At 37.0% G+C, this 144,179-nt stretch overlaps 1 long non-coding RNA gene across 2 annotated transcripts; it reads left to right on the forward strand.

The window, feature by feature from the left end:
- The first annotated feature begins 138,343 nt into the window (after positions 1 to 138,343).
- Positions 138,344 to 140,460, forward strand: LOC145133199 (uncharacterized). 2 transcript variants are annotated; one of them, XR_013718467.1, is made up of 6 exons: positions 138,344 to 138,816; positions 139,062 to 139,255; positions 139,517 to 139,596; positions 139,764 to 139,886; positions 139,996 to 140,063; positions 140,256 to 140,460. It is a non-coding gene; the product is annotated as an uncharacterized LOC145133199 (long non-coding RNA). The 2 variants fall into 2 exon arrangements; XR_013718466.1 differs by having other exon boundaries at positions 138,347 to 138,816; positions 139,531 to 139,596.
- Positions 140,461 to 144,179: the final 3,719 nt, after the last annotated feature.

Below are 144,179 nucleotides of genomic sequence, written 5' to 3' on the forward strand. Positions count from 1 at the left end.
CATATTCTTTTGTGAATTTTGATTTCCATTAGGGTTTAGAAGTTTTGTTGTTCAATAATATGTTGCTTCAATATTGTTATGACATAGATCAAATTAGGTTGCATGTACCCTTAAGAGTATAAGATATTTTCCGCATTATTACATGTAAAAACCATCAGTGGTATCAAGCATTAGGTTGTCTATGAATGAGTTGAACTTTAAAAGTTGAAGGATTGCAGAATCGTCATTCTGTCGCATCGCCACGACGTGGGGATCTTCTGCTATGTCGTGCTAAATACCTAATTTGTGTGTTTATTTTTCATGCCACGCTGTGGAGATTTATCTGCCACGTTGTGGGGACCTCCTGTTCAGTGAAATTTTATGGATAATTAAGATTTTTCAATTAGGATAATTACATTAATAAATACTGTTTTAGTTGTATAAAATCTGAATTTTTTAACTAGGTAATATGGTCTCCTAATATCTTGAATCTTTGAATTATCCTCATGATTTAATTAAATTTAATTATTTGATTAATTAAAAAGATTATTTTTGAAATCATTAATATAATTTATGAACATTATTTTAAATGTTTAAAATACACCCTTATACTTATATATTAAAAGTTTAATATTATATGTATAAAATGATTCGGTTGAATCGTTAGTATGCCTCATTCACGAAGCCATGCTATAAAGAGGGTATAGGGAAACGACATATAAAATGACCATTCAATGGGTGTCCTTTTCACCCACCGCTCTCCTGCATGACGGAGGGTCGTTAGCAGAACGGGTTCAATAGGACATAATCTCATTTAAAGTATAATGCTATAAAGTAATAGAACCTTCTATAAATATCTCAATCTAGTTACTTTAAGAAAATATGAAAGTGTATGCTAATCCATGAAAATGCACATCAATCTTTATGAGTCGTTAGTGGAGTTTTTTGGTTAACCAACACACTAATTAGGGACTTTAAAGTTGAAATGATTTCACAACTCAAAAGTTATCATTAGTTGATAGAGTGTGTGTGGTTTACCAGCACATTAATTTGAGATGATAAAAAGAAATTGAGGTTGTCAAGCGGGTTTGCATGGTTATTCACATCTTGTTTGTGATCCTCGGTATCCCAGTCACAAAATTGAAGAGCATAATCGACATTAAACATGTCATTGATAAGATTCAATGAATCTCAAATGATCTAGGAATTTCATATATAATGAAAATGGTAAAGTACATTACCTACCTTAAATGAATTCGTGATTAGATTACGACATCCATTTTCTTAATTTCGAATTGCATTATTGGATCGTAGAATTGAATATTAATTTGGGTTAAAATATCAAGGATTGAATCAACTAACTAAAATCATGTCTTTATTTTCAAAGAAATGTCTTCAAGTGGTGAACTTCCTCCTCCTCCTCCTCCATTAAACTACAACTTCACTCTACTATCGGTCCTTGCTAAGGACAAGCTTGTCGGTCCAAACTACATGGACTGGATGAGAAATTTGAAGATGATGCTTCGCTACAAGAACAAAGAGTATGTTTTCACTAATCCAATTCCAGAAATCATCAACGAAACTGCCACTCCTGAGGAGATTGTTGACTATGATCAGCACGTGGATGATGCCAAAAAGGTCTCTTACATTATGATTGCAACTATGGAACCTGAGCTCCAAAAGACTTATGAGGATTACTGGTCATATGAACTTAACACTGCCTTGTCTAAAATGTTCCACAAGAAGGCAAGACAAGAGCGTTATGAAGTGGCCAATTCCCTTATGGCGGGCAAACTGAAAGAATGGGAATCTGTGTGTGCTCATGTGTAGAAAATGTAGAGGCATGTGGAAAGATTGGAAAATCTCAATGTGAACTTTGATAAGGACCTTGCCATTAACATGGTCCTCAACTCTCTGACTATTAGTTATGATCTGTCCATATTGACCTATCATTTGAACAATACAGAGACCACAATGATTGAGCTACACAAGTTGTTGCAAAAGGCTGAGGCAGGAATGAAGAAGTCTCATCCCAATAGTTCTACAAGTGCTCCTATCATGGCTATCCAACAAAACAAATGAAAGAAGAGAAAGGCCTATTCCCAATCCAAATGTAAAGTGAAGGCCCATCATGGAGAGTCCAGTGGATCAAAAGCAAAGCTCAACTTCAATACTCCTCCTGTTGTTGATCCAAAAGAGGTCGTGTGCTTTCATTGTGGCCAAAAGGGCCATTGGAGAAGCAGTTGCACCAAGTACTTGCAGGAAGTGAAACATGCCACGACCAAAGCAGTTGGCTCTTCTTTTGGTACGTATTCAATTCAAGTCAATAATACTTATATTTCAAATTTTTGGGTTCTTGATACAGGATGTGGTTTCCACATTTGTTCTGATATGCAGAGACTAAAGGAAAGTGAAGAGGTCGAGCATGGGAAGCTATACCTAATCATGGGGAACAGGCGAAGATCGGTTGTTACTGGGATTGAGACTTATGAGCTTATGTTTGATAGTATTAGGGTTGATTTGGATAATTCTTGCTATTCGCCATAAATGGCTTGAAACATTATTTCTTTTCATGCTTTATTTTTACAAGGATATCATTATGGTTTTGATAATAATTATGGTACTATTTTATTTTATTTTAATGGTGCATTTATTTTCAAAGCTTATCCTTGTGATGGTGTGTATGAAACTATTGTTTGTGTGAATGAATTAGGCAACAATATGTATAGTATTGGTTCTTCTAAAATTTTAGACAAGTCATTCATATGGCATTATCGTCTTGGGCACATCAACAATAAATGCATCGCCCAACTCCAAAAGGATGGAGTGTTGGAATCATTTGACCTAAAATTGGACGATGAATGCGAGTCTTGTTTGATGACTAAATCACCTTTCACTGGTACATGTGAAAGAGGTGGAGATTTGTTGGCCCTAATCCATATAGATGTGTGCAGCCCATTCAGATTTGCCACAAAGGATGCAAATCGCTACTACGTTACATTTTTTGACGATTACAGTAGGTATGGTTATATTTACTTGATCAAACATAAATTGGAAAGTTTTGAAAGATTCAAAGAGTTTAAGAACGAAGTAGAGAGCCAATTGGCCAAAACGGTAAAGATGTTACGATCTGATAGAGGTGGTGAGTATCTTAGTATCGAGTTTAACGACTATATGAAGGAATGTGGAATTGTTTCACAATTGACACCTCCTAGGACACCACAACTAAATGGTGTAGTTGAAATGTGTAATCGGACCTTACTTGATCTGGTTTGCTCCATAATGAGTCGTGCTTCGCTTCCAATATCATTCTTGGGGTATACCTTAGAAACAGTCGCCCACATACTTAATCTTGTTCCAACTAAGAAAGTTGCCAAGACACCTCATGAATTGTGGACAGGGAAACCTCCCTCACTCGTACATATCAAGGTCTGGGGTTGTGAGGTTCTCATTATGCGAGAAAAACCTCAGATAAACTTGAACCCAGAGTCGAGAAGTGTTTTTTCATCGGTTATCCACATAAGTCCTTTGGATACTTGTTTTACAGACCCATTGAAAATGTGGTGTTTGTAGCTTGAAGAGGAATCTTTCACGAGAGATAGCTCATTTCCAAAGAGGTCAGTACGAGCACGATTGATCTTGAACAAATTCAAGACTCGTCCGATGAAGCAACTTTTGAAGACACTAGCACTCAACTTGAGAATGAAACTGTTGAGCCCATTGACAATTCGTTGCCCCTTCGTCGATCCATTCGGGTTAGAATGCCACCTTCATTCTATGGTTTCCATATAACGTAGTAGAAGGTGATAAATTTATTAGTGACGAAACACTGGTAAGTTTGGATGAGCCTGCTAACTACAAGGAAGTGATGGCATGTAACACCCGCAGATTTGGTATAGTTAATTAAGATATAATAAGCGTTAAAAATGATTTTTTTTATATAGAATATCATCTGGGATAATTAATCTTAACCAAAGTAATAGGTACGGTTAACAATTGTAACCTATTTGACATAATAAAGAAAAATTATTTGAATATTATATGTTTCATGATTATTATAATATAATAAAATTAGAAAAATCAGTCGAATCATCCGTAAATCATAAAAATAAGTGCGCCAAAACACACACACACACACACACACACACACATATATATATATATATATATATATATATATATATATATATTTAGGAAGTACACGTCGTCCCGATCCCGAAAATATAAATTTCGTCGAAATCCGAATCTGTATGAATTAGATATGATTTTTATAAGATAAAAAAGTCAGTTGTGCGCAACCAATGTATGACGTAAAAAGCTACGAAGAGAATGGTTGACGTTTAGCTAATCCGGCCAAAAAGAAAATCGTAGTACTCCTTAAAATAGGAATTTTGAGAAAAAGAATGCCCAAAACGGAGTCTGTACGAGAGAGTTATGATTTTAGAAAAATTATTTAATTTTATAAAAATATGGACAAAAATATAAATTCAAAATTAGCCGACGGAGTCTAAACGAAAGTTGTAGATCTCGTCGATAGCTACGCGAGGATATAAAGAACGTCAAAAAGGAAGTTCGTATGAACGAGTTATAATTTTTAATAGCACATTTACGTATTAAAGTAAAGTGTAAATCATATATACGTATACATATATATATATATATATATATATATATATATATATATATATATATATATATACATATGTATAAATCATTAGAAAGGTATCGGAGATGCGGTCGTTATAAGACTATTGCTGAATACTTTCGACATTAGTTTAGTACAAATATCATTAAATCTATTTAAAATAGTATTATAAAGGGGCGTTTAGTCATTTAAGTAAATATAGAGGGTGGTTTTTGAAAATTCAATTACTACAAATAAGAGCCTCTAGGCTCTCATATTTCTTGCACCATTCTCTTGATTCAAGAGTCTTTCTCTTCTTATCCCCAGAGCATTTTGGCCCCTCGTGATTCGACTTCTCTTTCTGTAGTTTTTAGTATAGTAAGGTGAGCGTTGAAGCGCTATAAAAATCTTTCATAGAAAGATTCAGCGACGAAGTTCTGCCCCTGCAAAGCCCGGCTCCTAGCTTAGTAAGTTATGCTACCCTACTTTAAATATAGCTTATAATATCGTTATTATGAACCTATAAATAAAATTTATCAGTGATTCAAAGTCGTTATACTGATTGATCTACTTACGGGGATGATGTCTAGGCTGTGATATAGTGAGGTGTTTAAAATGGGATTTCCAAACAGTATACTTCGTATACCAAACAGACCCTACCTCCGATATGATCCTACCTGGTTATTCCTTACTTGATAGATCATGAAGTAGACTCTGAGTTAATGATGAATCTAGACTAATAATTAGTCGCAATAAATATTAGACTAAAATCAAGTTGTAATAATACTAGGTTCCGTCGAAGGATATCATATTGTTAAGAAGCGAAGCGCTGCTCGAATTTCGAGTCTTCACTTTCACAAATTAGTGCATAGTTACTTTCATCTTACACATAGATATGAATTATTTAATATAAATTACGTGCTATGTGTGCATATTATCTGTGTTATTGATATTTATGTTGGAAGAACAAAAATATACATGTTTTATTTATCTTAAAATGTATATGTATTTTATACCTATAATTATGATGGGTAGATTAAAGATGAGATAAATGACGAGCGATTAAAGATGAGATGAATGATGAGCTATAATACATGAGTGGTAAAATATGGTGAGAAGCGATGAGCCAAGCGATGAACCAAGCGATGACCCCGTCATCTAGCAGAGTATAGATGACAACCACGGACTATTCTAGACAGTCCAGTGGAACATTATCATGCTCGCAACCTGTAGGTGTTGTGAACGATGTGTTCACCCGGTGTACTCTAAAAACCCGTTGACATCTATTGCAGGTGGACTCCCTAAAATAATACTGTCAATAAATGAGAGAAACCCTGGAAGCTATGGACTTAGCACCTGTTAGATGAACCCTGTCAACTATTGACTTAGTGTCTGTTATATAAACTCTGGCAACGATGGACTTCGTGCCTATTCCTTAGGACAATCCTTAGGAATAAATAATGAGGAATAGATGATTCTTAGGGAAGATACTTAAGAATAAAGAAGATAATGGGGATGGACAATTGGGTTTATTGTTTGATGATTAAACATAATAACTTTATTATTGTGGGTTGAAAACCCTATGTACTCACCAGGTTTCCCAACCTGGCCCACTCAGTTTATTTGTATCACATGTGTCGATACGAAGCTACATTACACTGAGAGATTAAAGGAGATGTAATACACTAGTGTAAAAGAATGTAAGGTCTGTTTATGCTTATGTTTCTGTATTGACGATGACATCCAATGTTTTAATATAAACAAATACATTTCTTCGGAAATGCTTTGATAAAACCTTTATCATGTTTTTTGGGAACAAAATTCCGCAACATTGTTCTTTAAAAAGGATACTCTGATTTTAAAATAAGCATAAATAATTTTTTTAAAATGACCGTAAATTTGGGGATGTCACATGGCAGACCCTGAGGCTGCTAAGTGGAAAGAGGCAATGGATAGCGTGATCCAAACCATGTATGATAACCAAGTATGGACCTTGGTTGATCAAGCACCTGGTCGAAGGAAAGTAGGTTGTAAATAGGTCTTCGAGAAGAAGACTGACATGGATGGTAATGTACAGACTTATGAAGCCAAGCTGGTTGCAAAAGGCTTTACTCAAAACCAAGGGATTGACTATGATGAGACCTTTTCACCAGTTACTAAGATTAAGTCAATTAGGTTAATGCTTTCCATAGTTGCTCACTATGACTATGACGTATGGAAAATGGATGTCAAAACTGCTTTCCTTAACGGGAAACTGGATGAGGATGTTTACATGGCTCAATAAAAGGGTTTTGTACATGCCAAATTACCAAATAAGGTGTGCAAGATTGAAAAGTCCATATATGGACTGAAACAAGCATCTCGTAGCTGGAATCTTTGCTTCAATGAAAAGGTCAAAGAGTTTGGGTTTTCTAGATGTGAAGATGAATCTTGCGTGTATGTCAAAGCTATTGGAAGCATAGTAACTTTTCTAGTTTTATATGTGGATGACATACTCCTGATAGGAAACAATATTCCAACCTTGCAGGAAGACAAGTCTTGGCTTGATAAATGTTTCGCTATGAAGGATCTAGGAGAAGCTACATATATTATTGGTATAAGAATCTATAGGAACATGCACGAATAGTTACTAAGACTAAGTCAGAGGACATACTTGGATAAAATATTAAAAAGATTCAATATGGAAAATTTCAAGAAGGGAGACTTACCCATGCATCATACTACTAAGTTGAGCAAGACTCCATGCCCTAGTAGTGATAAGGAGATAGATACTATGAGTTGGATTCCATATGATTCGACTATAGGATCGATCATGTATGTTATGACATGTACTCGACCTGATGTGGCTTATGCTTTGAACATGGTTAACATATATTAAGGTAATCGTGGTTTAGCTCAATGGACAACAGTGAAGAACATTATTAAGTATTTGCGAAAAATAAAAGATATGATCCTAGTTTTGGGGGGCAAAGATGAACTTAAGGTGAGTGGGTATAGTGACACCAGTTTTAAAACAGATTGAGATAATAGTTATTCTCAGTCTGGTTGGGTTTTCTTGTTAAATAGTTGAGCACTAACTTAGAAAAGTTCCAAGCAACAAACGGTGGCTGTATCTACTTGTGAATCAGAGTACATCACAGCAAGCGAGGCAGAAAAGGAGGTTATGTGTGACAACCCAGAGAATACGTCACCAACTGTCGTTAATATTTAACGATAGGACATAAAAATGTAATAGGGACATCCTTGTAATCATGAGATATTTTAATATATTCGAATTTTTTGTCCCTAATTACGTCAACCATTAGGCTAAAAAATAAGTGTGCAAAAAGTCGCGTCACTTTGAGAGCAGGTTAACATATTTAGACTCTAGAGGTTACCGCGATTCTAGAAAAATAAATTTCGTAAGAATCCGACACAGTATGGGTGAGATATGACATTTATGGTAAATAAATATCTATTGTACTTAAAAAGTTACAAGGATGAAAACTACAAGGAGATTGGTCGACTTTTGGAAACAGTCACCAACTAGAAAATCATAGTACTACTTAAAGTAGTAATTATGAGGCAAGTGACGCCTAAAAGGGACGTCATATGAGAAAGTTATGATTTTTATAAAATCATAACGGTAATAAAAACACGTCGAAAAATGAAAGTCAAAACTAGACAAAACGACCAACAGGAAAGTTGTAGAGAATAATGATACCTACACGGATATATAAGAGTCGTCGTTGAGAACGGAGTTCGTATGCGAGAGCTACAGAATTTCAAAGTAGAATTTTACTGTCGCACGCGCTACTGCGCAGTGCGCCGCGCGTATTTACACCCGATACGTCGAGATACAGGATGACGTGCCACACTAAGATGAGGACACGTGGAAACATCGTACGGTTCACGTGCAATTGCGCGACGCGCACTTTAAAACTTGCTATAAATAGCAGGTTTTGGCAACTCACTTCCTCATCCCTCTCTTCTGTTTTCTCTCTAAATCGTTTCGCGTGCCACCGCCCCGAGCATCTCTCGAAGTGCGAACTTGTTATTTCTACCTTACTGCAACGTTTTCATAAAGGTGAACGGCCCCATTTTCCAAACCTTTTCGTCGGGGGGGGGGGGGGGGGGGGGGGGGAATACATGTCTAAAATACAACTTTACATAGTTATTACTAATTTTAGTTAGATAATTATGCTCATAATATTAGGATGATATTATGTTCGGTAGTTACTCTGCCAAACTCTTTAGCTAATATTATGCCTATTTATTTTGCTAAACCACCAAGATATATAAGATCATACATAGTTGTCACTCTGGCCAGTTGCCAGGAAACGTTGAAACTCGTTATTTTAGCCACCCTTTGGATAATCTTAGTACCTAGTGTTACTCAGCCCAAATACACGGCTATGCAAAACACACTAATTATATATATATATATATATATATATATATATATATATATATATACACACACATATCAGATAAATAATAATAATAATAATAATAATAATAATAATAATAATAATAAGTAAAATCGTATATATACAACACGAATAACAACACGACCAACCAGGGGAGGCCCCCACAACAAGAGTTAGATGACACATGATTCATCAACATGCTGATAGATTTTCAGCTAGCTCCCGACCTATAATTATTAAATCTTAAGTGATTAGGAAAGATATGTATAGATCTATACGGGGTTGAAATCCCCACATGTGGTTGCTAGCTACAACCCCATGACATGTTGAAGCAGGCATAACTTTCTAAACACAGCGGCATCCGATGAAGCATCATGGATTTTCGGGATCAACAGTCATAGCTCGGTTATAGGAACTCATCGTAACTTTGTTAAACTAAAACTAGCTATCGAAGACTACTACTAGGAACCAACCGAAGAAAGTAGTGACAGTACACACGAACTTCAGGATGCAAGTTTAGGATAAACAAGATCAACCGAAAAACCCATGCTTTAAAAGTCATAAACCTGTGGACTCACCAACATTATGTTGACCTCTCAAACCACATGTATTCTCAGGAGAATGAACTCGTCTGAAGAAGGAGATAACCCCGGTGATGCTTTACTTTTGTACTTTGCTTTCATAACCTACTTGTACCTTGAACAATCATGTAACATGTTTTATTTAATAAATAAATAGCTATGTTGTTTAATACATCCTATGTATTTCTCAATGTATATATTTGGCCTGAAATCCCAACATCCCAACGTTGCACAGCCTGACATTTCCACCACCGTCCAGGGGTGTGACACTATGTGGTTAAAGAATTTTATTGGAGATCTTGGAGTTGTTCCATAAACCCAAGAACCAATGGAGATTTTCTACGACAACAAGGGTGCGGTAGATTTGACAAAAGAACCTAAAGATCATGGTAGATCCTGGCACCACAAGAGGAAATATTACTACATTAAACATAAGGTTGAAGAGGGTGCACTCGTGGTGAATCGTGTATCATCAGAAGAGAATCCTTCTAATCCTCTCACGAAGGGTCTGAGCAAGGTCACTCATTTTGAGCATGCTAGGAGCATTGGATTGAGAGACGATATTAGATTTTATATGTTAGTGTTGATGTTATTTTGAAACTATATAGCAATAAAATTGTAATTGAATAGTGATTAATTAAATTGATATTTCTTTATTTTCAATGTGTATGATGTTATTTATCAATTAATTTATTATTGGGTTTCATTATGCATGTTTTACTTACTGAATATTAAGTTATTTGAAGCACCACAGTCAGTCATACTTTGGGAGTAAGTATTGATTTAAGACTGTCATGAATTATTTGATAGATTATCCATAGAGACTGGACATTGTATTGGGATTGCTGCAGAATTCACGAGTACTTAGAAATAGAGATTTTGAGTATTTTTGTTAAACCCACGCTTAGAGATTACTTCATGGATTTAATCACGAGTAATTATAAGAGGATAATATCCTCCATTCTTCAAACGGATATATGTAAGTCATATTTTACGAGTCGGTTGTGCATTGGTTTACTACAATGCATCTCGTAATTGTGTGCTATAAAGTGTAATTCCATGTATGACTTGATAAGTAAAATTGTATGATTATATAGTTGAAGTTTATTCGTTCCTTTTTCCTTAATAGGAAAAGTGATATCTTTAGGCACATTGGTGTTTTAATATTGACATTATAGTGTTGGGCCCAGCCAAGACTAAATTGATATGTTCAATTGGTAGTCTAATGTAACGTCCCAAAACCCATAACCAATTTTTTTTATATTAAATAAAACATCAACTAAACATGTTTATCAAAACCATAGGGAAACCATAGTATAATCATCCAAAATACATCATAGTCAAATAAGCAAAAAGTCATGGTGTCTGCGATGCGATCATCCTAACCTCTTCCCCTTCGATCTGGAAGTACCTAAAACATAAACTGGAAACCGTAACCACAAAGCTTAGTGAGTTCCCCAAAATACCGTATACCATACATATACGCAGTTCATGGTTGCGTTGGGTCTATTTCGCCCCCGGGTCTATTTCACCCCGATTCTATTGCAACTCATATGTCATCCCAAGGACGTACCAGGTCTATTTCACCTCTGAGTCTATTTCAAATCATATGTCAGCACAAGGCTATACCGGGTCTATTTCAACCCCGGGTCTATTTCACCTCATATACATATAGCAAACAGTCACACAGGCATACAAAATATACAACAGGTGTCACAAAGACTACAAGCACACATATAATCCCTAGTGTCCTACAGCATAGTGAGCAAACTCACCTCAGTCTGCTATCAGTCAAATAGATGCTCATGCTGCTGAACCGGAGAATCCCCACACTAACCACCCAATTAACACCCTAATTAATAATTGGTTCATAAACACTAATCGGGACTTTAATTAACTAATCCCATCTTCCAGGGTAAAAGACCATTTTACCCTTCCCTCAATTGGCCCAAAAACCGTGGCCCAAACTCAATGGCACAAAAGCCCAATAATGACCCAATTCCTAAAGGACACTCAAAGCCCAATATGGGCCCAAATCTAAGAAGGCCCAAGCCCTAATAGTGGCCCATAATCAGAAAGACTTGTGGCCCAACAAAGGCTCAAAACCCTAAAGTCCAAAGATGGCCCAAACTACAAAAGCCCATGACCAGGTCACGAACGCTAAGCGTTCCAGACGTACGCCCGACGTACTGGGTGGCTACGCCTGATCGAGGACTCGGACGCGTACGCTTACGTACGCCCAACATACTCCCCTTGTTAAGCCATTTCGCCATTAACCACTTAATGCTTAAGACCAAACGTCTAAATTTCATATCCAAGACTTGGGAACATCTTAATCCATAAAGTCACTAATTTGGAGCCTTTTCATGGCTCAAATGAACTCAAACCCTTGATTTAGCCTCCTACTTTCACTAAGTGGACATATACTCATGCATGGTTGATCCTCAACCATCAAGATGCTAAATTTATGGACTATGGATCTCAGAAACATCAAAAGGAGAAATTCATAACTTTTGGGGTGGTAAAATTCCACTAGATCTCATTCATTGGACCAAAAAGTGTCCAAAACTCCACAACAACTAGATCTAAGCCTAGAATGAGCAAGTTCCAAGTTTTATACCTCAATGAAGCTGTAAGTGATGAGTAGAATCTGGATCTACAAGCTCATCCTTGATTAAGGCTCCTTCTCCAAGCTTCTTCTTCTTGGAGTAACACCAAACACATACAAATGTCAACTCTCTCTTGAAATGAGCTAGGTTTTCGAAATGGGACTCAAAAGGGCAATAGAGGCTGGGAAATGAGAGAACCTTGGGACACAAGGTTGCTTAAATAAGGTCCAAACCCTAAAATTACGGTTTGTCCCCTGATTACATACACCCTTTGTTTAGGAGGAACGCCCAGCGTACGTACCCTCCTCCCAAAAAGTACAATAATGCCCTAAGGACCAAAGTTGCATACTAATTACACACCAAGGATCCAAAATGAAAAATACCTTTAATCGGGTGTTATAATTCTCCCCCACTTGAATTAGACTTCGTCCTCGAAGTCTGCTGCCACAAATAACTCTGGGAAATGCTCCTTCATATCGTCCTCGAGCTCCTACGTCCACTCTGGCCCCTTTCGGTGCTGCCATTGCACCTTCATAAGATCTACCACCTTGTTCCGCAGCGTCTTCGTTATCCTATCAAGGATTGCCACTAGTTTCTCTATATAATTCAGGCGGTCATCCACCTGAATGTCCTCCAATGGAACCACTGCAGAATCATCTACCAAACATTTCCGCAGCTGAGAGACATGAAAAGTGCTATGAATCTGATTGAGCTCCGCTGGCAGATCCAAACGATACGCAACCCTGCCCACCTGGGCTAACACCCTCAAAGGACCAATATACATGGGGCCCAGCTTGCCCCGCTTCCTGAATCGGATGAAACTTTACAAGGTGACACCTTTAGGAGCACCATGTCCCAACCTGGAACTCCAAGTCTGACCGGCGTCTATCTGCGTAACTCTTATGTCGGCTCTGCAAAGCATGGAATGGAAAAATGTATGCTCTAAATCTATTGAGAGGGACCCTTGAAGAAAGCTTTCAAAGACTACCTTTATACTGTTACAACCTGGAGATGAAGAATCCAGGGACGGTTACACATATAAAGACAAGTGATGACAACAAATTTAAATACTTTTGCATGGCTATCGGTTGCTCGGTAATATATTTTATATACCTACTTCTTTATATTTAATGTCCATACACATGTGTTTGCTTTAATTAGATTATTAATTACTTTTTAGGTTCGAGTGTTTCAAACATGTCTGCGTCCTATTATTATCAATGGCGGTGCACACCTTAAAGGGAAATACTTGGGCACCATGTTCCTAGTAGTAGGAATGGATGGTAATAACCAAATCCTCCTTATTGCATTTGGTGTTGGGAAAACTGAAAGTGGAGAGTCATGGATTTTGTTTTTATCAAGACTCAAAGAATGTATTGGGGACATGCCATCTTTGGCTATCATATCAGCCATAGCCAATTCAATTGAAATGGCCATTCAATTCGTGTTCCCGAATGCATATCACGGACTCTGTTGTCGACATTTGTTGATGAATATGAGAGGAAAGATCAACAAGCAAGAGAGAATAGAGATTTTGTTTTGGGAGGCTGCAAAGGCATATCGAGTGACTGATTTCAAATAAAGCTTGAGTAGGCTACGTCGTACGCTAAACAATGATTGTCAGACATGGCTAGACATAATCGGTAACGAGAGATGGGAAAGGTCGTGTTTCCCTATGGTTCGGTATAATATTATGACATCAAACAGTGTCGAGTACGTCAATGCATTATTAAGAGACGCAAGGAAACTACTGATAACAATGTTGATCGATTTCTTTCGAGCAACTATACAACAATGGTGGTACCAGCAACGTAATGCTGGAGGTAAGTGTTTCCCTATATTGTAATAGTTCAATGATAATTGTAGTGTAATTTACTGTGCATGACAATGTATACGTAAATGTTTGTTAAAGCTGAAAGCAAAAAATATGTTACTGAGTATGTTGAGAAGGTCATCGATAGGAGGATCAACAAATCCTCTGCTTTCCGGGTATACTAGATTGATCAAAGCAGATATGAGGTGATTGACCAAATGAAAAATGGTATAGTAAACTTGGAAAGTCGTTAATGCACGTATGGGAAATGGCAATTGTCGGGTATACCTTGTACTCATACTATGGTGGTATTCGAGGAACTGAGATATCAACACTGCAATACATGGGTGTCATCGTACTTCACAATGGAAACATATCGATCAACATATGCAGAGGTTGTGTTTCCTGTGCCAATTCCAACTGAATATGGAGAACCGAATGAAGTCATGGTTGTTTTGCCACCATTTATGGACAAACGACAAGTCAGACGACCTAAAAACCATAACCGTATCCCATCCCACAGTGAAGGTCCGATTCAGAAAAAATGTAGCCATTGCCAAAGGATCAGTCACACAAGCAGAAACTGTGACACTTCGTTTCCCGCAGAGTCAACAAAAAGTGAATCTTCAAGTAGGACCAAGTCAAGTGGCAAAAATAATATTCAGTCTAAGAGTCAACATACTAGTAAAAAACGTAGCCAACAGTATAATACAATTGATTTAAAAAACCCGTAGTGACGTTTGTACGATATGATAATAATCTACAAAGCGTTGTTAGCAAGGATAAACTTGTTTTTGCTGCATCTTCAAATGACAAATTGTTTTAAAACATTAACAAAGAAAACCATGACACAAACATTAGCATAATATGCAACATTTATCCACTGGACACTCTCAATCCACCAACTAGCAGCACGCTCCTGCATAGTAGGCTGCAACAACTCGTTGGGGGGGACATTGCATAAAAAACATTATATAAAGGTTAATCGTAAATTATTTATGTCATATCAACTTATAAATTATAAGGTGGACTAAACTACATACATTAGTAATATCGAGAATACGTTCACAATCAAGTGCATGCAAACGCCTCATCTTAGGGTATGCAACTGCCCGAGGGATAACACCCGGTATAGGGGAACCAACAATAATATTGTTGGGAAATGTCTCCAAGATCCAAATCTACAAAATTAAGATGAAAAACAACTTACCAAGTTAACAAAGTTACAATACTCGTTTTTTAGAAACTCTTATTAAACATAGTGTACATACCTTAAATACATAAACAAATCCCCGCAGAGTATATATGTGTCTACTGCCGATTCTTTCCGCATTTGGGTTCAAATGGTCCTCAATCTTATCAAACACAGTACACAACTGTTTGTAAGTGAGATTCCATATCAATATGCCCTATGGGTACCTATGTAAAAAAATTACACTTAATAAGTATATGTATCATTTTGATATAATGTGGGTAAAAAACTGTTATACATGTTAAACTCCTATAATTTAGAGACGAGTGCCATACGTTCATTAGTAACTAGTTGTCGTGGGTATTTCCCCAAAAATCCTTGCTCTAGCATATAGAGCAGGGAGATTCTCACAACGACTTCATTGCTTAATTGATGAAGTGAGTTATTGTCACACCCCAAACCAGAACGGCGGAAACGTTCAAGGGCGGATGACTTCATGTAGTATCATAACAGTTGAGTAAATAGTAAAGGAAGCAAACACAACCACCATAAATATAATTTAAAAAGTTACATTGTTGGATGTGATACATGATTCAAAATAAATTACAATATGATGATTTAATAAGTTTTGAAACTGACGCCTTAGCGTCCCTTCCCCAAAAGCTGGTGTTTACATGTATTACTGAATCCCTGAGAAATACAAGTAGTTTTGAAAAAGTGTCAACAATTAAGTTGGTGAGTTCATAAGCGTTTTTGTATTAGAATTGTATACCTTTCTGTATAAAATAACTGAGTTTGTTTCTAGAAAATCCAATATTTTCCATAAGTGTGTGGTAGTTTTAAAAGTTCCAAAACCGAAATGCATAAGTATTTTCCTTACCTAAAATAGTGTAAGTTGATTTGTATATATATATAATCACAAATGCGTTTGATAGCCCTATAAACCCAAAATGTAATATTAATACTCCATGTGAGTTTTATAACCGTGCTAATGACCCTGACTGCCTGTAACAACGTTCTTCAGGCGTTGAAATGATATGACGTTTGTCACCCCAGACCTGTCGGTCTAACTGTAGCTAACAGTTTAGGTGCGGGATTGTCAGTCCCATATAGATCTATACACAAATATCACGCTCTCCCTACAAGAGATTATGGTTTATAATATAGGAATTAAAATGCGCACCTAAAAGTACGGTGAAGTCAAACATCTCACAAAATTTAGTATCAATAGGTTTACGTATGAAAAGTTCATTTTCTTGTAAATGTAAGTATTTCCTCTTTATAGTGTTTATAGTATGTAGAATATCATGAAAAACTCGTAAACTATACCTATTATAGTTTTTCCAAAAGTGTGTTCCATTGAAATGAGTAACCTTGATGTATTACCAACTTTGCATGTAAAGTATAACATTAGTAGTAACGTTATTTTACTTTTGTATTTAACATTTATACACAAAATGCAGATGAAGCACTAGAGACTGTATATAAAGATTTGTATTTTTAACATAAGTTTTTCTCGTGTCACACTTGTATTTCCCCCCCCCCCCCTCCCCTCAAAATATAGAAAAGACGTGAAAATATAGGGGTATGAACTCACATGATAACTGGTGATGTGGACAACATTTCGTTTCTAGGAATAAGCTTTCTTGACGTATCCTCGAGTTTCTGGTGAAGAACCGGGCTTCGTGCGGGCAGCACTTCGACTGGAAAGAAGGTTTTCTCGGGAACTTCGGGGCATCGGGACTTCCGTCGTGTGTTAGAGGTGTTACCGGGGCTTCGGGGTGGTTTAGAGGTGCTAAAAATTGAGGAAGTATAGGAGAGAGGATGGAAATGAGCAACCAAAGCCGGCTGCCCTCGATTTCTATTTATAGGCTGGAAATACAGGATTCACGTCGTGAACCACTTGTTCATGTCCTGACCTTGGTCCTGCTCAGGTCATGGCGTTCGTCACTTCGTACGAGGAAGTTATGATTTAGGTCGCGTCGGCTAAAAATCACTCGATCTTTATTTTGAGTTTTTAGTTGTCTACTGTTATTTTGAAACTTAGAAAAATCATAACTTCCTCGTACGAAGTCATATTTGGACGTTCTTTTTATGTACGTTCACGGGTTAGTATAATCTACGAATTTTGTTTGGATACCTAAGGCTAAAAAGTATTTTATTGAAATTTCGTTTTTTACACTTAACAGTGTTTTACCGGTTTTGACGCGGATCTTTGATTGGTCATAACTTCTTCGTTATAACTCGGATTTGAGTGTGCTTTATATTTCTGAAAACCTTGTCATGATATCTATCATTTTATGCAACCCAATTGAGACTTTTGAACATTTCATTTTTGACGCTATTTTTATTATATCAAAAATAGATTAAAATACTTGACTTTTAGATCACTACATTGACTTGAAATACCGGGTTGTCACATCATCCCCCCGTTAGAGGGAATTTCGTCCCGAAATTAATTCTAAGATAAGTATTTATGGACTAGGGAAGAGATGCGGGTATTTTTGTTTCATCTGATCTTCGCGCTCCAATGTGTATTCAGGTCCTCGCTTGGCATTCCATCGGACCTTCACAATGGTTATGCGACTTTGTTTTGTTCCTTTAATTTCTCGATCCATGATTTCTACTGGTTCTTCTACGAAGTGGAGACTCTCGTTGATTCCGATTTCTTCCAGAGGGACGACGAGGGTCTCATCGGACAAGCACTTCTTTAAGTTTGACACATGAAAGGTAGGATGTATGTTATTGAGTTCATGTGGTAATCGAAGCTTGTATGCTACCGGACCGATCCTGACAAGGATCTCGAATGGTCCGATATACCTTGGATTTTGTTTCCCACGTTTTCCAAAACGTATTAATCCCTTCCAGGGTGAGACCTTCAATAGTACCCGGTCCCCAACCTGAAATTCCAAGGGTTTCCGTCTTTTGTCCGCATAACTCTTTTGTCTGTCTCTTGAAGACTTTAATCATTCTCGTATTTGGACAATCTTCTCGGTCGTTTCTTTTATGATTTTCGGGCCTGTGAGAGTGTTGTTAGGTACTTGTCCTCTAGCTAGTTGCGTATCACCCACTTTATCCCAGCACAGAGGTGATCTACACTTGCGGCCATAGAGGGCTTCGAATGGAGCAACCTTGATGCTAGCGTGATAGCTATTGTTGTACGAGAACTCGACCAGTGGTAAATGGGTATCTCATTTCTTACCAAAATCGGTCACACAAGCTCTTAGCATATTTTCCAAAGTTTGAATGGTCCTCTCACTCTGTCTGTCTGTTTGTGGGTGGTAAGCGGTACTCATGTCTATTCTCGTTCCTAGAGATTTTTGTAGTGATTTCCAGAACTGTGAGGTGAATCTACTATCTCTGTCTGAGATAATGGGTATTGGCACACCATGCAGTCGCACAATCTCCCTGATGTATGCTCTAGTTAGTTTCTCCACCTTGTCGGTTTCTTTTATTGGCAAAAAGTGTGCGGATTTGGTCAATCTATCGACAATCACCCCAAATGGTATCATAACCACCCGTTGTCTTGGGTAACTTAGTTATGAAAGCCATTGCATGGCTTATGCCTGATTCATCTAATACAGTCCCGTGTATACGAGTCGTATATAATTAAGATTGAAAAGGCAGTCGAATAAATGATTCATCTCTAAGCCCACATCCAGACAAGGAAAAGGAGTCAAAGTGGAATCATCAATTCTAAGCCTGTAGAATCTTAATTACGTACTACTCTTATGTATATATTTAACAGTGTTAGATAAATCGCATAGATTTTTGGAATCTTTGTTGGAGAACTAGAATTTCTGTGCGAGTAGCAGTCCTGGGAAAATCTGTTGGCAGTACTTTGAGCAGAGTTATAGAAAATTTGGTGCTTCTCACGTGGCTACTTCGGGTTTTTGAAGCAAGAGATAATTTGGAGGTTTTTGTCGGTACTGTTTGATAGGGGTTTCGCTAGACCTTCGGTTACAGAGAAGGATCTTTTCGTAGAATATGAAGTTAGTATAGTGAGGATTAGTTCGAATCAGGTCTACTGACGAGATCGGTACTTCGTATAGTATAGGGGTTAAACCGATTTAGAATAAGGTGATGGCTGGAATGACAGGGAATTATGTACATATGACTTTAGTACTTTTCACTTTATCTTTGTTATTATTACTGCGAGTTCGTTGTACGGCTAGAAGCGAGTACTTGTTGTGAGAGTGCTTCTAGAAATGGTGATGAAACCTCATAGTATGATTTGATCTAATTTGGCGCTAAGTTTTGAAAATTTCCAGATCTAAATTTTTTTTTATTGTTAGAGAGCGTACCAGCAATCTCAGAGCGGTTCCCCGATATCTCTTTCTGCGTTGTCGTTATTATTCTTCCCATTCTCTCCGTCATTTCCCTCGGTCGGACAGTCTCTCTTGAGATGTCCTATTTCACCACATGCATGAAATATTTTGCTCGTACTAGCGTCGGTGGTTGAAGTGATGTGTTGGGCTGGAGTTTTACAGAAGTGAGTTCCCTTGTCATTCCTTGTCTTTGGACAGTCTCTTTTTAAATGTCCAAATTCGCCGCACGTATAACATGCCTAGGTTGTTCCTGCACCGGGAACTTGGGTGTTTGGCTGAGGTGGGGATTTACAAAATCGGACAGTGTGCCCTTGTCTGTTGCAGTTCCGGCACTGCATTTCACGGCAATTTCCATTGTGGTGGAAATTACACTTGTTGCATTTTGGGAGCTTTCCAGCATATCGTTTTACTGGAGTAGTAGTAACAGCACGAACTGTCACTTCCTGTCGCTTTTTGGAAGGTCCTTATGAAGACTGACCCTTCCTTTTGTTCTGTAACTTTCGTTTCTTGCTCACCGACTTGTCGTCTCGGGTGCCCTTGACGACTGGCAGCTGTTGGTTTCCTTGATTGTTATTACAGTTCGAGGTGTTGACTTTGTTTCCATTTTCGTTTGTGTTGTTAGTGTTGAATTGCGCCATGACAGCTTCCACTGCAGCCGTTACAGTGGCTTGGAACGTAGCGGAGTCTATGTGTAGAATCAGGGTTTCGTCGGTTGATCGATCATTTCCATGTGAAGACATGATTCTGACATATGAAGGGGAAACGAGTTCGTAAATACTAGTGTTGTTGATAGTTGCTCACTATCAAGTTATCTAAACATATAACTTTCTCTTTTCTCTGTAAAGTTCTAAATGTTTCGATCAATGTCTCTGCTATGTTTCTATAGTACTGTAAAAGCATTTAGGTTATCAAGACAGAATATTTATGTTAACATCTTAATTTGATTCGGGTTTTACGCGAAGGCATCTTTTACTATATATAAAAAAATTAAAAGATGAAACGATTTGTAAGATATCAAGAATGAACATGACTTTGATATCTCATAACTAAAACACTTAGTTCAATATGGATCTTGTAAAGGATTGGAAATAGAAGTCTAACACGAGTACAACTTGTAACAGGATAATGTGAAATTGAGTGGTTATATTTCAAAATGTAAGAAATACATGTCGATTGTATAGGTGTATTAAGTACATGGAGCTTGGAAAACATGACCTTAAACAGGTCTAAAATGCAACACAATACTGGGAATAACATCGACATTAAAATGACCTACCGAAAATGAAATTTTCGCGGTCGAACTGAAAAGCATGAAAAATAATTCTAAGAGATATCCAAAGGCTTAGACTATAACCAAAAGAGTAAACAGAGGGCGGGTAGAGTATGATCTACTTCCTACTGGATCCGGCCCTGGATTTGGCTAACTAGCGCTCTATTTCGAATATGCGCCTATCTTGTACAACATGATGTTCTCGTAATCGTTGCACTTCGGCTTGCGATGCCGCCAGTTCTTTCTGCAAGAAGTTGGTACGATCCCTTGTTGCGTTATGATTGTCTTCCAGGTTGCGAAGGCGAACAGCGTCGACACCAGTGGTAGCCTCAATCTGCACCACCCTGTCGATGATAGCTCTTCCCTGTTCCGTGTTGCGAGAAACACGACGAACCAGCACGGGAAGTGCTCTATCTGCTGAACCTCCGGCTTCTAGATTGTAGAAGCTTCGGTCTCCTTGGTATGAGAGATTTTGACCTTGTTCATGACTCCACCTGTCTAGGTTTATGGCCCACAGAGGCGTCGGGCCTTGAAAGTTCTGACGAGGGTTAGGGTTCTGAGCAACTGGAGGTGGATTGCAAGCTTCTGATCCATAATCGTCGTCTTCGAGAAAGTCTTCAGCAAAATCGTCGTCTAGGGGAATTGCAGGCACTTCTTCTGGTTCGGCACTGATCCAACCAGCATTCCCTTGATTGGGAAAGTACGGATCTCCGGGAGGATGGAATCCAGCCATTGTTATCTAAGAGAGAATGGGGATATAAGAATTATCTAATGTAATTAGTGACGGCATTAAGCAAATAAAAGTTTCTACGGGAGAAACTTACAGTTTTAACAGATAATGAATTCTGTACGGTATAACTCCTACTGAGTCCTTCAATAACCACATAGTGTATACTAATTATATACAACTCGGGTCGAATAGACCTTTGAATAAGTGATCCTACTCTAAGTCCACATCCAAACAAGGAAAAGGAAATAAAGCTTAGACCACTCATTCTGAGTCTATACCGCCTTCATCATATATAACCATAGTGCATGCACCAAGTACTCATAGAACTATCACCAAGGGTCCTTTGTTTTTATGTAGTTAAATTTTTATTTATTTGATGATTTCTAGTTCTAACGAAATGTCGAGGTTTACACGTTTATTACAGTTTTCATAGTGTCACAAAATACTCCTATAGTATTTAAATTTTTAAGTTTGATTCTTGTGTTACTTTGGTGAGTTTTCGACTTGTTGCTCACTAAGACTATTCCCCGACATACGTTGGTCATATCTAGGATAAATATAGTTGATCAGGCTATATTCATCCTCGATCTGATTACATACTCCGAGGCCTAATCATAGTGTCCAACTTGTCTTAATACTTTTATATAGTTCTAACTATGACATTGAACCGTTGCATGCATGTATTTGTACCTAACATTTTAATTTAATAAAGTATAGTTTGGGTGAAAACGTTTTGTCAGAGAGTTTTAGTCCCTTTGCATTTATAGTTTGTATATCTTATGTGGTTCGATATACTTAGTTCACTATAAACAATGCTCTGATACCAATCTGTCACACCCCCAAACCAGAACAGCGGAAACGTTCGAGGGCGGATGCTTCATGTAGTATCATAACAGTTGAGTAAATAGTAAAGGAAGCAAACACAACCACCATAAATATAATTTAAAAAGTTACATTGTTGGATGTGATACATGATTCAAAATAAATTACAATATGATGATTTAATAAGTTTTGAAACTGACGCCTTAGCGTCCCTTCCCCAAAAGCTGGTGTTTACCTGTATTACTGAATCCCTGAGAAATACAAGTAGTTTTGAAAAAGTGTCAACAATTAAGTTGGTGAGTTCATAAGCGTTTTTGTATTAGAATTGTATACCTTTCTGTATAAAATAACTGAGTTTGTTTATAGAAAATCCAATATTTTCCATAAGTGTGTGGTAGTTTTAAAAGTTCCAAAACCGAAATGCATAAGTATTTTCCTTACCTAAAATAGTGTAAGTTCATTTGTATATATATATAATCACAAATGCGTTTGATAGCCCTGTAAACCCAAAATGTAATATTAATACTCCATGTGAGTTTTATAACCGTGCTAATGACCCTGACTGCCTGTAACAACGTTCTTCAGGCGTTGAAATGATATGACGTTTGTCACCCCAGACCTGTCGGTCTAACTGTAGCTAACAGTTTAGGTGCGGGATTGTCAGTCCCATATAGATCTATACACAAATATCACGCTCTCCCTACAAGAGATTATGGTTTATAATATAGGAATTAAAATGCGCACCTAAAAGTACGGTGAAGTCAAACATCTCACAAAATTTAGTATCAATAGGTTTACGTATGAAAAGTTCACTTTTCTTGTAAATGTAAGTATTTCCTCTTTATAGTGTTTATAGTATGTAGAATATCATGAAAAACTCGTAAACTATACCTATTATAGTTTTTCCAAAAGTGTGTTCCATTGAAATGAGTAACCTTGATGTATTACCAACTTTGCATGTAAAGTATAACATTAGTAGTAACGTTATTTTACTTTTGTATTTAACATTTATACACAAAATGCAGATGAAGCACTAGAGACTGTATATAAAGATTTGTATTTTTAACATAAGTTTTTCTCGTGTCACACTTGTATTCCCCCCCCTCCCCCCCTCCTCTCAAAATATAGAAAAGACGTGAAAATACAGGGGTATGAACTCACATGATAACTGGTGATGTGGACAACATTTCGTTTCTAGGAATAAGCTTTCTTGACGTATCCCCGAGTTTCTGGTGAAGAACCGGGCTTCGTGCGGGCAGCACTTCGACTGGAAAGAAGGTTTTCTTGGGAACTTCGGGGCGTCGGGACTTCCGTCGTGTGTTAGAGGTGTTACCGGGGCTTCGGGGTGGTTTAGAGGTGCTAAAAATTGAGGAAGTATAGGAGAGAGGATGGAAATGAGCAACCAAAGCCGGCTGCCCTCGATTTCTATTTATAGGCTGGAAATACAGGATTCACGTCGTGAACCACTTGTTCATGTCCTGACCTTGGTCCTGCTCAGGTCATGGCGTTCGTCATCAGTCCACTTGCTCTGGAAGGTGTCAATCACATGTTCACGTCGTGAACAGCCTGTTCACGTCGTGAACTCTGATAGTGGTGGAAGTTCGTGCCCCGAACTTCAGAAATCCATATCTTTCGCATACGAGCTCCGTTTTTGACGCTCTTTATATCCACGCGTATGTGAGATTACGCTCTACAACTTTCGTTTAGACTCCGTCGGCTAATTTTGACTTTATTTTTAATATTATATTTTTAACAGGCCGGGACTGGAAAAGTCCGTTAAAAATCCATAACTTCTTCATCCGACGTCCGTTTTCGTCTGTCTTTTTACCGTTGTCCTACTATTTTCGAGATCTTCAATTCTCATTTAGGTCGCGTCGGCTAAAAATCACTCGATCTTTATTTTGAGTTTTTAGCTGTCTACTGCTATTCTAAAACTTAGAAAAATTATAACTTCCTCGTACGAAGTCATATTTGGACGTTCTTTTTATGTACGTTCACGGGTTAGTATAATCTACGACTTTCGTTTGGATACTTAAGGCTAAAAAGTATTTTATTGAAATTTCGCTTTTTACACTTAACAGTGTTTTACCAGTTTCGACGCGGATCTTTGATTGGTCATAACTTCTTCGTTATAACTCGGATTTGAGTGTTCTTTATATTTCTAAAAACCTTGTCACAATATCTATCATTTTATGTAACCCAATTGAGACTTTTGAACATTTCATTTTTGACGCTATTTTTATTATATCAAAAATAGATTAAAATACTTGACTTTTAGATGACTACATTGACTTGAAATATCGGGTTGTCACAGTTATTGAACATGTTTGTAAGGTCATCCATACTCACCGAACGAGAAAGCGACAAAAATGGAAACACGTGTTCTCTGAACACTGCAAAACCAGAACTGGGATGGAAATAATCCTTGAACCGCAAGCCGGTGACCAAGCATAATGCTTTCCTGTCAAAGCAAACCCGATAGTCGCCAACTGGAAATAGAAGCTCTTCAAGGTCAACTGGATCAAAAGTAGTAACTTCCTTGCACATAAGATAGTGACATAGTAAAGGGTGACATTCGACACCCATCGGCATGTTCACGTAATCACCAAAACATGATTGCCTAAACATCGTCGCACAAACTGGTCAGTTTTGTAAGCGCGCCATGATTTCGCGCCCAAGTTCAGGTCTGCACGTTGTAGTAACAACCGCTACGTATGTTCTATCGTGCTACAATCAAAAGAATTATCAGTTATGGATTTTTGTATGTATGTTCCGGAGCGGAATTAAGGTTTTTGATTGTATTCCGAAAGTAGGGTTTTTGATTGTATTCCAGAATTAAGATTTTTGTATGTATGTTCTGGAATCCGATAATCGGGTACGGTATTCCAGACCATAAAGTCCGGACCAAGGGACGTCGAAGTGTAGTCCGAAACAAAGGATGTCGAATTGTAGTTCGAAACGGAATAAATGGTATTTATAGGGGAACCAAATTACAGGGTCGAAAATATCTACCTGTTTAACCGAATTTGAAATCGGGTCCGGAACAATCCATTCCGGACCAAATGGTCATTTTGCAAAAAAAATGTTATTTTTTTTAAAACAACCAAAAAAAATGGTTAGTTTACTAATTTCCCTAAAAATAATTTTTTTCCTAATAAAAAAAAATAAAAAAATAAACATAATTAATTAGAATATTTCTATCATTTTCTCTTTGATTTAAGAGAAAATTACAAATTTAACCAAATTCTTTAATTACTTTGTGGAAAATAGCAAAAAAAAAACCCAAATTACAAATATAGTCATGAAAATCGCAGATGGATTAAGCCTATCTGCGATTTTAGCATTCCATCTGCGAACGTACAAGTCGCTAAAGCACAGTCGTGCTTTAGCGACTTGTACGTTCGCATGTGGTTTTTTTTTAGTTTTTTTTTTTTATTTTTCCGTATAAATACCCCAATATTTGACTAAAATTGCAGATGAACTAAGTTCATTTGCGATTTCCTCTCATCCCACCTGCGATTTTGCGTTTTTTTTTCATTTTTTTTTAATTTTGACTACAAAATTGATAGGGTTTAACTACGAAACAACCTTATTATATATAATGTTTTGCAAAAAATTATAAATTTAGTTCTTATTTCTTTGGAACATTTGTTTAAAACATCTCTAATAAAATGAATTTTCCAACAAAAAATTTGAAAAAAATTTGAAAAATGAAATCGTCCATAATGCCTCTAAAGAGAGAGTTCTCCAAAAAAAGGTTTGAAAAATGAAAGAAGAAAAAAAAATTACGTTTTTATACCCCTGAAAAATGGGAAATAACAAATGGACTGAGTCCATCTGCGAACGTACAAATCGCTAAAGCACATATGTGCTTTAATGACTTGTACGTTCGGATATGGACAAGTAAAATCGTAGATGGACTGAGTCCATCTGTGATTTTGATGGTTATTTTTGTAATTTGGGTTTGTTTTGGCTATTTTCTACAAAGTAATTAAGAGATTAGGCTATTTTTTGTAATTTTCTCTTGATTTAATGACATGACTTTAATCCATTCGATTCGTTTGTTTCCATTAAATAAATTGTATATCTGGCAAACAGCTCCAATTTTTCTAAATAGACTCATGAATATCTATTCTCTCGGATAACGTTTATTTTTGGCAGGTCTATAGCCCTACTATTGTTTCCCAAACAAATCTACTAAATTCAGAGAAATGTACAGATTTCTATAAATAAGTTACAAGTACATAAAGCATAAAAAGTAATTAGGGTTGCATCGGCAAGTGTTTGTGGAGAAGAAAAAAGTCTTTGGAAATTTGATCTTCATGTCCCTACAAAATCTCTTGTTCACCGATCTTTACTTTTCCCGACACATGTGTTCACATTGTAGTCCACAACCAAACCATATCCATTTTATCTTAAATATCAGGTGCCTCATAAACAATTTTTTTTTATATGTCGTATTATCGTATATTTATGTTAATAATAAGAAATATAAAAATCATTTGTAAGATTTCATGCCCAAAGCAGCAATATAATAATAATATCCATGTTTTATAGAACGTTCATAACGACGTTTACGGGTGTCGGTTTTTTAAAAGAAAAAAAAAAGACAAAAATATCCAAATTGTAAGCTTTTCCCATTTATTAATCAAAATTTAAGAAAAAAAAGGCTATTGCAAAGTTGTTAATGTTCTAATGAAAATCATGATTCTTGTCAAGAAAATATTTAGAAACAGTTTTCGCAACAAAAAATACTTTTATATTGCTAGATAAAATTTTAAACTCAGAAGGATTTTACTAGATTTGTGATTCAAAAATACATTTTTATTATATTATCAATATTATTAATAATTACTATTTATTTCTTCATTGAGATAATAAGGACCTCTACTCTAGGTATTTTCTAAAAAATGTAAATGTGGGACATGGTTATTTGTTAGTTGTAGGTGGCCACCATGCTTTTGATGGATGTTGACATGTTGTCAACACCTGATTGGGTGGCATGTATCCACGTGGTTGGATAAGAATCCAAAAAGTAGCGTCAAAGTTGAAACAATTTCAGTCTTTCCCAAATTGAGAAGTTTGGTTGGATACTGTAGTTGCACCGATTTTTTGGTTTATTTTAATAAATCTTTGATAGGATTAAAATGAAAAAAATAATAAAATAATTTTATTTATTTGTAATTAATCTGTATTATTTTTAGTTTTTATCATAATACTGCATAATGAAACTAACAATTATATTATAAAATAAAATAATATTAATTTATTTTTTTATAATACGCATTTGAACTTTTAGTTTTTTGGGCCTCTCAGTTTATAACTTTATCATGGTTGCAGAAATCGGGATTAATCGGCGATTAATCGTGGATTAATCGTGGATTAGGACATTAATCGGAAATTTATGATTAATTGGGTTTGGCGGGATTAATCGGCCTTGGCAGGATTAATCGGTCAAAAAAAGTCAAAAATAGGTAAAATAAAATTAAAATTTTAAAAAAATTTAAAAAACCAAGTTTTTTTTTTTACTCCAAAATTTTTAAATTTTCAAAATTTCAAATATTATACCAAAATGTTCATATTTTCGTATTTCCAAATTACAGTTTTTCTTATTTTCTAATTTTCAAATACTTGTTTTTCTTAAAATATATTAATATTTAATTAATTTTAATATTTTATTAATAATCTATGGTTCCCGATTAATCCCCGCCAAGACCGATTAATCTCTTAACACCAGTCGACCGTCGAGCTACCGTTAAGCGATTTTTACAACGTTGAACTTTATATCATATATATCCGTTTTCCATGGATTTGTTAGTTTATTCGTTATTTAAATAAGATAATATACAAGATTTAAATATATTTTATCTAACTTTTATTAATATAAGTACATAGAATTTGAATTGAAACATTTCTAATATTAAATAAATTAAAATTACTATAACAAATAAATAAACAATTTGGATTAGAATCTGTGGGTCGAAACAAAAGTCCCAATAACTGTTAACGTTAAGTAATACGACGAACGGACGAAGGATATTTAATAAAGATTAAATTATAGTTTTGGTCCCTATGTTTTAGTTAGATTCGTAATTTTAATCTAATTTTTGAAAATTTGAAAATATACATCATTGTGGTTTAAAGAAAGAAATTACACTGTCCATTTAAAAAAAACCATTTTACCATTTCTTTTATCTTTTTTTTTCATTACACATTTCAAATTTCTAGAATATATATATATATATATATATATATATATATATAACTAACTGCTTTTTTTATTTTTTATTTTTTCTATTTTTTTATTAGTTATACTTTTTATAATTCAAATTTTTTTTTACCTTTTATTTAATATTCAAATTTTTTTTTACCTTTTATTTAATAAATTGTTTAACGTTTTTTTTTATATTTTGTTCTCTTACATTTTTGTGAATAAAATTTTCTAATTTAAAAAAAAAAACCATTTTACCATTTCTTTTATCTTTTTTTTTTCATTACACATTTCAAATTTCTAGAATATATATATATATATATATATATATATATATATATATATATATATATATATATATATATATAAAACTGTTTTTTTTATTTTTTATTTTTTAATATTTTTTTTATTAGTTATATTTTTTATAATTCAAACTTTTTTTACCTTTTATTTAATAAATTGTTTAATGTTTTTTTTTATATTTTGTTCTCTTACATTTTTGTGAATAAAATTTTCTAGTCTTTTTAATGTTTTGTTCTAATAGATTTTTTCATGTTTTTTTGACGTTTTGTTTATTTATAATTTTATAAAACTTTTTATAAATGTATATATATTTTAAATGTAAAAATATTTGTTAAAAGTGAATATGATTAACATAAATTAGGCATAAAGTTACTTATTATAATATGATTAATATATAAGCTATCTGGAATTCAAAACAGGTGTCAAATTACACATAGGCTAATCATAATTCGTATAACTAAAAAACGAACAAAATAAAAAAAAATAAAAAAATGAACTCGAAAATATTAACACCCGTTTTTAAGTTATACGAATTCCAATTAGCTTTTGCCCTTCGAAATTCTTATAACTCGAAAACGAGTGTCAATGTTTTCGAGTTCATTTTTTATTTTTAGAAATTTTGTTCGTTTTCGAGTTATATGGATTACGATTAATTTATGTATAACTTGAAATCTGTTTTGAATTCCGGTTAGCCTATATATAAACATATTAAAAATAAATAATTGTATATCTAATCTATGTTAATCATATTCACATTTATCAAACTTTTTTATATTTTTTAATAAAAAATATTTATAAAATATAATACAAAATATAAACAAACAAAACGTCAAAAAAACATTAAATATGTATTCGAACAATACATCAAAAAAAATCTAAATCATAAAACATATAAATATATAAAATAAAATGTAAGCAAACAAAACGTAAAATAATATATATATATATATATATATATATATATATATATATATATATATATATATATATATATATATATATATATATCAAAAAATAAAAGAACGGTAAAACTTTTTTTTAATAGATCTTAAACCATAAACATACATATTGTTAAATTTCAAAAAATTAGACTGACAGTAAGAATCTAACCAAACTGTAGGGACTAAAATTGTAACTTAGTTTTTAATAAATGTATTTGTAGGTCAGGATCGTTACTTTTGATGGATGTGACACGTTGTGAATAGTGGATTGGATTAGATGATTGCCATGTGGTTGGATTAGCTTGCGTGGAAAACTTGTTGGAGTACCATTACTTTTGATGGATGTTGATTTGTTGTCGACATCTAAATGGACCACATGTATCCAAAATACATAGTCCTACACTTTGACAAATTGTGGACATTTATTGATGATACTATAATTCCACGTATAAGGTTTATAGAGTGTATATCCGAATATGTAGTAGAATCATTCCCAAATCCATTGAAATCTAAGCAATCATTTTATACATTTATAAACTAAAATACAAAATAAAAAGCATCAAGGATCAAGGATCAAACACATTTAGGTGGACGGAATGGGCGACTTTTTTGTCCTAAATGGGTGGCACCGGCGGCAGCACCATTTCGCCGAGTGGGTCCGACTAGCTTATGGATGATCGAGTTCACAATCTATCTCAATCTTCTCCACTAGCTTGGCTGGTTTAAAGAAAATTACCCAACATTTTGTTATATATATATATATATATATATATATATATATATATATATATATATATATATAATCCACTTTCAACGTTTCAAAAATCACATCAACCTTTTATACTTTCTTCAAATCAATTCAAACTCTTATTCCTTTTACCCGAATGCTTTTTTTTTAGATAATTCTGGTTATGTGTACGTAAAAATATGTTGATGAAGCTAATCCCTTGCTATATTCATCTTCATCCGATTCATCAAATAACCACAATGCTTTGGCATTGGCTGCTACACTAATGATTCTCTAAGATACTACAAGTTCAACGTGCATAAAAATCTGAGAATTTATTACGATAGAGATCAGGAAGCTGCCGAACTGATACAATATTACTTTGCCGCTACTGTAAAGTTTAGCCACGATTAATTTTTAAGATGATTTTGGATGAGTAGAAGCATATTCTTGCGTATTGTTGGTGATATAGAAACAAATTATTCGTATTTCCTAACAATTTGGGATGTCATGATGCAAAAAAAAAAATTAGTGTATTGCAAAAACACACATATGCAATGAGAAAACTAGCGTAAAAAACACGACAGACACGTTTGATAAGTACTTGAATATGCCGGAAAGAAACTTCACGTGAAAACCTCTACAACTTCTGTTATGCTAATGATAAGATGTATAGAGATGAATTTATGTGCAAACCAACATCCAATGTCATTCAACCTTTGTATTTTGCATATGCATCAAGACATAGATTTTTCGGTATGCTACATTGATTTACACATTGACATTGGAAGAATTGTCCAATGGTATTGTGAGGCTAATACATGAGAGGCGATCACCAATGCCCAATGATAATACTTGAAGTTGTAGCGTTGCCAGATTTTATAAATATGATATGCGTATTTTGGTATCGTTACTGCCAGCAATGATCTAAACGTTCTCTATCAATCACCACTATTTGACGAAAAACTAGTTGGAAAGACACCAAAATGTTTATTTTATTTGAACGGAGAAGAATAAAAACACGTGTACTATCTTGTTGATGAGATATACCTAACTTGGACAACTATTGTGAGATCATTTGTGCATCCAAATACCGACGAAAACAAAGACTCAAGATGGCACAAGAAGCATAAAAGAAAGCGGAACGCGCTTTTGGTGTACTAAAAAGTAGTTGGGGCACAAAAATACTCGTTACGTGGGCAATTGAACAAGACAAGTTTAATTGAACAAGACAAGTTTAAAGATACAATGTACCTTTGCCTTATATGATAATAAAACATGAATGTGTTGTTATATGTCCGGTAAATGATACCGATCTCCCAAACAAGGTAAAAATAAATGAAAATATGATTATGGAATTGCATAGTTCGATAACCCACCACAAACTTTGATTGGATTTTGTTGATCTCATCCTATATACTTTCTGATAACTAAATTATTTTAATTACCAATTTAGGATTTCGTTTATTGTTTATAGGTTTTAAATTTTCATTTGTAGTAGTGTGTGTTTTTTTAATGAAATATTATATTTAATTTTAGTTTTATGTATTTAATTTTAAGTTAGTAAATGTTTTATTTTTTTTAAATGAAAATTATATGGGTTAAGAGGGTTGAGAGATATGAATTATTTTTGTTGTGGTTTAAAAGAGATATAAGTGAAAAGAAAGAGAAAAAAAAGACAAAACTGCAAAATTGGTCCCTGTGGTATTCAAAATTTTTTGGATAGGGTCCAAAAAGTTTTCAACTTGCAAGGAAGGTCCAAAATCAATGTTTTTCTGGGTTTTTGGTCCTGAAAAAGTTGAAAGGACTACTTTTCCCTTATTATTTCTTTTTACATTTTTTTTATTTGTTTTAGTATTTAAATAATTATAGAAAAATAGAAAATAAAATAAACCCCACAACCCCACCCTCCCCCCCCCTCTCTCTCTCTCTCACACACACACAAATAGATATACAAGATCGTCTTCATAAAAATGGTTGCCACCATTACTTCGGTAGTCTCAAGCTAGATCGACCATAGAAGCTCAAAGTTTTCGACCAAACAAAAACTAGTGTGAAGGGCCTCGTAGATGCTAGAATCCGCCAATTCCTCCCATCTTCTTCCAATCACCAGAAACATCCCACAAAATCAAGTGATGAAATTGTTGGAGGTTTGCAGAGACATTCAAATCGAGTAATCAAATCAAGTGATGAAATTAGGAGGCATACTTTTTCGAATATTCTCAGAGGCCTTGGGATTGAACATAAATCACCTCGGTGATCTCGATTGTGGCAAGGGGCTTTTGTTCTCCGATCATTATTACCTTCCTTATCGACAGAAAGCCCTAGGGGTTTTAGAAGCGATTAATCGGGTAAGATAGGGTTTATGGTTTGATATGGAGATCGATATCAGCACCATTTTCACAGACCCAGTTTCTACATACATAATCGACTTATCATCTTCATATCCATTTGGTATGGAGATCGATATCAACACCACTTTCACATCCATCACCGGGTGGCTTGAAGATTTTGAAGTGGACTACATGAAATATGTCAGAAACAACTGAGGGGGGAAACAACAACGAGACCGGTGTTGGGTTTAATTTTTTTGAAGATGCTACTACCGGAGACGCTACTATGGTCGCAGAGGTGTTCTTCCCGGCTGAGAGGATAGGGCTGGCAGAATGCTTAATGATACAAATCGGGAGGAGGTAGATGGAGGAAGGAGAAGAACGAAGCAACAAAGGTTGTTGTTGATTACTGTAGTTAAGAGGTTGCAACAGCGGCCTCTTGACTATTCCTATCTGTTTCGGAACCAAACACGAAGGGAAGGGGCAACGTAGATCGGAGATAGAGCAAAAATAGGTGGGGGCGTTTAGGTTGCTTCTTGAAGATGCACGGGATACCGATAATGGGGTTGGAGGTAGATTCTTGAAGAAATTGACGTTTTATTTTTTTGGGTTCAAGGAAAACAGAGAGAGAGAGAGAGAGAGAGAGTGGGTTGGGTGTGATTTTATTTTTTATTTTTTATTATTTAAATATCAAAATAAATAAAGAAAATAGAAAAAGGAAATAAAAAGGGTAAAATCGACTTTTCAAGTGTATTAGGGACCAAAAACCTAGAAAAACATTGATTTTGGACCTTCCATGCAAGTTGGAAACTTTTTGGACCCTATCCAAAGTTTTTTGAATACCACAGGGACCAATTTTGTAGTTTTGTCGAAAAAAAATGATATGGTGCGTAAGTGATAAGTGAGTCGGGAATGATGAATGAGGACACCTCCACCCTTACATAGGTGGTGGTTTTTTTTTGGAAAACATATTTTTGAGCACTTATGTCTACGATGGAAAAACATTTACTTCTGCACGTTCTTACAAATTGTTTGTTTTTTAGAAGAACATAGACGTCATGCACGTCATCTTCTCCATGATGACATAAACCAAAGTCAGCAAGCGGGAAAGCATTTTTCGCAGACATCTTCTAGTCAATAAATAGTATTAAACTTTTTTTATATATAATTAGAAGAATCCCTTCACGTTGCATATGAATTTAATTACATAACTTAAATATTAGAGTTATATGTCATTTAAAATAAATTAAAGACATTTGGTTCTTAGGTTGTTGTAATAGGCACTACACTTTGATATATATTTTAATGTCTCTTACAAAAATGTTGTTTAAAACCTGTTAGTAGATAAAATATATACATTTATATACAGCTTAAAACCTGTACAAAACATCCATTCAGCAACTAGTTCAAATAAACAATCAATATATAAACACATAGCACGTATTTTATAAAGAATACTTCATATCTATGTGTTAGAAGAAAACAAATATACACTCACTTGATAAGACAATGATCGGACAGCACCTCGTCTCTTAAAATAAACTTTTCCGATAAAACCGGAATGTTTTCTTGAAAACCGGGCTTCTCGTGGGCAGAGTTTCGGCTTGGAAACTTCACTTCTCGGGATCTTCGGGGCTTCGGGACTTGCTTCGGGGCTCGGGAATGATATCGGGGCTTCGGGATATCTCTTGCACGAAAATCGATGCAAAATGGGAGAGAGAGAAAAGAAAATGAGCAAAGGAATCGGCTGCCCTCGCATTCTATTTATAGGGTGCTGAAACTCGATTTACGCTGGGCGTACTCCCTCTACAAGCAGTACGTTGGGCGTACATCGAGTACGCTGGGCGTACTCTTCGGATAAGCTTTGGTATGCGTGTCACGATCTTCAAAAATTCATAACTTTCGCATACGAGCTCCGTTTTCGATGTTCTTTATATCCACGCGTAGGTGAGATTATGCTCTACAACTTTCATTTAGACTTCGTTGGCTAATTTTGAATTTATTTGTATTATATTATTTTTAGTAGGCCGGGACAGGAAAACTCCGTTATAAATCCATAACTTCTTCATCCGACATCCGTTTTCGTCTGTCTTTTTACCGTTGCACTACTATTGACGAGATCTTCGATTCTCGTTTAGATTGTTTTGGCTAGAAATCGCTCGATCTCATATTCGAGTTTCGGGCTACATACTGCTAAGTCGAAACTTAGAAAAATCATAACCTCCTCATACGAAGTCAGATTTAGACGTTCTTTTTATGCACGCTCTCGGTTTAACGTATTCTACAACTTCCGTTTAGATCACTAAGGCTAGATATCGCTCTATCTTAAATTCATATTTTACGTCCTTCAGCGTCGTGTCGGTTCCATCGCGAAACTTCGACAGGTCATAACTTCTTCGTTATAACTCGGATTTCAGCATTCTTTATATATTCGGAAACCTTGCCACGACCACTACAACTTCCTTCATAGATATCGAGCTTATCTAAAATTTTATTTTTTACGCTTATTTTTATTCTTAATTCAATTAAGCCACATAATTAAGCATAAAACACATAATACTCAAATAACACATTCTTATTATTTCAAAATGAGTTTACAAAGGTTAACCTAGACTATTACAACAACATTAATGCCTAGCCCAGAAACACGGGCGTTACAACTTTCCCTACCTTAGAATGATTCTGTCCCCGGAATCACACATCAACAAACAAATGCGGATAGCGACTCATCATGTCACTCTCCGTCTCCCAGGTGAGATTTGGCCCATTCGCATGTTTCCAACAAACAAGCACTAATTCGACCATCTTACGTCGTAACTTCTTAGTCTTTCGATCAACGATTGCCTCCAGTTCTTCAATTAACCTTTTGTTCTCATCAATTCTCAACTCCGAAAGTGGAATCATGTCGGGAACTTCTCCCGTGAACTTCCTCAAATAACACACATGAAAAGTGTTATGAATTCCACTCAGTTCTTCTGGTAGTTCGAGCTTGTATGCTTGGTTCCCAATCCTCTGAAGAACTTTTAATGGTCCAATAAACCTTGGACTTAATTTTCCCCTTTTTCCAAATCTTATAAGTCCCTTCCACGGCGAGACTTTAAGCAAAACCGAATCTCCAACTTCAAAAGTCATTGGTCTTCGCTTGTTGTCAGCATAGCTCTTTTGGCGGTCTTGAGCTGCTACCATTCTCTCCTTAATTATTTTCAACTTTTCAGCAGTTTGATGGACTATCTCCGGTCCCATAAACTGCTTTTCCCCAGCCTCAAGCCAACAAGACGGCGTACGACACTTTTGTCCGTACAAAGCTTGATAAGGTGCCATCTTTATGCTCGAGTGGAAACTATTATTGTAGGAAAATTCTACCAAAGGTAAATGTTCATCCCAGTTACCTTGGAATTCCATGGTACATGCTCTCAACATATCTTCAAGTGTTTGTATCGTTCTTTCGCTCTGACCATCAGTCTGTAGATGGTAAGATGTACTCAAACACAACTTGGTACCCAATTCCTCTTGTAGACTTTTCCAAAACCTTGAGGTAAAACGGCTGTCACGATCTGGCACAATCGTTAATGGAACACCGTGAAGCCTCACTATTTCCTTCACGTAAGAATTCACGAGCTTATCCATACACCATTTCTCATTGGCTGCTATGAAATGCGCACTCTTAGTGAATCGATCAACGACCACCCAAATCATGTCGTGACCATTCTTTGTTCTGGGCAGTTTAGTGACAAAATCCATAGCGATGTCTTCCCACTTACCCATAGGCACAGGTAAAGGTTCTAAACTCCTGTATGGTTTCTGATGTCGTGCCTTGACTCTCGCACAGGTCACACACTCTGCCACATACTTCGCAATGTCGAGCTTCATCGTCGGCCACCAGTAATAGGGTTTTAGGTCCCTATACATTTTAGTGCTGCCGGGATGAATTGAGTACATGGTTTTGTGAGCTTATTACATCAGAAGATCTCTGACTCCTTCTGTCTTAGGTATCCAAATCCGATCTTGGAACACCTTCAGTCCATGACTGTTTATACCGAACACCAACGTTTTGCCCAAACGTTCCTCCTTTCGGTCATTCTTTTTTCAGAAGCTTCTTCTTGAGCTTTCTTTATACTCTCCACAATTGTCGAGACAACTTCTTGTTGGATTAAGTGTCTAAGCCCATAACTATTATTGGTATGTATTCGACCCGAGAGTAGCATGGTCCATTTGGGTTGCATATCATCAGGACAATTTGTTAGGATGGACTTTTGAGAGAAGAGGTTATATATGATTTATTAATATATTATAAGTTCTAATATATTAATATGAAATCATATGTTTTAATTAGTATTGATCAAGAATTAATTTGGAATTAATTTAGTGATCAAAATAGACTAATTAAAACTATGGGGACTAATTATGGTAATTAGTTATATTTATATGTGTTGGGCTTATGGTCCATGTTGGACCAAGTTTATGTATGGATACATAAAGAGTTGGGCCACATGAACCATGGATCATAAAACCCATGGATATGGGTTTGGGTTATACCCATGACTCTTAGAATTCAACACATATAAATGTTGGATAAGGTGTCTAAGTCCATAACTTATTTGGTATATACTTGACCCGACCCGGCATGGTCCATTTGGGTTGCACTTCACCCAAACTGTTTATGGATAATTTTATGAGAATTGTATACTTACGATTTATTAATATATTATAAGTTATAATATATTAATATAAAGTCATGTTATTTAATTAGTTTTAATCTTGAATTAATTATGAATTAATTTAGTGATTAAAAGGAAGACTAATTAAATCATGGGCTATTAGATTTATATAGTGTGGGCTAATACTCATTTGTTAAATGGGCTAAGCTTATATGGAAGTCCATGGATGATCCATGGAGCTTTTAACCCATGGATCCTTGGAAGAGGAAAAGACATGGGTTATTAGGGTTTCACCCTAACCATGCACACTATATAAACAAGCTCATGTTGCATGAAATAACACCCTAGTGTGTGTGTAAGTGTGGTGGCCAAAATCAAGAGTTAGCATACTCTCTCATATATTTTCCAAGTTTGTGGTGATTTGTGATTTCCATTTGAGGCATTCACATTATTGGTGCTTGGCTCTCAAACTCCAAGGAATCAACAATCAACAAAAGGTATGTAATTCATCTAGTCCTTTTATGTTTAAAAGTACCCCATGCCATGCTAGATAGGTTATAAACCTTGGAAAATAATATTTTGCATGTACCTTAGACAAACATAGATCCAAGGTTTATTAGGGTTGCATGTACACTTAGGAAGTGTTAGAATGCCCAAAACCCAACAGTGGTATCAGAGCCTAGGCTTGTTTGTTTGGTACTTGATGCAAAATAGTGATAAAAAGTCAATTTTTTGCTGTCTGACTGATGAACTCGCCGAGTCCATGGGGGGACTCGCCGAGTTCATGTGTAAACTCATCCTACTCGCCGAGTAGGTTCGTACACTCGGCGAGTAGGAGCCTCAGAATGCAGATTTTCGACTTTTGCTGCTGGAAATGGACTAGAAACATTACCGTAAACTGTTTTGGTGTTTTAAAACTTGTTTTAGTTGGTGTAATGGTTGTTCTAATCCATTTACAATAGCTTATATCAAAATTTCATGCTTTGTATGTGTTCATATAATTCTTGAAACTTTGATGATCATGTTCATGTTCTTATGAATTTAGAAGATGATAGGAATTATTTGCTGAATTGTTTAGGATTAATTCTTGATCATTTATGTGTTTTAATGGAGTCCATAATTTGTCCTCAAGTTATGGATATCCAAAGGTCACTTCTTTTAAACACACATTTAAAACACATAAGTTACATAAAATGAAGAGTCTTCATTTTTATGAACCTTTAATTCATAAGTTATGAAATGAAAAGTTTTGGATAGTTACAAAACTTGCCCTCAAGTTTTGGAATTTGTAAAGTTTCACACACTTTAATAAACTTTAATTCCAACCCTTAGAGTTTTAATAGTTAAAATTCAACACTTATACTATTTATAACATTAATGGTTAATTATTATATATATGTATAAGAATAAGTCGTTCTACCGTTAGTAGGCCTCATTCACGAAGTCGGTCTATAAGGGGGGTATAAGGTTGTTGCCTATAAAATGGCAGCTTAATGGGTGTCCACTCTCACCCACCGCTTCCTTGATCGGTGGAGGGTCGTTAGCCGAACGGGTAGGACAATGACTTTAAATCCTGATTAAAAGTATAATGATTATTATAAAGTAACTAAATATTTTAATTCCCAATCTTAGTTACTTTAGGAAAAAATGTGAACTTGGTGCTAGTCCATGGAATTCACACTTTGTACCTTACCAAGTCGTTGGTGGAGCGTGTATGGTTAACCGGCACACTAACTTGGACTAGTAAGGATCACGAAGGGTGACTTAATGTTTATCATAGATCGGTGGAGCGTGTGTGGTTAACCGGCACATCGATTAGGTGATAATATTAAGGGTACCAAGTGAGTTTGCATGGTTATTCACACCTTGTTTTGTGATCCTCGGCATCCCAGTCACAAAACTTGAGAGGGCACAATCGAGATTGAAACATGCCATTGAAAAGTTCAATGAATCTCAAAAGATCTAGGAGTTTCAAATCCAATTAAAACCTAATAAATTATTTCGTTTTTCATGGTGGAAATTGGTGAATCGTCATTCACCTACCTTCAAATATTTTATAGCTTGGATTACGGCATCCCTCTTCCAAGTTATAAAATATTGTGTTGGGTCCTAGCCTTAATATTTCATATTGGGTGTTATATTAAGGACTTGAATCAACTAACTTGATTTTCTCCCATTGTAGATGTCTGGTTCAGACAACTATGATCTTCCCAAATCGCTTGGAACAAGCTTTCCTCTTGAAGATGATGTCCCTCAACATCATGCTTCACTCCCTCCACCTCCTCCATTTATTCTCCCTGACCCACAAGCCCGAAGACTTGAAAGGTTCAAGGTCACTCAAGCTCTACTAGAAATGAAACATAAAGATGGAAGACCTGTGTGCACTCATGTCTTGGGAATGAAGTCACACATAGACAGGTTGAGAATGTTGGGTGCTGTTATTTCAAGGAAGTTCGCTGTTGACTGGGTTCTTCAGTCACTTCCTGAGTCATATAGTGAGTTTATTAAAGACTACCATATGACAGATCCTGACATAACCCTAATAGATCTTTCTTATTTGCTTGTTGCTGCTGAATCAGCAATGATTTGGCGCAACGGTCAAGCAAATATTGATGGAAGGTCTAATTCTCAAACTTCCATGGACATGGACAATGGTAACATTGGAAGTCCAGAAAAGCTTTCTCGTCCCAATGGAAATGGATCGGCCTTGGTCAACCCGGTTGACCAAAAGGTAAAGGGAAAGGCTAAGTCTGTGATTGTCTCGTGTACCATTCCCAAAGAGTCTATATGTTTTTATTGTCATGAAAAGGGACATTGGAAGCGAAGCTGCCCTGAATACCTGAAATATTTGAAAGCAAGTAGAGACAAAATGTTTGACTCGACTTCAGGTAAGTCCACTATCTAACTTTGTTAAAATTCCTAATTGTTGATTCTTATTACATGATGTGACTAGGTTGCATCTTGATGTTTAGCAGGATCGAGCAAAAGGAAGGTTAAAATAAGAGTGTACTGAATCTGATCACGAAGATGGATTTCTATCGCATGGTTCGAGGATCGGATTTTTGAGCTACTACTTAAAAGTTATGATAGATTGCTAGGAAATATGTAATACCATAGTTTTCATTTGAATATGCATTGTAAGGAATATTTTTCCGCATTTTATAAAGAAATAAAAGTTTTGTTTAGTTTATTTTATATTATATCCCCTTACAATGGCATTTATGGAAAATTGATGTATGTATGTTTCTAGCAATAATGGAAATATGAGTTTGATTCTCTCATTTGTGGTAGTGTCTGAATTTACCAAATGAGGAAAGGTTCTCATCACCCAAGCTTCAGTTAGACAGAAACTTGGAATCATACAAGTTGTATTGTATGATGAATGATAATTCTCATCTTTATAAAATTAAGACTAATTCATTGATCACATGCATATGTGAGCCAATTGAAGGACTAAGGAGTTAGGCACACTGGGTGTGTGCTGGTCAAGGTCCACCACAAAGATCGATTCGTCATGATTTACTACAGATTAGTAAATATGGTTATACTTATAAGGTTAAGTATAATTCTGTAACATTGGAAAAGTTTCAATGTATGGCAGAACGGATGAGATGAATCAAATTTGGCAGAAAGATAAAAGTTTCTCAAATCTGAAAAGATGGGAGAGTACTTTAGTATCTTGTTTTTTATGATCATCTTAATGATTATGAAACCATATCACAAATTCATACTCTAAGGACATCTTAGTGCATTGTTATGACTAAGATGAGGGGTCATGAATTGTTGGAATGGTTAAAATCAAGAAGATGGATCATACATGTTTTTATGATCATCTTAATGATTATGAAACCATATCACAAATTCATACTCTAAGGACATCTTAGTGCATTGTTATGACTAAGATGAGGGGTCATAAATTGTTGGAATGGTTAAAATCAAGAAGATGGATCATACATGTTTTTATGATCATCTTAATGATTATGAAACCATATCACAAATTCATACTCTAAGGACATCTTAGTGCATTGTTATGACTAAGATGAGGGGTCATGAATTGTTGGAATGGTTAAAATCAAGAAGATGGATCATACTTCGTTCCAAAACAACTCTTAGAGTCATACTCCCAGATTGTAACATTGAGTGACATAAAGTAAGGTTTAAAACACTTATCAAATGTAGTGTAAAATGTTTTCTACTCCTGTACATTTGAAATTGGTAAGTTGTGATGTCTTGGATAAGACAAAGACCAACTAAGACCAATTGTGTGAAGTGTTTATCTTAATAAGAATCTGCACTATCCCTTGAATATTTGTTTTGTCAAGGAATGGTTCTTGACTAGGGAAACTTATATGTCAAGAGGACAGTGGGAGTCTTAAAGATCCTGAAAGGATTTCAAGATTTAAATCAAGAGTAAAACCTGAGTTTTATCACTAGCACACGACTTAAGGTTTGAAACCTATTAAGTTGACATAATTCTTGTTTCTGTGTCTGTTCCTATTAAGTTGACTATGCATATGAGTTCTGTTAGTTCTAAACTGTGTGTATAACAGCTTGGAAGCATTGGTGGGCCTTGTGCTACCAGATGACAAGAAATTAAGATTGAACAAGTTCAATCCATGTAAGGCTGAATTTGTTACTAACCTTGTCTTGTGATTATGGTTTTGACAAATTCACATGGATAGGAACTCATACACCATAAAATCTAAGTGTCATAAGGTTTCTCTCCGATTCATGAAAATGATGGTGAGGAAATGCTTTCACTAAGAAGATTTTAAGTAGATAGCAATTGTGATGTTTGCATTCTCAAAGTCGTTAGTGGAGCGTGTGTGGTTAACCGGCACACTAACATGGACTTGTGAGAAATGGCAAAGGTCTAAACAATTAAGACTATGATTACGACATCCCTTTTCATAGTTCTGGAAATTGTTTAGATACACATGTGAGCTATCTAAGAAAGGGTGTACGAATCTAAATTTCAGAAGTCCAGCTGATTTCTGGAAATATGTCAGAGCTAGTGGGAGCATAAGTGTTATGCTGATAATCATCATGTTAGTGGGAGCATGATTATTATGTTTAGTGTTGCAAGTTAGCAATGTTAATTATAGAAAAACAAAAGTTTCAATTCGTAATGTTGTAGGGGTTGAAAAAGTTGTTTTGCTATAATTAAGGGAGAGGAAATTATACTTCATTTCAATTCTAAAAGCTTAGATTGAGTTTTTAATCATCTTTAGTCAAGGATATATATATGAATTTTATGTTGGAATGGTTCAACATAAGGAAATTCTATATATATTGCGTTCTCAAATTCGATTATGATTACGGCATCCCTCTTCATAGTCGATTTTTGAAAACATGGAAAATAAAAAAATATATTGTAGCAAAAGACTGATCCAGTATCAGGTCTTTATGTGAGACATCGTGAATCGTATCCCATATGCTTCGGGTATAGGATCGGTCACATGTGCTATAATATTCATCCTTTCTAAATTTTCCAAATACTCAGAGCATTAAGAAGGGAAAAGTCTAGAATTGGATATGACTAAAGTGATTAAGCAATTGTCGAGGACAATTTAAGGTTCTCCAAAGATTGGTTGCTCAGGGACAGTTGGAAGTAGGATATAAATTGTTGGAAAGGACCATATTGACATATTCTGAAAAGAGGTAACTCTTGTTCGGAAGTGATAGTCAAAATGGGACTATGGAAATTTCTCCATAGGTGGAAGTTATTCAATCTGTGTAAGATTAGAAAACCTTAGTGCAAGAAGGATGTTCAAAGCAATGTACTTTGAATATGAGACTTCGTTTCCATAGAGTTGATCTCCTTTGGAATACTCTGTAATGACTGTTGACAAGTTTTGTGACTTTGTGCATAATCATTACAAGAGGAACATTGCATAAAAGTTTAAAATCTAACAGTTTTTTTTGGTAAATGGTAGGAATTAGGAATTTTTACATTTACAATAAGGATTTGGGATTGTGAAATGAGCATCATTGGAATCATGTTCAATTGATCTATTTCACAAAGTAAAGATCATAAACAAACATAGTGTGCATACTTGGAGTATGGCATAACTATTGTTTAGAAAAACAAAGTGTACATGCTAGGAGCATGGGACGACTGTTGTTTTTGTTCAAGTATTAAGTTGATTATTTGAAACATTATACAATGAATAATGTGTAATCAATATGGTGATAAACAAAAGGTGGTTTTATTTATATTCAAAAGGGTTCTGAGACCATATTGGATTCGATTATTATTGTGTTTCACTTTGCATGTTTTGACTTCCATAATAACTAGGTTATTCTTTCCGAATGATTAAGTTGTTCAAACCATCCACAGTCGGTCATATGTTGGAAGTAGATATGAATCAAGACTGTCATGAGTTGGTTGTAGAGGTCTAAGATGTTGGACATGGCTACAACACTCATGAGTGCTCATAAGTTATGAGTATTGGATTCAACCCATGCTCACTTGCATCACTTCATGGAATTTATCTCGAGTGATCGTGAGACGGTAATATCATGTAAGTCTTCAAACCTAGAGATATGAGTTGTTACCTATGAGTTGGTTGTGCATTGATTGCACGTAAATGCATCAGTAACTTGATGTTATAAAACGTGCCTTTGTGTATAATTCAACAAGTAGTAGAAACAAGTATATGAGTCGAAGTTTATCTGTTCCTTCTAGTCCTTGGAGGATTAGAAGCGATATCTGGGCCCCTCGATGATTTTGTTTTGACCTATGTACCGGGCCCGGTCAGAACCTAATTGATGTGTTCAATTTAGTTCTTTGTCAAACAAATCGCAAAATCGGGAAACAAACTGCTGGACAATAAGTACGACGTTGTTCCATGTATTTGTCCGGCTGATATCATGAGAACAGAGGATTATATGATCACTTATCTAAAATGGCGCTTCATAGTTCAACAGAGTTTTCGAGAGCTACGATTGCTGGTTGGTTCCTGAAGTAACATACGCAAATACAGTTATTAGACTTATCCAAGTGGGAGACTGTTGGATAAGGTGTCTAAGTCCATAACTTATTTGGTATATACTTGACCCGACCCGGCATGGTCCATTTGGGTTGCACTTCACCCAAACTGTTTATGGATAATTTTATGAGAATTGTATACTTACGATTTATTAATATATTATAAGTTATAATATATTAATATAAAGTCATGTTATTTAATTAGTTTTAATCTTGAATTAATTATGAATTAATTTAGTGATTAAAAGGAAGATTAATTAAATCATGGGCTATTAGATTTATATAGTGTGGGCTAATACTCATTTGTTAAATGGGCTAAGCTTATATGGAAGTCCATGGATGATCCATGGAGCTTTTAACCCATGGATCCTTGGAAGAGGAAAAGACATGGGTTATTAGGGTTTCACCCTAACCATGCACACTATATAAACAAGCTCATGTTGCATGAAATAACACCCTAGTGTGTGTGTAAGTGTGGTGGCCAAAATCAAGAGTTAGCATACTCTCTCATACATTTTCCAAGTTTGTGGTGATTTGTGATTTCCATTTGAGGCATTCACATTATTGGTGCTTGGCTCTCAAACTCCAAGGAATCAACAATCAACAAAAGGTATGTAATTCATCTAGTCCTTTTATGTTTAAAAGTACCCCATGCCATGATAGATAGGTTATAAACCTTGGAAAATAATATTTTGCATGTACCTTAGACAAACATAGATCCAAGGTTTATTAGGGTTGCATGTACACTTAGGAAGTGTTAGAATGCCCAAAACCCAACAATAAATACATATGTTATGACCTAAAAACCGCCACCCCCTAGAGAGTGTGTGCATGTTCTTGGAGTTCATGAAGGTTTTAGAGTGCATTGAGATTCTCTCTCAAGTCTTACCTTTGTCCTTGATGTGTGGTGACTTCATTTGAGGCTTCCACATTATTGGGGCTATGTTCTTAAGGCCAAATACATCAAGACTTCCAACCACACAAAAAGGTATGTTACAATATCTAGTATTTTATGTAGTTTGTATGACAATTGCATGCTAGATATAGGTTCAATACCTTGGAAACCATTTGCATGTATAATTAGTGAAAACATAGATCCAAGGTATTTAGGGTTGTATGTGCACCATAGGATGTTGTATTATACCAAAACCCAACAGTGGTATCAGAGCCAAGGCCTATTTTCATGTTATACTTGCTGAAATGGCTGAAAAATCGAAAATTTTGGCTTTTTGGGCACTGGACTCGCCGAGTCCACTGATGAACTCGCCGAGTCCATGAAGAAATTCATCCAACTCGTCGAGTTGGTTCATGCACTCGACGATTTGGACCCCCTGACAGCATATTTTCGACTTTTAAGGCTGGAATTGGACTAGAAACATTACCCTAAGCTGTTTTGGTCTTGTAAACCTGTTTTTGATGTGGTAATGTTCATGCTAAACCAATTTCAAAGATAATTGTCAATAGATTCATGTTTTGTATTAGTTTAATGGTTAGGCTAATTTCATGAAAATTGTTTGACTTGAATTATCTTGTTCTTATGAGTTAGTTTAGATTAATAGAAAAGTTATGTGATAATTTGTTTTCAATCCATATTAATCTTAAAGTTTCTCATGAAATGTGTTTTTGTAACTTGTCCTCAAGTTATATGAAAAGTCACATTTATGATTCTTTAAAACTCATAAGATTTCCATAACTTAGGAAAAATGAAGAGTCTTATTTTCTTGAATGATTTTAAAGTCTTCCATAACTTGTCCTCAAGTTATGGAACTTGAAGAGTTTATTCATTAAACTACTTTAAACTCATAGGTTATGAAAATGAAGAGTTTATTTTTCCTTAAATGTTTTTTAAAGTCTTCCATAACTTGTCCTCAAGTTATGGAACTTGAAGAGTTTTCATTAAAACTACTTTAAATTCATAAGTTATGGAATTGAAAAAGTTTTTGAATTGTTCAAAACTTGCCCTCAAGTTTTGGAATTTGTAAAGTTTCCCCCCATGAATACTTTAGTTCCAAGTTAAATCCTTAGAATTTTAATAGTTTAAAATTCAATCCTTATACTATTATAATATTATAGGTTTAATATTTATATATATGTATAAGAGTAAAAGTCAGTCTTACCGTTAGTAGGCCTCATTCACGAAGCCGGTCTATAAGGGGGGTATAAGGTTACTGCCTATAAAATGGCAGTTTAATGGGTGTCCACTCTCACCCACCGCTTCCTTGACTGGTGGAGAGTCGTTAGCCGAACGGGTTTGACAGGACTATAATTCTCCCTTCATTAAAAGTATTAATGATAAATACTAAGTAACTAAACACTTATAAATTCCCAATCTTAGTTACTTAGGAAAATGTGAATTTGGTGCTATCCCACGAAATTTACACTTTGTACCTTACCAAGTCGTTAGTGGAGCGTGTGTGGTTAACCGGCACACTAACATGGACTAGTAAGAGTGGCGAAGGGTAACTTAATGTTTATCATAGATCGGTGGAGCGTGTGTGGTTAACCGGCACATCGATTAGGTGATAATATTAAGGGTACCAAGTGAATTTGCATGGTTATTCACACCTTGTTTTGTGATCCTCGGCATCCCAGTCACAAAATTTGAGAGGGCACAATCGAGATTGAAACATGCCATTGAAAAGTTCAATGAATCTCAAAAGATCTAGGAATTTCAAAACCAATTAAAACCTAGTAAATTATTTCGTTTTTCATGGTGGAAATTGGTGAATCGTCATTTGCCTACCTTCAAATATTTTATAGCTTTGATTACGGCATCCCTCTTCCAAGTTGTAAAATATTGTGTTGGGTCCTAGCCTTAATATTTCATATTGGGTGTTATATTAAGGACTTAAATCACCTAACTTGAATATCTCCCATTTTAGATGTCTGGTTCAGACAACTATGATCTTCCCAAATCTGTTTCCTCCACCTCCTCCAATTATTCCCCCTAACCCACAAGTTCAAGGTCACTCAAACCCTATTGGCAAGCAAGGTCTATGTGTGCTCACATCTTGGAGATAAAGTCACATATTGACAAGCCGGGAGAGTTGGGTGTCAAAGTCTTAAGAAAGTTGGATGTTCCATCACTTTCTAAGTCACATAGTGAGTTCCTTTGGGACTACTATGAGATAGACTATGATAGGACCCTTAATGATCTTATCTATTTGCTAGGTGCTGCTGAATCAAAAATGATTTAAGGCCTAGTAAAGCAAATTTGATCAGAAGATCAACTTCCCAAACCTTCAATGGACATTGACAATGGTAACATTGGATACCCAGTAAGAGATTTCTCTTCCCAATGAAATGGGATCGGCCATAGTCAACTCGGTTGACCAAATGATAAAGAGAATGGCTAAGTCTGAGAGAGTCATACCAAAGGGTCCATATGTGTCTATTGCCAAAGGAAGGGGCATTGATTGCGAAGCTGCCTATTTATCTGAAAGATCATAAGGTTGATCAAGTCAATAAGTTTGACCCAACTTCAGATAAAATCCATTATCTAACTCTATTAAGTTCCTATTTGGAGATTCTTATTACATGATCACATTTTGATGTTTTAAGAATCAAAGTGAAGAGGAAGCTTAAAGGAAGAATTTTGAGCTGTTACTTAAAGAGTTGTGATAGATTGCTTAAGAATACATAACAAAGTTTTTCACATGCATTTGCATTGTAAGGATAAGGTTTTCCGCAAAGTTCTAAAATAAAAGAAAAGTGTTTATTTTATTTTAAAATATCCTTACAGTGGCATTTGTGAGAAATTGTTGTTTATATGTTTCCATTGATAGCAATATTGGAAAATGGATTTGATTCTTTCGACTGTGGTAGTGTCATAATTTACCAAATAAGGAAAGATTCTCATCACCCAAGTTTCAGTTGGGTAGAAACTTGGAATCATGCAAGTTGTATGATGAATGAGAATTTTCATCTTTGGAAAATTAAGACTAATTCCTTGTTTACATGTATATGTGAGTCAAGTGAAGGACTAAGGGATCGAGTACATATTCTTGTGCATTGGTCAAGTCCACCACAAAGATCGATAAGCCTATTCGTCATGATTTACTAAGGTTTAGTAAATATGGTTATACTTACAAGTTTAAGTATAATTCTGAAACATTGCAAAAGTTTCAATGTATGGCAGAACGAATGAGAAGAATCAAATAAGGCAGAAAGATAAAAGTTTCTCAATCTAAAAAGATGGGAGAGTACTTTAGTATCATGTTTTGTGATCATCTTAATGATTAAGAAACCATGTCACAATTGGTCCTCTAAGGACATCTTAGTGCATTCCTATGGCTAAGGAGAGGAATCATGAATTGTTGAAATGGTTAAATCAAGAAGATGAGTCATACTTCGTTCCTAAACAAGTATTAGAGTCATACTCCAAGATTGTAACTTGAGTGACACATCTTAAAGAAGGTTTATTAACATTAGTCAAATGTAAGAGTAAAAGGTGTCCTACTCTTGTACATTTGAAATTGGTAAGTTGTGATGTTTTGGATAAAACAAAGACCAACTAAGGCTAATTGTGTGAAGTGTTTGTATTGATAAGAATCCATACTATCCCTTGGATATTTGTTTGTCAAGGAATGGTTCTTGGCAAGAGAGTATTATATGTCAAGAGGACAGTGGGAGTCTAAAAGATCCTGAAAGAGTTTCAAGATCTAATCAAGAATAAAACCTGTAGTTTATCACTAGCACACGACTTGAGGTTTATAACCTATCGTGTTGTATTCCTATTTCTGTGCCTATTCCAGTTAAAGTTGGTTTTGCATTGGGTGCATAACAACTTGGAAGCAATGGCAGGCCCTTGTGCTGCCAAGTGTCATTGCACAAGTTCGGTCCATATGAGTTTGGATTTGTCACTAACCTTGTCTTGTGATTGTGGTTTGACAAATTCACATGGATAGGAACACATACACCATAAAAATCTAAGTGTCATAAGGTTTCTCTTCGATTCATGAAAATGATGGTAAGGAAACGCTTTCACTAAGTAGATTTTAGGTAGATAGCAATTGTGATATTTGCATTCTCAAAGTCGTTAGTGGAGCGTGTGTGGTTAACTGGCACACTAACATGGACTTGTGAGAAATGGCAATGGTCTAAACAATTAAGACTATGATTACGGCATCCCTTTTCATAGTTCTAAAAATTGTTTAGACACTCATATGAGTTATCTAAGGAAAGGTGTATGTTTTTTGATAAAGTTTTATCAAAGCATCTCGTATCAGAAGTCTGAACTTTGGTAAGAAAGTCAATAAAGTATTGATTTCTAGAAGTCCAACTGATTTCTGGATACATGTCAAAGCTAGTGGGAGCATAAGTGTTGTGCTGATAATTATCATGTTAGTGGGAGCATGATTATTATGTTCAATATTGCAAGCTAGCAATGTTAATTATAAAAAACAAAAGTTTCAATTCGTGAAGTTGTAGGGGTTAAAAAGTTGTTTTGCTATAATTAAGGGAGAGGAAATTATACTTCATTTCAATTCTAAAAGCTTAGATTGAGATTTTAATCATCTTTAGTCAAATATATATATGAATTTTATGTTGGAATGGTTCGACTTAAGGAAATTCTATATATATTGCGTTTTCAAAATTCGATTATGATTACGGCATCCCTCTTCATAGTCAAATTTTGAAAACATGACAAATAAAAAATATTGTAGCAAAAGACTGGTCTAGTATCATGTCTTTATGTGAGACATCATGAATCGTGTCCCATATGCTTCGGATATAGGATCGATTGCATGTGTTATAATATTCATCCGTTCTAAATTTTCTAAATGCTCAGGGTATTAAGAGGGGAAAAGTCTAGAATTGGATATGACTAAAATGATTAAGCAATTGTCGAGGACAATCTGAGGTTTACCAAAGATTTGTTGCTCAGGGACAGTTGGAAGTATAGTGTTAATTTTTGGAGAGGACCATATTGACATTATTTGAACAGAGACAACTCTTGTTCAGAAGTGATATTCAAAATGGGAATCTGGAAAGGTTTCCATAGGTGGAAGTTGTTCTTCAAATCTGTGTAAGATTAGAAAGCTTAATGCAAAAGGATGTTCAAAGTAATATACTTTGAATTTGAGACTTTGTTTCCATGGAACTGATATCCATTGGAATACTCTGTAATGACTGTTGACAAGTCTTTGTGACTTTGTGCATAATCATTACGAGAGGATCAATGCATATAAGTTTAGAATCTAACAGATTTCAGTAAATGGTAGGAATTTGGAGTTCTTACATTTACGATAAGAATTTTGGATTGTGAAATGAGCATCATTGGAATCATGTTCAATTGATCTATTTCACAAAGTAAAGATCATAGACAAACATAGTGTGCATGCTTGGAGCATGGCATGACTATTGTTTTGATTCAAGTATAAAGTTGATTATTTGAAACATTATACAATGAATTATGAGTAATCAATATGGTGTTTAAATAAAAGGTGTTTTATTTACTCTCAAAGGTGCTTGGGACCATAGAGTGATTAGTATTATTCTTGTGTTTCGCTTTGCATGTTTTGACTTCCAGAATAGCTAGGTTATTCTTCCCGAATGACTAAGTTATTCAAACCATCCACAGTCGATAATACGTTGGAAGTAGGTATTAAGGCAAGACTGTCATGAATTGGGTTTGTAGATGTCTAAGGTATTGGACATAGCAAGGGTTGCTGCAACATTCATGAGTGCTCATAAGTTATGAGTATTGGATTAAACCCACGCTCATTTGACTCACTTCATGGATTTTATCACGAGTGATCATGAGACGATAATATCTTATATTCTTCAAACCTAGAGATATGACTTGTTGCCTATGAGTAGGTTATACATTGATTGCACGAAAACGCATTTGGTAACTCGGTGTTATAAAACGTGCCTTTGTGTATGATTCAACAAGTAGTAGAACAAGCATATGAGTCGAAGTTTATCCATTCCTTTTACCCTTGGAGGGATAAAAGCGATATCTGTGGGCCCCTCTATGATTTGGTGATGACAAACGTAAGTGCTCGGCCGGGCCTGGACTGATTTGATTTGTTCAATTAGTCAGTCGTCATAAATCGGAAATCGGGAAACAACAGATGGACAGATAGAATGATTATAATCCATGTCTCAGTCCATATGATATCTAGAATGGAGGAATATATGATCCCTTATCTAATGGACGTGTCATTGATTTGTTCAGAGTTCGACAGCGGCTTTAAGAGCTACGATTGCTAGTTGGGTTTTGGAGTTATACGCAATAATAGTTTTAGACTTATCCAAGTGGGAGACTGTTGGATTAAGTTTCTAAGCCCATAACTATTATTGGTATGTATTCGACCCGAGAGTAGCATGGTCCATTTGGGTTGCATATCATCAGGACAATTTGTTAGGATGGACTTTTGAGAGAAGAGGTTATATATGATTTATTAATATATTATAAGTTCTAATATATTAATATGAAATCATATGTTCTAATTAGTATTGATCAAGAATTAATTTGGAATTAATTTAGTGATCAAAATAGACTAATTAAAACTATGGGGACTAATTATGGTAATTAGTTATATTTATATGTGTTGGGCTTATGATCCATGTTGGACCAAGTTTATGTATGGATACATAAAGAGTTGGGCCACATGAACCATGGATCATAAAACCCATGGATATGGGTTTGGGTTATACCCATGACTCTTAGAATTCAACACATATAAATACATATGTTATGACCTAAAACCCGCCACCCCCTAGAGAGTGTGTGCATGTTCTTGGAGTTCATGAAGGTTTTAGAGTGCATGGAGATTCTCTCTCAAGTCCTACCTTTTTCCTTGATGTGTTGTGACTTCATTTGAGGCTTCCACACTATTGGGGCTAAGTTCTTAAGGCCAAATACATCAAGACTTCCAGCCACACAAAAAGGTATGTTACACTATCTAGTATTTTATGTAGTTTGTATGACAATTGCATGCTAGCTATAGGTTCAATACCTTGGAAACCATTTGCATGTATAATTAGTGAAAACATAGATCCAAGGTATTTAGGGTTGTATGTGCACCATAGGATGTTGTATTATACCAAAACCCAACACTTCTATTCTCAACGCTCTTGGCCTTTTTCTTTCAAGATTGACTTTCCGACTGAGAGCATCAGCAACAAAATTGGCTTTACCGGGGTGGTAAAGTATCTCGCAGTCGTAGTCCTTAAGTAATTCTAGCCAGCGTCTTTGCCTCATATTCAATTCTTTCTGATTAAAGAGATATTGGAGACTCTTATGATCAGTGAAAAGTTTGCACTTCGAGCCATAGAGGTAATGCCTCCATATTTTCAGAGCAAATACTACCGCTGCCAACTCCAAATCATGAGTGGGGTAGTTCTTTTCATGCTCTTTCAGCTGTCGAGATGCATATGCCATCACCTTCTCTCTTTAGGTCAAAACACAACCCAACCCAACACCAGACGCATCGCTATAGACAGCGAAGTCTTCAACTCCATCGGGTAGAGAAAGAATCGGTGCTTCACATAATTTCTTCTTTAGCAACTCGAATGCTTCTTTGTGCTTATCACTCCAAGTATAAGTAGCTCCTTTGTGAGTCAAAGCTGTTAGTGGAGTAGCGATCGAAGAAAAACCTTGGATAAACCTTCGGTAATATCCGGCTAATCCTAAAAAGCTTCGGACCTCCGTGGGACTTTTTGGTTGTTCCCGCTTCATCACAGCTTCGATCTTTGCTGGATCAACCATTATTCCTTCTTAGTTGACCACGTGACCCAAGAATTGGACTTCTCAGATCCAAAAATCACATTTGGAGAACTTAGCATACAGCTTCTCCTTCTTCAAGACTTCTAACACTTCGCGCAAGTGTCTGCCATGCTCCTCTTGGCTTTTCGAATAAACCAGAATGTCATCTATGAACACTATCACAGATTTATGAAGGAACGGATTACAAACTCTGTTCATTAAATCCATGAATGCTGCTGGAGCATTGGTTAGTCCAAACGACATAACCAAAAACTCGTAGTGTCCATATTGTGTTCTGAATGCAGTCTTCTCTATATCCTGCTCTCTCACTTTCAGCTGATGATATCCTGACCTTAGGTCGATCTTTGAAAAATAACTTGAACCTTGTAGTTGATCGAACAGGTCATCAATCCTCGGCAATGGATATCTATTCTTTATCGTTGCCTTATTCAGCTCTCTGTAATCGATGCACATCCTCATACTTCCATCTTTCTTCTTTACGAATAACACCGGAGCTCCCCAGGGTGATGAACTAGGTCTAATGAAACCTTTATCCAATAACTCCTAAAGTTGCATCATCAGCTCCTTCATCTCCGTCGGTGCTAATCGATAAGGTGCTTTTGCTATTGGCGTCGTCCCTGGTAACAAGTCTATTCTGAACTCCACTTGTCTATCAAGCGGTAATCTGGGAAGATCTTCGGGAAATACTCCGGATAATCACACACGACAGGAATGCTCTGCATCTCCTTTTTCTCCTTCTTAGCATCGATCACAAATGCCAAATATGATGTACATCCTTTGGCCAAACACTTTCTGGCTTTCATTAGCGAAATGATTCCAGAATTTACTCTGCGTTTGTCCCCATACATCACAAATGACTCTTTCCCTGGCGGGTTTACTTTTACTATCTTCTTCTTGCATAAAATCTCGGCGTCATTGGCGCTAAGCCAATCCATTCCCAGCACGATGTCGAAACCATTTAGTTCGATAGGCAACAATTCCTCGTAGAACTTATTCCCATTCAGGTCGATTAAGATGTTTTTCATACGATGGCTAACAGGTACAAACGTGCCACTAGCAACTTCGACTAATAAAGCATTATCTAGTCTATTGACAGGCAAGGCTAGTTTTCTACCAAATTCATGCGAAATAAAGGAGTAGTTGGCTCCAGAATCAAATAAAATTTGGGCAGGCAATTTGTTTACGAGAAAGGTACCTGAAGCGACATCGGCTTCTTCTTTAGCAGCTTCCAGTGTCATCTGAAAGGCTCTCGCTTTTGGCTTTGGGGGAATGTTGGGTTTTGCTGCCTCCTTCTTTTTCGGACAATCCCTCGAGATGTGCCCCTCCTCCCCACAACCATAGCAAACTTTCTTGGTAAGGGTGCATTCGTTGGCATAGTGCCCTGACTTTCCACATTTGAAGCATGTGAATTCCCCATCACATTTCCCATGATGCTGAAGGCCCATCCAACTTCCTCTTCTCACCAACCTCTGATCTCTCCAGACCCTTCTCCCTGATCTGAGTCTCAACATTCTTAGCAGCCCAGATGGCGGCTTTCAATGTGGTTGCTTGCTTAATCATTGGACCATAGTCCGCTGGTAGTCCGAGGGCAAACTTATTGACCTTTGAGAGTTCTGTTGGAACTAGGTATGGGATAAGCTTCATCTTTTCTGTGAAACTTGCAGCGTATTCGGTAACGCTCATTTTTTCCTTTTTCAAATTCTGAAACTCATTATTAATTTCCAGAAGGTCCTGCTCGGAGCAGTATTGCAGTTTCAGTTGTTCCACAAAGTCTTCCCAAGACATCTTGCTCGCTTCTCCCTTGGGCATAGAGTCAGCTAACAGCTTCCACCAACTCAACACGCCAGATTTCAACAAAGGGATCGCAAGAGCGGTCTTCTGCCTGTTGCTGCATTCGTAACTTTCAAACATTGTCTCCATTTCGGAGATCCAATCCATAATTTGCACCGGCGTCGGGCTTCCGGATAGACACGGTGGCTTAGATGCCATAAAATCCTTGTATTTACATCCTCTTCCATCATTTCCTCCATCACGATGGTTTTGTCTAACAATTGGTGGGTTGGCTTGACCAATGGTACCACTGAAGTTTCCACCTTCCGACGACCCTCCATTTACTTCGGGCTCTTCAACTTGGATTGAAAGTTCTTCACAATTTTGTTGAAGCAGACGTCTAGTTTCTTCCATCTGACGATCCAACATCGTCTGAATCATCAATTGTACACCAGCCATTGTTATTGGCTCGGGTGCTGCTGCTACAACGGGTATTTGCTCGATTACAGGTGGTTGGTTTCTGTTTTTGTTCGCATTTCCAACTCCACTTCTTGTTCTTGCCATTCTTGATCTATACACTAAACAAGGTGAATTTAGATCCTCCTTCACGATAGATAATTATCCAAATCACGCCGAAACGTTTACATGCTAGTTCTAATTCCGTAGTCGCACGCTTAGAATCCTAAACACATAAGGTTTCCAGATCCGGTCGGCAACAGACCATAGATCCGAACAAATAATGTCGTATATGGCAAACATATAGCATTTAGCACATAAAAGCATTTTAGGCATCTTTCCTAAAATAAACTAGTGCTCGTGTCTTAAATATAACAGACACTCATCTCTCAACCTTCACTTAGCATTCTAAGTTTAAGTCTAGAAATCCTAAAAAATTCCTAGTTCGCTTAAACTAATGCTCTGATACCAACTGTGACATCCCCAAAATCACGGCCAGAAAAGACCGGTTTCATTTATGCTTTTAAATAAAATCAGAGTAATCCTTTGATTAAAAGAGTTGTGGAATTTGTTCCCAAAACAAAATATGATAAGAATTTATCAAAGCATTTCATAAAGAAATGTATTTTTCATATATAACAAAATCTCGGGATGTCATGTTCCGATACAGACCAAAAGCATAAACAATACAAAATAGACCTTGCAACAATTACATATAACAACAGGTCTATAATCCAAAAATATATTGACAATGTCATCCAACTTATCCCCTTGCGCCACTACCTGTAATACAAAGAAACTGAGTGAGTCAGACTTGGGAGCCTGGTGAGCATATAGGGTTTTCAACCCACAATAAATAATTATATTTAATTTCACCAACCAACAATAACCCGATTACCCATTCCCGTTATCCTCACTTTATGTCCCTAAAACAAAAACTATTACAAGGGACCTAATCTAGGATTTTCATCGGGACGGACATTACTGCAAAGGGGCTTCCTTAGCAATAGATGTCCTAAAGGCAACCATGAGGGGGATAGAGTACACCGGTGAACACATCGTTCACAACACCTACAGGTTATGAGCCTGCTAGTGTTCCACTGGACTGTCTAGAATGAGTCTGTGGTCGTCATCCATACTCTGCTAGATGACTAGATCAACGACATCGAGGCCTCTCATCATTTTATTTCATCACACACCAACTGTCTACCCATGTTCTACACAACATATTAGTAGATAAAATATATACATTTATATACAGCTTAAAACCTGTACAAAACATCCATTCATCAACTAGTTCAAATAAACAATTAATATATAAACACATAGCACGTATTTTATAAAGAATACTTCATATCTATATGTTAGAAGAAAACAAATATACACTCACTTGATAAGACAATGATCGGACAGCACCTCGTCTCTTAAAATAAACTTTTCCGATAAAACCGGGATGTTTTCTTGAAAACCGGGCTTCTCGTGGGCAGAGTTTCGACTCGGAAACTTCACTTCTCAGGATCTTCAGGGCTTCGGGACTTGCTTCGGGGCTCGGGAATGATACCGGGGCTTCGAGATATCTCTTGCACGAAAATCGATGCAAAATGGGAGAGAGAGAAGAGAAAATGAGCAAAGGAATCGGCTGCCCTCGCATTCTATTTATAGGGTGCTGAAACTCGATTTACGTTGGGCGTAATTTCGGAGTATGCTGGGCGTACTCCCTCTACAAGTAGTACGCTGGGCTTACATCGAGTACGCTGGGCGTACTCTTCGGATAAGCTTTGGTATGCGTGCCACGATCTTCAAAAATTCATAACTTTCGCATACGAGCTCCGTTTTCGACGTTCTTTATATCCACGTGTAGGTGAGATTATGCTCTACAACTTTCATTTAGACTCCGTTGGCTAATTTTGAGTTTATTTTTATTATATTATTTTTAGTAGGCCGGGACAGGAAAACTCCGTTATAAATCCATAACTTCTTCATCCGACGTCCGTTTTCATCTGTCTTTTTACCGTTGCACTACTATTGATGAGATCTTCGATTCTCGTTTAGATTGTTTCGGCTAGAAATCGCTCGATCTCATATTCGAGTTTCGGGCTGCATACTGCTAAGTCGAAACTTAGAAAAATCATAACCTCCTCATACGAAGTCAGATTTAGACGTTCTTTTTATGCACGCTCTCGGTTTAACGTATTCTAAAACTTCCGTTTAGATCACTAAGGCTAGATATCGCTCTATCTTAAATTCATATTTTACGTCCTTCAGCGTCGTGCCGGTTCCGTCGCGAAACTTCGACAGGTCATAACTTCTTCGTTATAACTCGGATTTCAGCATTCTTTAGATATTCGGAAACCTTGACACGACCACTACAACTTCCTTCATAGATATCGAGCTTATCTAAAAATTTATTTTTTACGCTTATTTTTATTCTTAATTCAATTAAGCCACATAATTAAGCATAAAACACATAATACTCAAATAACACATTCTTATTATTTCAAAATGAGTTTACAAAGTTTAACCTATACTATTACAACAACATTAATGCCTAGCCCAGAAACACGGGCGTTACATATGCCCTACGTTCGGTGTAACCTTGGTTACGCAGAGCATAACCGCGCAGGGTGCAAACCGTAATTTTTTGGGTTTTGAGCCTTATTTAAGGACTCTAACCCCTTGAGACCTTTCTTATGACCAACATCCATTCCCTTTAGCCCCATCTTGAAACTCTAATCCCTTGGAGAGAGTTTTGAAGCTTGTGAGTGATTCTTGTTGCATTTTGTTAGTGAGGGATGACCATTGTTGAAGTTGTGGTGCACTCAAACTTTGATGAATGATTTACTAAATCTTTCTAGTTTATGAGTTTATGTCCTTTTCGTCCCATATTCTTGGTCTTTTTTGGTATGAACTACTCTAGACCTTGTGAGTAGCATTTCTAGACGTTTTGTAGTGTATTAAGTCATAAAATGCAATCTTGGCCCTTTCCTTCCATCCATGCATGGGATTTGGGACTTGAGAATCAGTAATTAGTTAGGGTTTTGGATTTGAGCTCTCTTTAGCCATGCAAAGGCATAAAGTTGGAGACTTTAATTATGATTTAGAATGTTCATTAGGATCAGATATGAGCCTTTAGTGAAAGGTCTTAATGTAATAACTGCTTAAATGAAGATTGGCAGAAGATGCAGTACACATAGCATAATCTGGGCTACGCCCAACATAGCCTAGTTTTCACCCGTTTTCTAGGTAAGGGCTCTACGCCTCGCGTAGAGCCATAGGTATGCCACAAGTAAGTCAATCGAAGGTTGACTGTTGACTTTTTGACAAGTTTGACTTTTGGTCAACTGTGAGGGGTTGAGGACTTGGAAGGGCAAAATGGTATTTTGCCCAAATAAGATTTAGTCTTGGTATTTTGACCTTGTTGAGTTGGAATAATTACTTTAATTTTTAATTAGGATTATTTTTGGATATGATTAGCAGGAAGAGTCTAGTATCGACAGTTTGGGTGTGAGGTTATCAGTCTTCTGTGAGAGGTGAGTCTTCTCATTAGATTGCCTATGTCATAGTATGTGTGCATGCTGAACAGTTAGGTTCTACTTGATATTTGTTGTTATGTGTTATCTGGAGTTGCTGATAACTCTCGGGCGTGCTGTTAGCGTATCGAGGCTGCTGATAGTCTCCAAGGTTGGTGATAACCCACCGGGCGTGCTGTTAGTTCATTAAGACTGTTGATGGTCTCCAGGGTTGCTGGTAACCCACCAGACGTGCTGTTAGCCCATTGGGATTGCTGATAATCACCAGGGTTGTGTTGGGTTTTGAGCATTCTAACACTCCTATGGTGTACATGCAACCCTATATACCTTGGATCTATGTTTTCTCTATTATACATGCAAATATCAATTTTCCAAGGTATCATCCTAACTAGCATATTATGGAGTATATACAATATGAAATATAGTTGAATGTCATACCTTTTGTTGTAGCTTGATTCCTTGTACCTTTAAAGAGCTTAGTGCCCCAAGTGTTGCACCTCAAATGGTTCACACAACGCCACCAACAATTGTAATAACTTGAGAGAAGATCATTTATACTAAAAAACGGCTAGCCCTCATGTGTCTATCATTAGTCACCACTTATGTGCCATTTTATGAACTATGTGGCTTCTTATATAGTGTGCACATTAGGGTTACACCATGTAACTCATGACTTTCCACATTCCTCATGATCCGTGGTTTTTAACCTCCATGGAGTATCCATGGGTCACTACATGGGTTTAGCCCAACATGAAGAACTATGGATCATAAGCCCACTTTATAAGAATGAATGATTTACCAAATCAATTCCCATTTATTTAATTAGTCTCTTTTGATCACAAAATTAATTCCAAACTAATTCTTGATCAATACTAATTAAATAATATTAATATATTAGAACTTATAATATATTAATAAATCATAAATATCCTCTTCTCACAAAAGTTTATCCAAATTGTTCTGATACCATGCAACCCAAATGGACCATGCTACTCTCGGGTCAAGTACATACCAATAATAGTTATGGGCTTAGACACCTAATCCAACAGGTTGTTAATAACCCATAGCTGTTTATTTTATGTTGTGTTGCATGTGATATTTTGGGGAACTTACTAAGCCTCGCGCTTAAAATTGTTGATTAAATGTGTTTCAGGTACTTCAGATGATCGCGGGAAGGCGAATGCTTGATTGTGTACATTCACCTGCAGTTTTGTGTTTCCACATATTTTGATACTTTGATATTTTGGGATGACTGTATTTGACACTTATGTTTACTTGATGTGGGTTTTATGAACAATGTTTTATCTAAATTAAGAATGAAAAATTTGGTTTGAAAACTGGGACGTTACAATTTGGTATCGGATCCCTGGTTTTAAGGATTTGGATGAACACTCGAGGGATTCCAGACTCAAACTAAGGATCTGAGATTTGTTTTTTTTCAAAAGAAACAAATAATTTCAAAGGAGAAGGACAGGGTGATGCGATGTGTACAACCGGTCGGAGCTCGAGCTGTGATTTCCCAAAATATATCTACTTGTTATATATAATGTGCTGAGCTATTATTTTATGAACTGATAGAACTGCATGCTAGTTGATAGGCTAAGGATCCCTCAGGAAGTACATGGTAGGGTTGCCTAATTTGTGATGCCTTTAGCCTAGGAGGTTGTTTTATGGGATTGAACCTATTCTTGTTAATTGCTTTGTGTATGATGCATAATTATACATAGTTAGGATTTTATAGCCTTAGAAATCCTGATTTATCCTTATTTCCTATTACTTGTTTGGTTGTGGCCTTGAGGTAGGATCATTTATTTGACTGCCTATCGGGTTTTGAATTATGTACAATTGGTGTACACAAAGCAACTAGTGGGGATAACATAGGTCTTTATGAGGTGGAGTTGTGGTCGAGGGGTTGCCTAATATGAGTGCATGGGTGCTTAGCTATAGGGAACCTATAGGTGTGTGTGTAGATACATCGGAGGGATAATGTTCTTGTGACTTAGGGTCTTGGGAGGACAACCTGATACAAATATAGTGTAACGCCTCATTCCTGGTATGAAAATAATTCTCTAAATGTTCATTTTATAAGAGCTACTCGACGAATTGGTTGCCCTAACTCGTCGAGTAGGCGCGAGCTGGACCGCGGGGTTTAAATGGACTACTCGACGAGTCGGAAATGGACTCGGCGAGTAGGTCCATCAGGAGGAAACCATAATCCTTAGGGTTTGCACCCTATTTAAGCATCATTATGAGTCCTCAACCCAGCCTCCATCACCTCTACAGTCCATTCTCGAAACCCTAGCAACCATTGAGTGTCTTAAAGCCTTTCTTGCCATTTTTGTGTGATTGAAGTTAGGAGAAGGAGGAGATTCATTGGTGATTCAAGAAGAGGCAGAAGATCTAGAGTTTTATTTGCATTTCAGAGCTCTTGAAGGAATAAAGTTTATACCTTGGCTTATTTTCACTTAGATCTTCTTGAAAGCTTGTTTTTGCCACTTTTGGGTCCTTTCCAAGCTAATTTCGGGTAGAGAGCTTTTGGGACTGTAAGGACTTTAGATATAGGCACTGTTGAGCTCCAGAAGCTCAAAGTTGCCACCTTTATCCAGCCAATATCCCATTCTATGTCCTAGACTCTCATTTCTAGCTTGTTTTGGGTGATTTAGCTTCATAGCATCATGCATGCACGTAAAGTTAGCAACTTTATGTGTTATTTTAGCCTAAGGGGTCCAGATCTATGAATTAGAGGTAGTGGAGTCACCTAGGATCAACTATATAATCTGAGCATGCAAAGGACTCGCCGAGTTGTTCTTGGGACTCGACGAGTCGGATCGATGTCCCCGAACCCTTCTTTGATTATGAGTGAAACCACTGAGTTAAGGAGATGACTCAGCGAGTTGGTCGTGAGTGAGACTTAGAAGGAAAAGAACTCGACGAGTCCAAGGAGGGACTCGACGAGTAGAATCGAGATGTCCCGATGATTATGACCGCTTGAACTCGACGAGTCGGTAGAGGGACTCGGCGAATTGGGTTAACTGAGAGTTGACTTTGATCTTAGCATTGACTTTGATTAGAGGGGTAAAATGGTCATTTTACCCTAACAGAGATTATCAATTTTTGATTAAGTGTTGTTATGGAATTATAGCCGGAGAGTCGCCGGAGCAGCAGATAGGAATCCCTCGCCTAGTTTTTCAGCAGTCAGCCATACGAGGTGAGTTTCCTTCCAGTAGGAACGGGTCTACGGCCACAATGCCGACCTGTTTAGATGATAGTAGTGTCGGACTTCAGTCCGATGCCGGGCGGGGCCCGATGCAGTAGTATGTATGCTTGAGGTCTTCGTGATTCATGCATGTTTGTGATATGTGTTATATGATCCGGACTTCGGTCCGATGCCGGGCAAGCCCGATGCAGTATGTGATTATGCTATATGTTCATGTTATGTTATGTTTAGTTTATTCCGGACTTCGGTATGATGTCGGGCGGGGCCCGATGCAGTGGGCGGGGCTCAATTTATTCCGGACTTCGGTCCGATGTCGGGCGGGGCCCGATGTAGTGGGCGGGGCCCAGATTATGTCGGACTTCTGTCCGATGCCGGGCGGGGCCCGATGCAGTGGGCAAGGCCCAGTATGTGTTATTTGTGTTATTGTATGGTATGTGGTAGTTTGGGGGAGCTCACTAAGCTTTGTGCTTATAGTTTTCAGTTTTGGTTACAGGTACTTCCACTATCAAAGGGAAGGGCTCGGGTTGATCGCATGACACACACCACAGTCACAGCCTGGGAGTTCACTCTAATGATTTGATATGAGATTTTGATTTGAGACTGATACTATGATGTTTTATGATACATGATTATGATTTTACTTATGATTTTGAATGGTTAATGGTTTTAATAATGTTTTAAAAATGAAATTTTTGGGTTGTATTTTTGGGATGTTTCAAGTTGGTATCAGAGCCTTGGTTTGAGGGATTCGGGTACTCTTTCGAGTGTGTCTGAACTCAAACTAAGGAATTGGTATAGAAATTTTCAAAAAGAAAATCATTTTTTTTACAAAAAGGATTTTGAAAATAGAAAAGAACTTTGAGAAGAGAAAAGGGTGTGGTGCATGCAATCAGTCGAGCTCAAGTAAGTACTCCTAAATTACCCATACAAGATTATGTTATGTTATGATTATCAGCTTTATTAGAACAACATGCTAGATTAGGACTAAGGATCTAGGAAGGATGCCTTATGTGCCTGTTATATGTGTTTAACTTTATGAGAACTGCATGCTAGTATAAATTATTCAGTTTGATAGCCAGAGTAGTAGATGCTTGATTATGTGTACTCGATGCTCGAATGCTGCTTGCTTTGTGCCTTTAGGAGTCTTAGTTATCTTTTACTAACCAATAAACGAATATGTTACGTTGCATATTGCAAGGATTAAATAATTTCAGAAGGTTAGGTCTAGCTCTATTGCGCAGCTCTTGTTTGAGTCCAACCATTGTAGAGTAGCATCTCTCATTCGAAGAATTATCTAGTTTGAGTGATATGTAATAGTATTCGCGAGCTAGTTAGGGGAAGAAAGCAGGGACTTCTTATGCAGCTGATGGCGGAGAGTGGGTTGGTGATTACCCTAGGGCAAGCCTAGGATGAGAGTAGCAGAGAGCAGTGGCAGTAGAAGGGACTTGGTGGAGTCGAGGCAGTTCTTGAGGAAAGTACGGATAGATGTGGAAGGTAGTATGGGCCCGTACTACTGAAAGCAGAGGATCCGTACTCGAATCAAGGAAGGCTAAGATAAGACCAGGGAACTTGTGGTATGAGTGATCCCTTCAGTTGTATTAGTATTCTGACGCTTGTTATGATGTGTTTACAGAATGGTAGTTTTACACCCTAGACCAGCAGTTGGTAGTTCAGGTGCAGGAGAGGGATCGGGCTCTAGCTCTGGAGTCGGACAGTTAGATGAGCAGACCAGGGAGTTCATCTCCTTGGAGGTCACACGCAGCATACTAGACCAGACTCCTGTGATTTTTGGATCGGTCAAGGAGGGTATCCTAGAGCTTCTGGATGAGAAGCTGGGTGCGTTCCGTACTGAGTTAGCGGCCATGATGGGATCAAGCACATTGACGTTCAGGGAGTTCAGAGCTTGTGGAGCTCCCGACTACCATGGGGCTCGGGACCCCATTGCGAGTACCAGGTGGTTAGCGAATGTCGCCAACGCATTCCGCACCAGCAGATGTCCCGAGGGGGACAATGTCAGATTAGCATCATGTCTTCTGAAGAACAGGGCACGAGATTGGTGGGAGGAGGTCGGGAGAGCTATTGGAGATGACACCGTGTTGGATGTTGTGACCTGGAGTGATTTCACGACCAGGTTCAGAGCCGAGTTCGCACCTGTTATTGAGGTGCAGCAGCTTGCTAGGGAGTTTCAGGACCTCCAGCAGACGACAGAGACTGTGGCGGAGATTACCATCAAGTTCAGGGAGAGGGCCCTCCTCGTTCCGCAGTATGTGGCGGACGAGGAGATGAAGAAGGCCCGATATCATGAGATGTTGCGGAGTGATATCCGCCGGTTTGTGAGCCGCTCCAGCTGCAAGACGCTGGAGGACATGATTGCGAGGGCTCGTGAGAGGGAGATTGATCTAGAGATGGAGAGGAAGAGGAAGCCAGAGGTGACGTCTGGCGCAGCAGGTTCGGGCAAAAAGCCCAAGGTGTCCGATCATAGGTCTAGGGGACAACAGAGCCACAGTCGGTGTGGCAAGTGTGGCAGGTTGCACGATGGGGTGTGCAAGGCGGGGAGTTCCGGCTGCTTCAAGTGCGGTCGGACTGGGCATATGAGTAGGGATTGTACAGCTACTACCACTACCACCACAACATCTGACCTGATTTTCTTCCATTGCAATCAGAGGGGACGCAAGAAGTCCTAGTGTCCGAGTTTAGCACCTGCAGGACAGGTGGTGGTACCTGCTCCTACCACACTGAGGATTACAGACGGCCGGCAGGGTCGTGCTGAGGCGCCAGTGGCGAAGAGTACAGCTTTCCAGTTGATAGCAGAGGAGGCGCGAGCGACTCCTGATGTGGTTGTTGGTACGTATTTTCTCCATTTTCTCTCTATTACTCTTGATTATTACTCATGTTTATGTGTTGTTTATAGGGTCGTTCCTAGTGAACGGCATTTCGGACATGGTATTGTTTGATTCGGGGGCTAGCCGATCGTTTGTGTCGCTTGCACTTAGCAAGCGATTTAGCAGAGCTCTGGGGGATCTGGATTGTCCACTCGACGTTGAGATAGCAGATGATAGGACCTTCAGGGCCGCGAGAGTTCATAGAGGATGTACGCTGCGGTTATTTGATGAGCAGTTCCCAATACACTTGGTTCCTATTCCCCTGCGAGGGAAGAAGGTTATAGTGGGTATGGATTGGCTGAGTTCCAATGGAGCAGTGATCAATTGTGAGCTACAGTTGGTGAGGGTTCGCACTCCTAGTGGGGGAGAGTTAGTGATTCAGGGCGAGAGGCCACAGCGCGGACCGGTTCTTTGTTCAGCAGCGAGGGTGAGACGCTATTTTCAGCAAGGTTGTGCGGGATATGTTGCTTATGTCATGGATACCCGGGATAAGGGTAAGACGACAGTCGATGATGTTCTAGTAGTACGAGAGTACCCGGACGTATTCCCAGAGGATTTTCCTGGGATACCTCCGGAGCCAAGGCACCATATCGGTGCGGCTCTGATAGCCAAGGCACCATATCGGTTGGCTCCTCCCGAGATGCAGGAGTTGTCTACGCAGCTGCAAGAGCTGTTAGCAAGGGTTTTTATCAGGTCGAGCAGTTCACCATGGGGAGCCCCGATTCTGTTTGTGAAGAAGAAGGACGGGTCGCACCGTATGTGCATAGACTACCGGGAGCTGAACAAGGTGACGGTGAAGAACCGTTACCCACTCCCGAGGATAGATGATTTGTTCGACCAGCTTCAGGGAGCATCTTGGTTCTCCAAGATTGATCTACGGTCCAGATACCACCAGATGCGGGTAAGAGATGATGATGTACAGAAGACCGCTTTTAGGACCCGCTATGGTCACTATGAGTTTGTGGTGATGCCGTTTGGGCTCACCAATACTCCAGCCGTGTTCATGGACCTTATGAACCGCGTGTGCAGGCCGATGATGGATCGGTCTGTGATAGTATTCATTGATGATATCTTGGTTTATTCCAAGACTGAGGAGCAGCATGAGGAACACATGAGAGAGGTGCTAGAGACCTTGAGGAGGGAGAGACTTTTCGCAAAGTTCACAAAGTGTGAGTTCTGGTTGCGCGAGGTGCAGTTTCTGGGGCACCTTGTCAACCAGAGGGGTATATTAGTTGATCCGGCCAAGATAGAGGTCGTGATGCAGTGGGAGGTACCGAGGTCTCCATCTGAGATTCGGAGCTTCCTGGGCCTGGCGAGGTACTACAGGAGATTCATCCAGGATTTCTCCAAGATAGCAATACCATTGACCCGACTGACCAAGAAGTTGGTACTGTTTTGCTGGGGTCCTGAGCAGCAGGCAGCCTTTGAGACGCTCAGGCAGCGGCTGTGCGAGGCGCCGATTCTTACCCTGCCAGAGGGAGTAGATGACTTTGTAGTCTACTGTGACGCTTCGATCACAGGTATGGGAGCAGTGTTGATGCAGCGGGGGCATGTGATAGCTTATGCCTTGAGACATTTGAAGCCTCACCAGGCTAATTACCCGACGCATGATTTGGAGTTGGGGGTTGTAGTGTTCGTCCTCAACATTTGGCGGCATTACCTCTATGGGGTCCGGTGTACTATTTACACGGACCACAAGAGTTTGAGGCACCTCATGGATCAGCCGAATTTGAACATGAGGCAGCGTCGGTGGTTAGACGTGGTAAAGGATTACGATTATGAGATCCTCTACCACCCGGTCAAGGCCAACGTAGTGGCCGACGCCCTGAGCCGCAAGGCGGTAGCGGCCCCGATTCAAGATATCTGCTTGAGGATGACAGTGATTACACCACTGTTGGAGAAGATTAGGTAGGCGCAGGTTGAGGGCCTGAAGGAGGAGCGCCAGAAGTGCGAAAGGATAGTGGGTCGAGTGGCTTCGTTTGATTACGACAGCCGGGGATTGTTGACCTTGCATGGGAGGGTCTAGGTACCGTACTGGGGCGGAGTACGACAGGTGTTGATGGATGAGGCTCACAAGTCTCGGTTCTCCATCCATCCAGCGGCGACGAAGATGTACAGAGATCTTCGACCCGATTACTGGTGGCCCTGCATGAAGCGGTACGTAGCTTGGTATGTGGAGAGGTGCCTGACCTGCAGGAAGGTCAAGGCAGAGCACCAGAGGCCCCACTGCAAGATGCAGCCGTTAGACATTCCTGTGTGGAAATGGGAGGACATCACCATGGACTTCATTACGAAGCTTCCCAGGACCACACGTGGCGTGGATTCAATATGGGTTATCGTGGATCGGTTGACCAAGAGCGCCCATTTTATACCGATCCAGGAGAGCATCTCGGCCGAGAAGTTGGCCGAGATTTATGTGCGAGAGGTAGTGGCACGACATGGAGTGCCTGTCTCGGTGGTGTCAGACCGAGATGTCCGGTTTACTTCCAGATTTTTGAAGCGGTTTCATGACGAGATGGGTACTCGTCTCCATTTCAGCACCGCTTTCCACCCTCAGACGAATGGGCAGAGCGAGAGGACGATTCAGACTCTCGAGGACATGCTTCGGGCATGTGTGCTAGATTTCGGTGGAAGTTGGGATACGTATCTTCCGTTTGCGGAATTTGTTAGATTAGTGTCTAAGCCCATGACTATTTTGGTATGTACTTGACCCGATTGCGAGCATGGTCCTTTTGGGTTGCCTTCACCAAAGCAACTTGATAGGATGATTTGTGGAGAAAGAGATTAATTATGATTTATTAATATATTATATGAATAATATATTAAGAGAGAAATCATATTATTTAATTAATATTAGTCAAGAATTAATCAGAGTTAATTTTGTGGCTAAAAGACATTAATTAAATAAAGGGAACTAGAACTGTCAATTGTGTGATAGTTGGATATTGGGCTAATGGACTCCATAGAGGATGGAGTGGACGAAATCTATGGGGAAACCCATTAGAATTCGTCCAAGGCCTCTAAAGGAGGAGTCCATGGGCTGCTTAGGGCCTAAGCAGTTAGATTAGGGTTTCCTGGTTCAAAACCCTAATAGCCTCACATATTTAAGGACCCATCAGTGGTATCAGAGACTTGGGCTGTTTGTTGATGAATTGGGCTGTACACCCTTATGGTTTCCTGCCAGTCCATGGGCTGTACATGGGCTGTACACCATAGGAATTGGGTTTCCTGCCAGTCCATGGGCTGTACACCATAGGAATGTTGTAGTGCTCAAAACCCATCAGTGGTATCAGAGACTTGGGCTGTTTGTTGATGAATTGATGCATATTTGATCGTTTATTGCTTGAAAATCAAATTTTTTTGGGTTCTGACTGGCAGACTCGCCGAGTCATATGGTGAACTCGCCGAGTCGACTGAACTCGACGAGTCCAGGCCAGACTCGACGAGTCACATGGTCTGGCAGCGTATTTTCGCGATTTTCTTGCTGTTTTGGCTTGGGATACTTACCATAAACGTTTTTAATTAGTAAAATCCGATTTATATTGATTTTGGGTGAATATCCTTGCCAAAATAGTAGATAATTGTCATTTAATCAAATAATTGTTGCCTTATAAGATAATGTTTAATTATTTAAGTTATTTTGTGAATTATATTGCAAGTAATTGGACTAGGTCAAAATTAGATAACCACAAATTAATTGTTAATTGTCTTATTTGAATTGTTGATCTAGAATGTTCTTGATAAAGTTTGGAAAAGTTTCAATTTTCACCCTTAAGTTTTATAGTTTAAATTTGAACTTTAAAAGTTTTAGTTTTGAAATTTAAATAGTTAAACCCTAATATTTTGAAAGGTTTCAAAATTTGTCCTCAAGTTTTGGAATTTAAATTTTTTGATTAAAAGTTTAATTTTTAAAATTTTTAATTCTAAAACCCTAGTTTTGAAAAAGTTCAAATTACACCCTTATGGTTTTATTAAGTTAATTAATAGTATAATTAAAAGAGAGTTAATAAATCCATAATGATATGGTTTATATTTAATTAAATTAAAAGTGTAATTTATAAAATTAAACCATCTAGTATTTTAAAAGTATAAAATACACCCTTATACTATATATAACATTAAAAGTCTAATATTATATATATGTATAACTTAAAATGTTATTCTTACCGTTAGTAGGCCTCATTCATGAAGCCGATCTATAAAGGGGGTATAAGGTTATGACCTATAAAATGGCCGTTTAATGGGTGTCCACTCTCACCCACCGCTTCCTTGATTGGTGGAGGGTCGTTAGCCGAACGGGTAGGATAGGGCAAACCCTCTCCTCATTAAAAGTATAATAAATGTTAAAGTAACTAAATGTTTTACTAAATTCCCAAATCTTAGTTACTTTAGGAAAAAGTGAATTCGATGCAATTCCATGGAATTACACTTTGTGCCCTTGTCGAAACAATTAGTGGAGCGTGTGCGGTTAATCGGCACACTAAGTTGGGTTTGACATTGGTAGAGAAGGGTGACTAGATGTTTTTCATAGATCGATGGAGCGTGTGTGGTTAACCGGTACCTCGATTAGGTGATTGTAACATTGAGGGCACCACGTACATTCGCAGGGTTATTCACACCTTATTTGTGATCCTCGCATCCCAGTCACAAATGAAGGTCATAATCGAGATTAAACATGACATTGAAAAGTTCAATGAATCTCAAAAGATCTAGGAGTTTCAGTTCATTTAAAACTTAACCTTCTTTTCGTTTTTCATGGTGGAAATTGGTAAATCGTCATTTACCTACCTTCAAATGTTCTGCGAGTTGGATTACGGCATCCCTCTTCCAATTTGTAGGATATTGTGTTGGGTCCTAGCCTTAATATCTCATTTGGGTGTTTTATTAAGGACTCAATAAACTAACTTGATTTTTCTCCCGTTTTATAGATGTCAAAGTCTGACAACTATGGTCTTCCTAAATCCGTTGGAAAAAGTTTTCCACATGAAGATGATGTTCCACGATTGGATTGTGGAAATGGAAATCATGCTTCATTTCCTCCACGTCCTCCAATAATTCTCCCTGACCCACGTGTTCGAAGACTTGAAAATTTTCAAGGTCACTCAAGCCCTATTGGCAAAAGACATGAAAATGGAAAGTCTATATGTGCTCATGTCTTGGATAAAAGGTTACATATTGATAGATTGGGATTGTTAGGTGTCGATGTTTAAAGGAAGTTGGCTGTTGACTTGGTTCTTCAGTCACTTCCCGAATCATATGGTAAGTTCGTTAGAGAGTACTATATGATGGACCACGACATGACCCTTATTGATTTGACTTATTTACTTATTTCTGCTGAATCAGCGATGATTTGGCGCACTGATCGAGCAAATTTGTCTGGTAAATCAATATCCCAACCTTCTATGGGCAATGACAACATTGGAAGTCCAGAAAAGTTTTCTCTACGCAAGAGAAAGGCTGAGTCTGAGATAGTCCTGTGTACCATTCCAGAAGAATCCATATGTTTCTACTGCCAAAAGAGGGGGCATTGGTTACGAAGCTGCCCTGACTACCTGAGAGATCTAAGAGATGGGAGAGTCAAGATGTATGACTCTGCATCAGGTAAAATCCACTATCTAACTCTATGAAGTTCTTTTTAGATTCTTAACATCTGATGGATTTGAGCCATAAGAACATTCCTATGTGCACATGCAAACCCTAATGCTTGGATCTAGGTTTCTCTAATTGAACATGCAATGTTTCCAAGGCTTACAATGCTAGATCTAGAGATAACAATTGAATCATAACACATGAAATCAGATCTAGAAGAATACCTTAAGTTGCTTGCTTGAATCTTCTTGTTCTTGGAGCTTAGAGTCATAATTGTCACTCCTCTAATGGCTTGCAAACACCAACTAGCAAGAGGATGATTTGGAGAGAGAGGAGAGATGAGAAAATCGGCTCTAGGGTTTCAATCTAAGAAGAGTGGCCGATTTCCCTCACCCATAGGGTCTATTTATACTATGAGCTACTAGGGTTACATCCTTAACCCTAATTGAATAACTTAGGCCCTAAGCAATCCAAGGATCCTTCTAGATATCAGGCTTGGACGAATTTAAGATATCCTAACCCTAAAATTCGGCCACCCTAATATCCATAAGGATTCATAGCCCAAAAACACAACTATCACACATTTGACAGTTTAAGCCCCTTTATTCAATTAACCTCTTTTAGTCACCAAATTAATTCCTAATTAATTTATGACTAATATTAATTAAATAATATTATTATTCCTTTAATATATTATTCTTATAACATATTAATATAATAATATCTCTTCTCTCTATATAAATCAACCTGTCAAGTTGCTATGGTGAAGGCAACCCAAAAGGACCATGCACAACCAGGTCAAGTACTTACCAAATATAGTTACGGGCTTAGACACTAATCCAACAGTCTCCCACTTAGATAAGTCTAGTAACTATAAATGCAAACACAATCCGATTAGCAATCGTAGCTCTCAAAGACGCTGTCAAACTCTAATCTTATCAGTATCCTGTCCTTCAGATAAGGGATCGTATAATCCTCTATTCTAGATATCGTGCGGACAATTACATGGAACATGGTCATACTTATTGTCCTGCAATTGGTTTCTCGATCTTAGATTCATTTGACATAGAACTTAATTGAACACATCAATTCAGTCCTGACCGGGCCCGGCACATAAGTCAAATCAAATCATCGAGGGGCCCTGATATCGCTTTTACCCTCTTAGGATAAAAGGAACAGATAAACTTCGACTTATATGCATCTACTATCCACTAATCAAATCACACACAACAATGCGTTTTATAACATCAAGTTACTGATGCGTTTGCGTATTATCAATGCATAACCAATTAACAAACAATAAACCATATATCTAGGTTTTAAGACCATATGATATTACCATCTTGCGATCACTCGTGATAAATTCCATGAAGTGATTCCAGCAAGTGTGGGTTTATTCCAATGCTCAAATCAAGTTCATAAGCACTCATGAACGTTGTAGCAAACCTTTGCTATGTCTAATACACTTTAGACAATCTATACACCAATTCATGACAGTCTTCATTCATATCTACTTCCAACATATGAACGACTGTGGACCATTCGAATAATTCGATTATTATCAAATAAATTAATTATTCAGGAAGTCAAAACATGCAAAATGAAACAATAGGTAAAATATTAACATAAGATAGTAACATTGCTAATAAATACTACTCGTTTATTTAATCATCAAATGTTAATAACAACTTATCTATTACATGTTTCCAAACTATCTAATCTAAACTAATATCGTCCTTTAGCCCAATGCTCCTAGCGTGCTGCAAATGCTTAACCCTGCTCAGTCCCTTCGTAAGCAGATCTGCTGGGTTATCTTCTGACGATACCCTCTTCACTACGAGGAGTCCTTCTTCCACCCGATGTCGAATAAAGTGATATTTTCTGTCGATATGTCGAGATCTACCGTGATCTCTTGGTTCCTTGGTCAAGGCAACCGCTCCTTCATTATCACAGAAAATCTCCATGGGCTCCTTTATGGCTGGCACAACTCCAAGGTCTCCAATGAAGTTTTTCAACCATATTGCCTCCTTTGACGCTTCACTTGCTGCAATGTACTCTGATTCACACGTTGAATCAACTACAGTTTCCTGCTTGGAACTCTTCCAAGTTACTGCTCCTCCATTGAGGGTAAAGACCCAGCCCGACTGCGAACGATAGTTGTCCCTGTCGGTCTGAAAACTGGCGTCGCTGTACCCTCGCACCTTTAACTCGTCACTCCCACCGAGGACTAGAAACCATTCCTTGGTCCTCCGAAGGTACTTAAGAATGTTCTTGACTGCGATCCAATGCACTCTGCCAGGGTTCCCTTGATATTTGTTGACCATGCTCAAAGCGAAGGCTACATCAGGGCGAGTGCAAGTCATATCGTACATGATCGAGCCGACTGTGGAAGCGTAAGGTACTCGACTCGTTTCTGCTATCTCGACTTCAGTACTCGGACTCTGAGTCTTACTCAACTTGGCATTACTTTGGATTGGTAACTCCCCTTTCTTTGAATTCTCCATACTAAAACGTTTTAGTACCTTGTCCAAGTAAGTGTTCTGACTAAGTCCTATTAGTCTCTTACTTCTGTCTCTCACTATCCTTATTCCCAGAATATAGGAAGCCTCTCCGAGGTCCTTCATAGCGAAGCACTTCTCGAGCCAGGACTTAACCTCCTGTAGTGTCGGGATGTCATTTCCTATGAGTAGTATGTCATCGACATACAATACGAGGAAGTTTACTACACTCCCACTGGCTTTGACATATACACAAGACTCATCTTCGCTTCGTAGAAAACCAAACTCTTTGACCTTCTCGTCGAAACAAAGATTCCATCTGCAAGACGCTTGCTTAAGTCCATAAATAGACTTCTCAAGCTTACACACTCTATTGGGATGTTTCGCATTGACAAAACCCTCTGGCTGAACCATGTAAACATCCTCAGCCAACTTCCTATTAAGGAAAGCGGTTTTGACATCCATTTGCCATATGTCATAGTCATGAAATGCAACAATGGCCAGCATCACCCTGATAGACTTTATCTTCGCAACTGGTGAGAAGGTTTTGTCGTAGTCAACTCCAGGAGTTTGAGTGAAACCCTTCGCAACCAATCACGCCTTATAAGTGTGCACGTTTCCATCCACTTCAGTCTTCTTCTTGAAGATCCACTTGCACCCGACCGTCTTACGACCTGGTACATTGTCAACCAAATTCTAAACTTGGTTGTCATACATGGATTGGATCTCGCTATCCATAGCCTCTTTCCACTTTGCAGACTCTGGGCCTGCCATGGCTTCCTTATAGCTGTTAGGTTCGTCCATATTCACTAGTGTACTATCACTAATGAACGTATCCCCTTCCATAGTAATATGAAAACCATAAAACTGGGGTGGAACACTAACTCTTTCGGAACGTCTAAGAGGTAAGGATTCGTCAATCGGTTCAACTGGAGTTTCCTCCTCGGGTTGAGCGCCAGTGTTAGAGGTTCCTTCATCGCTCGATTCTTGAAGCTCTTCAAGATCGATCTGCCTCCCACTGTCTCCTTGGCTTATGAGTTCTCGCTCTAGGAAAACCCCTCTCCTCGCAATGAAGACAACATTGTCACTCGGTCTGTAGAAGAGATATCCAAAGGATTTATGTGGGTAGCCGATGAAAATACATCGCTCACTACGAGGTTCGAGCTTGTCGTGAGTTTCCCGTCTTACGAAAACCTCGCAACCCCAAACCTTGATATGTGCTAACGAGGGAGCCTTCCCTGTCCACATCTCGTGAGGTGTTTTGGAAACCTTCTTCGTAGGTACTAAGTTAAGGATATGGTCGGCAGTCTCTAAGGCATACCCCTAGAAAGAGATAGGTAGTGAAGCACGACTCATCATGGAATGAACCATGTCTAGCAAGGTTCGATTACTCCTCTCAGCTACACCATTCAATTGTGGTGTCCTAGGTGGCGTCAATTGTGAAACTATTCCACATTCCTTAAGGTAGTCGTGGAATTCAAGACTTAGGTACTCTCCACCTCGATCAGATCGAAGCATCTTGATTTTCCTGCCCAATTGATTCTCCACTTCTTGTTTAAACTCTTTGAACTTTTCAAAGGTTTCTGACTTGTGCTTGATCAAGTAGATATACCCATATCTGCTATAATCATCTGTGAAAGTCACATAGAAGCGATTTGCGTCCCTTGTGGTGGATCTAAAGGGTCCACATACATCTGTATGTATGAGATCCAATAAACCCTCAACCCTCGCACAAGTGCCAGTGAAGGGTGACTTGGTCATCTTTCCAAGTAAACAAGACTCGCATACGTCATCGTCCCTAAGGTCGAATGACTCCAACACTCCATCCTTTTGGAGTTGGGCTATGCGTTTCTTATTGACATGTCCAAGACGACAATGCCACAAGCATGCTCTATCCATACTATTGGAAGAATCCACACATAATACATCATTTCCTAAGCTGTCTACAACCATCACAGTTTCATATATTCCATTACAAGGCAATGCTTCAAAATATAAAACATTATTAAAATAAGCATAAATAGAACCCTTTTCATTATCAAATGAATATCAAAAGCCTTGTTTATATAAACCATGAAATGAAATGATGTTTCTAGCCATATCTGGCGAATAGCAACAATTATTCAAATTTAAATCTAAACCATTACTAAGCACTAAGGAATAAACTCCAATCTTGGTCACAGTCGACGATCTTCTGTTTCCCATGATCAGATTCATCCTTCCACGCTCCACATCCCTATTTCTTCTTAGTCCCTGCAAATCAGAACATATGTGAAAACCACATCCTGTATCAAGAACCCAAGAAGTAGCATGTGACAAACTATTAGATTTAATTGTGTAAATACCTACGAAAGATGGCTTGATCTTTCCATCCTTGATGGCCTGCAGATATTCCGGGCAGCTTCTCTTCCAATGCCCTATCTTGTGGCAGTGGTGGCACTCTGCCTCCTTGGGGTTTGAGTTGGGTTTAGCAGAACCAACTTTGGTTCCACTAGAAGAGGTGCCATCTTGAGACTTTCCCTTGTGGTGGCCCCTTGAGGAGGCCTTCCTCTTCTTACCCTTCCCTTGCCCTATTGCCAAGAAAGGGGCAGCAGCTGGAGTGGGAGGTGATGCAACAGATTTATCCTTGAGGTTGCTCTCAGCAGTCCTCAACAAGCCCTGAAGCTTGCTCAAGGATACTTCTTCCTTATTCATGTGATAGGTCATGCGGAACTGGCTATAGCAGGAAGGCAATGAGTGAAGGATAATGTCAATTGCTAGCTCTTCATCGAAGTTCACATTCAACTTCAGCAGGCGATCAACATATCTCTGCATCTTTTGCAGATGGGCAGTAAGAGACTCTCCATTTCCCATTTTGGTAGTGATCATCGAAGTGATGATCTCATACCTTTCTTGCCTGGCGCTCTGGTGTTAGCGTTCCAGCAGATCCTGATGCATCTCGTAGGGGTACTTGTCCTCATAGGACTTTTGAAGTTCAGCAGTCATAGTCGCGAGCATGATGCAATGGACTTTCGTGGCATCATGCTAGTTGGCCTCGTAGGCCGCGATCTCATCGGCAGTAGCAGTTTCGATGTCAATCTCCTTAAGCTTCTCGTCGAGGACATACTCTTTGTCCTCGTAGCGAGTAACCATGCGAATGTTGCGGATCCAATTACTGAAATTGGTCCCATCGAAGATCACTTTCCCACACAAGTTCATGAGTGAGAATGAACCAGAGGAGTTTGACCCAGAAGCGTTGTTGTTTGCGTTCGACATCTGAAATGGAAAAAGAACAAAGTTGATTAGAAATGAATTTCCCAAATTAATCACCCAAATGAAAAATTAGGGCTAGGAACCAACAACATTATTCACTAATTAGAAGAGGGACGCCATAATCTAATAAGTAAATAACTTGAAGGCAAGTGAATGTCGATTCACTAATTCTCCACCATGAAAAACGAAAAGAAATTAGGTTTTAAATGTATTGAAAACTCCTAGATCTTTTGAGATACATTGAACTTTTCAATGGCATGTTTAAATCTCGATATGCCCCTCTCGTTTGTGACTGGGATGTCGGGGATCACAAAGTGGGTGTGAATAACCATGCAAATGTACATGGTGCCCTCATTGTTACAGTTACCTATTCAATATGCTGGTTAACCACACACGCTCCATTGAACTATAACAAACAACGAGTCACCCTTTGCCACCTTTGCTTAGAACCCAATTAATGTGTCGGTTAACCACACGCGCTTCATTAACGTCTTAGCAAGGGTACAAAGTGTAATTTCATGGAATTGCATCAATTCACTTTTGCCTAAAGTAACTAAGATTGGGAATTTTGTAAAAACATTTAGTTACTTAATATAGATTCATTATACTTTTAATGAGGAAAGGTTTGCCCGATCCTACTCGTTCGGCTAACGACCCTCCACCAATCAAGGAAGCGGTGGGTGAGAATGGACACCCATTAAACGGCCATTTTATAGGGCATAACCTTATACCCCCCTTATAGATTGGCTTCGTGAATTTTAAAACTTGAATTTTAAGTTATACATATATATATTAATCTTATACATATAAGTTATACATAACCTTATACCCCCTACTAACGGTAAGACTAGCATTTAAGTTATACATATATATATATATATATATATATATATATATATATATATATTAATCTTATAATATTATAAGTATAGGGTTGAATTTTAAAACTTGTAAATTTCTAAGGTTTGAAATTTAAATTTTTCAAATTAAACTTTTAATCACAAAACTTGAGACAAGTTTTGAACTTTTCAAAAAATAAAGGATCAAATAGCAAATAATATAAATCAACTAATTAATTTAATGATTATCTAAATTTGACCTAGTCAATATTACTTGCAAGACAAGTTACCAATTTAATTCAAATAATCAATTATTATCATATAAGGAAATTATTATTCAATTAAATGGTAATTATCTTTTGTTTGGTTAAGTATATACTCAAATATATGATAAAATTCGGATATTAATGACCCAAAGCAATTAAGGCAAGTATCCTCAAGCAAAACAGCAAGAAATCCCGAAATCTGCTCTAACTGACGCTCGAACTCGCCGAGTTCCACTATGGACTCGCCGAGTTCATGCTACTCACCGAGTCCACAATGGGACTCGCCGAGTTCATCAGTCAGGGGCATAAAAAACGATTTTTTCATGCAAAAAGTAATCAACCAAAGCATTAATTCAATAGAAATCAATCAAGGCTCTGATACCACTGATGGGTTTGAGCCATAAGAACATTCCTATGTGCACATGCAAACCCTAATGCTTGGATCTAGGTTTCTCTAATTGAACATGCAATGTTTCCAAGGCTTACAATGCTAGATCTAGAGATAACAATTGAATCATAACACATGAAATCAGATCTAGAAGAATACCTTAAGTTGCTTGCTTGAATCTTCTTGTTCTTGGAGCTTAGAGTCACAATTGTCACTCCTCTAATGGCTTACAAACACCAACTAGCAAGAGGATGATTTGGAGAGAGAGGAGAGATGAGAAAATCGGCTCTAGGGTTTCAATCTAAGAAGAGTGGCCGATTTCCCTCACCCATAGGGTCTATTTATACTATGAGCTACTAGGGTTACATCCTTAACCCTAATTGAATAACTTATGCCCTAAGCAATCCAAGGATCCTTCTAGATATGAGGCTTGGACGAATTTAAGATATCCTAACCCTAAAATTCGGCCACCCTAATATCCATAAGGATTCATAGCTCAAAAACACAACTATCACACATTTGACAGTTTAAGCCCCTTTATTAATTAACCTCTTTTAGTCACCAAATTAATTCCTAATTAATTTATGACTAATATTAATTAAATAATATTATTATTCCTTTAATATATTATTCTTATAACATATTAATATAATAATATCTCTTCTCTCTATATAAATCAACCTGTCAAGTTGCTATGGTGAAGGCAACCCAAAAGGACCATGCACAACTAGGTCAAGTACTTACCAAATATAGTTATGGCCATAAGAACTTTCCTATGTGCACATGCAAACCCTAATGCTTGGATCTAGGTTTCTCTAATTGAACATGCAATGTTTCCAAGGCTTACAATGCTAGATCTAGAGATAACAATTGAATCATAGCACATGAAATCAGATCTAGAAGAATACCATAAGTTGCTTGCTTGAATCTTCTTGTTCTTGGAGCTTAGAGTCACAATTGTCACTCCTCTAATGGCTTACAAACACCAACTAGCAAGAGGATGATTTGGAGAGAGAGGAGAGATGAGAAAATCGGCTCTAGGGTTTCAATCTAAGAAGAGTGGCCGATTTCCCTCACCCATAGGGTCTATTTATACTATGAGCTACTAGGGTTACATCCTTAACCCTAATTGAATAACTTAGGCCCTAAGCAATCCAAGGATCCTTCTAGATATGAGACTTGGACGAATTTAAGATATCCTAACCCTAAAATTCGGCCACCCTAATATCCATAAGGATTCATAGCCCAAAAACACAACTATCACACATTTGACAGTTTAAGCCCCTTTATTCAATTAACCTCTTTTAGTCACCAAATTAATTCCTAATTAATTTATGACTAATATTAATTAAATAATATTATTATTCCTTTAATATATTATTCTTATAACATATTAATATAATAATATCTCTTCTCTCTATATAAATCAACCTGTCAAGTTGCTATGGTGAAGGCAACCCAAAAGGACCATGCACAACCGGGTCAAGTACTTACCAAATATAGTTACGAGCTTAGACACTAATCCAACAGTGATAAGATTATATTTGGTGTTTTGTAGAATCAAAGAAAAAGGAAGCTAAAAAGGAAAGAAGTGAGCTAAATCTGGTCATGAAGAAATGGATCTTGATCGCATGATTCAAAGATCGGATTGTTTGAGCTACTACTTTAGAGTTAGGATAGATTGATAAATAATATTTACATAGTTTTCATTTGTAATCGGATTGTAAGGACAATATTTTTCCGCAATAAAATAAATTTTGATTTATCTTATTTATGTTTCCTTGCAATGGATTTTATGAAAAATTGGTGTTTTAATGGTTCTATTATTAGCAATATTGTGAATGGATTTGACTCTTAGTTACGTTATTTGTGGTAATGTCAGAGATTTACCAAATGAGGAAAGTTTCTCATCACCCAAGTTTCAATTGGACAGAAACTTGGAATCATGCAACTGGTATTGTGTGATGAATGAGAACCTTCGTATTTGGGAAATTAAGACTAATTCCTTGTTCACATAAGTATGTGAGTCAAGTGAAGGACTAGGAGATCTGGTACGTAATGTTGTGCACTGGTCAAGTACACCACAAAGAACAATAAGATTATTCGTCATGATTTAGTAAAAGTCTAGTAAACGTGATTATGCTTACAAGATTAAGTGTAATTCTAAATCATTGAAAAGTTTCAATGAATGGCAGAATGAATAAGAAGAATCAATGAAGGCAGAAAGATAAAAGGTTCTCCAATCTAAGAAGAAGGGAGAGTACTTTTTTAGCGTGTTTTATGATCGTCTTAGTTATTGTAGGAACCATATTACAATTCATCCTCTAAGGATACCTTAGTGCACTAGTTTGGCTAAGAAGAGGAATGGTGAATTGTAGAAATGGTTAAGTCAATAAGATGTATCGTACTTCGTTCCAATATCAAGTCTTAGAGTCATACTCCAAGATTGTGACTTGAATGACATAATCTTAAGTAGGAATGTTCTTACACTTGCACATTTTGATAAGTTGTGATGTCTTGGATAAGACAAAGACAAACTAGTACCAAATTGTGTGTAGGTTTGTCTTGATAAAGACACACACTGACTCTTGAATATTTGTTTTTTCAAGAAATGTTTCTTGATAAGAGAACCTTATATGTCAAGAGGTCAGTGGGAGTCTAAAGATCTTGAAAAGTTTCAAGAACAAAATCAAGAAGTAAACCTATTAAACACTAGCACACGACTTGAGGATTGTGACCTATCGTGTTGACAAATTTTATTTCTGTGCTAATCCAGTTGAGTGATTATGCATATGAGTTCTACGAGTTCTCAATTGAATGCATAAAGGCAAACACCTTGATCAATGAAAGTACATTGACTGGCATAGGTGAGCTGCTAAATAACTTGGAAGCAATGGTGGGACCCTTGATGGCAAGAAATTAAGAATGGACAAGTTCTGTCCATAAGAGTTTGAATTTGTCACAAACATTATCTTACGATTATGTTTATGACAAATTTGCATGGATAGGAACATATGCACCATAAAATCTAAGTGTCATAAGGTTTCACTCCTTCATGAAAATGATTGTGAGGAAACGCTTTCACTAAGAGAGATTTTAAGGAGATAGCGATTATGTAAAATGCATTCTCAAATTCGATTATGATTACGACATCCATCTTCATAGTTTGAATTGTGGGATTTGGCAATTAGTTTGAACGATCGAGACTTATTGATATAAGTTGTGGAATTGTTTAGACACACATGTGAGCTGTCTAAAGTAAGGTGTATGAGTTTGAGATGCTTAGATAAAAGCTTATCAAAGCATATCGTATTAGAAACAATGAACTTTGGAAGTCAATAAGTATTGTTTTCTAGAAGTTTAGTTGGTTTCTGAATACGTGTCAAAGCTAGTGGGAGCATAAATGTTATGCTGGTATGGATATAATCATCATGTTAGTGGGAGCATGATCATTATTTTAAGTATTGAAAGTTGGCAATATTAATTATAGAAAAACAAAAGTTTCACTTTGCAAAGTTGAAGGGGTTGAAAAGTTGTTTTTGCTATAATTAAGGGAGAGAATGTTATACTTCGTTTCCAATCTAAAAGCTTAGATCGAGAAATTTTAATTGAATTTAGTCAAAGTAATATTTATTAGATGCATTCTCAAAGTTCGATTATTATTACGGCATCCCTCTTCATAGTTCAAATTTTGAGAACACGGCAAATAGAAATATTATGGCAATATTATGGCAAGAAACTGGTAAAGTATCACGTTTTCGCTGCGAATCGTATCCCATATGCTTCGGGTATAGGATCGATTGCATATACTGTAATATTCGACTGTTCTAAAATTTTCCAAATGCCTAGGGCATTAAGAGGGAAAGAGGACTAGAATCAGATTTGACTGAATTAGTTAAACAACTGTCAAGGATAATCTAAGGTTCGCCAAGGATTGGTCACTTGTGGACAGTTAGAAGTATAATCATGGATGGACCATATTGACATTATTATGAATAGTTAAGATTCTATTTTAAATGAGTTGTCATATGGAAAATATGGAAATGTTTCCATATTGGGAGTTGGATGTTAAGAGTTTATGTCTAGATTAGAAGCTTTTATGCAAGAAGGATGTTCAAAGGAATTAACTTTGAATGTGAGACTTCACATCTATGGAATTGTATTGTAACAATCTCCAATAGAGCATTTTGTAATTTCATTGGCCGAGTCTTGGTGACTTTTGTGCTGTGACATTACAAAAGGACCGTTGCATAAAGTGTAAGAATCTAACATATTCTAGTAGTGGCGAGAATTTTGTAATCTTACACTAATTGATAAGGATTAGGAATTATGAAATGAGTTTTGTTGAAAATGTTCTCAATAGATCTATTTCACAAGGTAAGGACCATAGGAGAACATATTGTGCATGCTAAGAGCATGGGGCAATTGTTTTTGTAATTCAAGTAAGAATTTGATTACCCGAAACAACAAATAATGAGTAATCAATATGGTGATTAAATAAAAGTGTTTTATTTATACTCAAAAGTTTGGGGCCATATAAGATTAGTATTATTCTTGTGTTTCACTTTGCATGTTTTGACTTCCTGAATAATAAGATTATTCAAACGTTCCATGGTCACTCATACTTTGGGAGTAGGTATGAAAGAAGATTGTCATGAATTGGTTGTAGATTGTCTAAAGTGTATTAGACATAGCAAAGGTTTGCTGCAATGTTCATGAGTGCTTACGAATATGATTTGAGCATTAGATTAAACCCACGTTCACTTGGATCGCTTCATGGATTTTATCACGAGTGATTGGTGAGACGATAACATCTTATATTCTTGAAACCGAGATGTGTGAGTTGTATCTTGCGAGTCGGTTACACATTGATAATATGTAAACGCACCAGTAACTTGGTGTTATAAAACATATTGTTGTGTGTGATTCGGTGAGTAAGTACAAGCGAGCATTGAGTCGAAGTTTATCCATTCCTTTTACCCAATGTAGGATAAAAGCGATATCTGTGGGCCCCTCGATGATTTATTGATGACAAACGAAAGTGCTCGGCCGGGCCAGGACTGATTTGATTTGTTCAATTAGTCCGTCGTCATAAATCAGAAATCAGGAAACAACACATAGACTGAGAGAATGATTTCAATCCATGTCTCACGTCTATACGATATCTAGAATGGAGGAATATATGATCCCTTATCTAAAGGACATGTATCTGATAAGATCAGAGTTGACAGCGGCTTTTGAAAGCTACGATTGCTGATCAGGATCTGAAGTCATACGCATAATAGTTATTAGACTTATTCAAGTGGGAGACTGTTGGATTAGTGTCTAAGCCCATAACTATTTTGGTATGTACTTGACCCGATTGCGAGCATGGTCCTTTTGGGTTGCCTTCACCAAAGCAACTTGATAGGATGATTTGTGGAGAAAGAGATTAATTATGATTTATTAATATATTATATTAATAATATATTAAGAGAGAAATCATATTATTTAATTAATATTAGTCAAGAATTAATCAGAGTTAATTTTGTGGCTAAAAGACATTAATTAAATAAAGGGGACTAGAACTGTCAATTGTGTTATAGTTGGATATTGGGCTAATGGACTCCATAGAGGATGGAGTGGACGAAATCTATGGGGAAACCCAGTAGAATTCGTCCAAGGCCTCTAAAGGAGGAGTCCATGGGCTTCTTAGGGCCTAAGCAGTCAGATTAGGGTTTCCTGGTTCAAAACCCTAATAGCCTCACATATTTAAGGACCCCTAGGGCACCAAAAACGTGACTAACTGATTCCTTAGGGTTTCTAGACGTTTTTGGTGTCCTCTCTCTCCTCTCTCTCCTCCTTCTTCATCCTTTTTGCTTATGGTGTTTGTGACTCCATTAGAGGTGTGACACTTGTGACACTAAGCTTTCTGAATCCAATTACAAGAAGGAATTGAGATTGTTATTGCTACATAACAATCAAGGTAAGATCTAAACCCTAATTCATATGTTATTTGATTATCACATGCTAGATCTAGGTTTTATGGCTTTGGATGATTATTGCATGTTCATTAGACAAACTAGATCCAAAGCTTTAGGGTTTGCATGTACACCATAGGAATGTTGTAGTGCTCAAAACCCATCAGAATTTTCGTATAACAACAGCTATCATTCCAGTATAGACCGACCTCCCTTCGAGATGCTCTATGGGAGGAAGTGCATGACCCCAATCTGTTGGGGTGAGGTCGGTCAAAGAGTCATGGGGAGTACGGAGGTAGTACTCAAGACCACGGAGCGAATTCAGCAAGTCTGGAGCAGGCTCCAGACTGCTCATAGTCGGCAAAAGATTTACGCCGACAAGCGGCGTTAGGACTTGGAGTTTCAGGTGGGCGATATGGTATTCCTGAAAGTGTCACCCTGGAAGGGTGTTATCAGATTTCGGAAATGGGGCAAGCTGGGCCCCAGGTTCATTGGTCCGTTTAGGGTTTTGGCCCGGGTGGGTCGGGTTGCTTATCGGTTAGATCTTCCTGCTGAGCTAAGCCATATCCATAGCACGTTCCATGTTTCTCAGTTACGGAAGTGCTTGGTGGATGATTCAGCAGTAGTACCCCTGGAGGACATTCAGGTTGACGATAGCATGAACTATATCAAGAGACCAGTGGCGCTTTTAGATCGTAAGGTGAAGGAGTTGAGGAACAAGAGAGTAGAGTTAGTGAAGCTGCAGTGGCAGCACCAGAAGGGTTCATAGTGGACATGGGAGCCCGAGGAGGAGATGAGGGAACACTACCCGGAGTTGTTTCCAGATTCAGCAGACTTCGAGGACGAAGTCTAAGACAAGTGGGGGGAGAATTGTAACGCACCATTCATGGTACGAAATTAATTCTCTAAATGTTCATTTTACAAGAGCTACTCGACGAGTTTGAAGCCCTAACTCATCGAGTAGGCGCGAGCTGGACCGCGGGGTTTAAGTGGACTACTCGACGAGTAGGAAATGGACTCGGCGAGTAGGTCCATCAAGAGGAAACCCTAATCCTTAGGGTTTGCACCCTATTTAAGAATCATTATGCGTCCTCACCCCAGCCTCCATCACCTCTACAGTCCATTCTCGAAACCCTAGCAACCATTGAGTGTCTTAAAGCCTTTCTTGCCATTTTTGTGTGATTGAAGTTAGGAGAAGGAAGAGATCCATTGGTGATTCAAGAAGAGGCAGGAGATCCAGAGTTTTATTTTCATTTCAGAGCTCTTGAAGGTATAAAGTTTATACCTTGGCTTATTTTCACTTAGATCTTCTTGAAAGCTTGTTTTTGCCACTTTTGGGTCCTTTCCAAGCTAATTTCGGGTAGAGAGCTTTTGGGACTGTAAGGACTTTAGATCTAGGCACTGTTGAGCTCCAGAAGCTCAAAGTTGCCACCTTTATCCAGCCAATATCCCATTCTATGTCCTAGACTCTCATTTCTAGCTTGTTTTGGGTGATTTAGCTTCATAGCATCATGCATGCACGTAAAGTTAGCAACTTTATGTGTTATTTTAGCCTAAGGGGTCCAGATCTATGAATTAGAGGTAATGGAGTCACCTAGGATCAACTATATAATCTGAGCATGCAATGGACTCGCCGAGTTGTTCTTGGGACTCGACGAGTCGTATCGATGTCCCCGAACCCTTCTTTGATTATGAGTGAAACCACTGAGTTAAGGAGATGACTCAGCGAGTTGGTCGTGAGTGAGACCCGGAAGCAAAAGAACTCGATGAGTCCAAGGAGGGACTCGACGAGTAGAATCGAGATGTCCCGATGATTATGACCACTTGAACTCGAGGAGTCGGTAGAGGGACTCGGCGAGTTGGGTTAACTGAGAGTTGACTTTGACCTTAGCGTTGACTTTGATCAGAGGGGTAAAATGGTCATTTTACCCTAAGAGAGATTATCAATTTTTGATTAAGTGTTGTTATGGAATTATAGTCGGAGAGTCGCTGGAGCAGCAGATAGGAATCCCTCGCCTAATTTTTCAGCAGTCAGCCATACGAGGTGAGTTTCCTTCCAGTAGGAACGGGTCTACGGCCACAATGCCGGCCTGTTTAGATGATAGTAGTGTCAGACTTCGGTCCGATGTCGGGCGGGGCCCGATGTAGTAGTATGTATGCTTGAGGTCTTCGTGATTCATGCATGTTTGTGATATGAGTTATATGATCCGGACTTCGGTCCGATGTCGGGCAAGCCCGATGCAGTATTATGCTATATGTTCATGTTATGTTATGTTTAGTTTATTCCAGACTTCGGTCTTATGCCGGGCGGGGCCCGATGCAGTAGGCGGGGCCCAAGTTATTCCAGACTTCGGTCCGATGCCGGGCGGGGCCCGATGCAGTGGGCGGGGCCCAGATTATGCCGGACTTCGGTCCGATGCCGGGCGGGGCCCGATGCAGTGGGCAAGGCCCAGTATGTGTTATTTTGGTTATTGTATGGTATGTGGTAGTTTGGGGGAGCTCACTAAGCTTTGTGCTTACAGTTTTCAGTTTTGGTTACAGGTACTTCCACTAGCAAAGGGAAGGGCTCGGGTTGATCGCATGGCACACACCACAGTCACAGCCTGGGAGTTCACTCTGATGATTTGATATGAGATTTTGACTTGAGACAGATACTATGATGTTTTATGATACATGATTATGATTTTACTTATGATTTTGAATGGTTAATGGTTTTAATAATGTTTTAAAAACGAAATTTTTGGGTTGTATTTTTGGGATGTTTCATATGGATAAGTGTGGAAGGTAGTATTGGGCCCGTACTACTTAAAGCACAAGATCCGTAAGCGGTTTAGGAGGTAGTCTTGGGGTACTAAGGACCTTGCAGGAGTGTGTAAAGTGTTTGTGTGCGCTTTAGGCTAGTTTTGATCGTTTTCTTGTGTATTTCAGTATGGTGATTACCCGAGGTTCAGGCTCCAATGACCTGCAGAGGCCGGGTACCAGTGATGATGAGATTCGTAGGACCGTTACCGCTGAGGTGGCCGCGACAATCAGAGAGACTATTCCAGAGATTTTTGGGTCTATCAAGACCACTATGATTCAACTATTTGACGAGCGCTATGTTGTCGTCACTGAGGCTGATTTTTCCGTAGCCATTGTCGTAGTTGCTGGTGCCAAACCGCATGGCGGTGATTCGATGTTGTACCGAGAGTTCAAAAAACGAAGCCTCATGAGTTTGATGAGTTCAAGGACCCGATTGCTACTATGAAATGGGTCTCTGATGTGGATGGATGCTTCTACACTTGTTCATATCCGGAGAACTTGAAGGTTTGTTTTGCATCGAACCTCCTTCGCCCGGGAGAGAAGGATTGGTGGAAGTTTGTGATAGCAAATTATTCTCCAACGGAGTGGTCCGCTGTGACTTGGGATCAATTTATTGAGATGTTCTGTACTAAGTTTGTGCCTTCGGTGGAGAGGGAACGATTGGCCCAAGATTCCATGTCACTTAGACAAACGACTGAGACGGTGGCCGATATCACCAAGATGTTCCAGGAGAGGGCCATGTTTTTCCATGAGTACGCGTCTTCGGAGAAGGAGTGTGTGAGCCGATATTTGAACATGCTGAAGAAGGATATTCGTGAGTTCGTGGCGAACACCCAGTATCAGACATTGGCTGAGCTGCAGACCAATGCCAGGAGGAATGATATTGAGCTGGAGACCCAGGTGAGAGAGGCTGAGGCAGACACACATATGAGAGATAGGAGGCCAGTGCAATCTCGCATTCAACGATTAAGAGGTTCAAACCCACAGAGTCTAGGGCTGGAGGTCAGGGGGCCGCAGTTGCAGAAAATACGGAAAGGGTCATGAGGGTCCGGTCAAGGATGACATGCTACATGTGTGGCGAGGAGGGGAACTGTAACATCCCAAGATTTGACATTTATAGTCCCTGGGGTTAGGAGGGTGAAACCATGAAAGTCTAAGGGCTAAATTGCAAATATTGGGATCATGAGGGGTACGTTGCGCGTACATAAGGGTACGTTGAGCGTACTAGGCGCGCCCTAGTACGCTGGGCGTACACTTGTGTATGCTAGGCGTACTCATGGCAGAAGGAAACCCTAATATTTAGGGTTTGGGGACTATATAAGCAACATTATGAGCACAAGACCCTCCCTTACCCCAACCTCCACTGCTTAAAGTCGTTTTCCCCAAACCCTAGCCATTTCCTTGAGTGTTTGAGCTTTTTGAGTGTTTCTGGAGTGTTTTAAGAAGAAGGTGTTGCATCAAGGAGTTGGAGAAGAAGATCAAGCTTGTAGATCTGAAGTTGGTTTGTGCCCTAGAAGGTCCAGAAGGTAAAAAGCTTGGAACTTTATACTTGTATGAGATAGATCTAGTCATTTTAGCTTTATGGAAGCATTCGTGTCCCAAAAGTCCCAAAATGGTGCATGTTATGATTTGGACGAAATGAGCTGTCCTTTCTGACCTTAGAGGAGGTCCTAAGTGATAAAAATGGTGTCCCAATAGCTAGATTTGTATCATGCATGAAGTAGGAAGGTCTTAATGGATTAAGACCATGTGTTAAGAACTTTATGGACGTCCAAAGTGATAAAGTTCGAGACTTTATAGTCCTGTGGCATATTTGGTCGATGGATCTGGAGTTTGGGCTTAAGTGCTTAAGCCATTAAGCACTTAATAGGGTTTTGGTGAAACTTCGCGTACGCCCAGCGTAAATCCAGTACGCCCAGCGTACTAGGTCCACCACCTCGATGGTGGTCAACATCTGGACGGGTACGCCCCGCGTACCAGAGGAGTACGCCCCGCGTATGTCCTCTGTTGGGCCTTTGACAATTAGGCTTTGGGTTTTGGTCTGTTTATGGACTAGTTGGATATGGGCCTTGCTGGACTTTATGAATATAATGTTTTGGGGACAAGTTTTGATAATGGATCTTGGAGTGAGGCCCAATTAGGGAGCTGGGCCCAATTTGGTAAATTGGGCCAATAATGGGTTTTGCTTAAGGGCTTTCAAGGTTATGGTATTGGCATTGGGCCTTGACCCAATAAAGAGAATGGACATGATGGATTATATAGACCCCTAGTTAAGATTGTTATGTTGTGTAATGACTTGGTATTTATTATTTGGATAGTTCGAGATTTTGGTAAAGCAACGATTCAGGAGTTCGATTCTTCAGTTCAGATCGACATTGCGAGGTGAGTTATCCTCACTATACTCAAGGGTCTAAGGCACCAAGGCCGACCCTTTGATTTGTTATTGGGACTATTACTGTTGTGATATGTTAACTCGGTATCCTAGTAGATAAGATGGTTATATGCTAGTATAATCTGTTAGATCGGTATCCGGGTAGATGGATGGTTATATGCTAGTATGATCTCTTAGATCGGTATCCTGGTAGATCGGATGTGGTTATGCTTAGTGACCTATAGTTGGTCCGACTGTCTGCTTGCTAGTTGTTATGCCAGTTAGGTAGATATGTAGGACTACCTGTAGTATTATGTGATTATCTGTATGTGCATTAGTTGTGTTATATATCGACATATTATGTGGGATGGGTGGAGGTGAAACTGCTCCGTGCGGTACCCAACAAACCCGTGAGCATTCTATATACGAGCTGAGGGAGACTCGTACTGTGGGCTCGGGAGCATTCCAGATACGAGCTGGGGGAGACTCATATTGTGGGCTCGATGACAATCCAGATGTGAGCTGTGGGCCTGGAAGGCAATCCAGACTCACACTGTGGGCCCAGGGGTAATCCAGTCTGTAAAGCTGTGGACCCAGTGCATGCTGTTATTTGTATATGTGTTATGTGCAGTGTATCGGTATATTGGGGGAACTAACTAAGCTTTTGGGCTTACAGTTTCAGTTTATTGTTTCAGGTGCAACAGGGGATCGCGGCAAGGCAAAGGTGTGATCGTACATCTCCTGATGTTTTGTTTATGTTTCTGGGACAACTCTGATATTATACATTTTGAAAACAAGTTTGTAATGATTTAATGATCTTGAAATGTTTTTAAAAGTTCAAATTTGGCATGATTTTAGTGGGTGTTATAGGAACATTGCATAGGATTTTCCGAAAGGATTTTGGGTATGCATTAACTACAACCAGACGAGCACATGAAGGCCGAGTGTCCACAACTTGCATCGAGGACGGTTCAGGCTCCTGCTTCTGTGACCCTGTACATTATCGATGGTCGCCAGGGAAGGCTAAGGCCCCGAAGGTCCGTGGGATAACTGTGACAACCTGAAAGATTTGGATCAAGCAAGGTCTAAATTGTAACCCTATTACAATAAAACCTTGAAAACCAAAAGGGCATAAGTGCATGTATATGGGTGTATACACTTTGGAATTCATATATAAGATAACCTCTTGAAAGTAAACAAGTTTATCAAGGCAAAACTAGACAAATAAATTGGAATAGGAATCTTGGATTTAAAAGATTGTTTATTTGTATTTAGCCTAGTATCCCACCCACCCCAGAACATTTGAAAGCCATATGTACATTGATTTATAATCTAACATATGTGTATTTAACTATATGTAAATAAGCTTTGTGGAACCATGTTTAAATGCATTTTTGACAAGTCAACAAGATAGCACCCAATAAGCATTTCCTTTATGAATTAAGGCCTAGAACTCCACTATGGCCGAAAACACCCTTGTGGGGACAAGTGAGGACCGAAAACCCTTTCCATGAGGGACCTCAAGACCGAAATTAACCCAAAACCAAGCACCATGTCCAAAAACTACCTTAAAGAATCATGTTTTGGCCGAAAACTCTAGGAGAAAAGACTTAGAACCATAAACACCCTTAGTGGACCACACTTTGGCCGAAAACACCTTTAATGGAATGTACATGAACCGTAAACCCTTCCATGTGACACACCAAGACCGCAAACAACTTCATACTAGGCTATTTTAATGGGGTTTACGGTCTAGAGAAGGAAACAAACAAAATGGTTGACTTTAGGATGTGATTTCACCCCCATTTCCAATGTGATCACAGTAAACCACGAAGCATCCTCAAAATATCCATACATTACCCTTCAGTTATCCAAGCAAACTTCACATCAATACCAATCATTTTATTTGAATGAGATTAACCTCATAAAGCCTCACCATTTCTTCATTCTACTCCCTGCTAAGTTCCTCATTCTCTCCAGAAAACTATTCCCAAGTGTCAAAGGAATTAAGCCCCGATTTCATCCCTATATTTCTTTGGTAAGTGTTTTCATAATACCCTAGTGTTTATATATGATTATATGTTAGTTCCACCATTTTTACACACATATTTGTGTGTTGATATTGTTAGGATAATAATCATTCTTAGAAGTTCATCCACTCCAACCAAGTGTCAAGCTCGAAATCTTGTTCTACTTATTTCGAATCATCTACCAAACCAAACCAAGGTGAGTTCATACCCCCCCCCCCCACATTTTCATGTTTTTTTCCATGTTTTAGGGGGGGGGGGGATACATGTAAAACTTTGTTTATCCCACAAATAATCTCATGTTTTCCATCTTTATATTAAAGAAAAATATTATTTACATAAGTTATGGTTTATAGTGGTTTTTTGGTATAAATATTTGTGATTTACATATTGTTAAAACAAACATAATCTATGTTTGAAAATCATAAGAAAAGTTATGATTTGTAAAACTACATGGCTTTTGGGAACTTATACTAAAAGATAACTTTACTAGGAGAAATGGTACATTATAGTCACTTACTAATCTAGTGGGTTTTAACACCAAATTATTATGTTTTGATTTCATATTTTCATGCTAGAATACATCTTTATATTTATATAAAAGATTATATAAATAGTTTCAAACCAACAAGATAAACTATAATTGATATAGTTTAGAAGTCACAAACCACACATTTCGAAGATACATATAATTATTTAAAGGTATAATTATCTTATTTTGCAAGTAAAAGGAGTCACAGTTCACGTAAATCTGTTACTGCTCTTGTGAGACTTTCCTTCACCGTACCTACCTAGCGTACACCTTAAGTCCTGCATTATAACCAGACTCTCCTGGAGGGAGAGCGAGACCATTGTGTATAGATCTATATGGGATTGACAACCCCACACCTCATCTATTCGCTACAGTTAGACCGACAAGTCTAGGATGACAAATGTCTTACCGACTCCGACGCCTGAAGAACGTCGTTTCAGGCATATCAGTCATATTAGCATGGTTATAAGAAGTCACATAGAGATTAGAGAAACTATTTGGTTTACGGGAAGCTTATACTTCATTAGTTTTATTAAAAGAAATGAAACTATATACTACTTTCTGTTAAATATTCACTTCCATCTTGGTCTTAGGGTTTAAGACTATAGTTCACCTTTAAGAACATACGAGATTTTATGGAAATATACATTATTACTTTATAAAGAAAAGATACAAAAGAATTACTTTCAGTTTCAGTTCATATTAAGAAAATACTAGATTTTATGGAAATGTACATTATTACTTTACAAGGAAAAGATACAAAGGAGTTACTTTCAATTTCAGTTCAAATTAAAGAAATTATCAGATTTTCTGGAAATATACGAAACCATCTTTCGCGAAACAGTTACAAACCCTTTTTATGCAAAAATGTTTATGAACTCACCAACTTAATTGTTGACAATTTTTAAAATCACTTGTATTCTCAGGAAAACAGTAAGCAGGTACTCAACCCTCCTTGAGGGTCGCCGTCGTCATCTCATGTCTTTCTACTTTTCAGTTATTTATATTTAACTTTTGAACAAACAAAGTGTTGTAAAAAATGTAAACTTGTGTTATCACTGTATGAATGTTTGTGTTGCTATGTTTCATTACTATTCAATTGTTATAATATTATACATGAAGTCACTCCATCCACCCCCAGACGTTTTCGTCGTTCTGGTTTGGGGGTGTGACAAAAGCATTTCAACTGACAGCAGAGGAGGCCAGGGCGGCTCCATACATCGTTGTTGGTATGTGTTTCTTTATATTTATGTTAATGTATTTTATATATGCTTATGATATTACTCCTATTAGGTACTTTTTTTATGAACTTTGTACCTGCTTTAGTGCCGTTTGACTCGGGTGTGAGTCGGTCCTTTGTGTCATATTCCTTTTTTCGCGGTTTTACTATTCCACGTGAGGCCTTAGATCAAGCGTTGAGGGTCTCTATAACTGATGAGCACGCGGTCTCAGCTACTGATGTCGTCTAGAATTGTGTATTGGAGATTTTTGGTGTTTGATATCTGATCGATCTTATTCCTATTGTGATGGGGGATGTTTGGTTTATCATGGGCATGGATTGATTGAGCCGGTTGGGGGCTATGATTAACTATGAGCGACAGTTGGTGACGGTTCGAGACCCAAGTGGGGGATTGCTTACCATCTATGGCGAGGGTACTAGGGTTGGATCAACATTCTCTTATGCCACCAGAGCGAGACATTGTCTACATCATGGGTGCATGGAGTATCTTGCGTTTGTGGTTTACACGCGGGATGTTGTGAATAAATTGGTTCTGATCTATGATGTTCCAGTAGTGCGTGACTTCCTTGATGTTTTCCCTGAGGATTTGCCTGGTGTGCCTACCGAGAGGCAGGTGGAGTTTCGGATCGATCTGATCCATGGTTCGGCTCTAATTACCAAGGCGTCGTATCGCATTGTGCTACCCGAGATGCAGAAGTTGTCATCTCAGCTTCAGGAACTGTTAGGCAAGGGATTTATTCGGCCAAGCAGTTCACCATGGGGAGAACCTGTCCTTTTTTTCAAGAAGAAGGATGGTTCATACCGGATGTTTATTGAGAGTAGGAGTTGAACAAGCTGACGGTGAAGAACCGCTATCCGTTTCCGAGGATTGATGATATCTTTAATCAGTTACAGGGAACATCTTGGTTTTCCTAGATCTATTTGAGGTTTAGGTACCATCATATGACGGTTCGAGAGGAGGATATACAGAAGACGACCATTCGGACTCGTTATACAGAAGACGACCATTCCGACTCTAGAGCTTGAGTATGGATTCATCCGTGTGTTTAGTAGGCAAGATGAGGTTTCAGATTCGTAGATGGGTTCATTTTGAGAAGTATTGTTCTCCATCAGATGTATTAGACCAGAGTGAGTAAGTTCGTCGGTATGGGAAGGACCGCGAAACGCATGGATTCAGTGATTGGTAGACGACAAAGGTCGAAGGTGAGACAATTTCAGATAAGTTGTAGTATTCGCTTGGGGTAAAAGCGAACTACGTGACTTGCGTGTCGTGATGAGCTGAGATAGCTATTGTGAACAAGAGGGTCATAAAGTCATTTTATTAGGTGTGCAAGGGATAGCCGTTGGGGGTTCAATCGTTGGGTCGGGAGTTGACCTGGTACTCGGAGTTGGGAGTGTTTTATCCGAGTCTGTTATTCGATAAGCGATTTTCAGGGTGATATTCTGCATGGGCGGTCTGACGGGGAGACAGACCACTATAGTTTTCCAGTTCGGGAGAGTTAGAGCAGATACTTCCACGGGAAAAAGGGGTCCGTCCTTCTTCGGCTTGGGAATTTCTATTTGGTTTCGGATGTCTGGAGAGAAGGATCGTTGAATGTTAAGAGATATTCCGGTTGTGCATCTCGGGTTATTGGTTTTGATCTATGCGAAGAAAAAGAACGATTTCGAGGGCGAAATCTAATTTAAGTGGGGGAGAATTGTAACATCCTGTTCCAAATTGTTTTGTGATTTAGGGCCCGTGGGACTTAATCCGAGTATGAGAAGGCTTTGAGGCTTTGAAGGATAAAGGTTTAGGCCTTTTTGGGATATGGTTAAGGTAGGTTGTGTGATAAAAGAGTTCGGTATGTGCTTTAGATCCCAAATGTGTCGTTAAAGGCGCTGGTGCGGGCTTTGCATGAATTTTGGATCTGAGTTCGAGTGGGCTTCAGGAGGAATAAAGTTGATAGAAGTGTAGGGTTTCTTGTTACCTTTTCGTGGATATAAGGATCCTCGGAAACGGATTTATAACGAAGAAGTTATGGCCTTCAGAAGTTTTGTGGTTGCAGGCTTAGCCGAGTACGCTGGGCGTACACAAAGCGTACATTGGGCGTACTAGTGCAGAAGAAAGTACGTTGGGCGTACTTTGGAGTACGCTGGGCATACTGACCAGGGGTAGTCGCGAATGTTCTTTGGAGTACGCTGGGCGTACGCTGATCAGACCTGAACCCTATTTTAGGGTCTTGGACCCTATTTAAGCTCCTTATCTCATAACCTAACCCTAATATCTTCAGCCTCCATCCCTCTAAACCCTAGAAATCGATCCTAAGCCTCCATTTGAGTGATTCTTGAGCATTTTGGTGATTTAGTGAGTTTTTGGTGCATATTTGTGGAAAAAGGAGTTCCTTGAGGAAGCATTGCTTGGCTTGGAGCTTGTAGATCCAAGCCCTAATCATGTTGATCTAGCTCCAGAAAGCATAAAGTTTGAATCTTGGTGGCTTTCTCATGTGGATCTAGTGGGGTGATCACTTGTTATGTTTGGCATTTAAAGAAGAAGGAGCTTTGAAAGAGAATAGCTTGAGCACCTAGCTTTTGGATCTATATTCTTCTCTTGTTGGTGCATCTTCCAGAGGTATCAAGTTTTGAACTTGCTTATTGTTGTGCTAGTTTTGTTTTGGGTCCATTTTAGGGTTTTTGGTCCCAAAGCTTGAAGCTTTATGAGTTGATTGAACTCCAGAGCCTAATATATGTCCCTTTGGGTATATTTAGTGGTGTTATGTCATAAATATCCAATATTGGTCGTTGGAATCAAGCCATGCATGAGATAAGAGGTTTTTGAGATAAGGAAGTGAGTGTTTTGGGTGTTTGTGACCTTCCCAGCCATGGAAAGGCTTAAAGTCACTGACTTTATGGAGTGAGTGCCATTAGGGAGTCCAGATCTGGGGTTTGGGGTGATGTCTTAACTGTTTAAGACCAAATGAGTAGAAAGAGTGAATCTGGGGAGTACGCTGAGCGTAATTCCTGTATGCCCCGCGTACTGCCCTAGTGTCCCCGATGGCCAATATGGATTCGTGAGTACGCTGAGCGTACCAAGAGAGGTACGCCCCGCGTAACCTCACTGTGGAATTTTGGGCTAAGTCTCATTTTGCGCCTTGAGTGTTGGGCCAGGAGTTTGGACTTATGCAATAGAGTCTTGGACCAGAGAATTATATATATGTGCTTTGGGCCCTTGATTTGGGGTTGCCATTAGATGTGAGGGAGTTGGGCCTCGGAAGAGCCCATTTATTATTGGGCCTTGGTGGGCCCAATGGGTTTTAGGTCATTGATGAGTCCGTTGTTGGACTACCTTTAGACCTAATGACTGATAGTTGGGACTTACTTCCTAATTGGGATAATTGTGGGTTTGGCACAGAGTTAGAGGCCGGTGTGTAGCAGCAGCGTTTATAGGGGTTGTTCATCATCCGAGGTGAGTCTTCTCACCATACCTTACCTAGAGTGGTAAGTATGTGTGACCGGAAGGTATTATGTGCTATGACGAGTATGTGATATATGTTTCTATCTGATGTGTATATGTTATGTATGTTATGAGTAGCATGGTATGGATCGGAGGGTCAGTATGATATGGACCGGAAGGTCAAGAGGGTATGGACCGGAAGGTCAGCAGTGTATGGACCGGAAGGTCAGTATGATATGGACCAGAAGGTCAACAGGGTATGGACCGGAAGGTCAGCAGTGTATGGACCGGAAGGTCAACATGGTATGGACCGGAAGGTCGACAGAGTAGGACCGGAAGGTCCACTCCAAGGGTGGGACCGGAAGGCCCCTGAGACACATTGACCGGATTGTCTTGTAGAGCTATAGCCTCGAGTGGCTAGTTGTATGTACGTGGTATTGTGGGGAACTCACTAAGAATGCGTGCTTACCGTTTATGTCATATGTGTTTCAGGTACTTCAGAGGACCGCGGGAAGGCACCGACATGATTGTACACACACACTATGTTTTGGGAAGAGCGCCTGTGGATCCTGGATTTTATAAGATGATTTGAAAACTTTGTTAAATGAATATTTGGTGTTGAACAATATGATATATGTTTTTATGAATTAAAAATGAAAAATTTTGGTTTGAATTTTCATGACGTTACAGTAGGCCTATATTGGACTGGTTAGTGATTGTTTTCATCAATGATATCTTGGTCTATTCAAAGACCATGGAGCAGGGTGAGGAGCACCTTCGTGAGATTCTTGGAGTTGTACGGGTAGAGAGGTTGTATGCCAAGTTCTCCAAATGTGATTTATGGTTGCGCGAGTTTCAGTTTTTCGGATACCTCGTCAACCGGGACGGTATCTTGGATGACCCGGCCAAGATTGTGGCGGTCATGCAGTGGGAGGTTCCGAAGTCTCCCTCTAAGATTCGGAGTTTCCTTGGTTTGATAGGTTATTATTGGAGATTCATTCGATACTTCTCCAAGATTGTGATTCCTCTCACCAAGTTGACGAAGAAGGATGTTATGTTTAATTGGGGACCTGAGTAGTAGGCATCATTCGAGACTCTTCGCCAAAGGCTTTGTGAGGCGCCAATACTTACCCTTCCATAGGGAGTTAAGGATTTTATGGTTTATTGTGATGCATCCATCATGGTTGTAGCTGTTGTTTTGATGCAGAGAGGGCATGTGATTGGATACGCTTCGAGGCAGATGAAGCCTAATGAAGAGAAATATCCTACTCATGATCTTGAGTTGGAGGCGGTGTTTTTCTCCCTCAAGATTTGGTGCCATTATCTTTATGGGGTTCGATGTACCATCTACATGAACCATAAGAGTCTACGGTATCTGATGGATCAACCTAATCTTAATATGAGGCAGTGGAGGTGGCCCGACGTAGTGAAGGACTATGATTGTGAGATTTTAAACCACCCCTGTAAGGGCAACATGGTGACCGATTGTGACAATTGGCAAAAATAGGAACAATTATAGGATGCCATATATTGATTTTAATCAATATGTGTAACGCCCGCAGATCCGGGCTAGCCAATTTAGAGACGATGAACATCAAAAATGAGTTTTTTATGGAAGATTATTTAGAATGATTAATCTTAACCAAGTTGTAGTATATGTTACAAGGGTTCCGTACATATAAAGAACGCCGAAATCCGAGTTATAACGAAGAAGTTATGGCCCGTCGAAGTTTTACGTCAAAACCGGCACGGCACCGGGAGACGAAAATAGTGAATTTACGGTAGAGGACTTTTTAGCCTTAGTGATCTAAACAAAATTTTTAGTATACGTTAAACCGAGAACATACAAAAAAAAGAACGCCCAAATCTGACTTCGTATGAGGAAGTTATGAATTTTCTAAGATTTGGCGTACCAGTGCACGGCCCGAAACTCGAATTTTAGTTCGAGCGGTTTTTGGCCTACGCAACCTAAATGAGAGTTGAAGATCTCATTAATAGGAACTCAATGGTAAAAAGACAGACTAAAACGGAGTCCGTATGTAGAAGTTATGAATTTTACGCGGACATTTAACAGTATAATCTCCTCCTACTGTTAAATTTAAGATCGGCCGAGAGTTAGCCGATGGAGTCTAAATGAAAGTTTTAGATTTTGTTTTTACCTACGCGTGGATATAAAGAACGTCAAAAATGGAGTTCGTATGAACGAGTTACAAATTATAATAACATATTTACGTATTAAAATAAAGTATAAATCATATATACGTACACATATATATACAAATGTATATATCATTAGAAAGGTATCGACGATGCGGTTATTATAAGACTAGTGTTGAGTACTTTCGACATTAGTTTAGTACAAATATCGTTAAATCTATTTAAAATAGTATTATGAAGGGGTGTTTAGTCGTTTATATAACTATAAGGTCATTAAGTAATTATGGAGGGTAGTTTTTGTAAATTCAATTACTATAAATAGGAGGCTTGGGCTCTCATATTTCTTGCACCAATCTCTTGATTCAAGAGTCTTTCTCTTCTTATCCCCCGAGCATTTCGGTCCCTCGTGATTCGAATTCTCTTTCTGTAGTTTTAGTATAGTATGGTGAGCGCTGAAGCGCTGCACGAATCTTTCTTAGAAAGATTCAGCGACAAAGTTCTGCCCTGCAGAGCCCGACTCCTAGCTAAAACCCCCTTGTAAGTAAGTTATGCTTACCTATTTTAATATAGCTTATATTTAAAATTAGTATTTTTATTATGAACTTATAATAAATATTTGAGCTATTATTATGACTTATATAAGTGTCGTTATAATATCTTTTTAACTACTTGCGGTACGGGCAATCTAGTTTAAAGGGCCACATAGGGTTGTTGGATTTCAGAAGTGCTATATGCCAAAATGGACCTGCCCTTCGGTGTTTTATGTCTGGCCCCTGTCTGTACATAGTGGTTGGAAAATATTCTTTAAACGCTTATATAATAATAATAATAATAATAATAATAATAATAAGACTAATAATTAGTCACGATAAATGTTAGACTAAAATCTAGTGGTATTAATACTAGGTTTCGTCGAAGGAAATTATTTTAAAGTAAACGAAGTGATGTCCGAGCACAGAGTCACCACCTTATCAAGTGAGTGCATAATTACTTTCATCTTACACATAGATATGAAGTATTTTATATAAATTACGTGCTATGTGTGCATATTATCTGTATACTTTCTATCTATGCTGAATGAACGATTTTATACAAGTTTTATATGATTTAAACTGTATATGTATTTATATCTACTTAATATGTTGGGTAAAACATGGGTAGATGAAATATGAGTTGAATGATGAGTTGAGAGGTGATATAGACCATGAGGTAAGGGTGAGAGGTGGACGATGTGAGAAGCCTTGCTCCCAAATGCTGGCCCCGTCATCTAGCAGAGTATGGATGACAACCACGGACTATTCTAGACAGTCCAGTGGAACACTAGCAGGCTCGCAACCTGTAGGTGTTGTGAACGATGTGTTCACCCGGTGTACTCTAAACCCTGGCGATCATGCAGACTTGGTGCTTAAACCTTGGCGATCATGCAGACTTGGTGCCAAAACCCTGGCGACTATGAGGACTTAGTGCCTGTTGTATAAACCCTGGTGACTATGCAGACTTAGTGCCTAAACCCTGGCGACTATGCGGACTTAGTGCCTGTTGTATAAATCCTGGCGACTATGCAGACTTAGTGCCTAAACCCCGGTGACGGTGGACTTCGTGCCGATTCCTTAGGATGATCCTTAGGAATGAATGAACGAGGAATAGTTGATTCTTAGGGTAGATCCTTAAGAGTAAAGAAGATAATGGGGATGGGTAATTGAGTTGATTGTTTGATGTTTAAACATAATAATTACATTATTGTGGGTTGAAAACCCTATGTACTCACCAGGTTTCCCAACCCGACCCACTCAAGCTTATTTGTATCACACGTGTCAATATGAAGCTACTTTACACTGAGAGATTTAAAAGAGATGTAGATCACTAGTGTAAATGAATGTAAGTTCTGTTTATGCTTATGTTTCTGTATTAACGATGACATCCCAATGTTTTAAAATGAATAAAATACATTTCTTCGGAAATGGTTTGATAACGGATTTATCATGTTTTTCTGGGAACAAATTCCGCAACATTTTTATGGAAAGGGTACTCTGGTTTTATAAAGCATAAACAAAATCGGTCTTTTTTGGTCGTGAAAATGGGGATGTCACAATATTAGTAGTTTATCAAAAATGGTTTAAAGAATTTAACACGTTTTATTTAGAAAAGGTCTTGTGAAAATAAAACTGGTGAATAATGATAAATTCTTTTACGACGTATTATTCCGAACTAAAACTGGTTCGTATCTATCAAATAATGTCGATTGAAAACATAATTAATTTCCATTTCAACACGTCTCCTGGTTAATGAGTAACTTAAATTCCATCTACGAACTTGTATTCAATAGTTTTGAGGAATCAAAAATTGACTACATTACAAAGCAAAACGACGAAAAATGGTTAAACGTTATGGTTCAAGCGGTTAAAAATTTAAAATGGGTTATTATGAGGCATAATTGTAAGTATCCAAATGTTTATAAATAATACAATCACATATAAACAATTAAATACCAATACGTATAAACTTCATTGATGCATATAGATTCATATTTATGAGTATCATGATATATTAAAATGAAAAGTTATGTATTCGTAACATAAAAATGACTAATGACATAATATGAGGAATATTGTGTTTAAACCATTTGATAATGTAAAATATTTGAGTTAAGATAATTTAACTAATGCACTTAATACATTAAGTCACTAAGCAAGATTGTTTCCTTCCTAAATCTCGAAAACTTGCCCCCTACTCTTCCTAAAAATGACTAACTAACTAAGTTAGTCACCATTCCTATCTATAACTAACTAAACTACCTTCCTATCTCCAAGTAACTAACTCCTATCTCTAACTAACTAACCTTGCAAATGGGGATACAAGTTGAAAGGTAAGTTCTATCCTATCTTGGATAAGATTTGGAAAATATTTTAGACCTCTCTCCTTCCCCAATAAATGTCGACACCTTCCTCCTCATTTCTCCTTCATATTTCAGCCAAATGCTCTCTAGAATTCACATAAACATCACTTAAAACGCAACCCATTTTCTGCACTCTTTTCTTCTTCGTGATCTACCAAAACCGAAGGCCAAAAACAAGGCTGATGCATTAGGGTTTTAAGCCACCATTTTAGCCCCTTGCCCCTTGCACTTAATACATTAAGTCACTAAGCAAGAATTTTGAATTCGTCTTCTGTTGCCCTTTCGAAAACAAAAATATCAGAATCATTGAAAACATAAAACATAAAAGTTGTGGGAAAATTTTTCTAGTTTCCAGAACATCTTGATTCGAATCAATCAGAGCCCCACAACTCCAGATATGGTCAAAACATTGAGTAGTGGTCAGATTTATCTACAATATTTCCTTCACGCTTTTGCATAGTACGTGATAGTTTCCTTCCACTTATTATTTGGGTAAACTCCATTCTTTGTACTGATGTATAGTTACCTACCCATAATAATCATGGTGAACCTATAATTGGAAGAACCCCATTTGAAATTTAAAACAATTGTTGTATTATCGCTTATATTTATAACGATAATTACACATGACTCTTTTTCCTTGAACCAATTGTTAGAGGACGAAACAATGTCTCCCAGCAAATCAACGAGTGAGCATCCACCAACAAAACAATCGCTTGACACTGCCACAATCTAATTAATGACCGAACAACAAATTGCTAACACTTTGGCTACTTACGAAACCAATAAGAACAACGCCTCTGAACACGGTAGAAATAGAAGCATTATCTATAAGGACGTTCCAGAGGCATGCACATATGAAAAGTTTATGAACTACAAACCCAAATCCTTCTACAACAATGAAGTAGTTGTAGGAATAACACTCTGGATTGAAAAGATGGAATCAATATTCCATGACAGTTCATATGCTGAAAATTGTCATGTTAAGTTTGCCACCTGCACTTTTATGGACGCATCCCTTACCTTGTGGAACTACTATAAGAAAATCATGGGCATTGATCCGCTTATGCCACAACTTGAGAAGCACTAAAGATAATGCTCAATGAAATACACTTCCCCAAAAATGAGATACACAAATTAGAACAAGAATTACAAGACTTAACCATGAAGGGAACGGAAATTTTAGCTTACTCATCTCGATTTGACGATCTTGTAATGCTATGTCCAAGTATTGTAAGTCCAGAGGACAAGAAGATCGATAGGTATATAAAATGTCTAACCTTACCAATACAAGAGATGGTTGCATCTCTCCGACCTAACACCTACAATCATGCCAAGAAATTGGCCATTAATCTGACAAACCCGTTAGTCGGTCAAGAAATCATGATCAAGAAAGAGAATACCACCAGAGTGGAATATAACAAAAGGAAATATGAGGGTAGTTCCATGAGAACCTCGAGTTAACCCTCTCAAAAGAAGCAAAACACCAAGAAAATTCAGGCCATAATAACCACTCCATGGAAAGAGTATGCTGGGAAGCAACCATCATGCAACCAGTGAAACCGTCATCACATAGGTAAATGCTATTTATTCATCAAGTGCATCAGAAAGGGGCATACTGCCAACTTTTGCAGAAGCTGATCATAAAACCAGAGAATGAATGCAGGAACAGACACCGGTGGAGGAAAAACTTGTTATAAATGTGGTGAAAACAAACATTTTAAGAGGAACTGCCCAAGGCTAAAGAACCAGGAGGTGAAACTCGAGCCAGATCAATCATGATTGGAACAAGAGATGAAATTCGGGAACCATCCATAGTAACTGGTACGTAATCATTAACCACTTATATGATGAAGTACTTTTTTTCATACATGCATAAGAGTTTTATTAACCTTAAACTTAGACATACTAGGTGACAAACCTAGTAGTCTGGAGGAAACCTAAAAAATAGAGACGACCAATGAACTGTCAAAAAAAAAATATTTAGAAAATTCTAATAACTTTCATCCTAACACATAACGAGTCATGCTTAAATGTCAACCTCGAGCTTATATCCATCAAAATTCTAGTGTCATTTTAAAACAAATTGTCTGTATCACGTTAAAATTATTGTATTAGGAAAACATTACACAAAACCCTTTTTAACTGATAAAGTAACCATAAATGACTAATCTATTCCCATAAATCTCATGCCTTTCCAAACCGAAGCTTTGACACCATTATAGTATGATTTGGATATCTTTCCATCATATTGAAATCTTATGCTATGAGAAAACTGTGTGACCGAACCTACCCAATATGGAGACGATGGTTATTTATTGTGACAAGTCGAAGAAAAATCTAAAGTTTCTTTCTTACTGTGAAATACCTACACAAGAAGTGGTATGGCATCTTTATAGATCACAGGAGTGTCGAGCACATACTGAACCAGTGAGAACCCAACAAGAGACAATAACGAAAGAACAAACTTTTGAATATTGTGAATGAGAGATTTTTTATCCTTTCCAGTAAGGAAAAACATTAGATGTCAACAATAATTAATTAGGGTTCGATAATAGACTTTTTAAATGTGTGGAATACTTATTACCCTTGAAGGAGTTTTCCTACTACAATAATGATAACCCGGCATAAAAGCCACCCCCTTTAAAGCTTTGTACGGACAAAAGTGTAAATTCTCAGAGAAGTGTCTGTCCGATGAAATTCTTGATATCACTAAACAAGGTGAATTAAGAAACCATGCTAGTGTTCCATGCTAGTTAAGTGCATGTGGGAGAGTTATATGTAGGAGTTGATGACCTAAAAATGATTGAATCAAGCCTTATTTCCCTGTTCCTTATCTGGGTATGGGCGTGGAGTAGAGTCAGTCATTCGATCAATTATTCGACATTACACCATTAACGACTATCAAGCGCAAGGTGACTATGGAAGAACCACATCAAGATCAAACTAAACAGAAGTACCCCAATTGTCAAAGATACCCTGACCACAAGCATAATTTCAGGGCGAAATTCTTTTAACGGAGGGAAAATGTAACAATTGACAAAAATAGGAACAATTATAGGATGCCGTATATTGATTCTAATAAATATGAGTAGTTAATCAAAAATGGTTTAAGGAATTTAACACATTTTATTTAAAAAAGGTATTGTGAAACTAAAACTGGTGAATAATGATAAATTCTTTTACGACGTATTATTCCGAACTAAAACCGGTTCGTGAAATCTATCAAATAATGTCATTTGAATACAAAATTTTAATTTTCATTTCAACACGCCTCCGGTTAATGAGTAACTTAAATTCCATCTACGAACTCGTATTCAATAGTTTTGAGGAATCAAAAGTTGACTACATTACGAACCAAAACGACGAAAAATGGTTAAACGTTATGGTTCAAGTAGTTAAAAATCACAAAATATTACCTTGGGGAATGAATCTTATATTTATCTTATAAAAATATAAAATCGGTTATTCTGAGGCATAACTGAAAGTATCCAAATGTTTATAAATAATACAATCAAATATAAACATTTAAATATCAATACATATAAACTTCATTGATACATATAACTAACTATAACTAACTAAACTACCTTCTTATCTCCAACTAACTAACTCCTATCTCTAACTAACTAACCTTGCAAGTGGGGATACAAGTTGCAAGTTAAGTTCTATCCTAGCTTGGATAATATTTGGAAGATATTTTACACCTCTCTCCTTCCCCTATAAATGTCGACACCTTCCTCCTCATTTCTCCTTCATATTTCAGACAAATGCTCTCTAGAATTCACACAAACATCACTTAAAACTCAACCCATTTTCTGCACTCTTTTCTTCTTTGTGATCTACCAAAACTGAAGCCAAAAACAAGGCTGCTGTCTTCGGGCTTTCATCCACCATTTCATCCCCTTGCACCTTCATTTTGCTTGATATTTTCACCTAAAATTACCTCTGGAAGTTAGTTGATTTCCTGCATTAAAGTGGGTACTTAAAACAGTAGCTAGACTACTCTTTTTCTTGCTTATTTGCTGTGATTTTCGTGACAATAACAACCCAAAACAGTGGCTATTTTCAAGTGTTTTACATGTTGGGTGTAAACCCGCAACCTCTTTGTTTAATATCCACATACACGAAGATAAAAGAAGAAAGAGACCTTTCTTATCAAATGAATGAAATAAACAATGACAGAAGGGGATGTACTAAAATCTCTACTCACTTTTATTCATATTAAGAAAGACAGTATATAGCCTTTGAAGTAACGTGCAAGCTGGAAAGTAGGCTTAAACTACTGCTACACCTAAAGACTTGCTACATCTAATGACCCATTCTTCTAACACCAAAGAATTGGTTAAACTAAAGTAACATTTATAAATAATAAAACTACTAACTAGAGCATAAAATATAAACCCATAAATACTTTATTAAACTCAATCTTCCAATCAAGATTATACCCAACAATCACCCCCTTAATCTTGATGCTCTTGACCCATTTCTTTATCACAACAAAGCCACTTCTTCTTCTTGTATCAAATTGGCTTCGTTTTCCTTGTCTTTACATTTTGTACACTCATTTGCAAAGTGTCCATACTCTCCATAATCATAGCATCTAAACCGCTCTTATCACCTCGACCCGTGCTTCTTCCACATCCGTTTTCACCTCTACCGAATCCTCTTCCCCTAACTCTTCCTCGCCCCCATTGCTTATCTTCATGCCCACTACTCTTGGAACTTGGTAACAAGAGTTGTCCTTTCTCTTCCTCTTTTTCATCATGAATTTTGAGCCTATCTTCATTGGCTTTTATCCTTCCTATAGCTTCTTCAAGTGGCATACTTTCAAGATCATAGTATTGCTCAATAGAAGCTACAATTGGAAAATACTTCTTTGGAACATAATTAAGGAACTTTCTAACAATACTTCTTCATCAAGATATCACCCAAGACTTTTAAACTTCTCGACTATAGCACTTATCTTTCCCGAAAAATCATTTATTGTCTCGTCATCCTTCATCTTTAGCCTCTCCAACTCACTCCTTAATGTTTTCAACCTTGCCTTTTGCACCCGTTCGGTACTTAAGTACCAAATCCTAATGGAGTCCCAAAAACCTTGTGCATCCTTGTAATTGGCTACCTGTAAAAGAACATCTTCTGGGAGAGTGGGATAAATTATAGCTTTTGTAGTATAGTTCCTTTTCTCGTCCTCATCTTCTCCAAGTACAGTCTTCTAAAGGCCATGTTCTCTCAACACAGTTTCAACCAAGATTGACCATGAAGTGTAATTGGTTTTAGTTAATTTAGGGCACTGGAGTGTGACATTACCTTGCTCACGAACTGTTGATGTACCTGCACTTTCTACTATTTTTTGATGAAATTTCGAGTTAAAAAAAAACGGATCTCATCTCGTTTTTTTCTTCTTCTTGCCACTTGCTAACTGCTTTCTTTTCTTGCTACTTCTTTCTTCTTTCTTCTTGCTTACTTGCTTGTTGATTCTTGCTACTTACTGTTCTTTCTTGCTTTCTTGCTACTTGCGTGTTGTTTCTTACTGCAGATCAGTCGATCTTCATATCACCAAATGTGATACCTTGCTGCTGGCTTTCATTTTCTTTTCTTGCTGTGAACCAGGTATGAGCGTGGTGCTCTGATACCAAACGTTGGGTGTACACCTGGAACCTCTTTGTTTAATATACAAACACACGAAGACAAAATAAGAAAGAGACCTTTCTTATCAAATGAATTAAATAAACAATGACACAAGGGGAAGTACTAAAATCTATGCACACTTTTATTCATATTAAGAAAGATAATATATAGCCTTTGAAGTAACGTGCAAGCTGGAAAGTAGGCTTAAACTACTGCTATACCTAAAGACCTGCTACATCTAATGACCCATTCTTCTAACCCCATAGAATTGGTCAAACTAAAGTACCATTTCTAAATAATAAAACTATTAACTAGAGAATAAAATATATAAACCCATAAATACTTTATTATACTCAATCTTCCAATCAATATTATACCCAACAGTACAACCCACAAAAAGGTCCAATTTGGTTGTCATATTTCAAGATCTAAACAGCCCCATAAGGTTCTGATTTCGAGTGTCAATAAACCCAATACACCTTCATCTTGTTCCTTAGAATCCTTGTGTTTCAACACTCTTTTGGTAACACACTTTGGATCCAAGATAAACTAGGTGATTATATGATTTCTACCTTTCCTTTTTATCATAAAACTCACTTGTTTTAAGTGAGTTAAAGCTTGATAGAAGTCTAACTTGTTGTTAATGAATGTCTTTATGTGTTAAGACATCCCAAAAATCATTCAAATCTCAAGTTTCGTTGGAACCGAAAACCGCACGAACTGTTCTCAAACCGAATAACTTTACGCAATAAAATTGAGTTTCTACGGTCCCTCTTTTATGTTTTACAAGTTTTTGGGGAGAATACATGCTAAATGATTTCTATTTGGATGAAATAAAGGCTTGGTTAACTAAAAATACAAGTTATTTCTCAAAACGTTTCTAAGCTTAATTTTCAGCTTTTTTATAGAAAAATTGTGGTATGTTCAAGAACTGTTTTGCCCTTCTTAAACCTTTTGGTTTGAAAAACTATACAATATGCAAGTAATTCAGATTAATACCTTTTCAGAGACTACTCGTACGCATTCATAAGATTTTTCTACAATTTATGATGATTTTTAAAAAACTGCATATCACATAAAGTCAGGGAAAAAATCATGGACAAAGTATCCTCAGTTTCTAAGCTTTGGGAGTTTACGGATCCTAATTCTGACCCCCGATGATGTTTCTAGAAGTTTTCTAAAACAGGGACAAAATAGACATTTTAGATTAATTTCCCAGCCTTGGCTCATTGGGTTGAATTGGCTATTAAGTGATATAGATGTTGTATATAGGTGTTGATTTTTTAAGTATATATATACATGTTTTATCACCCAAATGATAATAAAATATGTACATATATCTTGTTATACAAAAATATTTTACATATATATGTATATATATGCTCCGTTACATAAATGGTTGTATATATATACATTTATATATCAAAAGAATGTAAACAAAAATGTTATATGTGTTCGTTAAACTGTTTGCCTTGTGTATGTACACATTTAAATCACATTATTTTCACACGTATTTTACTACTATAGTTGTACAGGTTTAGATTGTTAAGGTTTTGGTTGGTTTCACTTAGGTTAAAGTCTAGTTTTAGTCAAAACGCAGTCGTTATGCTACCCGATTTGGATAGGAAAACTTTTGTAGCCTTACACTTAGGATTCATAAAGCTTTACAACCAAAAGATTCTAAATATAAAAAATTGGGAATTGTAACTAAAACAAAGGATTGTTATGGAAGTTTCTCATTCATCAAACTAAGAACATAAACTTAGGGCATGTTCGACAAGGAGCGTTTAAGAGCGTTTGAGAGCTTCTAGCTTCTAGCGTTTGATAAAACGCTCTGTTTTGAACAGAAAGTCTCGTTTGGAACTACAAGCTTTTAGCGTTTAGTTTAAACAAAATGCTCCAAATCCAAATGCTACTTCATGTAGCGTTTAACAAAACGTTACAAGCTACAAGCTACTCGTTACCCGCTACAAGCCACCCGCTACCAGCTAATTTTTCTGAACACGCCCTTAGTGAAGTCCTCTATAATAACCGTTAATCCTTTGTGAGTGAAGAATGTTGTGTATAGATCTATACGGGTTGACACCCCCGTTCGTATGGTTGCTAGCTACAACCTTCGTGTGACGAGACATATCGAACGATAACTTCTTGTTTTTATCTTATTCTTTATTCATGACGTCGATGAAGCGTCGTTAAGACAACACACACCACTCTATTTATTGTGCTTCACGGAGGCGTGAACAAGTCATAGCTCAGTTATTTAGTCTACAAAATTCCAGATACAATAATACTAATACAAACTAGTATAAGATTGTATGTAGTATAAATATTGTTTGTAGATTGTTAACAGTTTGGTAGTGTTTATTTATATAAACAATTAATATTTCACTTCACGAAAATATGTTAATTTTTACTTATTCATTATAAATATATTAACATGAATACTTGTCTCGGATTACAAGTATTGGGTCTCACACGATGCACATCGGTAACATTGTTGACTATGTTTTTGCACAAACTATTCGGATAAACATTCTACGTTTAATTTGTAAACATTTACTCTCAGATCAAGATTAAGTGTAGTGTTTTATTTAAATAAAATAAACACTTGAGAGTATATAATACGTAATCATGCTGACTTCAACTTATATTTCATAAGTAAATCAACATCCATACTTGTATGAGATTACAGGTACATTTACACTTAGGTCAGGATGACACTTTTCATTATTGTTTTACCACTCTGAATTAAAAAAAGTAACATTTTTATACAATCTGATAACGGTTGACTTTTACACGAAAATCATCTTTTAAACAATACAAATAGAGTCAAAACCAGTAGAACTCACCAACAATTTTTGTTTACGTATTCTCGCTTGTATTCTTAGGGGAATAGAAGGTGGATGATAAGCCTCGCGAGTTGGAAAAACCCATCTGGCTAACCTGTTCAGGCCTTTTTGTTTTTGTTAAATTACACCTTGTTGAACTTATTTTGTAAACTTGCATTTCGAAGTTGGAACCAAAGGGCTTGTAGCCCAGCGGTATCAGGTGGTGCCCTCCCTCTTTGAGGTCAATGGTTCAAGTCCCGTCGTGGACATAGGTGGAATAGGTGTTGTTAGCTTAGGAGTAGATTAGATTGCTGGTTCAAAAAAAAAATCTGTGATCCAATTTTCAACGTCACAACCTCGTCTCTTCCGCCGCTGGCTGGGGTGTGACACCGATGCTCTGAGCTGCATGGATATTAGAGCTTCAATTTGCGAGGTATGTTTGAGGATGAAAGTGGTGGCTCCAGTTTTAGAAATCATCTGAGATGCGTAGTCGTAGGCCATCAAGGAGGAGAACCGGAAAAGCGAGAGGGTGGTTGGTCAGGTTTCATCTTTTGTCATAGATAAAAGAGAGTTATTGACAATGCATAGTAGGGTTTGGGTGCTTTACACTAGTGGAGCTCGGTAGGTTTTGATGGATGAGGCCTACAAATCGAGATTTTCCATCCACCCAGGAGCTATAAAATGTATCTTGACCTGATACATGGCTATTGGTGGCCATGCATGAAGAGAGATATAACTTGGTTCGTGGAGCGGTGCTTGACCTTCCGGAAGGTCAAGGTCGAACATCAGCGTCCTCATGGCAAGTTGCAGCCTTTGGAGGTCCCATTGTGGAAATGGGAGCATATTACATTGGATTTGATTACAAAACTACCAAAGAATGCCAAGGGTTTTGATGCCATTTGGGTGATAGTAGATCGTTTAAAAAGAGCGCTAAATTTCTAGCTATATGTGAGAGGTCTTCTGCAAAGAAATAGACCAAGGTTTATGTTCAGGAGATGGTAGTTGTCCATGGTGTACCTACTTCTACCGTGTCCGACCGGGATGTTCGTTTCACTTCCAGATTATGGAAGAGGATTCATGAGGAGTTTGGTACCCGGTCGCACTTCAGTACCGCCTACCATCCGCAGACAGACGGTTAGAGTGATCGGACAATCCAGACGCTTGAGGACGTGTTGATGGCATGAATTATTGACTTTGGTGGGAGTTAGGACTCCTACCTCCCGTTGGCTGAATTCTCTTACAATAACAACCATCATGCCTGTATTGGCATGCCTCCCTTCGAGCTTCTCTTTGGTAGAAAGTGTAGGAACCCTATTTGTTGGGGGTTGGTCGGACGAAGGGTCATGGATAACACTGAGATAATGCTCAAGATTATAGCGCTTATACAACAGGTCAGGCAGAGGTTACCGATGGCTCAGAGCCGCTAGAAGAGTTATGCGGACTGACGACATTCTGAGTTAGAGTTTCAGATTGGAGATATGGTACTCATGAAGGTATCACCTTGGAAATGTGTTATCAGATTCAGGATGCAGGGCAACCTGGGTCCCGGGTTTATCGATCCTTTCCGATTGATAGCCAAGGTAAAAAAGTGGCCTACCGGTTGGATTTTCCAGATGAGCTTATTCAGATTTATGACACCTTCCATTTTTCTCAGTTGAGGAAGTGTGTGGCTGACGAGAAAGTTGTGGTTCTGTTGGAAAATATTCAGTTTGATGGTCTCCTGATATATGTTGGGCGGCCGGTTGCGATTCTGGATAGGAAGCTGAAGGCCTTGTGAAACAAGGTAGTGCGATTGGTTAAAGTCCACTAGCAACATCAGAAGGGATCCGAGTGGACTTAGGAGCCCGAGGAAGAGATGCGTGAGAAATACCCTGATCTATTCACAAATGAGGACTTCGGTGACGAAGTCTGATTCAAGTGAGGGAGAATTGTAGTGCCCGTTCCTCGGGTACATTTCTTTGTTATTTTGAAAGTTTTTTTTTTTGGGAAATAGGGTTCTACGCGGGGCATATGTTGATAATTACGCATGACGTAATTCATTAAACCCATACAGGGGTTTTATACCCTACGCTGGGTGTAACCTTGGTTACATAAGGTGCAAACCCAAATTTTTAGGGTTTTGAGCCCTATTTAAGGACTCTAACCCCTTGAGACCTTTCTTATGACCAACCTCCATTCACTTTAGTCACCATCTCGAAACCCTAATCCCTTGGAGAGAGTTTTGAAGCTTGTGAGTGATTCTTAGTGCATTTTGTTAATGAAGGAAGGGCATTATTGAAGTTGCGGTGCACTCAAGCTTGTAGATCTATATCTTCAATTCCTTTGTCCATCTTCAGAAGGTATAAAGCTCAAACCTTAATGAATGCTTTGCTAGATCTTGCTATTTTATGAGTTACTGTCCTTTTTGTCCCATATTCTTGGTCTCTTTGGGTATGAACTACTCCAGACCTTGTGAGTAGCATTTCTAGTTGTTTTGGAGTGTATTAAGTCATAAAAATGCAATATCGGCCCTTTCCTTACATCCATGCATGAGATATGGGACTTAAGAATGAGTAATTAGTTCAGGTTTTGGATTTGAGCTCTCTTTAGCCATGAAAAAGAATAAAGTTGGAGACTTTATGATTTATAATGTTCATTAGGGCCAAATTTGAGCTTTGAGTGAAAGGTATTAATGCATTAAGTGCTTAAAATGAAGATTGGCAAAAGATGTTGTACGCAGGGCGTAATCTGGGCTTCGTCCAACGTAACCTAGTTATCACCCGTTTTCTGAGTAAGGCTCAACGCCCTGCGTAGAGGGTGTAGAGCCATAGGTACGCCACAAGTAAGTCAATGGAAGGTTAACAGTTGATTTTTTGACAAGTTTGACTTTTGGTCAACTATGAGTGGATGAGGACCTGGAAGGGCAAAATGGTCTTTTGCCTAAATAAGATTTAGTCTTTGTATTTTAACCTTGTTGAGTTGGAGTAATTACCTTAGTTGTTAATTAGGGTTATTTTTTGGATATGATTAGTAGGAGGAGTCTAGTACTGACAGTTTGGGTGTGAGGTTTCCAGTCTTCTGTGAGAGGTGAGTCTTCTCACTATATTGCCTTTGTCATCGTATATGTGCATGATGACCAACTGGGTCCTACTTGATATTTGTTGTTATGTGTTATTCGGAGTTGTTGATAACTCCCGGGCATGCTGTTAGCCCATCGAGGCTGCTGATAGTCTCCAGGGTTGCTGATAACCCACCAGACGTGTTGTTATCCCACTAAGACTGATGATGGTCTCCATGGTTGCTTATAAACCATCAGGCCTGCTGTTAGCCCATTAGGATTGCTGATAATCCTCAGGGTGCTGATAACCCATAACTTTTTATTTTATATTGTGTTGTATGTGATATTTTGGGGAACTCACTAAGGCTTGTGCTTACAGTTATTGATTAAATGTGTTTCGGGTACTTCATATAATCGCGAGAAGGCGAAAGCTTGATTGTACACATTCGCTTCCAGTTTTGTGTTTCCGCATATTTTGGTACTCTGATATTTTGGGATGACTGTATTTGACACTTATGTTTACTTGATGTGGGTTTTATGAACAATGTTTTATCGAAATTAAAAATGAAAATTTGGTTTGAAAAATGGGACGTTACAGTATAAGACTATGAGTTATTATGTAAAAACATTTTATTGTAAGTCTAACAATAAATAAAAAAATATTGATTTGCTATCAACTTAACTGCATTAATAATTAAATGACGTATTTACAACTAAAAGGTTGATTTAAACTATTTATTTCACTAACTCATTCTCATTTTTTTCTTTTGTATTTTACTTTAATTTTTTTTAATTGCCTTTTTCAAAAACGTCATACTTTCCTGCCAAAACTCAATTTCATTTATTTTTATTATTACTAAAATCGTATATGAATATTAATGTGTTGTTACATTGGATTTTAAATTTAATAATATAACTCTTAAATTCAAATTATGATCCTTAATAGATATTTTGGCTCTATTGACAAAAAACCCCTGATTTTATTTATTTTGCAATTTAGCATTGAAACCGTGAAACACTTCTAAAAAAAATTTGTTTAACCAGTTAGTGCCGGTTTTAAGGGTTAAATTGAAAAAAAAAAATCGTTGATGAGTTTTCTGTTAATAAGATTAAAGTTTAAGGACTTTTCTGAATATTTTTTCTATTTTATATATACTAAATTTATTTCAAGAAAACTTATATTTATTTATTAAAAAACTCAAAATAAAGATAATTATTTTATTAAAAACACAATAATGATAATTTATATATCATTTTTGGAATTTTTTGTGTTTCTCTTTAAAACTACAACTTACCAAAGATTTTTTCACAATCTAACGGCATCTCAGAAAATAAAGGTTTATTAGAGGCTGGTATTCCTAAATAAAGCTCCATTATACACACTATGAGACCTAAAAACGCACTTCTTACGACAAATCAATAAAAGTCTGTTTTTGTGTTAATTAATGCCTCATATTTGTCAAATTATTTCACTTTAACATTTTTTCATGTTTGCACCCTCTTACCCAGTCACCATTTCCATAAAATCCCTCATATTTACACATCACCACCACCAATCTCTGACACCATCACCACCCTTTGCCACCAACAACACTATCTTCACCGTAAAACACCGGTAGCCTCCATCAACAATATCTACAATTTTCATCTCCAACCCACCATCGTCTACATACTGTTCTTTCTCTTCACAACCCGGTAAAAAACACAAAATGACAAAACTTAACTAAATGTGAGGGATTAATAAGCATAAATTTGAACCTAGGACATAACCACATATTTCATGTAAATATGAAGACTATTATGGCAATAACCCTAATATAAGAGCTACAATAGTTATAAAAACACATGTTAAATACATTTAGTATGACTTTTGTTGATTTGTCCTAAGGAGTGCGTTTGTAGGCCACATATATCTTGAAGCTCTTTCTAGGAATTATATTTCGACGATATCTTTATAATTTTAGTAATGATATTTATTAGAGAGAATCACAGAAAAAAATCCCAAAAATGATATATAAGTTATCATTATTGTGTGTTTTTAATAAAAAAAATATGAGTTTTTTTAGTGAAAGGTGTAGATGGTATCTTTATTTTATGTTTTTTAATAAATAAATATAAGTTTTCTCCAAATAAAATTAGTATATATAAAAAAAATCTCTAGAAAAATCCTTAAAATTTAATCTTATAAACGAAAAAGTCATCCATGATTTTATTATTATTATTATTATTATTATTATTATTATTAATTTTGCAATTTAAGCCTTAAAATTGGCAATTACAGGTTACAAGTGTTCTTTTGCAAATGTTTACTGGTTTTAATGGTTAAATTGGGAAAAAAAAATTACGGGTGATTTTTTTGTCAATAAAACCAAAATATAAAGATTTTTTTTACAGATCAATAATTATGTCAAAAATTCCAAACTTACTATTAAAAAAATTCGTTTAGGCTATTACTTGATTTGTTTTCTTAATAAAAATATGTTGAATTTTAATAGCACAATACTGGTTATTACTATTAGTGTCACAAAACTAAATTTATATTAAAAACAATTTTTCAATAAAATTATATACAAATACTAATGTGTTTCTAGATGTCATTAGTAATTTTTTTAGAATATATTCAAATCACAACAATTTTCATCAAAAAAAAAAACAAAAAAAGCAAAAAAAAAAAAACACACACAAAACATAAAATTGGTTTTCATGCAAATGATTTTTAAAAGGACTAATTAAATATATAAATAATATTTAATATTCACGTTAATATATTAATATTTCTTAACATATTAATGTTGTGTTATAAAAGGGTAAATGTCAAGATTAAATGTTTTACTAAAAAATATACATATGAAATAGTAAACCATAAATTTTCAAATATCCACAAATGCTAAAATATATTCATAATAATACATATCGATTTGTGATACAAATACTTTAATTCTTTCTAACGTTTTTCGATATTATTATAATATCGTAATATAATTAACTACTTATTTTATTGATTTAGAAACGATATTCTTACATTTGAAGAATCATCCAACATCATGAAATATACATAAATGTTAACCGTTAGTTATAACAAGATCTTTCACACATACAATCTAATAAAACGAATCATTTATAGTATCTAATTACAATATATGTAAGTTAAAAATATCATGCAAAATAAAATTATATAATTAAAAAAATATAGAAAAAACTTTGAGGCAATGAGCCATAACATTCCCTTGACTTTGAATTTGTGATATATTTACTTTAAAAAATTAAAATGGATTGATCCATTGAATCTTTGATATATCCAAAGAAGACTGTATTGATGGGTTTTGAGCATAACAAACAAAAACTTATGTGTGCATGCTACCCTAATACTTGATCTATGTTTTCTTTAATTGAACATACAACTTTTGAACATCAAATGGAAAAGTCTAAGACTACTAGTATATTTACGAAATCACTAAAATAGGGTTAAGAAAAACATACATTGATTGTTATATAGCAATAACAATGAAATCATAGTCTTGTTTGAACTTTAAGAGCAAGCGTCACAAGGGTCACGCCTCTAGTGGTTCACACCCAAAACAAGCAAGAAGATGAGAGAGGAGAGAGGGGAAGAAGCTTGAGAATTTCGGTTATCCTTCTAGGGTTCTATTATCCACATGAATATAACCCTAATTTAAATACAATATTATTAATTCAAATCAGGTAATTATCCACATCCTTAATTATCCACATGAGATATTCTAGAAACCCTAGAATATTCTTATGAAAGCATCCAAGCCTTCCCTAGGAAGGTTCTGGAACCTCTTGCTCAACTATTGAACAATTGAACTTTAGCCCCTGCACTTTTAATTAATTCTTTTAATCCCGAAATTAATTCCAATTAATTTCTGATTAAATATTAATTAAATATTACAATTTCTAATTAATATATTATTCTCACAATATATTAACAAAATATTTATTTCAATTTATTAATCAAATAATAAATTCAACCTCTTTCCAAAAGTCATCCCGTCTAGTTGCTAGTTATGAGGGCAACCCAAAAGGACTGTGCTACCAAGTATATAGTTATGGGCTTAGACACCTAATCCAACAGTCTCCCACTTGGATAAGTCTAATAACTATAATTGACAGTATAACTTCTAAAACTGATTAGCAAATTGTAGCTCTCAAAGCCGCTGACGAACTCCGACCCAGTCAGTTTGGTGTCCTAAGATAAGTGGTCATATAACCATCCATTATGTAAGATATAATGTGGACAAATGACATGGAACATAATCATTCTCGTTGTCCAAGAGTTTGTTTCCCGATTTATGATTTGTAATGACAAAAAACTACTAATCGAACACATCAATTTAGTCCTGGTCGGGCCCGACACTATAAGTCAACACTAAATCATCGAGGGGCCCAAGATATCGCTTTCCCCGTTAGGGAAAAAGGAACAAATAAACTTTGACTTATATTCTTGTACTATTTACTCATCAAATCATACACAACAATACGTTTTATAACATCAATTTAATGATGTGTTTACGTATCATCATTGCACAACCAATTTGTAAACAACAACTCATATATATATATGTTTAAAGATTATAATATATTATCGTTTGAGAATTACTCGTGATAAATTCCATGAAGTAATTCTCGGAGCGTGGGTTAATCTAATACTTAAATTCTCCATTTAAAAAGTACTCGTGAACACTGTAGCAAACTATTGATATGTCTAAACCCTTAGACAATCTACAGTCGGATTCATGACAATCTTGATTCATTACTTACTTCCAACAGTATGATCGACTGTGGCTGTTTAAATAATTTAATTATACGGGAAGTAAAACATGCAAAATGAAACACAATAATAAACATTTGACAAAAGAGAGTAAACAATACTCATAAATAAATCTCCATTACTTAATCATCAAATGTCAGTTACATTTATTTTGTTACAAGTTTCGAAATATCTATCTAACTACTAAAACTAATATCAACCTTCAGACCAATGATCCTCGTATGCTGAACGTGCTTAATCCTACTCAGACCCTTTGTGAGGGGATCTGCAAAATTCTCTTCTAATGATACCCTCTTCACGACGAGGTGTCCTTCTTCTACCATATGTCTGATAAAATGGTATTTTCTGTCGATATGTCTTGATTTACCATGATCTCTCGGTTCATTTGTCAAGGCAACCGCTCCTTCATCATCACAGAAAATCTCCATTGGCTCCTTTATGGCTGGCATAACTCCAAGGTCTCCGATGAAGTTCTTCAACCATATAGCCTCATTCGATGCTTTGCTTGCAGCTATGTATTCTGATTCACAGGTAGAATCATTCCCCGTCTCCTGTTTGGAGCTTTTCCAAGTCAATGCTCCTCCATTAAGGGTAAACACCCAGCAAGATTGAGATCGTAAATTGTCTTTGTCTGTCTGAAAATTGGTGTCACTATACCCAGTTACTCTTAAGTCATCACTGACACCAAGCACAAGGACCCAGTCCTTAGTTCTTCGCATATTCTTGACCGCTACGCAATGAGCTCTACCCGGATTTCCCTGATATCGACTAACCATGCTCAAAGAAAAAGTCACGTCAGGACGAGTACATGTCATAGCATACATGATCAATCCAACGGTGGAAGCATATGCAACTCAACTTATTTATGTTATTTCTGCAACAGTACTCGGACTCTGAGTCCTACTCAGTATGGTATTACTCTGAATAGGCAACTCTCATTTCTTGGAATTTTCCATGCTAAAACGTTTTAACACTTTATCCAAATACATACTTTAACTAAGTCCAATTAGTCTTTTGCTCCTGTTTCTCAAAATCCTTATCCCTAGAATATAGGCAGCCTCTCCCAGATCCTTCGTAGTGAAACACTTTCCAAGCGAAGACTTAACCTCTTGCAAGGTTGGAATTTCATTTCCTATGAGAAGTATGTCATCAACATACAATATCAGGAAGGTCACTATATTCCCACTAGCTTTGACATATACACAAGATTCATCTCTACTTCAAGAGAAGCCAAACTCTTTAACTTTCTCATCAAAGCGAAGATTCCATCTGCGAGAAGCCTATTTCAATCCATATATTGATTTCTCAAGCGTACACACTATATTGGGGAGCTTTGCATCCAAAAAACCCTCTGGATGACTCATGTAAACATCCTCAGCCAACTTTCCATTAAGGAAAGCGGTTTTGACATCCATCTGACAAATTTCATAGTCATGAAACGCAACTATGGCTAGCCTTACCCTAATAGATTTAATCTTTGCTACTGGTGAGAAGGTCTCATCATAGTCAACCCCTGGGGTTTTAGTAAATCCCTTCGCAACCAGTCGAGCTTTGAAAGTGTGTACCTTTCCATCCATGTCGGTCTTCCTCTTGAAGATCCACTTGCACCCAACCGTTTTACGACCTGGTACATTGTCAACCAAATTCCAAACTTGGTTGTCCTACATGGACTTGATCTCGCTGTCCATTGCCTCTTTCCACTTGGCAGCCTCAGGGCCTGCCATTGCTTCTTTGTAGTTAGCGGGTTCATCCAAACTTACCAGTATAATATCACTGATAAATGTATCGCCTTCTGTCGTTATATGGAAACCATACAACACAGGCAGAACGCTAACCCTACTAGAACGCCTAAGAGGTATTGACTCGTCAATTGGTTCAACTATAATTTCTTACTCAAGTTGAGCCCTAGCATTTTCAAAGGTTCCTTCAACGTTTGACTCTTGAATTTCTTCAAGATCAATTGTACTCCCACTGTCCTCTTTGCGTATGAGCTCTCTCTCTCTCTCTCTCTCTCCCTCTCTCTCTCTCTCGCGAAAGACTCCCCTTCATGATACGAAGACCACGTTGTCACTAGGTCTGTAGAACAAATATCCAAATGACTTTTGTGGGTAGCCGATAAGAATACATCTCCCATTTCAAGGATCAAGCTTGTCGTGAGTCTCTCGTCTAACGAAAGCTTTACAACCCCAAACCTTGATATATGGTAACGAGGGAACCTTCCATGTCCACATCTCATGAGTTGTTTTTGTTGGATTAATGTCTAAGTCCATAACTATATTTGGTATGTACTTGACCCGACCCGGCATGGTCCATTTGGGTTGCACTTCACCGGCACAATTTATATGGATAGTCTTTTGAGAATAGTATATTTATGATTTATATTAATATATTATAAGTTCTAATATATTAATATGGAATCATATTATTTAATTAGTATTGATCAAGAATTAATTTAGAATTAATTAAGTGATCAAAAAGAACTAATTAAATATGGACTCTTATATATATGGAATGGGCCAAGTTCATTTAGGTTGGGCTAAGCTTTCATGGATGGTCCATGGAGCTTTTAACCCATGGATTATATGTAAATAAAAGGTCATGGGTATTAGGGTTTACATGGATGTAACCCTAATCCTCCATAATATATAAAGGGGTCCTTGGCTCACAAAATTGGCACAAGTGTGTGAAAATAAGAGTGGGCCGATTTTAGTGTGCATACATATTCTCTCAAGTTCTTCCAAGGTGTTTTGGTGATTTGTGATTCCATTTGAGGCTTCCACACTATTGGGGCTAAGCTCTTAAAGCTTGAAGACATCAAGCTACATCAAAAGGTATGTCATCTAACTAGAACTTTGTAGTATAGGTGCTTCATAATATGTTAGTTAGGATGAAACCTTGGAATAGTTAATATTTGCATGTATAATAGAGAAAACATAGATCCAAGGTTTATAGAGTTGCATGTACACCATAGGAGTATTAGAATGCTCAAAACCCAACAGTGGTATCAGAGCCATGGGTTTTTTTTCTGTTATATTGATGCAAATGTTTTATTTTCAAGTTGAAAAAAAAAGGAAAATAAAAACATGACGTTTGTCAAATTTTAAGATAATTACTTGTTTTTGTGAAAAACTAATTATTTGTAAAATTTGAATCATTTGCTATATGAGTTGAATTAGGTCAAATTTGGTAAAAGATAAAACGATATGATTATTTTATTAGTTTTAAAAGTTTGATCTAAAGAGTTTTTTGAAACCTCCATAAGTTATAGATATGAAAAGGTTTTTAAAAAAATTGATTCAAAGTTTTTTATGGAGTTACAAAACTTGGTCTTAATGTTTTAAAGAATTCCATAACTTGTTCTTAAGTTATGGAACATGAAAAGTTTCATCATAAAACAAGTATTTAACTCCATAAGTTATGGAATCCAAAAGTTTTCAAGAGTTACAAAACTTGCCCTCAAGTTTTGGAATTTGGAAAAAGTTTTTTATGATAAAAAAAAAGAATTGAATTCTAAAACTCTTGGGTTCATAACTTAAACAATTAATTAAATGGTTTTAATTTTGAATTTAATAATTGGAATTATGATGTTTTTATTGAATAATTCAATTAACTCTTATGGACTTTATTAATAGATAATTAAAGTGTTTAATTAAAAGAGAATTAATAATTCCATAATGACATGGTTTAAATTGAATTAAATTAAGAGTATAGTTTAATTAATAGATTAAACCACCAAGTATTTTAAATGTCTAAAATACACCCTTATACTATTATAATATTAAAAGTTTAATATATTATATGTATAAGAGCAAGTCGTCTTACCATTAGTAGGCCTCATTCACGAAGCCGGTCTATAAGGGGGGTATAAGGTTACTGCCTATAAAATGACAGTTTAATGGGTGTCCACTCTCACCCACCGCTTCCTTGACTGGTGGAGGGTCGTTAGCCGAACAGGTAGGACAAGGACTACAATTCTCCCTTCATTATAAGTATAATGATAAATACTAAGTAACTAAACACTTATAAATTCCCAATCTTAGTTACTTAGGAAAATGTGAATAAGGTGCTAATCCATGAAATTATAATTTGCACTTTGTTTAAGCTGTTAGTGGAGCGTGTGTGGTTAACCGGCACACTAACCTGGACTTAACAAGGTAGGCAAATGGTAACTTAATGTTTATCATAGTATCGTTGGAGCGTGTGTGGTTAACCGGCACATCGATTGAGGGGTAAATATTAAGGGTACCAAGTATATTTGCATGGTTACTTCACACCTTGTTTTGTGATCCTCGGCATCCCAGTCACAAAACCTGAAGGGCACACTCGAGATTGAAACATGCCATTGAAAAGTTCAATGAATCTCAAAAGAATCTAGGAGTTTCAAAACCAATTAAAACCTAATAATACATTTCGTTTATCTTGGTGGAAATTGGTGAATCGTCATTCACCTACCTTCAAATATTTTATAGCTTGGATTACGGCATCCCTCTTCCAAGTTATAAAATAGTTTCTTGGGTCCTAGCCTTAATATATCATATTGGGTGTTATATTAAGGACTTAAATCGTGTACCATTTGCTTTGGGTACAGGATCGATTGCATGTGCTATAATATTTGTCATTTCTAAATTTTTCCAAATGCCCAGAGGCATTAAGAAGGGAAAAGGTCTAGAATTGGATATGACTAAAATGATTAAGCAATTGTCGAGGACTATCTGAGGTTTACCAAAGATTGGTTGCTCAGGGACAGTTGGAAGTATAGTGCTAATTTTGGAAGGACCATATTGACATATTCTGAAAAGAGGCATCTCTTATTCAGAAGTGATAGTCAAAATGAGAATATGGAGTTGTCTCCATAGGTGGAAGTTATCTGTGTAAGATTAGAAAACTTAATGCAAGAAGAATGTCCAAAGCAATGTACTTTGAATATGAGACTTAGTTTCCATGGAGTTGATCTCCATTGGAATACCTTATAATGACTGTTGACAAGTCTTTGTGACTTTGTACATATTCATTATAGGAGGGTCAGTGCATATAAGTTTAAAATCTAAACAGATTTTGATAAATGATAGGAATTTGAAATTCTCACATTTTTCGATAAGGATTTGGGAGTGTGAAATTAGAATCATTGAAATTATGTTCAATTGGTTTATTTCACAAAGTAAGGATCATAGACAAACATAGAGTGCATACTTGGTGTATGGCAAAACTATTGTTTAAGAAAAACATAGTGTACATGCTTGGAGCATGGGACAACTAGTGTTTTTAATTCAAGTATAAAGTTGATAAAACCGAAACAATGAATAATGAGTAATCAGTATGGTGATAAATAAAAGTGTTTATTTATATTCATAGGGTTTGATACCATATTTGATTCATTTATTCTTGTGTTTCACTTTGCATGTTTTGACTTCCAGAATAACTAAGTCGCTCTTCCTGAATGATTAAGTTATTCAAACCATCCACAGTCGGTCATATGTTGGAAGTAGATATGAATCAAGACTGTCATGGGTTGGTTTGTAGAGGTCCAAGTTGGTGGAAAAAGTGGTGCTACAACACTCATGAGTGCTCATAAGTTCTGAGTATTGGATTCAACCCACGCTCATTTGAATCACTTCATGGATTTTATCACGAGTGATCATGAGACGATAATATTGTTGGATTAATGTCTAAGTCCATAACTATAATTGGTAAGACTTGACCCGACCCGGCATGGTCCATTTGGGTTGCATGGCATCATGCATTTGGATAGACTATAATGAGAGAAATAACACTTAAGGTTGGTTAATATATTATAAGTTCTAATATATTAATAAGGTTATTTAATTAGTATTGATCAAGAATTAATTTGGAATTAATTAAGTGATCAAAAGGAGACTAATTAAATATATGGGTTGATTGTGTAAATCATTCATTCTTATATATGTGGGCTTGTGATCCAAGATTGCTTATGTTGGACTAAGTCCATGGGGTGACCCATGGATACTCCATGGAGGTTAAAATCCATGGAGCATAAGGAATGGGTAAAGTCATGAGTTACATGGTGTAACCCTAATAGCCACCATATAAAAGAATCCCATGGCTCAAGAAATCGTGCACTAATGTGTGAGTGTGAGGGCCAGACGATTTCAAGGAGTGTTCAAGTTTCTCTCAAGTTATTCCAAGTGTATTTGGTGTTGTGTGAACCATTTTAGGTGTCACACTTGGGGCACTAGGCACTCAAGCTTCATGAAGACATTCTACATCAAAGAGGTATGTATTCTATCTTGTTATATTTATTATTTTGTATGCTAGATTAGGATAATACCTTGGATGTTCATAATTGTATGTATAATAGAGAAAACATAGATCCAAGGTATTTAGGGTTGCATGTACACTTAGGAGTGTTAGAATGCTCATAACCCAACAGTGGTATCAGAGCATAGGCTTGTTTTCTTGTTATACTTACAAAAGTAGCTGAAAAATCGAGTTGGATGCATATATTCGATTGTTTTGGCTGGAATTGGACTAGGAACATTACCCTAAGATGTTTTTGGACTTATAAACTTGTTTTTGATGTGGTAATGTTCATGCTAATCCAATTTCTAAGATAATTGTCATAATTTCAAGATTTGTATTAGTTTGTATGTTCATGCTAATTTCTTGAAGATTGATGATTTGAATTATCTTGTTTTTATGAGGTTCTTAGATTAATAGAAAAGTTGTGTGAAATAGTTGTTTTCAATCCATTTTAATCTAAGAGTTGATTCCAAAGTGTGTTTTTGTAACTTGTCCTCAAGTTATATGAAAAGTCACATTTAAGAATCATAAAACTCATAAAAGTTGGCAAAGGTTACAAAATGAAGAGTCTAGTTCTAATTAAATGGTTTTATGACTCCATAACTTGTCCTCAAGTTATGGAGGTTCAAGAGTCTCTTCATTAAATTAAAAAAAAAATGTAACCTTAATTAGTTCCATAAGTTACAATAAAAAAAAGGTTATTTTTTTTATTAATTAGTTTAAAATCTTCCATAACTTATCCTCAAGTTATGGAACTTGAAGAGTTTTTTTTTTTTTTTTTTTAATTAAAACTACTTTAAACTCATAAGTTATGGAATTAATTAGTTTTGAATAGTTTCAAAACTTGCCCTCAAGTTTTGGAATTTGAAAAGTTTTCACTTATGAATACTTTAATTCCAAGTTAGCCCTTAGAATTTTAAAAGTTAAAATTCAACCCTTATACTTTATAATATTATAAGTTAATAATATTTATATATATGTATAAGAGTAAAGTCAGTCTTACCGTTAGTAGGCCTCATTCACGAAGCCGGTTTATAAGGGGGGTATAAGGTTACTGCCTATAAAATGGCAGTTTAATGGGTGTCCACTCTCACCCACCGCTTCCTTGACTGGTGGAGGGTCGTTAGCCGAACGGGTAGGACAAGGACTATAATTCTCCTTTCGTTAAAAGTATTAATAATAAATACTAAGTAACTAAACTCTTATTAATACCCAATCTTAGTTACTTAGGAAAATGTGAATTTGGTGCTAACCCATGAAATTACACTTTGCACTTTGCTTAAGTCGTTAGTGGAGCGTGTGTGGTTGACCGGCACACTAACCTGGACTTAACAAGGTAGGCAAAGGGTAACTTAATATTTATCATAGTATCGGTGGAGCGTGTGTGGTTAACCGGCACACTGATTAAGGGGTAAATATTAAGGGTACCAAGTATATTTGCATGGTTATTCACACCTTGTTTTGTGATCCTCGGCATCCCAGTCACAAAACCTGAAGGGCACACTCGAGATTGAAACATGCCTTTGAACAGTTCAATGAATCTCAAAGATCTAGGACTTTCAAATCCAATTAAAATCTAATAAATTATTTCGTTTTTCATGGTGGAAATTGGTGAATCGTCATTCACCTACCTTCAAATATTTTATAGCTTGGATTACGGCATCCCTCTTCTAAGTTATAAAATAGTTTGTTGGGTCCTAGCCTTAATATTTCATATTGGGTGTCATATTAAGGACTTTAAATCAACTATCTTGAATATCTTCCAAAAAGATGTCTGGTCTAGACATTTATGATCTTCCCAAATCTCTTGAAACAAGCTTTCCTAAATGAAGATGATGTCCCATGGATATCATACTTCTTTCACCTCCTCCAATTATTCTCCCTAACCCACAAGTTCCTAAAAAGTTTAAGGTCACTCAAGCCCTATTGGCAAGGCAAGGTCTAGGTGTGATCACATCTTGGAGATGTAGTCACATATTGACAAGCCGGGAGAGTTGGGTGTCAAAGTCTTGAGAAAGTTGGTGGCTCAACTACTTTCTAAGTCACATAGTGAGTTCTTTTGGGAATCCTATGAAACGGACTAAGACAAGACCCTTAATGATCTTATCTATTTGCTAAGATCAACTTCCTAAAACGCTATGGACATTGACAATGGAAAGGGATCGGCCATAGTCAACTCGGTTGACCCAATGGTAAAGAGAGAGGCGAAGTCTGAGATAGTCCCATTATCAAGGGTCCATAGGTAACTATTGCCAAAGGAAGGGGCATTGGTTACGAAGCTGCCAAATTTACCTAAGGATGTTAAAGTCAATAAGTTTGGCTCTACTTCAGGTAAAGTCCATTGTCTAACTCTATTAAGTACATGCTGATTCTGATCGCGAAGATGGATTTCAATCGCATGGTTCGGTGATCAGAATTTTGGGCTATTACTTAAGAGTACTGATATTTATATTGCTTAGGAATAGATAACAACAAGGTTTTCATATGGATTGTAAGGATAAGTTTTTCCGCAAAGTTTTAAAAATAAAAGAAAAAGGTTTTGATTTTATTTATTTTAAGTATCCTTACAATGGCATTTGTGAAAAGTTGTTGCTTATAAGATTCTATTGAGAGCAATATTGGAAAAATGGATTTGATTCTTTCGGTTGTGGTAGTGTCTAATATTACCAAATAAGGAAAGATTCTCATCACCCAAGGTTCAATTGGACCGAAACTTGGAATCATGCAAGTTGTATAGTATGATGAATGAGAACTTTCAGCTTGGAAAATTAAGACTAATTCCTTATGTGAATAAGGACAGGACTAAGGGATCGAGTACACATTCTTGTGCACTGGTCAAGTCCACCACAAAAGATCAAGAAGACTATTCGTCATGATTTACTTAAGTTCAGTAAATATGGTTATACTTATAAGTTTAAGTATAAGTCTGTAGCATTGGAGAAGTTTCAATGTGAGACAGAACGAATAAGAAGAATCAAAGTATGGCAGAAAGATAAAAGTTTCTCAAATCTGAAAAGATGGGAGAGTACTTTAGTATCATGTTTATGATCATCTTAATGATTAAGATACCATATCACAATTGGTCCTCTAAAGTCATCTTAGTGCATTCTTATTACTAAGAAGAGGAGTCATGAATTGTTGAAATGGTTAAATCAAAAAGATGAGTCATACTTCGTTCCAAAACAATTCTTAGAGTCATACTCCAAGATTGTAACTTGAGTGACATATCTTAAAGAGGGTTTGTTAACACTAGTCAAATGTAAGAGTAAAAGGTTTGAAATTGGTAAGTTGTGATGTTTTGGATAAAACAGAGACCAACTTAGGCCAATTGTGTAAAGTGTTAGTATTGATAAAGAATCCGCACTATCTCTTGAATATTTGACAAGGGAGTCTTATATGTCAAGAGGACAGTGGGAGTCTTAAAGCTCTTGAAAGTTTCAAGACTTAATCAAGAAAAAAACCTAAAGTCCTTCACTAGCACACGACTTGAGGTTTATAACCTATCGTGTTGAAATTTTTGTGCCTATTCAAGTTGGCTTTGCATAGGAGTTCTGAGAGTTCTCAATTGGTTGCACAACTACTTGGAAGCAATGGCAGGCACCTGAGCTGCCAAATGGCAAGAATTTAAGAATTGCACAAGTTTAATCAATATGAGTTTGGATTTGTCACTAACCTTGTCTTGTGATTATGGTTTTGACAAATTCACATGGATAAGAACACATACACTATTAAATCTAAGTGTCATAAGGTTTCTCTCCGATTCATGAAAATGATGGTGAGGAAACACTTTCACTAAGTAGATTTTAGCTAGATAGCAATTGTGATATTTGCATTCTCAAAGTCGTTAGTGGAGCGTGTGTGGTTTACCGGCACACTAACATGGACTTGTGAGAAGTGGCAAAGGTCTAAACAATTGAGACTATGATTACGGCATCCCTTTTCATAGTTCTAAAATTGTTTAGACACACATGTGAGCTATCTAAGAGAGGTGTATGATTTTGATAAAGTTTTATCAAAACAATCTAGTATCAGAAATCTGAACTTTGGTAAGAAAGTCAGCTGATTTCTGAGTACATGTCAACGCTAGTGGGAGCATAAGTGTTATGCTAATAATCATCATGTTAGTGGGAGCATGATAATTATGACAAAGGTTGCAAGTTAGCAATGTTAATTATAGAAAACAAAAGTTTCAATTCGTGAGGTTGCAGGGGTTGAAAAAGTTGTTTTGCTATAATTAAGGGAGAGGAAATTATACTTCATTTCAATTCTAAAAGCTTAGATTGAGATTTTTATCGTATTTAATCAAGGATATATATATATATATGAATTTCATGTTGGAATGGCTCAACATAAGGAAATTCTATATATGGGTCCATTATTTGCGTTCTAAAATTCGATTATGATTACGGCATCCCTTTTCATAATCTGAATTTTGAGAACTTGGCAAATTGAAATGGAAATATTGTAGCAAAAGACTGGTTTAGTCTTTATGTGAGACATCATGAATCGTGTCCCATATGCTTTGGATATAGGATCGATTACATGTACTATATTCATCCTTTCTAAAATTTTCCAAATGCCTGGGGCATTATGAAGGGAAAAGGTCTAGAATTGGATATGAATAAAATGATTAAGCAATTGTCGAGGACAATCTAAGGTTTACCAAAGATTGGTTGCTCAAGGACAGTTGGAAGTATAATGTTAATTCTGGAAGGACCATATTGACATAATCTGTAAGGAGGCAACTCTTGTTCAGAAGTGATAGTCAAAATGGAATATGGAAATGTTTCAAAGTTAGAAATTATTCAATCTGTGTAAGATTAGGAAACTTAATGAAAGAAGGATGTTTCCAAGGAGCTGATCTCCTTTGGAATGCTCTGTGATGATTGTTGTCAAGTCTTTCTGACTTTGTGCATAATCATTAAGAGGATCAATGCATATAAGTTTAGAATCTAACAGATTTCAGTAAATGGCATGAATTTGGAATTCTTGCATTTGCAGTAAGGATTTGGGACTGTGAAAAGAGGATGATTGGAGTGATGTTCAATTGATCTATTTTACAAAGTAAATATCATAGACAAACATAGTATGCATACTTGGTGTATGGCATGACTAGTGTTTAGAAAACATAGTGTACATGCTTGGAGCATGGGACAACTATTGTTTTAAATTCAAGTATAAAGTTGATAAAACTGAAACAATGAATAATGAGTAATCAGTATGGTGATAAATAAAAGTGTTTATTTATATTCATAGGGTTGGATACCATATTTGATTCATTTATTCTTGTGTTTCACTTTTCATGTTTTGACTTCCAGAATAACTAAGTCGCTCTTCCTGAATGATTAAGTTATTCAAACCATCCACAGTCGGTCATATGTTGGAAGTAGATATGAATCAAGACTGTCATGGGTTGGTTTGTAGAGGTCCAAGTTGGTGGACAAAGTGGTGCTACAACACTCATGAGTGCTCATAAGTTCTGAGTATTGGATTCAACCCGCGCTCATTTGAATCACTTCATGGATTTTATCACGAGTGATCATGAGATGATAATATCTTATATTCTTCAAACCTAGAGATATGAGTTGTTACTATGAGTTGGTTATACATTGATTGCACGAAAACGCATTGGTAACTCGATGTTATAAAACGTGCCTTTGTGTATGATTCAACAAGTAGTAGAACAAGCCATATGAGTCGAAGTTACCATTCCTTTTACCTTCGGGATAAAAGCGATATCTGTGGGCCCCTCGATGATTTAAAGATGATACATGTGAGTGCTTGGCCAAGCCAGGACTGATTTGATTTGTTCAATCAGTCAGTCATCATGAATCGGAAATCGGGAAACAACAAATGGACAGAGAGAATGATTGATAATCCATGTCTCAGTCCATATGATATCTAGAATGGAGGAATATATGATCCCTTATCTAATGGACAAGTCATTGACAAAGGTCAGAGTTCATCGACAAGGTCAGAGTTCGACAGAAGCTTTTGAGAGCTAAGATTGCTGATCGGTTCCTGAAGTCATACGCAATAATAGTTTTAGACTTATCCAAGTGGGAGACTGTTGGATTAATGTCTAAGTCCATAACTATAATTGATAAGACTTGACCCGACCCGGCATGGTCCATTTGGGTTGCATGGCTTCATGCATTTGGATAGACTATAATGAGAGAAATAACACTTAAGGTTGGTTAATATATTATAAGTTCTAATATATTAATAAGGTTATTTAATTAGTATTGATCAAGAATTAATTTGGAATTAATTAAGTGATCAAAAGGAGACTAATTAAATATATGGGTTGATTGTGTAAATCATTCATTCTTATATATGTGGGCTTGTGATCCAAGATTGCTTATGTTGGACTAAGTCCATGGGGTGACCCATGGATACTCCATGGAGGTTAAAATCCATGGAGCATAAGGAATGGGTAAAGTCATGAGTTACATGGTGTAACCCTAATAGCCACCATATAAAAGAATCCCATGGCTCAAGAAATCGTGCACTAATGTGTGAGTGTGAGGGCCAGACGATTTCAAGGAGTGTTCAAGTTTCTCTCAAGTTATTCCAAGTGTATTTGGTGTTGTGTGAACCATTTGAGGTGTCACACTTGGGGCACTAGGCACTCAAGCTTCATGAAGACATTCTACATCAAAGAGGTATGTATTCTATCTTGTTATATTTATTATTTTGTATGCTAGATTAGGATAATACCTTGGATGTTCATAATTGTATGTATAATAGAGAAAACATAGATCCAAGGTATTTAGGGTTGCATGTACACTTAGGAGTGTTAGAATGCTCATAACCCAACAAATATCTTATATTCTTAAAACCTAGAGATATGAGTTGTTACTATGAGTTGGTTATACATTGATTGCACGAAAACGCATTGGTAACTCGATGTTATAAAACGTGCCTTTATGTATGATTCAACAAGTAGTAGAACAAGCCATATGAGTTGAAGTTTATCCATTCCTTTTACCTTCGGGATAAAAGCGATATCTGTGGGCCCCTCGATGATTTAGCGATGACACATGTGAGTGCTTGGCCAAGCCAGGACTGATTTGATTTGTTCAATCAATCAGTCATCATAAATCGAAAATCGGGAAACAGCAAATGGACAGAGAGAATGATTATAATCCATGTCTCAGTCCATATGATATCTAGAATGGAGGAATATATGATCCCTTATCTAATGGACAAGTCATTGACAAGGTCAGAGTTCGACAGCGGCTTTAAGAGCTACGATTGCTAGTTAGGTTTTGAAGTTATACTCAATAATAGTTTTAGACTTATCCAAGTGGGAGACTGTTGGATTAATGTCTAAGTCCATAACTATATTTGGTATGTACTTGACCCGACCCGGCATGGTCCATTTGGGTTGCACTTCACCAGCACAATTTATATGGATAGTCTTTTGAGAATAGTATATTTATGATTTATATTAATATATTATAAGTTCTAATATATAAATATGGAATCATATTATTTAATTAGTATTGATCAAGAATTAATTTAGAATTAATTAAGTGATCAAAAAGAACTAATTAAATATGGACTCTTATATATATGGAATGGGCCAAGTTCATTTAGGTTGGGCTAAGCTTTCATGGATGGTCCATGGAGCTTTTAACCCATGGATCCTATGTAAATGAAAGGTCATGGGTATTAGGGTTTACATGGATGTAACCCTAATCCTCCATAATATATAAAGGGGTCCTTGGCTCACAAAATTGGCACAAGTGTGTGAAAATAAGAGTGGGCCGATTTTAGTGTGCATACATATTCTCTCAAGTTCTTCCAATGTGTTTTGGTGATTTGTGATTCCATTTGAGGCTTCCACACTATTGGGGCTAAGCTCTTAAAGCTTGAAGACATCAAGCTACATCAAAATGTATGTCATCTAACTAGAACTTTGTAGTATAGGTGCTTCATAATATGCTAGTTAGGATGAAACCTTGGAATAGTTAATATTTGCATGTATAATAGACAAAACATAGATCCAAGGTTTATAGGGTTGCATGTACACCATAGGAGTGTTAGAATGCTCAAAACCCAACAGTTTTGGCAACCTTCTTAGTTGGGACAAGATTAAGAATGTGGGCGTCAGTCTCTAAGGCATACCCCCAGAATGAGATTGGAAGTGAAGCTCGACTCATCATGGAACGAACCATGTCTAACAAGGTTCGATTATGCCTCTTATCCACACCATTAAGTTATGGTGTCCTAAGAGGTGTCAGTTGTGAAACTATTCCCCATTCCTTGAGGTAGTCGTGGAATTTGATACTAAGATACTCACGGCCTCTATCGGATCTAAGCATCTTGATCTTCCTGCCCAATTGATTCTCAACTTCTTGTTTGAACTCTTTGAACTTTTCAAAGGTTGCTGACTTATGCTTGATTAAGTAGATATAGCCATATCTACTATAATCATCAGTAAAAGTCACATAGAATCGGTTTGCATCCCTGCTGGTGGATCTGAAGGGCCCACACACATCTGTGTGTATGAGATCCAACAATGATTCACCTCTTTCACAAGATACAATGAAAGGTGATTTTTTCATGTTTCCATGTAAACAACACTCACACGTATCATCTGACATTAAGTCAAATGATTCCAACACTCCATGATCTTGGAGTTGAGCGATACGTTTCTTGTTGACATGTCCAAGACGACAATTCCACAAGAATGATTTGTCTAAACCATTAGATGGATCAATTTGTAAAATACTATTACCTAAATTATCTACAACCATCACAGTTTCATACACACTATCACAAGGTAAAGCTTCAAAATAAAATACACCATTTTTGAAAGTAGAAATAGATCCATTCTCATCATTCAAAGAATATATAAAACCTTGTTTATATAAAGCATGAAATGAAATGATGTTTCGTGTCATCTCTGACGAGTAGAAACAATTTAACAAATCCAATCCTAACCAACTACTAAGCACTAAGCTATAAACTCCAATCTTAGTAACAGGTGAAGACCGCCTCTTGCCCATGATCAAGTTCATTCTTCCATGCTCCACATCCTTACTTTTTCTAAGCCCCTGCAAATTAGAACAAATGTGGAAACCACATCCTGTATCAAGAACCCAAGAATGAGAAGATGATGAGTTATTAGATAGGATAGTATAAATACCTGTCGAGGTTGGCTTCACCTTTCCATCCTTTATATCTTGCAAGTATTTCAGGCAACTTCATTTCTAATCCCCTTTCTCGTGGCAATAAAATCAAGTAGCCTCATTGGGATCGGAGGCAGGGGGAGCGTCAGAACTGGCTTTTCCTTTAGGTCCATTGCTTGAGGACCCAACTTGGGACTTTCCCTTCCAAATCTTCTTTGGAGGACCTTTCATTTTCTTACCTTTTCCTTGTCTAATGGCCAAGACTGGAGAAGCAATAGGGGTAGAGGCAACACTTTTTCCCTTCATTCCTGCTTCAGCAGTTTGTAGGAGGTTGTAAAGTTGAGCCAATGTGGTCTCTTGGTTGTTCAGATGATAAGTTAAGAAAAACTGATCATAACAACTGGGCAATGAGTGCAAGACTATATCAATAGCAAATTCTTCATCAATGTTCACATTGAGCTTTAGCAAGTGCTCCACGTATCATTGCATTCTTTGCACGTGACTACTAACGGACTCTCCATCTTTCATCTTGCTAGTGACGAAGGACTTTACTACCTCATACTTTTCTTGACGAGCTCGTTGATGGTACTTTTCCATCAAGTCCTTGTTCATATCGTATGGCCAGTAATCCTCGTAGGAACTTTGTAGCTCATGAGTTATAGTCGCCACCATGATGCATGCCGCTTTGGTTGCATCATTTCAGTGTTTCCTATACTATGCTAGTTTTGCAGCAGTAGCTTTGGTTTCATCAATCTCTAGAAGTTCCTTTTCGAGCACATACTCTTTATCCTCGAAATGTAGAGACATTTTGATGTTTCGCATCCAATCGGTATAGTTGATGCCATCAAAAGTAACCCTCGAGCAGATGTTCAAAAGCGAGAAGTTGTTGTAGGAAGAGGAGGAACCGGAAGCATCGTTGGGAGTAGACATCTAAAAGAGAAGAAAGACAAGTTTTAGGTTAGATAGGAGTAATCCTTAATATAAATCCCAAATGAAATATTAAGGCTAGGATCCAACTAGATAATTCACAACTTAGAAAAGGGATGTCGTAATCTAATTGTGAATTAAATAAAGGTAGGTAAATGACGATTTACCAATTTCACTACGAAAAACGAAATTTGAACGAATTAGGTTTTTAATGAAATTCCTAGATCTTTTGAGATTCATTGAACTATTCAATGACATGTTTAATCTCGATTATGCTCTTCTATTTGTGACTGGGATACCGAGGATCACAAACAAGATGTGAATAACCATGCAAATTAGCTTGGTACTCTCGATGTCATTTATCATCTCATTTTAATGAGTCGGTTAGCCACATGCGCTCCATTAATCATTGATAATTTACGAGATACTCATTGCCGCTCTCAATTAGTCCATATTAGTGTGTCGGTTAACCATACACGCTACACTAACGACTTATAAGGTGCAATGTGCAATTTCATGGATTAGCATCAAATTCATATTTTTCCTAAAGTAACTAGGATTGAGAATTTAATAAAAGAATTTAGTTACTTTATAATTCATTATACTTATTAATGAGAATTATTTGTCCTATCAAACCCGTTCGGCTAACGACCCTCCACCATTCAAGGGAGCGGTGGGTAAGAGTGTATAATGTCGGTCATTTTATAGATCTGTTCCTTAAACTCTCCTTATAGATCGTCTTCTTGAATGAGGTGTATTAGCGATTCGACTGACTTATTCTTATACATATAGTAAATATTACACATTTAATTTTACATATAGTATAGGGTGTAATTTTAACATTTCATAATACTAGGTTTAATTACTAAATTTTGAAAATTAAAATATTTAATTTAAATTTAAAATTAAACAATATGATTTAGTAATTATCCATTAATTAAACATTTAATTAATTTATTAAATCAATTTTAGGATTATTCAATTAAATTAATCAAGATAATTTAACCTAATCCTCTCCTCCTAAATTTCGAAAATCATGGGAGGGATAAATCAAAATTTATAATTATCCAATTAATCAAATAATGAGATAATTACCAAAAATAAGATAACCCTCCCAGAAACCCTAATTTTCAAAAATTGGCTTATCTTGGGGAGGAAGGCAAGGATTTCAATCCTTGCCATTTTTGAAATTCTTGAGTGTTAAGGAAACCCTAATTTCAAAACTTGTAGGGCAAGGGAAAGGGTTAAAACCCTTTTCCAAATTTTCGAAACCTAGGGTTCAAGAAACACTAATTTCGAAAATCCCTAAGTCCAAAAGGGTTTAATTACCATAAACCCTAATACATCAGATTTAAACAACTGTAATCAATTCAATAGAAAACAAGCCAAGACTCTGCTACCACTGATGGGTTTTGAGCATAACAAACAAAAACCTACGTGTGCATGCAACCGTAATTCTTAATCTATGTTTTCTCTAATTGAACATACAACTGTTTAACATCAAATGGAAAACCCTAAGACTACTAGTATATTTTCGAAATCACTGAAATAGGGTTAAGAAAAACATACCTTGATTGTTATATAGCAATAAAAATGAAATCCTAGTCTTCTTTGAACTTTGAGAGCAAGCGTCACAAGTTTCACGCCTCTACTGGTTCACACAAAAAACAAGCAGGATGATGAGATTGGAGAGAGGGGAAGAAGCTTGAGAATTTCGGCTATCCTTCTAGGGTTTTAGGTGGTCGAAATCACTAAGGCTAAGGGGTCTATTTTTTGTGCAGATAAGATGTCCTGGATAAACTTAATTTGAATATAATATTATTAATTCAAATCATGTAATTATCCACCTCCTTAATTATCCACATTGGATATTCTAGAAACCCTAGAATATCCTTATGAAACCGTCCAATCCTTCCCTAGGAAGGTTCTGGAAACTCTTGCTCAACTATTGAACAATTGCACTTTGGCCCCTGCACTTTTAATTAATTCTTTTAATCCCGAAATTAATTCCAATTAATTTCTGATCAAATATTAACTAAATATTACAATTTCTAATTAATATATTATTCTCATAATATATTAACAAATTATTTATTTCAATTTATTAACCAGATAATAAATTCAACCTCTCTCCAAAAGTCATATTGTCTAGTTGCTAGCTATGAGGGCAACCAAAAGGAATGTGCAACTATCAATTCAAGTATATACCAATTATAGTTATGGGATTAGATACCTAATCCAATAACCCATGACATATTTCACCATAACTTCATGGACTAAAGGGTGAAATTCGGCTATAACCTACAAGGCTTTGGATCGATTCTTCTTCATGCTCCTATATTTCTTGGCCATTACGTATGGATTAAACAAGTCTAGCCAAATCAATCTATGATTGTTGTTCTTGCGTGTTCGTCAATCAAGAAAAAAGTAAAGAAAAAAAACGACGAGTTTGGGGTGGAGAAGATAGGAGCGTACTGAGAAGAGAGGAGGAGAAATAGGGCTGCAATTGTCGATTCTTGAAGGTGTATTGAGGCTGTGAAATCGACTCATACAATCTGGTAATTCTTTGCTATAATTCTTCTTTTGAGTTCATGTTTCAATTGCTAGTGATTGGATTCAAGCAGTCTCCTTCTTCTTTCTTCCGATCCTTGAGATTTTATGTGATTAATCCCCAACCACGTTTTGTGTTCTTTTGATGGATTATGACAGTCAAAATATTGTTAAGAAAACTCTCATATATGTTGTTATTGGTGAGTAAGAATTGGTTAGAATTGTATATTAACTGTCTTCTCTTTGGTGTCTTCAATCATGATTTCTTTCACTCCCCAATTCTACTTAAGTTTTTTTAGGTGCTACCCTCACATATTTTATGTCTATTTTTAGAGCACCGGAGTTTGTTGTCAGTCGTTAAGAATCCTTTCGTAATGCTTTTTTCTTAGGGTCGGATCTGGAAGAGCCCAAGATGACGTGGGTTAAATGGAAGAAGGTGTTAGCTCCCAAGCAATATGGTGGTCTCGGTGTCAATAGTCTTTATGCTCTCAACCGGGCACTTCTCATTAAATGGATTTGGCAATTTCTGTCGTTCCAAAATGCGCTCTGGGTGAAAGTGATCAAAGCTATTAATGAAGAAAAGTGGTTAATCGACCATTATTCTTTGAGAAATATTGGTAACTCCAATTGGGTTTCAATTAATAAGTCTTTTCATTCCTTATGCTCCGAAGGTGTAAATTTTATGTTTTTCTGCAAAAGGGTGATTGGCGATGGCAAACTCACTGCTTTCTGGGAGGATCACTAGATTGGTAATGACCATTTAAAAAACTCTTTCCATAGGTTATATGCCATTGAGATGGAAAAACAAATCTGTGTTGCTACGAAGATGATTCAACCGGGTTGGGATACCTCTTTCAGGCGAAAACCGAGAGGGGGGGGGGGTTGAGGTTGAGAAGTTGTCTAATTTTTTAGATTTGATGTCCCCAAATTTAGTTTCTTCGTCTACGAATAGGTGGAGTTGGTAGCTTGATGGTTCTAGTTATTTTTCTGTGGGATCTGCAAGGTCGGAAATTGATAAGAAGCTTCTTATTGTCTCAGATACAGTGACTAGATGGTATCGCCTTATGCCTATTAAAGTCAATGTCTTCATTTGGCTTTTTTTTTAAACATATTACCTCATCGGTATAATTTATCTCAAAGAGGATTTGAGATAAATTCTATTTTATGCCCCATATATATGCGAGACATAAGTTGAGACTACTACCTACTTGTTCTTCGAGTGTGATTTGGCTAAATATTTAGTAAAACTTGTTTGCAGTTTGTGGAATGTTCAGACGCCTACTTTGTTTTCCTTCCAAAATTGGTTTGGCTCCTTACGCTTATCTTCCATTTGTCAAGATTTTTTGGAGACGGTTTTTTTTACACTTTGGTGGTGGATTTGGTGTTTTAGAAACACTTTACTCTTTGGTAAAGTTAAACCTAGAAAATGCTTGTTGTTTGATAAGGTGATGTCTCAAAGTTTCATTGAGGCTAGTAGTAGGTGTCGTAAATCAAATGTCAATTGGGTTGCCTGGTTACAAGATCTAATTTTGTCTATTACTTCGATGTAACTGTTTTTTATTTTTAGCATCTTACTAGTTTTTCCTTAATAAATCTGCCATTCTATATATATATATATATATATATATATATATATATATATATATATATATATATATATAAACCTTATTATTTCTATAAATAAATTTAAGACGTCCAAAACTTTAAGCTAAATGTACAATAAACAATGCATATCTAATAAGAAGTTGAATCGTGAGATAGTTCCGATCACCAAATGAGGAATGTGTTGAATATGTCTCTAGATCTTATCTCTTTTGACATAGCCATTTTAATCCCCAACGGAGTCAATGTTGAATCCTGATATCTGGGCTGATATCCCTCGATTCTGGCAACCGTTCCCTTATTTGTTATATGTACCACCTATTCTCTACATTTCTCCATATCTCACACTTTTTGTTCTCAAATCCTGGATATATATATATATATATATATATATATATATATATATATATATATATATCGCCACCGTTTGCCTTGGTCATCATGACCAACGTTTCCAATGTTGAATCCATCTTTCAGCGTTCAACCTCCACTGCACCACTTCTTTCATCCCTCACCGGTCCCCCTCTATGCATCATTCCTCGATGTTGATGGACCATTCACGCATGGTGAAGACCAAAATTTATCTCATATATCATCCATCTCTCCGTCGTAAATGTTATCTTGAAGCAGTAGAAAAGAAAAGCACATGGGTTTTTTTTGGCATGTCCAGGTTAGATCTCTTACTCCCCCTTCCCATTTGTAAACATGAAAATTAGTGAAAAGTTGTGGGTTTTACCAACGATATCCACTATTATTTTCTTTCTTACTGATTGACAGAGTATTAATTTTTAGGTTTGTGTTTGTGGGCTCGATGATCTCAATTTCTTGCATTTGAAGCCCCAATTTGGTTTTATATTTGTTATTTTCAAATGAACTTTAATTTATTGTACTGTTTTTTTTTTCAATGTATGCAAGTCAAGAAGAAGGAGACCCTTGAAGCCTTCCCCCATAAACACATAAAATACGGTACCTTCTCAACCCACTCTTCAGAAACCATAATCGCACCACTGTGACAATCATTTCCCCCTATTGGTAACCCTGAAATCGTTGGTCTTTCTGATCTCTACATCTCTGACCTCGGTACCAAGAACATGATTAAATAAATACAGGTAAAAATTATGCAAATTTCTCTTCGTTGGTGTATAGTTGGGAGGTATACAGTCTACGTTTGTAGGGTGTGTACACCTTCGTTTTCATGTAGACTTCTGCACTGAGTTCAAATGACGAGAAGATTTCAAATAGTTTATTTATAGGTCTCTAGGTGTTAATGTTGATTACACTCTTCTTTTAAGTAACCTGATTTTTTTTTTTTTGTCTAAGGCTTTAAAGGCTCACACTTTCTCAATCTCATATTCCATAACTCTTTTTAGTTTACCGGTTTCAGGTCTTCCACAAGCAGTCGATTCATGGAGATATCGTCCTCTTTATTGCTTGCTTTGATAAAATCTAGGTAAACTCTCTCTCTCTCTCTCTCTCTCTCTCTCTCTCTCTCTCTCTCTCCCCTTGACTCCTCTCTTTTTATTGCTTAGAGAACTGCAAGGTATACGTTTTTTTCTTACTTTGACAAGAAACCTAATAATAATCCTAAACGACACATAAAACATTTGTTTATTCCAGAAATTTCTTGGATTTATTGACATCGGCTCCTAGATTTTGGTCAAATATAGAACCGGTAGAGATAATGTACCAGAAAGACAATGAAGATGTTAATATCATTATAAAGTTTCCAGGTTTGACCCAGTAAGCACATCCATGTCATTCTAATCTATTTTGATTTACCTTTCACTATTGTTTTCTTTTATCTTCCCATTTATTTTACTTTTGGTTTCTCTTCTGCCTGAAATAAAAGACAAACAGATGAAGACCTGAGATGGAGCTCCAACATAAGGAATCACAAGTCCTAACTTGGATAATAGGGTAAATTTTCTTTTGTTGTTATAATTTAGTATATAATTTATTTGTGCTTTTAGCCCTTTTTTAGGACAATCATTTGCATATGAATTGGGAAAAATTCATTCTACTATTATAATTTTTGATATAAAATTATTTGATCACTTGGTGATGTTTGTTTACCTTTTATTATTCATACTAAGTATATAAATGTCACAGGTTTATGGTAATCTGTAGGAAGTGAGTAATCAGGTTTTGTGGTTGCTGGATTTGGACCTGGATGACATTTTTACCAATATTGTATTTTGGTTGTGGATGATATAACACTTGACTCTGTATTAGGTTAATATAACTGATACCAAATTAATATTGTTTTGTATGACTGAAACCTGATTAATTGGCCTCTCTTATTGTTTTTTCGATATCCATGAGATTAAACACATCCCAATATATTTATTATGGATGGGATGTGTTGATACATAGATGTTTACACAGGTTAATGATGCATGGAAGTGTGTGTGTGTGTGTGTGGCACTGCACGACAATTTGTTTTTTTTTTTTTTTTTGAATTATCAACTATAACTTAGGGTAAGCCAAATGAATATCTGAAGGATGAAAGAAAAAAAGTTGAGCTGAAAAATGACAGTCTATAACAAAGATGACTATGAAGAAAAAAAGCATTTATCTGTAGAAGAAAAGCTACCTAATTTTTTGAATGATCAATTCATAAAAGTTCAAATCTTCGTGCTCAAAGGTTTTTATTCAAAGGACAACTGGATTGATTTATTCTTTTTTTTTTTGCATCCCTAAATCGGTATTTAGTTTCATCTTTATTTTGTTTCAAGTTGTATAGTATTTTGGTTCTCGGAACATTTCATTTTGTAGGTGATGACCTAAAGGTAAAGAAATCCCAAGTGTTGTATGACATGCCATTACAACATCCTATTTTCACAATTCGATAAAGCTTTAGTTTCTTTACTTTCGTTTTGTATGTTTGAGCAGAAGCCCATGAAACTGGTAATGGATAAAAGCCGGATTATATGGAAAACGGATTTTATGAAAGTAAAAACATTATTTTTTATCATCTTTATAGGTATTACAAATGTAGTTTTAGGGAAATGATTTGGAGATGCCTATATTTCTTCTTTTAGTAGCCCGTTATGGATTTGGATTTTGATTTGGATTTGAAATTCTTTGATTAATACTGGATTGTTGTTATCTATATGAAAATATAATGGATTGTATTAATGTTTAAAGTATTGAAAGCAACAAACTTGAAAATATAATGGATAGTTTTTACCGGATTGTTGTAAAATACACGTTTTGAGATCGTATTTTATATAAATAATATTATGAAATATTATGTGATATTGGGTATTAAGTTCTAACAGATAGTTTTTACTAGAAATAAGGTAAAACTATGTTTAGAATCACTCATAAATTATTGGAAGTCTTATGAGATTCCAATTAAAAGCTAAATAGTGAAATTTAGCGAAAATATAAAAATTGAAATAAGTAAAATTTTATTGTTGAAATTTGTAGATAATCTCGTTAGAAACGTATAGGCGAAAACCTCATCGAAATCCAAGTTGTAACGAAGAAGTTATGACCAATCGAAGATCTGCGATAATACCGACACGGTGCCGAATGCAGTAAAAAGTGAGTTTTTGATAAACTACTTTTTAGCCTTAGTGATCTAAATGAAAGTCGTAGTATTCGTTAAACCGAGAAGTTCGATAAAAAGAACGCCAAAATCTGACTTCGTATGAGGAAGTTATGATTTTTACAAGTTTCAGCTTAGCAGTAGACAGCTAAAAACTCGAATTTTAGATCGAGTGATTTTTAGCCGACACAACCTAAACGAGAATCGAAGGTCTGTCATTAGTAGTACAACGATAAAAAGTCTGACGAAAACGGACGTCGGATGAAGAAGTTATGATTTTTTAACGGATTTACCAGTCCCAGTCTGTTAAAAATAATAATATAAAAATAAAGTCAAAATTTTCCAACGAAGTCTAAACGAAAGTTGTAGAGCATAATTTTCTCTACGCGTGCATATAAAGAACGTCAAAAACGGAGCTCGTAAGAGAAAGTTATGGATTTTACAAGATTTGGCACAATTTTCGAGAAAAATCGCATGAATAGTGATTGCCACGTCATCCTCGCTCGGAGCTGGCCACGTGTCCGAAGCTGCTACGTGGCAGGTCCGAGAAGCGACGCGTGTCGCACAGGTGTCCGAAGGAAGCCACGTGATCCTCGCATGCACCCACGTGATCCGACCCGCGTGTAAGCTCCTGATTCGACCGAGGAGGAGGCCCAATCCGAAGCAGCCAGCTCTCCGACCGAAGCTTCGCCCTGCTACCGCGTGTTCCGAGCCTCGCACACATGCCCCCCTCTCCTCGCTTCGGATCCGAGGCTCGCACCACCTATATAAGGGGTGCGAGACATCCCGGTTAGATGTTTGAATTTTGGTCTTTTTCACCCCTTTTCAACATTTTCTTACATTCCGACTTCCCCCGAAGCCCCGGTACTTATTCCAAAGCCCGAAGCGCCCCGAGATTCCCGAGAAGCCCGAAAAATTTATCTTTTCGGTTTCGAAGCTCTACCCTCGCAGAGCCCGGTTTTCAACAAAGAAAGTCATATTTAAAGCCGAAGTGCTGGCCGAATTACTATTTTGACCCCCGGTTATTTCTCGGTGAGTTTAATATATAGGAACAATTGTATGTTATGTGTTATATGTGCTAGGTGCTTTTCAGTGTTATTATTCCGGTTTATTTTCCCGTGTTAATTTTTATTCGCTATGTTTAATAGCAAAGTAATACCTTTGACCATGTGATCAGTGAAAGGACTTAGATTCATATTGGTACTGGTACGTAGCCTCTGGCCATGTAGAACATGTCTCCGTAAGAGAATGATTTCTATTCTATGGTATTGGCAGAAGGTTAGACAGGGCTATAAGCCTGAAATCTACCAAAAAGTTAATCCGAAGTTGTATGTCTTTTGTGCCATTTGGGACAAAGCTTTATTGATGTATATCAAGTATGGTAATTGTTATGTCTCATTGATTGTATATTTTTGAATCAAATCAATGATTGATATGGAAAGTTTGTCACATGATTCACATATGCCTTTGTTGTTCCTTGATCCTCCTTGCCTCTGCCATAGTGAAGTATATATATGACATAACGTTATATTGTATCTGTTATTGAACTCACTAAGCGTCACCGCTTACCCCTCTCAATGTTTAACTAATTTGCAGGAGATAAGCATCCAGTATAGTGATATACTGGTAGAAGATTTTTGAATAGTTTGAAACTATTATTTTGATAGAAGATTTTCGAATAGTTTGAAACTATTGTATTTTGCACTCCCATATATATAAAACTATAGTATCCTGGGGAGTTATGTAATATATAACACTATGAAATAGTGGGTTTGTATCCAGTAGTTTGTAATCACATTATCAATATAAAATATTGTTTTATGAATATGCATGTAGCATGTTTCAGAATAACTATATTGTCAAGTATGAAAGTTTGGGTCTTTCAGAAATATGAAAGTATAGAAAAGGGTCATTTCAATCATGGTATCAGAGCAGTGGTTTAAGTGAACTAAATTCCATGGATTGGTATTTAGACTTAAACTATTTGAAGTTCTATATATGAACTTAATCATTGTAAGCATAGGGATACAAACCACAGGAAATATATATATAAAAGTATTAGGTAATAGTAAACCCTAATATTCTAAAAATACAATATTACTCCCTATTGCAGAGCAATGGCTGAACATGTTAGTAGCCATACCCCGGAGGTCGGTGGAGGTCCTCAATCGGAGGAAGTGAACACTCCAATATCTCCTCGTGAGGAGCGACTCTTAGGTAAACTTACCGGCGTTATTCGACAGACTCTCGAAGAACACAAAAAGAGTGGTGATAAAGGAAAAGAGAAAGCCACTGGAGAATCTTCGAGAGGAGAGGTGAAGCGTCCCTCGTTCAAGGATTTCAAAAGTAGCGGTGCTACAGAATTTTTTGGTGTTCTTAATCTAATTGTTGTTCTTACTTGGATCCAGAACACGGAGAAAGTGTTTTGTATTTTTCATGTGGATGATGAAGACAAGGCTAACTATACTTCTGCAATGCTC

Source organism: Lactuca virosa, chromosome 8 (assembly GCF_052849685.1).
Source record: "Lactuca virosa cultivar CGN04683 chromosome 8, Lactuca_virosa_CGN04683_v6, whole genome shotgun sequence".
In the NCBI taxonomy this organism is placed as follows: Eukaryota; Viridiplantae; Streptophyta; class Magnoliopsida; order Asterales; family Asteraceae; genus Lactuca; species Lactuca virosa.